Here is a 144,179-nt window from a genome sequence, read left to right as displayed (position 1 = left end):
ATTGTTATTACCATTTTAGAGATGAAGAAACTGAGGATGAATCACTTGCCTAGCATCACATAGCTAGTAAGTATTTGAGACCAGACTGAAACTCAGGTCCTCTTAATTCCAGGTCTATGGTCCATCCAAAACAGTCACCACCCAGCTGCCTCTCTCATGCTTCTCTCACCTTTTGACCTGATTATCCTGGGCTAACAAGTCTTTGTTCCTTCCTCCTAAATCACAACTCCTTTATCCCCTTTTCTTTTTCTTTCTTTTTTTCTCCCTACTTCCACCAATAAGGGGTGTGTGTGTGTAAATTTTGTTTCTGTATCATTTATATTTGTCTATGTGTGCTTTCTATTTTCCCCACCAAAATATATCATTTACAGCAATTAACAAAAGAAATAAAAACAAAACAGTTCAGCAGTTAACCTATACATTAATCAAATGCAATAGAATATGAGCTGTTTCACATCCACAATCCCCTATTTCTGCAGACAAAGGAGGGAAGTATATTCTCATAGTTCTTTGGAGATGTTTGGTCTTTGTGGTAATGATGTTTTTATTTATCTATAATAATAATAACAATATCTAACATTTACTAAATACCTACTGTATAGTGGAATTCAAATCTGAACTCAGGCATTAACTGTATGATCCTGGGCAAGTCATATAACCCCTGTTTGCCTCACATTCTTCATCTGTGAAATGGAGATTGTAATAACATCTCTTTCCCAGGATTTTATGAGGTTCAAATGACATAATAATTGTAAAATATTTATCACAGTGATACATAATAAACACTTTATAAATGTTAGTTATTAGTATATAACATGCTATCTGTCTCTACCTCTCTATCATTGTCAACACATTCCCTTTGTATTCACCAAATTCATGGAGAACAGTCAAGTTTCTCCCTGAGTTTCTCATTTCAAATTCATTTCTTCCATTCAAACAGCTACCACCTTAGTTCAGACCTATATAACTGCTTTCCTGGATTATCACAAAATCCTTCTAATAGAGCTGCCTGAGTAAAGTATCTAACACACTGAATTCCTACTCACTATCTTAAACAGATGTAGCTCTATAGAGACCCAGAAAGACCTTGGCCATAGATCTACTAAGTTCTGGAGCTGGCAATGCATCAGAAATTTATCTGAAGCTGTTTATGAAAGATCTACTCATGACAAACTCAGTTATTACCAAAATACTATCCCTTTGCCATAAGAGAACCACCATGAGACTCCAGATTCCCAAGGAAGGGACACACACTGATAATTTCAACTACTTTTTCATAGATCAGTGCCTTCTTAAATTTCATGATCTGCTCCTTCATTTCTAATTAGTCTTACACATAGAATTAGTCACCAGGTCTTATCCACAAAGATTCCTCTTTTGTAATTAAAATATTTAATATTCCCCTATCTGACCAGAACCACCTATCATTCCACTTCTCCTTTTGCTTCACTTTTCTAGAAATCTTTACCCACTAAGATCTTCAATACATCCACATCCTTAGTATTTTCTCAGGTTATTCTTGCTCTAACTTTACTTTCCTTCCTCACCATCCTCAACCCAATAGTTAATCATTTCAATTCTTGACATCCTTGAATCCCTTGACAATCTGTCTTATTGTCACTTTGTGCTTACTAAACCTCGTTCCTGGATTGCATCCACTTCCTTCCTTCTTCATTCCACTGAATGAAGATGGAGGAAATCACAATATTGTGTTGGCTGAGAATAGTACATTCATAGTATTCAACCTCATCTAGGCTCTCTCCATTTCACTCTTCACAGAAATTATATTAAACTTTTTCTTTCTTTCTCTAGTTGCCCATACCTCCTACTAACCCATTACAAAGCATAGGGCCTCAGTACCACATGCATTTAGGTCATTTAACATGAGATTCTCTTCTCCCATTCTCTTCATCTCAAAACCTGTTGACAGCATCTTCCATTCCCTCTTCCATTCCTCTAGGCTTTGTGGTGGACCTTCTTGTTGCCAAAGCTAACTTCTCTACATATACACTTGATCTGATTCCCCCTCTTTTCCAACAGATTGCATCCTCACTCATCCTCCTGCCTCCATCGTCAGTTTCACAGTGTAACAACACTGGGCTTTACTGCACCTGCTCACAATCGCAAATAGGATAATCCTGGTTAGCTGTGTCTCAGAATTGTACATCAGTTAAATGCTGTCCACAACTTCAGTGCTGAAATGGACAAGTATACTAAGCATTTTTAAAATGTTTTATTTTTTTAATTAACATAAATCTTTTTTTTTCTTCCTCTAACACTTACTCCAGTGAAAAGAATAACTTTATGCATGGTCAAGCAAAATAATGTTTACTGGTCATGTTCAATAAATAGGTCTCCTTCTACATTCTGCATCCATTACTTCTCAGTCAGAAGGTAGATAGCATGTATCATTGTTAGTATTCTAAAATCATGGATGATTATTTCATTAATTATAGTTCTTACAACTTTTTAAGTTTTTGTCTTAAATTCCCTAGACATGAAGAGTGACATTTGTAAGCAAATTAGAGAAGCATGAAAGAAATTATCAGTTGAAACTATGTATAGAAAGAAGAAAAAATAGAAAGAGTCACAGGAGATAAAATTGACAATTCTATTATATAAAAGTTAAAAGATTTTGCAAAAACAATGCAGCTAAAATTAAAAGAGAAATAGGAAATTTTACATAGGAATCTTTATAGCAAGTTTCTCTATTAAAATCTAATTTCTAAGTTAGATAAGGAACTTAGTAAAACTTATGAGAACAAAAACCAATCCCCAATTTTTAAGTTGCCAAAGGATATGAATAAGCATTTTTCAAAGGAATAAATCCTAGATTTATAGTTAAAATATTTTAGCTATATTTTTAAAAAATCTAAATCACTAGTACTTATGGAAATACAAATTGAAAGAAATTTGAGGTACCAAATCATAACCATCAGATTGCCTAACACAAGGATGGAGAACATTTTTTTCTGCCAAGGGCCATTTGGATATTTATAACATCATTCTCAGGCTATATAGAATTATCAACTTGTAGAACTCGTGAAGTAGGAAGTTTTTGTACCTAGCTTTCAGCTCATCAGTGTCTGTAGTTGCCTTAGCAAATGATTTCATGGGCCTCATTTCAGCCCATAGGGCAGACATTTCCCATCTCTGGTCTAATATGACAGAAACATAAAATGAAAAATACTAAAAGAGACATCAAAAATAGATACATTAACACACTGTTAGCTGATATGTGGACAGAACCAACCATTCTAGAGAATAATTTAGAATTATGCCAAAAGGGCCTATAAAACTGTATGTATCACAGTTTTGTAAAAACAACTTTAAAAGACTGGGAATTCTTCATCAGTTTATAAAAGGGTTTAAGATTCACTTTTTGTAGCATTCATGTTATAATATAAATTATTATTCTGGCTCTTCTTACTTCACTTTGCATTTATTTGTATCTCTTTCTCTGTCTCTTTGAAATCACCTATTTCTTTATTTCTTAGATCACAATAGTGCTCCACCACATCCATATACCACAATTTGCTTAGCTATTCCTCAATTCATGGATATCCTTTTAAGGTATGTAATTTTTTGCAAAAATAGCAAAAAAAAAGGGATCTTACTAAGTTCTTTTTATGATGCAGATCTTGTCTTGATAAAGCAAGGAAAGTCAAAACAGAAAAAGAAAATATAGAATAATATCACTAATGCAAATTGATTTAAAAATTTTAAGAAAATATTTGCAAAGGGGCTAAAATAATTTATCACAAAGTTTATACCCCAAAGAAGATGGTACTTGAGCTGAGTCTTGAAAGAAACCAGGAATTCTAAGAGAGCATTCCAGGCATATAGAAATGGCACATCATGAGTATACAATAGCAAGTGAGCTGATGTGGTGAAACTACATAATTCATAGGAGGAAAGGGGGACAGTGATATGTAAAAAGACTGAAAAATGTAGGAGAAGGAAAAATTAAGAAGAGTTTTAAATGCCAAACAGGAGAGTTCATGTTTGGTACTAGAGGTACATTAGTTCCCAAGAATTCACTTATCATTTTTATGTTGATGATTCTCAGATCTACTTATCCAGCTCTATCCTCGCTCCTAATCTCAAATCTAGCATGGCCAACTGTGTATTAAATATCTCAAATTAGATGTTCCTTAGCCAACTAAAATGAAACATGTCCAAATACTCTCCTCTTCCAAATTTCCCTAATACTGTCCCTATTATAATCTACTGTAATCATTCAGGCTCTCAAACTAGTTGTCATTCTTAACTCCTCTCTTTCACTCACTCCCTTTCATATACAATTTATTACTAACTTCTGTAAATTTTGCCTTTGTAACATCTCTTGTATTTACCCCCTTTTGTCTATGCACCCTTCTTTTCTCTAACATTGCCATCACCTTGCTGCAGGATTTCATCATCCTACTTCTAGATTATTGCAGTAATCTATTGCTTGGTTTCTCCCTGCCTTAGTTCTTGCTCATTTCAGTCCATTCTCCACTCCTCTTATCAACTAAATCTCCCTAAAACTCAGATCTAATTGTCATCTTCTTACTTTATACTGTTCCTATCACCTCCAAGGTCAAATATAAGTTCCTTTGTTTGGAATTCAAAGTCCTTCATGGTTTGGCCATCTCCTAATTTCTAGTATTCTTATATCTTATATCAAGTACCATGTATACTGTAGTTTAGTGACATTAGCTTCCTTTGCTATTCCTCAAACAAAATACTCTATCTTTTGTTTCCAGGAATTTTTATTGACTTTTCCCTATGCCTGTAATACTCTGCTTCCTCATTTCTTCTTCTTGGCTTCTCTGGCTCGCTTCAGATCTCAGCTAAAATCTTACCTTCTAAAAAATGTGATCCCTCTTAATATCTTAATTCCTTCTGTTAATTATTTCCAGTTTATACTGCATATGCCTTCTTTGTACATGGTCACTTGTATATTGTCTTCCCCATGAGACTATGAGCTCCTTGTAAAAGGGATTGGCTCTTGCCTTTCTTTCTATCTCGAGTTCTTAGACAAGCTTAGGACAAAGCTTAGCACATGATAGGCACTTAGTAAATACTTATTAACTCACTGATTGGGCACTGACATTTATTAAGTAGGATGGCTACATGACTAGACTAGTGCTTCAGGAAAAGCACTTTGGTAGCCATATAGAGAATGAATTGGAGAAAAGAGACACTTAAGGCAGAGAGACCAATTAGGAAGACATAGCCATAGCCCAGGTGAGTGGTGATTAGTACCTTAAGTAGGCTGATGGCTTTGTAAGGGAAGAGTAGGATATATATGTGAGAAATGTCATGAAGATAAAAAGGACATGATTTGGCTGTTTGATATGAGATGAGTAAGAGTGATCCTGAGGCTTCAAACCTAACTGGAAGAAGTGGGGAATAGGGATGGGCTTGGGGGAAGGGGAAGATAATGATCTCTGGTTTCGACATGTTGAGTTTGAAGTACATACAAGACATCTAATTCAAAATGGTGGTGCAAGTTGGTGTTGCAAGACTTGAGTTTAGGAGAGGCACTAATGCTGGCTATATGAAGCTGGGAGTTATCTGCACAAAGGTGATCATTGAATTGGTGAGAACTAATAAAATCACCAAGTAAGAGAGTATAGAAAAAAGAAGGAAGAGGGCCCAGAACTGCTTCTTAGTGGTCACAGATATGTAACACAGTTGAAGATCCAGCAAAGGACATAGATAGCTCTATAGAGAGAAAATCAAGAAAGAGTATGTCACAAAACCCTAAAGGAAAATGAAAAGAAGGCTAAGAGAAGCTCAATAATAATAGTTATTACTTACATAGTGCTTTAAGGCTCACAAAGCACTTTACATACACTTTATCCTTGTAATAATCATTTGAAGGGGTGGTATTATTGCCCCCATTTTATGGGTGAAGAAACTGAAGCTAAGGGAAGTTAAGTGATTTAATAATATTGTCCTAAGAACTAGACATACAAAGATAAGGGCACTATTTGAAATCAGACTTTCCTGAGTCCATAGGTAGCATTGAGCCACTTAGTTCTACTATATATTTGGCAATTAGGAAATCAATGGTAATTTTGTAGAGAGAAGTTTCTGTTGAATAATGAAGTCAAAATTGCAGAAGCGTTATAAGACAGTAAAAGAAGAAAATGTGGAGACATGCACTGTAGAAAGTCTGTTCAAAGAGTTTATCTGTGGTAAGGAGGTTTTGTAGGGTCTAATGAAACTATTTTAAAAATGGGGAAAACTTGAGTGTGTTTGCAGGCAGCAAAAAAAGAAACACCAGGTAAAGAAAAATCAAAGACTGGAAAGTAGAGATGATAGTTGGGGCCATGCCAGATAGAAAGGGATGAAATCAAAGATATGTGTTTAAAGGAATTGGCTTTGAAAATAATAAGGATCACATCTGCATCAATGTAAAGGAGAAAATTGTAGGAGACAGGGGATGATATTAGGGAGTTGTCACATTAGAAGAAAGGGTAAAATGGAAAGTTAAATAAGTATACTTGATTATTTTCTTTGAAGTATGAAGCAAGCTCCTCATTTGATAGGATAGGAGTAGTGATATTATGGGAGGCTTAAGAGAAGAAAAGGTGTAGAACAGTCACTATGGTGAGTATGATAGAGAATCAATTAGGGAGGAATGGAAGGATAGTGATTGAAAGAAAATCCACTCTCCAGAAGAGAAAAGTCAAGGGAATCACCAAAGAGAAAAACCTGTGAAAGAGAATAAATATCTTGAACTACCAAAAATATAGGGGGAAAGATACAGGGGGAAGGAATAAAAATGTCTCAAGCCTGTGTACTCAACAGCTCAAGACAGTAATGCCACCATCTTTCTCAGTTTAAAGAAGCAAGAGCCACTAATAGTGGAAGATTTTCAGGCTAATGAAAGTTCACATGTACCAAGGGTGCCATGGTTTACATGGTGCCAATGCATAGACTGGTGATTAGAAAATATTGTATTATTATTATTATTATTATTATATTTACATAGTATCTTATGTTTTACATCTTACATTACAATTAATACTAATGATAGCAGACATTTGTGCTCTGTTTAATGATTTACAAAGTACTTTATATATAATTATTTAATTCCCAAAACAACCCTGAAAATTAATTTTCCATTTTATAGAAAAGAAAACTGAGGCTTGGGGAGATCTAAGTAAGTAGTAGATTCCCAACTCAGATATTTAATTTCATCACTTCCAATATACATATTGGAACACTTTAAACATATTGAACACATACTCCCTTTCCAACTGTGTCCCAACTTTCTGGAGCCAAAAGTAGCCAGGTCCAAGAACCAAGGCTGTTAATAGCTGTTAATATATATTTAAGAGTCCGGATTTCTTTTATGAATATCTTAGTAATTGTGCACATTCAAAGCACATTTTTCAGGGACCAGGTAGCAATTGTAATAAGTAACTTAAACAATTCTCCTTATTATTGTGCTGGGATTAGAATGCTATCCCCAAGATACCCTAGGGACACAATAATGCATTTATTTTGTGTTGATTTCAGTAACATGATACCTCTCCTCAAGGGAGATGAGGCTTTGGAATCAGAATTCTCAAAACAACTTGCCTGAGCTGTTAATGAATGAGACTGAATGTCCCACAGATATCTCACATGATGGTGTGTCTTAGTAATTTGGTATGAATGATTCCCTCTAGTCTTATAAAGCAGGAGCCATGTAACTTCCCCAGAGACTTCTGCGGGGAAAGGATGAAAGAGAGCTGGAGAAATCAGATTGCACAAGAAGCACAACTTTGAGGGGCCTAGAGAACCTCAGGAGACTCAGGGGTAGGACAGATCACTTTGGTCATTTTCAAAAATTGCCTTCACTTACCATAGACATCATCCTTTCTCTCTGGGCTTCTGTCTTCACCTCATACTAGAAACTCTCCTGGAATCTCAAACATTGACTTGGTTTTCTTCTGTTGCTCACCCTATTCTTTTATAGCTCTTTTCTCTCCCAAAGGCCCCACCACTTTTTTTAATTTTAATTTTTTTTGCTTTGGTAGGTTGATAACAAAGACTCTAAAACCCCCAGTCCAAACCTAGTAATTAAGGCTTCTTTCCTCAATTTCCAGCATCACATGAATTTATTCAGTCATTTCAGTTGTGTCTAATTTTTTTGTGACTCCAATTTAAATTTTTGTTGCAAAAATACTGTAGTGATTTGACATTCCTTGTCCAGCTCATTTTACAGATGAGAAAATTGGGGTAAACAGGGATAAGTGACTTGCCCAGGATCACACAGATAGTAAGTGTCTGAGGTTGGATTTAAATTCAGGTCTTTCTAAGTCCAGGTCTGGCACTCTATCTATCCACTGTGCCACTTAGCTATGAATACTCACCAATGAATGAAAATATGAAAAGTGGCTCCTTCAGGCAGGGCTCTGAATTGAACCAAAGCCTGGATTCAAACCTAACCTGAGCTCTAGATTTTGGCCCTAGCTAACCTAAAATCACATCCATAAAAAGACCTCTCCTTTAAGACAAAGATTGAGCCCTAATGCTTGTCAGCAAATATGATTTAACTGATTATAGACTAAATAAACTAAATGGGGCTTATGACCAAAGCTAGGACTTTTTGCATGCTACTGTGTATATGGGAAGAGATGTGACTCCTAATAGGTGGAGAGAATACTGAGTGTAATATGACACTGAATACTTGATTTAAGGAAGGAGTTGGTACCAGAGTTTCTTAGAAAGAGAGGCATGAAAGAATAATTGACTTGTCAGCCCTATGGAGAAGGGAAGAATTTACAATTAAACAAGAGATAGAGAGAATTACAAAATATGGAATGAATTTTGATTATACTAATTTAAAAAGGTTTTACACAAACAAAACCAACAAAATCAAAATTAGAAGAAAAAGTTGGGAAATAATTTTTATAGCGTATGCCTCTTATGAAGTCCTCATTATCAAAAATATGGAGAAGTAAGTCAAATTTTTAAGAATACAAATCATTTCCCAATTGATAAATGGTCAAAGGACAGTTTCCAGATGAAGAAAATATAGTTATCTGTACCATATGGAAAAAAACAAAACAAAAAAACTCTGACTCACTACTGACTAGAGAAATGCAAATTAAAACAACTCACCTCATACCTAACACAGCTATGATAGAAAAAGGAAATGATGATAAATGTTGTAGAAAATGTGAGAAAATTGGGACAGTAATGCATTATTGGTGAAGTTGTGAACTAAACTGATCATCTGGAGAGCAATTTGGAACTATACACAAAAGGCAATCAAATTGTGCATACCCTTTGACCAACAATACCACTACTGGAGTCTGTATCCTAAAGAGATCATAAAAAAGGAGATGGACATACTTGTACAAAAATATTTATAACAGCTCTTACTGTGATGGCAAAGAATTGGAAATTGAAGGGATATCCCTGAAATGGGGAATTCCATGAGGAAGGGACTATTATTATTATTCTCATTTTACAGAAAAGATAACTGAGTATCAAAGACATTAAATGACTTGCTCAGTGTCACATAGCTAATAAGTACTCAAAATAGGATCCAAGCTCAGGTCTTTCTGTTTCTAAACCTGATGCTCCATACATTCCCAATCCATGGTGCTTCAACATTGACTTTAGATATGCCCTAGTTGCTGGGCGTCTGGTTTAGTATATGGTTTGCTAATAAGGAAGTTAGGGTTAGGAGTCTGTACAGAAAATCCAGTTAGCCATCCAGGAAAACTAGGTGTCACAGTGGTTAGAGCACCAAGCATGGAGTCAAAAAGATTCATTTGGACTCAGACACTCCCTAGCTGTGTGACATTGAGCAAGACACTTAATCCAGTTTGCCTCAGTTCTGTTATCTGCAAAATGAATTAGAGAAGGAAATGACAAATCATTCCAGAATCTTTGCCCTAAAAAAAACCCCTCAAATTAGCTCACCAAGAGTCAGGTACAGCTAAAAATGATAAGTGGTATCTGTCTAAAAAATCAAGCACAATAGAATCATACATCCTCTACATATTCTAATTGTGAAATGGAAAGGATGTGCTTATAAAGTATCATCTGCAAAAGCCTCCTTGTTCTTCACTAATATCATCATTAAGGTGTGTCTTTTATTCATGAACAAATGATTCACATAAAGATTTTGTATAACTAATGTATTGTTGGTGGAATTGTGGATTAATCCAACCATTCTGGAGAGCATTTTGTATGTCTGCCCAAAGGGATATCAAATAGTACATATTCCTTGATCAGCAATATCATTACTAGGCTTTTATCCCAAGGAGATTATAAAAGAGAGGAAAGGACCCATATGTGCAAAAGTGTTTGTAGAAGCTCTTTTGGGGGTTATAAGGAATTGGTAATTGAGTGATTGCCTATCAATTGGGGAATGGCCAAATAAGTTATGGTATATGAATGCAATGGAACATTATTGTTCTATAAGCAATGATGAACAGGCTGATTTCAGAAAAGCCTGAAATACTTGCATGAACTTATGCTAAGTGAAATGAGCAGAATCAGAAGAGCATTGTAAACATATAACATACTTATGTGATAATCAACTGTAGTAGTGTTAGCTCTTCTCAGTAATTCAGTGATCCAAGACAATTAATTGCAAGACTTGGGATGGAAAATGTATCCAGAAAAAGGATTGTGGGGACTAAATATGGATCACAACATATTGTCTTGGAGAGGGATGAGGTAAGGAAAGGAGGAAGAAAAAGATTTGAAATTAAAATTATTTTTAAAATGCATGTTGAAAACTATTTGTACATGTAATTGAAAAAATAAATACTATTGAATTTTTAAAAGATTTTGTATAGGTAAGAAAATATAGGCATAGGCATACAAAATAAGAGTCCTTTGTTTTCTCTTGATTGTCTTTTTTTTTTTTTTTTTGCTGAGGCAATTGGGGTTAAGTGACTTGCCCAGGGTTACACACTAGGACTGAGATCAGGTGCTCCTGACTTCAGGGCTGGTGCTCAATCCACTGCGTCATCTAGTTGCCCATTGGTTGTCTTTTTTGCTATTAAAAGGGGCAACATGTTTCCCCACATCTTTTGAGATCTTCCTCTTATTCAGACATATAAGATGTCAGTTCCTTAATGATTCCACAAATATTCAAAGGGACTCAATAAATATTTTTAAGTACCTATCATATGGCAGGCATTGCGTTAAGGTCTGGGGATACAAAAAGATGTAATGACAGTCTCTGTCCTAAAGGAACATAAATCGTAATATTCTTGGTCCAATACAACTACTTTTCCTATCTTTGTTCTCTTTAATGCAATTTTTGCTTCCTCTATGTGGGACAGTGATATTAAGATTTAAGTAGTCTTTGACAGAGAACACAATTTGTCATAATGATTTTTTACAAATCATTTCTATTTTTTCTATTTGTAATCCTATTTTCATTCTTGAATGTCCTTGGAATGTTTATTTGAATACATTACCAAACCCTCTTTAAATTTTTTTCTCTACTATTGCCTCTCTTTGCTTGATTAGACAATACTACTCATAATCATCTATCATCCTTCTTTGTGAGATTTTATAAATGAGTTGATAGTCTAACCTGGTTTTGCTTCGAGGGATGGTCTCTCTCCATTTGACAAATAAATGTTTGCTGACAGAGGCACTTTCTGGGCTCTTGTTCTTATTGTGGCAATTAATTAACATTGGCTAAGTGTCTAGGTAAAATTATTTTAATTTGTGTAAATGTCATTTCGTTGTTCATTTCTCATTATTTTATTTTCAATTACTTGTTTAAATATGTTCAGAGTTCAGAGCTAAGTTGTTTCAATTGTATCTTTTTCCTTTTCTTTCTTGGTTTTTACTGGCTCTGCTCTTAACTCTGAAAAGTCAATAGTTCAACTCTACACAGGTAACATTCAGGGATAATTCCCACATCAATAACAAATCTTTTCCCAGCTGTTAAAAAATAATCTATTTTGTTCTTTGTGATGTACTTTGGGCATATCTAGCACCTACCTTTTCTTTTCTCATGATTGAAGAAATGAGATTTCTGCATAATCTCTTTGCTCTCTCATTTTTTCTTCCTGAACCATGCTTTTCCATATATTTCTTCCATCTTCACCTTTTTCCACTTTTGCACTGAAATCAGCAGATATCAACATGTTTGTTTTCATTTGGAAGGTTTCAACACTTTTCCTAAATGAGTTGTCTGAAATGTCATAGAAAAACCCTAGTCAAATATATTAGCTGATGTCTTGAAACTGGAAAGTAGAGCCAAGCTGCCTTTGGAGACTATGTATTCAGCAGAAAGTGGCATTAAGAAGAGATTACAAAAAGAATGGGGGAGTCTTCCTATCCATCAGAGACTAAGGATAGAAGGAATATTGTAATAACATCACTAGACAACATCATCAGCCCTGCAGCCATGGAGCTACATAAGTGTCTTGATCACACATGTTCTCCCACCTTAAGCAATAGGTTAAGACCTAACTCTAGCCACAGACTGATTAATAATCCCAATTACACTCTGAGCATTACAATAGCCTCACAGTGATTCTTTATTATAGCTATACATGAGCCCCTACAAAAGGCTGAGCCCTAAACCTGGCCACAGACTGAAACTTTACCATGTTCAGAGTGAACTCTAACAATGGCCATAGACAGACTCCTAATTATAACAGAAGAATGATCCTCCTGTAGGACCTTATCTCAGCAGTTACTGGTGATTTAGAGGTTTTCATTAAAGAGTCAGACAAGTCAGTGATGCAAAAAGTAGTATGCCTTTATTATGCTCTATTCTGGGCAGGTAGGTGGCCCAATGGATAGAGTATTGTGCCTGGAATCAGGAAGACTCATCTTTCTGAGTTCAAATGCAGCCTCAGGCACTTACTAGCTATGTGATCCTGGGCTAATCACTTAATCTGCTTGCCTTAGTTTCCTCATCTGTAAAAATGAGCGGAAGAGAAAATGGCAAATGCCAAGAAAATTCCTGATGGAGTCACAAAAAGTCAGGCATGACTGAAATGATTGAACAGCAATGATATGAGTTACAAAAAGGAAGGTCCAAGTCCTCATATATTGATATACAAGTTAGCCCATTAATATTTGCAATGTGAAATGCAAGTGTTTAATTTTTTTAAATTCTATTGAGATTTTACTTTTGCATAACCTTCATTTGTGAATATATCCCTTCTCCCACCCAGAGAACCATTTCTTGTACTAAGAATTGTTTTTTAAAAAATATAAAAAAAAATCAAGTCTGACAATGTAGTTTACTACTTCAGAGATAATGTCTGAGGTCGCCCATGTTTCCCCCTGAAACAATGTTAAAGCAATCTTGTAAAAGAATTCTGGAACAATAGAATCCACAAAAAGGCAGAGTAAAATACTTTTTACTTTAATTTTAATTTAAGAATCACAAGAACTTCAGGAAAGGTCTGTTTCATTTGGATAAGAAGAGAGCCAAGCTCATCACAGGTGATAAGATCAGGATAGCAATTCCTAGTATGAAATAAACATGTGACAAATAAGCAAGGGTTTTCCTTTAGCCAAAAGGAACATTTATGCAGAAGAGGTTACAGAAAAAAAAAAAATGAAGAGATAAAATAGGCACCAGGAATGGTAAATATGAAATAGATGTGAGAGAATCATAGAGTTATCAAGGAAAGAAATTTGGAAGAGTCCATTAAAGGAATAAGACATTAGTAACGAGTATGCTATTGACTGGCAGATTAAATCAATGGGGAAATGTAGAAGACTGGCCAGAGTTAGCCAAATTCAAGAATTATCAAGTCAAGGAGAAGATACTACAAGCAACCAGAAAGAAACAATTCAAATATCAAAGAGCCACAATCAGGATGATAAGTGATTTAGCAGTTTCAACATTAAAGGATTGGAGGACTTGGAATATGATATTCTGAAAAGCAAAGAAGCTTGGATAACAATCAAATATCAACTACCCAGGAAAACTTGAGCATAGTCTTTCAGAGGAAAAGATAGATATTCAATGAAACAGGGGACTTTAATCATTTCTGATGAAAAGACCAGAGCTGAATAGAAAATTTGATTTTCAAATACAAAACTCAAGAGAAGCATAAAAAGATAAATAGGAAAAAAACCTTAACATGTTATTCAAGAAATGTAACTGTTTATTACATGAGAAGATGATACTTGTAATTCTTGAGAACTGTATCTCTATTAGAACTGCTAGGAGCGTACACAGATAGAGAGTGTGGATATAAGTTGATTTTGATGTAATGATACAAAATAAAAATTAAAAGGTAGAAAAAAAAGACTGTGCTAGGAGAAAAGGAAATGAGGAGAAAGAATTGGGTAACATATTACATGAAGGGGTACAAAAGACCTATTATAGTAGAAGGAAAGAAGATAAGTAGGTGAGTATTATTTGAAACTTCCTCTCATTAGATTTGGCTCACAGAGGGAATAGCATACATTCAGAAAGACATAGAAATTTATTTTACTCTTTAGGGATGTGGGAGGAAAAGGGAAAAAGAATTGGGAGGGTTTCTGATAGAAGGGAGGGCAGATTGAGGGAGGCAGTGGCAGAAGCAAAACACTGCTGAGATTGGATGGGGTTAAAGGAAAGAGAAAAGTATAAATGAGGGAAGGGGAGAAATACATTGGTGGGAAATACACAGTTAGTAGTCATAACTGTGAATGTGAATAGGATAAACTCTCCCTTAAAAAAGAAGTGAATAGAAGAGTAGATTAAAAACCAAAATCCTACAATATATTCTTTATAAAAAGACACTTGAAACAAAGAGATATACACAGAGTAAAGGTAAAAGACTAGAAAAGAATATATTATGCTTCAACTGAAGTAAAAAAAAAAGCAAAAAACAAATAAACAAGGGTAATAATCCTGATCTCAGACAAAACTAAAGCCAAAATACAGCTAATTTTAAAAAGATATAAAAAGAAAATACATCTTGCTAAAAGGTACCATAGGCCAAGATGGCAGAGTAAAGGCAGGGATGTGTCCAACTTCTCCCCCAAACCACTCCAAATTCCTTTAAATAATAGCTCTCAACAAATTTTAAGTGTCAGAACACCCAAAAAGATGGAATAGAACATTTATTTTCCAGATGAATAGCAACTTAGATGATCAGTAGAAAGGGTCTGTGACACCAGGGTGGGAGTCCGGGATGCAGTCCTGGTGCAGGCTGCTCCAGCAAAGACCTAGATCCATACCCAGCTCAACTGCTGAATCAGCAGCAGTACTGATGATTTACAGACCTCTCATTCCAGAAACACCAAAGAGAACTTGGAAGGTCAGCAAAAAATGTCTGTGACAAGGGGGTGAAAGTCCAATGTACTGTGCTAGTGCAGGCCACACCAGAGCAGCCCTGGCCACAGCTACAGACCCAGCACAAGCAGCTTCTGAACCTCTCAGCCCAGAAACACCAAAGAAGACTTGGAAGGTCAGCAGAAAAGGTCTGTGGAATCAGGGTGGGAGCCAGTGTGTAATACCAATTCAAGCTACACCAACATATCCCTTGCCCAAGATTATCCCTAGACTCAGACCAGACCCAGACCCAGCCCTGGCCCACACCTGGGTCCTAGCATCAGCAAGGTGAGACCTCTGAATCTGCAGCAGTACTGGAGGCTTCTGGACCTCTTGGCCAGGGGATGCCAGGGAGGAGTTGGAAGGTCAGCAGAGAGGATCTGTGGCATCAGAGTGGGAATGTAGTCCCAGAGCAGACTGCACAGTACAGTCCTGGACCCAGCCCTAGAAAAGCAGGACTCTGTTGCTTTAGTGCAATAGATCTTATGCTACAGTGGGGCAGGGTACACTTCTAACAGCTCCAGGGAAAAAGAGTGCTTTGGTCAGGACCCTAGAAGAATCTGAAAATAACTGCAAAAAATCCCTGAAGCTTAGAACAATGCACCCTCCACCCTGGAAACAGAACCCTGCTTTAACAAAGGGTTAAAAGCTGAGTGATACATATATTGTATCTAGGATATACTATAACATATTTAATATGTATGGGAATGCCTGCCATCTAGGGGAGGGGGTGGAAGGAAGGAGGGGAAAATTTGGAACAGAAGGGAGTACAAGGGATAATGTTGTAAAAAATTACCTATGCATATGTATTGTCAAAAGATGTTATAATTATAAAATTAATTTTAAAAATTAAAAAAAAAGCTGAGTGATAGGCTCGGAAAATGAGCAGACAATAGAAAAACTTTCTGATTGTTGAAAGTTATTGTGATGCTAAGGAAGATCAAAATACATACTTAGAAGATGATAACAAAGTCAAAACTCCTACATCCAAAGCTTTCAAGAAAAATAAGAATTGGACTCAGGCAATGGAATTGCTCAAAAGAGATTTTGAAAATCATGTAAGAGATAGAGGAAAAATTAGAAAAAGAATTGAGAGTGGTGCAAAAGAAAATACAAAAAGCTGATGAGAAGAATGTCTTATAAAGTAAAATTGGTCAATTGGGAAAGGAGGTACAAAAGCTCACTGAGGAAAATAATTACTTAAAAAATAGAATTGAACAAATGGCAATTAATGACTTTATGACAAATCAAGATACAATAAAATAGAAAAAATGTGAAATATCTCATTGGAAAAACTGACCTGGAAAATAGATCGAAAAGAGATCATTTCAAAATTATTGGTCTACCTGAAATTCATGATAGAAAAAAGAGCCTGGACATCTATTGGGACCCTGGATCTTTTAGAATCAGCTGGAGTCAGGATAATTAAAAGTCTTTATTCTTGGTCTTTTGCGGTTGAGATTAGGGGATTAGATCTAGCAATCTCCACACCTCCTTCCTCTCCTTCCACAGCTAGGAGGATCAATAAATTTCTTCCTGCTACTCCACCCACTCATGTCACTTCCCCTTCTTTGTCCACACCCACCAATCGAGCCAGCACCGAATAGTTGGGGAGGGTCATCCTCCAAACCATGTGGCAATAGAGAATTGCCCAATTGGTGTTTAGCCTCACGTGCCAGGTTACCTTGCATCTGTTCAGTTCTAGCCCTCTACAGACATCATTTGTCAAGGAAAACTGTTCTGGTAGTCTAAAAATAGAATCTATCAATCACCTCCTAAAAGAGATTCCAAAATGAAAACTTCCAGGAATATTATAGCTAAATTCGAGAACTTCTAGATCAAGGAGAAAATATTGCAAGCATTCAAAAAGAACCAATTCAAGTTTAGTGGAGCCACAGGCAGGATAATACAAGATTTAGCAGTTTCTATATTAAAAGTGAAAAGGGCTTGGAATATTATATTCTGGAGAGCAGTGGAGCTAGGATTATAGCCAATAATCACCTGTCCAGCAAAATTGAGTATAATCCTTCAGAGGGAGAGGTCATTCAATAAAATAGAAGATTTTCAAGCATTCATGATAAAAAGAACGAAGCTGAATGGAAAATTTGATTTTCAAGTACAGGACTTTTCAGAAGCATAAAAAGGTAATCAGGAAAGTGATATCATAAAGGAATTAATAAGGTTTATCTGTTTACATTCCTATATGGGAGGATGATACTTGTAACTCATTAGAACTTTCTCATTATTATGGCAATTAGAAGGATTATATATGGACAGAGGGCATAGATATAAATTGAATATAAAGGGATAATATGTTTTTTTAAAATGATGAAATTAAGGGATGAGAAAGGAATGTGCTGGGAGAAGGCAAAAGGGAGTAGTAGAATAATACAAATTATCTGCCATAAAAAAGAGGCAAGGAAAAGCTTTTACAGTAGAGGGGGAGAGGGAGGAGAAGGGGAGGTATGCTTATCAGAAATGGCTCAAAGAGGAAATAACAAGCCTATTCAATATGGGTACAGAAATCTATCATCCTGCAGGAAAATAGGAAGAGAATGATATATGGGAAGGGGGGAAAGTGATAAGAGAGGGCATATTGAGGGAGGGCAAGGTCACCAAAACACTTTTGAGAAGGAACAGGGTAAAAGGAGATGAGAATAAATGGGGGGAAATATAATTGACATTAGTAATTTTTAAATTATATAAAAATAATTTTGAAGCAAGTTTCCCCAATAAGAAGGATTTGTCTAACATGGAGGAAATGAGACAAAATTATTTTTAAAAAGAGCCATGTTGCAATGATAAGTAATCAAAAGATATGATTTGTGCCCAAAGAGCTATAATATACATATCTTTTGTTCTAACACCACCACTATTAGGCATGAATACCAAGAGATCCCCTCAAAAAAGGAAAATGATCTATATGTATAAAAATATTCATGATAGCTCTCTTCTCAAGGCAAAAAAAAAAAAGGAAATTGAGGGGATGTTTATCAATTAGGGAATGGTTCAATAAACTGTGGTATGAGTTTGTGAGAAATTATTGTTCTATCTTATCTATTGATGAGCAAGATGTTCTCAGGAAAAAAAAAAATCTGGAAAGTACTTCATGAACCCAAGCAAAGTGAAATGTACTATATACAAAATAATAGCATTATTCTGTGATGACTGGCTATAAATGACATTGTAGTCATTTGTAGTACTACTTAGTACAATCATTTATTATCAGCTGTAAATATTCTTAGTGGTATAATCATTTACAACACAGGACTTATGATGAAAAATTCTATCCATACTCAAAGAAGGTATTGAATGTGTCTTAATACAGATTGAAGCATTACCTCTTTATCTCTCCATCTTTCTTTTTTATTTTAATTTTTCTTGATGGTTTTTATTTTTATTAGGGTAGGAAAGTTATGTTTTCTTTCACAATTTGATATTTATGCAAATGTTTTGCCTAACTTCGCATGTGATTTCTTAATTGTGGGTGGGAATCAGGAAAAGAATCTAGAACTCAAAAATTTTAAAAACAAATGAAAAAAAATATTTTGAATGCAACTGGGGAAAAATATTAAATAAATAAATTCAAAATGGAGGGAAAGAGATTTACTGGGAAAATAAAAGTAAAAGATACAATAAACCAAAGCTTCTTAAACCGTGGGTCACAACCCCATATGGGGTCATATAACTGAATGTAAGGATCACAAAATTATGCTTTATTATCAGCAAGTTATTTTTATACCTCTTGTATATACTATATATCCAGGGATGCATAAAAACTTTGCTAAAAAAAGGGGGGTCAGGAGTGAGAAAAGTTTAAGAAGCCCTGCCATAGATAATAAAGTAATAGCAATACTAAACATATATACACAAAGTGGTATAGTATCCAAATTTTTAGAAGAGAAATCAACTAACTTACAAGAAAACATAGACAGCAAAACTATACTAGTGGGGAACCTTAATCACGCCCTCTCAGAATTAGATAAATTTAACCACAAAATAGAAAAGAAAGAAGTTTTTTTTTTAAATTTTTTTATTATATATATATATTTTTTATAATATTATCCCTTGTATTCATTTTTCCAAATTACCCCCCCTCCCTCTATTCCCTCCCCCCGACGACAGGCAATACCATACATTTTACATGTGTTACAATATAGTCTAGGTACAATACATGTGTGTGAATATCATTTTCTTGTTGCACAATAAACATTAGAATCCGAAGGTACATGCAACCTGGGCAGACAGATATTAGTGCTAACAATTTACATTCACTTCCCAGTGTTTCTTCTCTGGGTGTAGCTACCTCTGTCCATCATTGATCAACTGGAAGTGAGTTGGATCTTCTTTATGTTGAAGATTTCCACTTCCATCAGAATACATCCTCATACAGTATTGTTGTTGAAGTGTACAGTGATCTTCTGGTTCTGCTCATTTCACTCAGCATCAGTTGATTTAAGTCTCTCCAGGCCTCTCTGTATTCCTCCTGCTGGTCATTTCTTACAGAGCAATAATATTCCATAACCTTCATATACCACAATTTACCCAACCATTCTCCAACTGATGGACATCCATTCATCTTCCAGTTTCTATCTACAACAAAAAGAGCTGCCACAAACATTTTGGCACATATATGACTCTTTCCGCTCTTTAGTATTTCTTTGGGATATAATCCCAGTAGTAGCGCTGCTGGGTCAAAGGGTATGCACAGTTTGATAACTTTTTGGGCATAGTTCCAGATTGCTCTCCAGAATGGCTGGATTCTTTCGCAACTCCACCAGCAATGTATTAGTGTCCCAATTTCCCCACATCCCCTCCAACATTTATCATTATTTGTTCCTGTCATCTTAGCCAATCTGACAGGTGTGTAGTGGTATCTCAGAGTGGTCTTAATTTGCATTTCTCTGATCAGTAGTGATTTGGAACACTCTTTCATGTGAGTGGATATAGTTTCAATTTCTTCCTCTGAGAATTGTCTGTTCATATCCTTTGACCATTTATCAATTGGAGAATGGTTCGGTTTCTTATAAATTATGGTCAGTTCTCTATATATTTTGGAAATGAGACCTTTGTCAGAACCTTTGTTTTTAAAAATATTTTCCCAATTTGTTACTTCCCTTCTAATCTTGTTTGCATTAGTATTATTTGTACAGAAACTTTTTAGTTTGATGTAATCAAAATCTTCTATTTTGTGATCAATAATGATCTCTAGTTCTCCTCTGGTCATAAATTCCTTCCTCCTCCACAAGTCTGAGAGGTAGACTATCCTCTGTTCCTCTAATCTATTTATTATCTCCTTCTTTATGCCTAAATCATGGACCCATTTTGATCTTATCTTGGTATATGGTGTTAAGTGTGGATCCATATCTAATTTCTGCCATACTAATTTCCAGTTTTCCCAACAGTTTTTTCCGAATAATGAATTTTTATCCCTAATGTTGGAATCTTTGGGTTTGTCAAAGATTAGATTGCTATAGATGTACCCTTTTTTGTCCTTTGTATCTAATCTGTTCCACTGATCTACCGGTCTATTTCTTAGCCAATACCAAATGGTTTTGGTGACTGCTGCTATATAATATAGCTTTAGATCAGGTACACTTAGACCACCTTCCTCTGAGTTTTTTTTCATTAGTTCCCTTGCAATTCTCGACCTTTTATTCTTCCATATGAATTTTGTTGTTATTTTTTCTAGGTCATTGAAATAGTTTCTTGGGAGTCTGATTGGTATAGCACTAAATAAATAGATTAGTTTGGGGAGTATTGTCATCTTTATTATATTCGCTCGGCCTATCCAAGAGCATTGAATGTCTTAAAGAAAGAAGTTTAAGGAGGTGAAAAGAACTTTAGAAAAGTTTGAAATGATGGACATGTGGAGAAAATTGAATGGGGATAGAAAGGAATATACCTTTTTCTTAGTGGCACTTAGCCAAAAATCAACCATGTGTTACAACATAAAGCCTTGTAATCAAATGCAAAAAGGCAGAAATATTAAATACATCCTTTTCAGATCATGATGCAATAAAAATTGTGTGTAACAAGTGGAAAGAAAACTTAAAAATTAATTGGAAATTAAATAATCTAATCCTAAAGAATGAGTGGGTCAAACAACAATTAACTTCATCAAAGAGAATGACAATAATGAGGCAACATACCAAAATTTATGGGATTCAGCCAAAGCAGTATTTAGGGGAAATTTTATATCTGTAAGTGTTTACAAGAATAAAATAGGGAAAGAACAGATCAATGAATTAGACATGCAGCTACAGCTACAGAATTACCACCAACCCCAATAAAAGAGTGAACTTTAATCTTGGCTACAGATTGAAACTTAACCCAAATCATAAATTTGCTCCTAATTCTGGAAATAGACTAACCTTTAACCACAGTCACTTATTGTCTCTATACCCTAGTCGTGAATTGGTCAGTATCTCTAGAATCTAGACTTATGTTGAAGCATATCCTTAGTCATAGAATATACTCTTATTGGGACTAAGTACCAATCCCTGAAAACAGGCTGAACCCTTACCCTTACCAATATACCATTCATTAGTACCAAGGGAAACTAAGGACATAACTCAGAATTTCTTGGCATAGCTCATCCCCACTGCTCTAGTCACAACTAAGAACCTCTATCATACTCACAAAGTCTGGAGGGTCATCTCCATTCAGGAGGGACAACTCATTTTGGTGATTAAGATAATTATAGCTCTAATTATTTATCCCAGGAGAGCTATCTGCTTCATGGCAACAAGAGAACAAATGTAACTATCCCTTCTGTTGGAAAAATTAATCTGAACCACTTACCACTTTTCCCCAGTGAAAATTAAAACTCCAATTTTTCTTCCCTCCATCTCTCTCTCTCTCTCTCTCTCTCTCTCTCTCTCTCTCTCTCTCTCTCTCTCTCTCTCTCTCTCTCTGTCTCTCTCTCTGTATCTCTCTCTCTCTTCCCCCTTCTTTTCTCCCTCCCTTCTTCCCTCTCTCCCTTCTTTTCTCTCCCCCCTTCTTCTTTCATTCCCTCTATATAGAGTATATCATACACATATGTGCAGGTGTTCTGCCTAAAGGAATGTAATTTATTTTTTGATCACTAAAATTTTGCAAGATAGCTTGGGGTTTGCTGCCTGGATTTCTTTCTTAAGGACCATGACTTAAACCCAAATCACTCTGGTTCTCCTTATGATCTTGTTCCTTACCATAATTTGACTCGACCTAAATCTAGACCAAACCATAAATTTGTCTCTGGAATAACATAACAGTCACAGACTGTATGCTAACCCCAACTACTGATTGATTCTGAATCCTAGTCAAGACTAAACCTTAACTTCAAGCATTTATCAACCCCTAATAAATGGACACAGTTTAAGCCTTAAACTCAGTACCTTCCAGACTTATTTCTAATCCCAAACTCATACTTACACAAATTTCTATCCATAGACTAAACCATATTTCTTTGTTTGTTTGTTTGTTTGTTTTGTTTTATTTTGACAGTACATATGCATGGGTAATTTTTTACAACATTATCCCTTGCACTTACTTCTGTTCAGATTTTTTCCCTTCCTCCCCCAACCCCCTCCCCCAGATGGCAGGCAGTCTTATACATGTTAAATATATTATAATATATTCTAGATACAATACATGTGTGTAGAACCGAATTTCTTGTTGCACAGGAAGAATTGGATTCAGAAGGTAAAAATAATAGTTTACACTCATTTCCCAGTGTTCCTTTTCTGGATGTAGCTGATTCTGCCCATCATTGATCAATTGGAATTGGATTAGCTCTTCTCTATGTTGAAGATACCCACTTCCATCAGAATACATCCTCGTACAGTATCATTGTTGAAGTGTATAATGATCTTCTGGTTCTGCTCGTTTCACTTAGCATCAATTGATGTAAGTCTCTCAAGCCTCTCTGTATTTCTCCTGTTGGTCATTTCTTACAGAACAATAATATTCCATATAACATTCATATACCATAATTTACCCAACCATTCTCCAATTGATGGACATCCATTCATCTTCCAGCTTCTAGCCACTATGAAAAGGGCTGCCACAAACATTTTGGCACATACAGGTCCCTTTCCCTTCTTTAGTATTTCCTTGGAATATAAGCCCAGTAGTACTATGGCTGGGTCAAAGGGTATGCACATTTTGATAACTTTTTGGGCATAATTCCAGATTGCTCTCCAGAATGGTTGGATTCTTTCACAACTCCACCAACAATGCATCAGTGTCCCAGTTTTCCCACAGCCCCTCCAACATTCATCGTTATTTGTTCCTGTCATCTTAGCCAATCTGACAGGTGTGTAATGATATCTCAGAGTTGTCTTAATTTGTATTTCTCTGATCAATAGTGATTTGGAACACTCTTTCATATGAGTGGAAATAGTTTTAATTTCATCATCTGAAAATTGTCTGTTCATATCCTTTGATCATTTATCAATTGGATAATGGCTTGATTTCTTATAAATTAAAGTCAATTCTCTGTATATTTTGGAGATGAGGCCTTTATCAGAACCTTTAACTGTAAAAATATTTTCCCAATTTGTTACTTCCCTTCTAATCTTGTTTGCATTAGTTTTGTTTGTGCAGAAACTTTTTAATTTGGTGTAATTAAAATTTTCTATTTTGTGATCAATAATGGTCTCTAGTTCTCCCTTGGACACAAACTACTCCCTCCTCCACAAGTCCGAGAGGTAAACCATCCCATGTTCCTCCAATTTATTTATGATTTTATTCTTTATGCCTAAATCTTGGACCCATTTTGATCTAATCTAGTATGTGGTGTTAAATGTGGGTCCATGCTTAGTTTCTGCCATACTAATTTCCAGTTTTCCCAGCAGTGACTAAACCATATTTCTTGAAAAAAAACTGAATACTAACAAGGAATAGAGACAGACCTTTTAGACCAGCCACAGACCAAATAGTACTTACAGGTCCAGTCACAAATCTGATTCCAGCCATATAATAAAAGCTTTATAATAGGAATTAGAGGCTGGCTTTATTCCTACTCTCCCCAGCCTCCAGAGACTCTGTGACTTTCAGGAAAATTGACACCAACAAATTATATAAGCACCAGTAGGAGCCTTGTCTGGCCCAGAAATAAACTAGTTCAATAATCCAGGAGCTTCAGTGTCTGTTCAAATCATGTAGTAGTAGTAGTAGTAGTAGTAGTAGTAGTAGTAGTAGTAGTAGTAGTAATCACCTGGGGTCTAAAAACAGTCCAAGACACAAAAACACAGGCAGCAATCACTGCCCAATTTCCTTCTCTAATATGGACAGAGTTCATTCAAGTCATTGAGCTCTCCAGCACCCTTTCTCACCCAATAATCTCATAGTGGCTTCCCCAGAACATAAGATTTGGATATAAACATCCCCATAAAAGCCAAACTTTCAGAGTGTAATTTCAATCATGGGAAGGAGAGAGCATGAGACTGGGAACCAAGACCTAGTTCTGGTTCGAACAAAATCAGGACTAATTCAATGCATGACTTGGGGCAAGTGAACTAATCTCTCCAAGACCTCACCTTCCTCATTTGTCAAATGTGTATAAAGGATCTTAGAAATTTATACAAATCCCTTCATTTTGCAGATAAGAAAGCCAGTGTCCAAAGAGGTAAACCCATATACACAGCTGGTAACTCTGCTAAAGAAGGTAGCAATTAAATGAGATGATTTATGTAATAGTACTTTGAGAAGTCTAAAATACATGACAAAGTTATGTTTATTTGCCAAGGAAGTAGTAGCACTTTACAACATCTTTTGTGTCCCTTCTTTGGATAGAGGATGGATCTTGTTTGGGCTATTTTCTCCAGCCACCCCTCTCCCTGTAAGCAGTAAGGTTGTATCTTTCCCTTCCGAGACCACGCCCAAAGAGTTGTAAAAGGGGGGAATAGGTGTACCTTAAAATGGCAATAGCTTATTTAAGGATGATAAAACATTTGTAAAGTTTATAATTAAAAATTATAAAAGGTTCATTTCTGGACTTTGAACCTCAGTGCTACTGGTTATCTTTCTGGAGTCCTTGTTAGTATTGTTGTTGTTTGTGATTCATTCTCCAAGATGACCATTACACCAGAGATGTGATGCCATGGCATACAAGTAAATTGGAGTTGAGGGAAGGAGGGCTATGCAAGGTCACCATGTGTGGGTCTAGTGGTAGAGAATTGATGAGAGAATCATAAATCCGACATGAAAGAATTCATGAACCCGAAAAGTCTAAATGGCAAAAGGGAACTTTATTGGCACTGAGAAGCCAGCTTTGGTAGGAAGATAGACTCCTCAGTGGCTAGAAGTCCTGGAAGAGAAATAACAAAAGATTATCACTGAGAAGAGGGTCTCTTCACAGTGGGCATGAATCCAGATAGGCAGCTGTGCCAAAGGGAGAGGTCCCTTGGCAAAGCATAATCCTTTTTTGGATTTCTACAAAGATTTGGAGTTTAAAATTGTCCTTTATAGTTAGTCTGAGGCTAAGGCTTCCATTGAATGAGATTCCTTCAGTGTTGTCAATGCCTCCCAGGTCTAGATACTTATCTTGGAGTTTCAAGCCACTCAACAGACCCAGATCTCCAACTGAATAAAATCATTTTGAAAGTTTGTTTTTGTTTTTGTTTTTTTTTTTCCAAAGCCTGAAATTTCCTGAAGAGGATATGGCTACCCCCAAAAGATCAATGGAGGGTGATTTTGACCAATATCTCCAATTGAATGAAGCCACTTAACTTGTCTGGGAACATACGCTTTCCCAGACTTTTCAGAGACTCCGAATCTCCCTTCTTTTAGAGATCAAAGAGGACACAGTTTCAGAGTTCACCCATCAATCAGTCTCACTTTGTGATCCAGAGCCAACTGAGTCCAGTGGCTAGATATAGATGAGCATAACTGGAGATGGCCCCAGATACAATGGAAGACCTCAACCTTTTTAAGTTAAGCTCTTTAACAGGTCTCAGTTTGACTGAGGCCACAACTATTCTATGATTAAGACTGGATAAGAAAGTATTGGGGCAAAGAATGTCCTTTTTTACTTAGTCAAAAAAAAATCCAACTGGGAAGGTCTGACTAAAACAGAAACAAGTACTACTTATAATCAATGCCTTTGTTCTAAGATATTTCATTTCTGTAACTTATCTAAGTATTCCAGATTATTGAACACATGGCACTGTCTTGACTTTTTTGATAATTGAGCCTACTTAGCACTTTAGTTTCATAGTTCTTCTGATCTAAGTCCTAAAAATTACTTTTCTTCCTTCTTCTGGCACTATAATCATAACTATATGCCTAAGTCTGATATTTACTCCCTATCCCTTTCTCTCTCCACCTCTATATATTCTAGAGCAAAAGAGTGAGTTTTCTAGGATATAATTATAAGAGTAAAAAGAAAATAAAAGTTCAGAAAGAATATGTTAAAAACAATTAACTAGAACAGGACCATGTTGACTTTGTCCCAGGTCATCGAAGTTCAGAGAGCACTTATACCTTCAGCAGCAGATGCCACCCTCCCTCTTGACCAACTAAGTTTATCTTAATTACTTTTCCTATTATTTTCACATTTAGAATGAAAAAGTTGGTTCAAGGATCTATTAAGTACTGTCTGCTCCAGAGGTTAAAATTGCTAGTACAGCTTTGTACAAAGTAGGATTGTTAGAAATGAAAATACAAGGGGCAGCTAGGTGGCGCAGTGGATAGCACACCAGCCTTGAATTCAGGAGGACCCGAGTTCAAATTTGATCTCAGACACTTAACACTTCCTAGCTGTGTGACCCTGGGCAAGTCACTTAACCCCAGCCTGGGGGGGGGGGTGGAATCTACATTAGAAATGAAAATACAAGTGCCAAGTCCAAACTATACTGGTGCTTCAAATTCCCTCATCTATTTACATAACGCACAATTGTCTATTGCTATGCCCTTCAGACCACTGGATCTCTCCTACCACTGAATTCTCCTGGAGGATTTGACTCTCTAAAATCTGGAACCCCCTCTCTAGGACTCAGGGTGTCCTGATTGGTGAGTATATCAACAATAGACCAGTATATCAAACTGGTCCTAGCCAAGCTTCAAATTACACCTGAACATTTTCTTGATATCTGCTCTTATACCTTCCAGATCATTGAATCTTGCCATCTACACTGCCACTATACACTTACCTTCCCCCACCTTTCCAGCTCTAGAACTATAACCAAATCAACATTACCATTGTTACAGGAAAGAATATAGAAATTATTATCTCTATGGCTTCTCTTATCATCCTTGCGACTTCTCAAACCAAAAGACCCAAGACCCATCTCTGACCACCATTCCTCTACCCATGTAATCTTTCCCCATTAGTCAGTCCGTTAGTCAATAATTACTTACAAAGCATCTACTATGTTTCAGGCAATATGCTAAGTGCTAGAGAAAGAAATAACAACAATAAAAAAAGTTTCTGCCCTCAAGAAAGGAGGGACTCAAGGGTGTCATAATGGAGAAATCCAATGGAGTGAAGCCTGGTAGGAAATGAAGAGATGATTGACCTGGACCCCCTCCTTAATTGAAGATTTTGGAACTCATAGCTCTGCCCTTCAATCAGAACGTGAGAAGATACTGATAAGATACTGATAAGGCATGAATACCAAGATTGATTCAATTATTATTAGAATGTAATCTCTAGGAGGACAATAAATATTTCACTTTATGTTTGCATTTACAGAGCTTAGCACAATATTTGACACACAGTAATCATTGAATACTTTTTCATTCATTCATTCTACATAGCCAGAGTTCACTAAGCCTAGCCAGCTTCAGGATTCCCTGTAGCCAGGGACCATTCAATTCTGTCTTAGTACCAATAAAGAAATGCATCTCTCTCATCTTGGAATACTTCTATTACAATTTGGAATTTGTTCACACAGTTACTTTGACCTTTAAGCTCATTTGTCCATTCTGCAATCCCAGGCTTACCCTTGGCCAATCAAAAAGTTATAATTACATCAATTAACAAGTATTTTCAAGCATTTACTATAAGTACCAGATACAAAGAAAAGGTGAAATCTACCAAGACCTTTATCTTCTAATAGAGAAGAGAGACTACATGTACATAAATAGGCATTTACAAAATATGAACAGAATAGATACCAGGTAACTTTAGAGGAGAAATCACTAGCCCCTAGGGGAACTAAGAAAGGCCTCCCATAGAAAAAGACATTCAAACTGAGTTTTAAAGGAAGTCCCAAAAGGGAAAGAAGAACATTCCAGCTATGAAAGACAGCCACAAAAACATGGAAATTAAAAATGGTGTATCATGAATGAAAAATAAGTTGGAATATATGGCTAGACCATAATGCATTTTGCATAATGCAGTGTGTAAAAATACTGGAAGGGAAGAAAAGGTCCAGATTGTGAAGAATTTTGATGACAAATAAAGGAGTTTATAATTTATCCTTGAAGTGGTAAAGAGCCCCCAGAGTTTACTGAGTAGGACAATGGCATAATCAGATCTGCACTTCAGGAAAATCATTTTGGTGAATATGTGGAGAATGGATTAGAGTGAGAATAGACAAAAAAAAAGAAACCCATTAGGAGTCAACTGCAATAGACCAGTGATGGATGATACTATGGTGTTGACTGTGCAGAAAAGATATATGTGGAAGATTTTATGTAAATCAAAACAAGAAGATTGAGCAATGGTTTGGATATGTAGGATGAGCAAGAAAGACTGAGGATAACGTTGAGGTTGGATACCTGAATAATGAGTTCTGTTTTGGACATGCTGAGTAGGTCAAAATGACTAATGGATAGTTGATGATGTAGGACTAGAACTCCAAAGACAGACAGGAGTTGGATATAAAAAGTAGGAATCATCTGCATGGCGATGAAAATTGTTTCCATGGCAGCTGATGAGGTCACCAAATGAGAGAGTAAAGAGAGAAAAGAAGAGAGTCCAGGATAGAACCTTGGAGCATACCTAGAATAAATGAAGGTTATATGGATAAATATCCAGCATAGGAGGGTGCAAAGGAGCAAGCTGAAAGTTAGGAGGGGAATCAAGAGAGTCAGAGTTAAGAAAACATGGTGATTTTATAATATAGGTATTCTACCCATACTATTATTAAATCATTCAGCTTATATATCTCCTCTACCTCTGCCCAAAAGGAGCAGGAATAAAAATGAAGATGGATAGTAATAATAATTCACATTCTTACATCTCTAATCAAAAATGTACATAGTATAAGTAATAAAATAAGCCAGAGATCTTAACATAAAGCAAGTAAACTTCATAGGCATAACTGAGAATTGATGGAATGTTACTTGTGACAATGTAGCAATAGAAAGATATATCACATATTTTTGTCAAAAGAAATCCATTATACAAATATCTAATAGACCCCATTATCTTTCCAAAATGATCCTTTGTTAACATTCAGGAACTAGTGTGGAAAGTGCATAGAGATTATAGATCATTGATGTATAACAGGTTGCTCCCTCTTCCCCCCTGAATGCCACAGGGGTGGAACCCTATTACTTTTAGACTCTTTGGTTCACCCACTGCCACTTCTTTATCTTTTTGTAAGTTCATCATCCATTGGTAACAAATCACTAAGATTCCATCTCAGTAATTACTGTAAGAATAAAACCATTTACTTGATATAACTTTATGAAATAAAAAAAAAATACAATAGCAGCACCATCCAAACCAGTGAATTTGTCTGTTCCCAATCCCTGGAACAGAGAATTTTGAATCTAATTTCTCCCCAAATCTTTTCATGAGGTCAGTCTAGAGAATTTCAAAATGTTGGCATAATACCTTGCTCATTACAACAAAAACAGCAAGTCTTCAGGCCTGGAAGCTATGGTCACTTGATCAGGAACTTGGCTTAACCCAGTAGTTCTGCTCTCATATGAAGATGCAATATACATCCAGGGCCTGGGAGTGAACTTCCATGAGCCACTGGCTAAGCTTATCTTCTACCCAGACTACTGTTTCAAACAGCTGCTTACCAAAGGAAAGGTAAACGACCCTCAGTGTCAGCAAGCTAAGACTGTGTTTTTCCTAGCCTTTTCCTTTCATTGTCTCCTAGGTCCCAAATGAAAAATCCCCAATGTGGAGAGGAAAGTGTCTCAGAGAGGGTTTCTTGAACAAGGTTACATCTGACATATCAGGAAAAGGGAGTGTTATTGATCTACCACATTCCAGGCAACATAAAACATGGCACAAAGAACACTCTGATTATCATTATCAGTGCCACCACTGGTGTTCTACCTCTCCCTCTTCTCTTCTGTGTTTATTTTCCTTTGATATGTTTAAAAATTCGTGTGTATATATATATAGAGAGAGAGAGAGGGGGGGGAAGGGAGGAGGGAAAAAGGAAAGGAGGCAGAGACAGAGCAGAGACAGAGAGAAACAGAGACAGAGACAGAGAGAGAACAGTGAGCCTTAAAGTCCATTGGTACGGCTCTTTCTTCATTGGTGGAGATTGATTACCCATGTCCTATGCCTGCATGAGTAGTTGTGTTGGTGAGAGATGAAGAGAAAGGAGATCCTGCTCTTTTGACCTCTAGCTTTAAGAGTGAAGAAGCATCATTCCAGACTCTCTTCAGGTCTCTGGAGGAAAAAAGACTGGGAAAAAGCTGACATAGAGAGGAGCCAGGACTTCTATCATGTCCCCATTCCAAGCTCACTATCGGATGATATCTGAGACTGTCTCTTGGATGAACTAAATTATCTTCTCCCAGAAGGAGGATTCTGTCTTTTGTCTCACACACACACACACACACACACACACACACACACACACACACACACACATACAAATTGTATAATGTGTATATATATTCATATATATGTGTGTGTGTGTCTAGCATACTATATGAACATACATACACTTATATACATATATATGTCTAGTTTATATGTGTGTCTAGTGTGGATATATATATATATAGTATACCATATAAACATATACACAGTTAGATATATGTATATATATATACATGTGTGTATTTTATAAATATATATATATATATATTTCCTCGGTTTCTGTTTTGCTATAAACTTGAATAAATAGATTTATATGCTATCTGCTAAGTGTGTTCTTTGTAGGACTGGTGATTGGTGAGAAAGGAGTTAAGCCTTGCATATATTTATGGATATTTTCCATCCAGGGTCTATTTCCTCTTAAAGATACAGGAACAATATTCATTATCTCTGCAGAAGAGGCTGTTGATACTAATTGCTACAGGTAGGAAACGTCCAATGAGAAGGAACCCATTACCTAATAAGACAACTTATTCAACTTTTGGATATCTCTATTAGAAAGTTGTTTGGTTTTTTCTTCCCTGACATCAAAGCAAATTTGACTATTTACAATTTCCACACATTGATTCTTTACCCTGGCTGTCCTCCATGCCTGAAATGCTTTGCTATTTTCCCACATTTTTTTCATTTTTCGGGCTTCTTTTAAGACTCAGATAAATTCTCACCTTCTAAAGGAACCCCTTTCCTGTGTCTCCCCCCACCCCTGGGCTCCAATATCTTCCTTTTTCAGACTACCTTCAACTATCCCATATATGTATACTGTACATTCCTCATTATTTATGTATTGCATCCTCCAATAGGATAATAACTCATTGAGAGCAGGAACAATTGGTGGTTTATTTGTTTGTTTTTATTGGTGGTGGGTTTTGCCCCCTTTATATTCCAGTGCTTAGTACAATGTCTGGCATATAATAAACTTTTAATAAATGCTTAATGACATGTAAATTGATGACAGATCTTACACAAAGAGATGATATATTAATATTTGCAAGGTATCATGGCATAAAGGCATTGACTTCACTTGGAGTCAGAAAAACCTGAGTTCATATTCTGTCTAATTATGAATTAGCTAGGAGGAAGACAAAGGGAATCCCACCTCCTCCCTTTCCTTTCTCCCTAATATGGACTACAAATGTGATTGGAGAAAACTAAACCTCTCAGAATTTCATTTTCCTCTCCTGTAAAATGGAGATAATGAAGATCATTTTACCTACCTACCTTGTTGTATCTTAAATCACTATATTAATGTGAGTAATGATTATTATGCTTGAGAACTATCTGAACAACTTCTGAGATGCCTTATTTGCTAACTGCAGAGCAGCTGAGAAAATCTGGAGTGATGCTGGAGAAGAAATAGCAAGCAGATATGTATCTTAACATTTATATGTAGGGGCTGCTAGGTGGCGAAATGGATAGAGCACTAGCCCTGAAGTCAGGAGGACCTTAGTTCAAATTTGGCCTCAGACACTTAACACCTCCTAGCTATGTGACCCTGGGCAAGTCACTTAATCCCAATTGCCTCAGGAAAAAAAAATTATATGTGTTCCTAAAATTAAAGGGAATAAATAATGCAATTACCTCAACAGGCTAGAATAATCAACCAAGTCAACCAAAATTAAGTTAAATAATTATTTAATAATAATAAATTTAAAAAGTCCTATTAAAATACTTCAAAAGGGCCCACTGATGTAAAGGGTCAATCTACTACAATGCAGTTCACAATGCATCCTTGTCTGCCCATCCTGTATGAAAATATTTTCATGTCTTCCAATAATGAAAATATTTTCATGTCTTCCAATAAAGTTACCAGGGGAGAAAGGATATACCCTATATTCAGTCATTATTCAGGTTTCTGTAAAAATCAGCTGTTTAAGGATTGGTTGGAAAAGCCAAGGTTAGAAAAAAATCCATAGGTGGAAAATACCTGAGAGTTTTCATGGACTACAAGCTCCATCTGAGACATCAGAATAGCCAAAGAAGCTAATGCAATATGAAACATTAATAAAAATTGATTATGCTTTAATAAAAAGCATGATATACAAAAGAAAATTGCCGCTCTATGCCAAGCCTTGGTCAGGTCCTCTCTGGACTGTTGTATTAAGTTCAAGACAACACTATCAGGAAGCATATACTTATTATTAATAATAATTATTATTAATAATAGTTAGCATTTATATAGCATTTCAAGATTTGCAAAATGTTCTACACAAATAAAGTCACAAATAAATAGATATCTGAAGCAAAATTTGGACTTGGGTTTTCCTAAGTGCATATTTATCTCTTCATCTATTTGACCACCTTTGTTCTTCTTCTTGTTCTGTAGTTTGAATCATAACCAACTCTTTGTGACCTTATTTAGGATTTTCTTGCAAAGACACTAGAGGAAACTGAGGCAAACAAGATCAACTGACTTGCCCAGAAACACATAGCTAGTAAGATTCCAAGCCTTTCTACTGACTACCTCCCTGGCTTATTCAACAGCCAAGTTGGCAAAATGTTTGAAATTGTGTCACTGAAGGACAAATTGTGAACAACTGAAGGAACTAAGACCATGGTGCTTCTTACAGAATATTTCAATTGATTCTAAAAACAACCTTGTGAAATAAGTACTACAGATACTGTAATCCTGATTATAACAATGAGAAAACTGTCAGAGAAGTTAAATGACTCATTGGACTGAGAGCTAGTAGACAACAATGTAACCCAGATTTCTCTGACCCCAAATCCATCATCCTTTTCACTCTAAACATTTGAATTTAGATTCCAGGTAGAAACCACATAGAATTATATTTAAATTTGTCCAACAACCTTAACAACCCAAGGGAACAACTTATTTCAACATTCATTACTGATAGTGATGTGGGTTAAGATTCCTTTCTAATTCCCAGTCCCCATGAATCCCAATGGGAGATGTCCGGGCTTTCCCAACCCCCATCGGATCTGAGCTAACTTGGGCTGTCCCAGCCCCCACTCTAATGATATGCTCAGGTTTCCCAACCCCCACCCCAAGCACAAACAGTTCCCTATCTAAAAACCCATTGAATTCTTTTCAAATTCTAACCCTGGATGAAACCAGCCAGAAGCCAATTTGAGACTCCACCCATGGGGCCCTTTCGAGATGACCAAAATTCCCCATTACAAAAAGAGGGAAACTGGAGTCCACTCTTTGCAGGAGCCCCAAACATAGCATACGCCGGCTATGCCAAAGGTTCCTGTCTGCCAGGTGCCAGTCTTGGCCCTGGCATCTTTCTACTTTTAACCTTACTTCCAAACCCCACAATAAACTTCTTTATCAATCCAGGTTTTCGGGTGTGTAAATTCCTTTACAGGGGACTCTGCACTGCTACTAGACCTCATTTAACTCTGTATCCTTGCGCTGAATCCAAAGGGATTGCAGGGGAGCTCTATTTGACTCCCTGTACCCCAGACCTGCCACTAGACCTCAATTAACCCCAATTTTATCTAGGTACCCCTTACCTAATTCTCATCAATAGCACAAATGATCTTCCTTCCCCAGCTTTCACATTGCTTGTCATTCATCCATGCCTAGAAAGCTCTTCCTCCGCCAAGGTATCCCTTATCTATACTTCCAATAATTCCTAATTTTCACCAAAACTCAGTTCTAATGCCATCTTTCACACAAGGCTTTTCCTGACTCCCCAGTTTCCCTTGCTTCCAGACAAAAAATTATGTGATTACAGTGTATGTGTTCTATATTTGTATATTTATACATTTTTTTCTCCCAATGGGATGTAAATAGAGTGCGAATTATTTTTGTCTTTGTATACCCAATTCTTAGCTCAGTGTCTGGTCTATAGCAGGTCCTTAATAAATGTTTATTGATCAATTGATTGATAGCCCACCACTAACATTTAGTACCTGTGTAATGAATAGTTGTTGATTGATTGATTAAATCATGCCTCCAGTATAATAACAAAACATATGATGGGTGAAAGCCTCTGGGTTTGGGGTGCCATGGTTCAAATATATAAATATTCACATTTATATCAGACTTCAAAGTTTATAAAATCATTTCCTTATAAGTCTGTGAGGTAGATCATACAAGAACTAATATTCTCATTTTGCAGATGAGGAAACCCAGACTCAAAAAAGTCAGTCAAAAAACTGGGCCGAGGTCCTAAAACTAATATGTAGAATAAACAGTGGCCCCAGAATTTCTGACTGTGATTCCAATTTCCCTTCCCTCCAGCACACTGCACATCTATTTCCCTTCCTTCCTGACTGGGCGAAGGATCAGGTAAAGGGCACCTTCCCCTCTCTGCCCACCTGGTCCTTTGGAATGCCCCAGAGGAGGCTGGGAAAGTGAGTTTCTCAAGAGGGTCTCAGTTCACATAGTACAACCAGTCTGTTATTCATTTCTGATTCGTCCTGCCCCCCAAGTCCTGGCCACACAATGAGTTTTATATGATAGTATGCAAATTGTTTAGAAAACAAGTGTGAGAGCAAACTGAACAAAACAATACAGCACCTGGGACAGAAGAATAGAAGTGCTTTTTTCTGAACCAAGACAGATTAGACCTTAGACAAAGGGGAAAGAGATGGGGGGCAGTGGGAAGGGAAGGTGTGGGGGGGGTGAAAAGAGGGAGGGTTTCCTTTATCATTTCTGATTACAATGGACTTCTCTGGCTTATATAGAAAAGTGGTCTGGAGGTGATACTTTCTCAGACGCTCCTGAGCATACAATGGCCCATGATTATTCTCACATTGTGTGGATCTGGGAGCACAGAATTGAGGGGCATTGTGTGAATCCTGAGTATACAATTGTTCATGATTACAGCTCACGCTATATTTGCCACTTCAGAAGAGTGCCTGGCTACCGAGTAGAGAGGTCTGTCTGTGACCCTGCCCCGTTATGGCCCTGTGAACCTCTGGCCCAGGGCCTTCTCAGCTCTAGCTCTGTGTCCCAAGCTTGAATCTCTGCTCCCTGACTGAGGTCCTATATCCCAGGAACCTGATCTTAAACCAGCTGATTATGATCTTTGAAAGAAATAAGGAAATTGACAATCTATGAAATAGAACTAGTTGGTTTTGACATATGCAAGAAGAGTAGGAAATTCCATTTGATTTTCCCAAAAGAATATATATGCACAGAGAGAGAAAGAGAGAGAAGAAGAGAAAAAGGAGGAAGAGGGAGAAGAAAAGTGGGGAGAGGAAGGGAAGAGAGAGGAAGGGGAGGGAAAAAGGAGAGTCAGGGAGGGGAGGGGGAAAGAGAAGAAAGAAAAGGAGAAGAGAAGAGAGGGGAGGGAAGGAGAAGGAAAAGAAAATAAAAGCATGTAATAGCAAAGGTCGTTTATCAAAGATGATTGTGGACAGTGGTCATGACTAGGGGAGCCCCGAAACTCTCACTCTTTCTCTTGGGCTTTAAGAGGGAACGTGTGAAAAACTTTCTCAGAGAAGCTCTCTCCTGAGAGACCTGCCCCAGAGTGATGAGATTTAGGTAGGAATATCTAAATAAAATTAGGTTTAATTGAGGTCTAGTGGCAGGTTTGGGGTACAGGGAGTCAAATAGAGCTTCCCTGCAACCCCTTTGGATTCAGTGCAAGGATACAGAGTTAAATGAGGTCTAGTAGCAGCACAGAGTCCCCTGTAAAGGAATTTACAGACCCGAAAACCTAGATTGATAAAGAAGTTTATTGTGGGGTTTGGAAGTAAGCTTAAAGGTGGAAAGACACCAGGGCCACGGCTGGCACTGGTGAGCAGGAACCCTTGACATGACTGGCATAAGGATGCCATGTCTGGGACTCCTGCAAAGAGTGGACTCCAGGGTTCCCTTTTTATCTGAAGGGGCCCGTGGGTGGAGTCCCAGGTTGGCTTCTGGCTTGAGCTTCAGCCAGGATTAGAATTTGAATAGAATTCAATGGGTTTTTAGATAAGGAGAAAGTTGTTTGTGAGGGTTGGGAAACCTGAGCAAATTATTAGAATGGGGGCTGGGACAGCCTAAATTAGCTCATGAGGGCTGGGAATTAGAAAGGAATCTTAACCCACATCAAGAGAATTAAGATAAAGTGGTTCCATTCCATTCAGACTGTTATCTGAGTGGGACTAGTTGAGTCCAGGACCACTCCTACTTAGCCTGAGCTGAAGATAGAGATTTCTATTGACCTCTACTGAGTTGGAGATTAGTCCAGGGACACTCATTCAATTTGAAGATTCTCTATTCTGATTCCAACTCAAACTGCTCCCAGCTCCCACTAAGAGCTACTCACATAACAAGCTTCCTTCAGCTCAATCCCTTGCAGAGGATCTAATCATGCCAAGGAACCTCTCTCTCTCCTTGGCATAGCTGCAATCCTAAGCCTGCTGAAAAGACATTCTCTTTCAGCATTACTCCCTCTTTATCTCTCTCACCTATTTCCCTAGCAGGACTGCATTCACCTCTCTGTCAGGATTTCTCTGCTAGATCTTTACTTCTCTGTTGGGACTCTGCCACTAAGGAAGTCAGCCTGCAAAAGCTGGTTTCTCAGTTCTAATAATAAACTTTTTGCGAGTTTAACTTTTTGGGCTCGTAAATTCATTTACACCAACCAGAAAGGGGTTCCCACAACTCCCTGCCCTGTGCCAAACCTCATCAGTCAGAATGTTGGCTTTGCTGCCAGAGGGTTCAGCTTCAAATATTTATTCTGCTACTTACTACTACAATGACCTCTTTGAAGTAGCTTCACCTCAGTTTCCTCATATGTAAAATGAAACACTTGAATTTACTGATCTTTAAGATTCCTTTTGATTCTACATCTATGATCCAGACAACCCAGAGGCTGGCTATGAGAAAAGTTCCTCTTTTTCCTTTCTCCCAAGCAAAGGGGGATTATTTTCTAAGGCACAAAATAAAAGGAAACTTTTTCTTCCACTTCATTATCCCCAGCTAAAGACCTGGGCAATACAGAGAGCCACTGAAATCTCTGAAAATTCTTAGCTTCAACCAGATGGAGACAACATCTCCATCTTCCCAGAAAAGAGATTATTTGAAGGTGATGATGTGTATGAATGAGATCCCTTCTGCTCAGAGGCGCTGGTTCAGAAGCGGAAGAATTCCCTAACCCCAAAGTCTGTGGCAAGAAAAGGTTTTATTTTTCACCAAGAGGCTTTCCCTTAGCAAGCATATTTATTTCTTTTCTTTTCTTTTTTTTTAATTTTAGGTTTTTATTTACCAGATATATGCATGGGTAATTTTTCAGCATTGACTCTTGCAAAACCTTGTGTTCCAACTTTTCCCTTCCTTCCCCCCCACCCCCTCCCAGATGGCAGGTTGACCAATACATATTAAATATGTTAAAGTATAAGTTAAATACAACATATGTATACATGTCCATATAGTTATTTTGAGCAGGCATATTTCTTAGTGAAAAAAATTTGCAAAGAATGAGCTGGCAAAAACCTATTTTATGAGCAAATCTGGGGGCAGTTTGAACTGATAATCAGGACAGGATCTCCCAATTGAATGAAAATCATTTTGAAGGTTTTGGAGTTTTCTGAATGAGGATGCGGACTCCCCAAAAGATCAATGGGGGTTAATTTGCCCTTGAATGATACTGCTTAACTCAATCTGGGAGGATGTGCCTTCTTTCTAGACTCTCTGGAGTCTGGGAGACCCTGATCTCTCTTGTTTTGCAGATCAAAGGGGACATAGTTTCAGTGATTATTTTACAGTTTTTATAGAGTTCACTGGTGTCAAAGACAATATCTCAAAATGAGCCAACTTGTCTGTGGTTAATGTGAGTCTTTTCTTTTGTACAGACCTATGATCTCATTGCTGCAGAGTAAAGCTTCTAAAACTGTGGGTCATCACCCCATCTCAGGTCATATAACTGAATGTGGGGGTCACAAAAAATTTAGCAACAGTGAAAGATATCAAGCATTATGCCAAGATTTAATTCTTTATGTAAAAATAAGGAGATCCATCTCATTAGTATTTAAATTTCCTTTCATCTTTAATAAATGGTAAAAATCATATACATATATATCAAAGAACTTTTAAAAAATCAATTTCTTTAAGATTTATTATCAATAAATTTTGTATTTGTATGCCTGTTTTATATGCCTATATACCTAAGTTCGCATAAACATTTCTCCAACAAAAAAAAGATCCACCAGTGGAAAAAGTTTAAGAAGCCCCCACCCACCCCATAGAGAACTCCAGGTGAGAACATTCCCTCTATCAATGCCAAGTCAGTACTCTTCTGCAATTACAATTCAGCAGTTTCTTGGGTGCTTGCAGACTGAGGTAAATGGGCGCTTAAGTTCCAATGTTTTCTTACAGGTCAATTAGCAAATGTGAGTGGAGGCAGGAGGATAAGGTAGAATAGACAACAAGGGTTTGGTGGCTGGAGATGTATATCTTGAGACTGAAAGGGAGACACTGTGGCAGTTCATGAATCTGGAACCAAGATCAGTAGCCAGGATCAGCAATTCCTAAATACCCCAAAACAGTAGTGATGTCTGGAAAGGACATTGGGATAAAAACAAAAGCCTGATAAGATGTAGGAGGGATGGGAAAGAGGGTAAATAACTTACAGAAAACCTTGATCAGGAACTGAAGGTTTTGTAGCAAGTGTGAGAAACAAAGCACTGAGCCAGAAAAGGAAAATTACAATTTTTTGCAGGCAATTTCAAACTGTTTCTGTCCTGTACCTTTTCTGAATTCCATGCAGTTACAGAACTCCTACTTTGTAGCTGCCTTCATTAATTTCCATAACAACCATTGACTATGGAGCAGTAGACACATTTAACTTTGACAAGTCCCCTGTGACCAAGTTGATCAAGGATCCACCATGTTATCTAATGAAATTGGTGCAAAAATCTCAAACAAGCATTTTGTAATGTATGCATTCACTTTCTCTCAAGACAGGGGAAAAGTAGATAGGTTTAGTGAACATAATAAAGATGACAATACTACTTAAATTAATATATTTATTTAATGCTATACCAATCAGACTCCCAAGAAACTATTTTAATGACCTAGAAAAAATAAACAAAATTCATCTGAAAGAACAAGTACACTAAGATAAGATCAAAATGGGTACATGTTCTAGGCATAAAGAAGGAGATTATAAATAAATTAGAAAAACATAGGATAGTTTACCTCTCAGACCTGTGGAGGAGGAAGAATTTGTGACCAAAGAAGAACTAGAAATCATTATTGATCACAAAATAGAAATTCTGATTTTATTAAGTTAAAAAGTTTTTGGACAAACAAAACTAATGTGGACAGGATTAGAAGAGGAGTAATAAACTGGAAAAACAGTTTTACAGCTAAAGGTTCTGATAAAGGCCTCATCTCCAAAATATATAAAGAATTAACTCTAATTTATAAGAAATCAAACCATTCTCCATTTGACAAGTGTTCAAATGACATGAACAATTTTCAAATGATGAAATTGAAATAATTTCTAGTCATGTGAAAAGGTGCTCCAAATCATTATTGATCAGAGAAATGCAAATTAAGACAACTCTGAGATACCACTACACACCTCTCAGATTGGCTAAGATGACAGGAAAAGATAAAGATGAATGTTGGAGGGGATGTGGGAAAACTGGGACACTGATGCATTGTTAGTGGAGCTATGAATGGATCCAACCATTCTTGAGAGCAATTTGGAACTATGCTCAAACTGTACATACCCTTTGATCCAACAGTGATACTACTGGGCTTATATCCCAAAGAGATATTAAAGAAGGGAAAGGGACCCATATGTGTAAATATGTTTGTGGCAACCCTCTTTGTAATGGCAAGAAGCTGGAAGCTAAATGGATGTTCATCAATTGGAGAATGGCTGAATAAATTGTAGTATATGAATGTTATGGAATATTATTCCTCTGTAAGAAATGACCAGCAGGATGAATACAGAGAGGCTTGGAAAGACTTGCATGAAGTGATGCTGAGTGAAACGAGCAGAATCAGGAGATCATTATACACTTCAACAACAACACTATATGAGGATCAATTCTGATAGACATGGCTCTCTTCAACAATGAGAGGATCCAAATCAGTTCCAATTGTTCTGTAATGAACAGAACCAGCTACACCCAGAGAAATAATTGAACCATAACATAGCATTTCCACTCTTTCTGTTATTGTTTGCTTGCATTTTTGTTTTTTCTTCTCCAGTTATTTTTAGCCTACTTTCTAAATCCGATCTTTCTTGTACAGCAAGATAACTGTATAAATATGTATACATATATTGTATTTAACATGTACCTTAACATATTTAACATGTATGGAACTACCTGCCATCTAAGGGAGGAGGTGGAGGGAAGGAAGGAAAAGTTGAAACAGAAGTTTTTACAAAAGTCAATGTTGAAAAATTACCCATGCATATGTTTTGTATGTAAAAAGCTATAACAACAACAAAAAAAAAAAAAAAAAAAAAAAAAAAAAAAGATGTGGGAAAAGGTGAATACTGTGTATAGCTCTACCTCTTAGGGTTCTGGGTCAGCTGACAGGGATAGATCTATGTTAGGGACTCAGCTGTCCTTATTAGTGAGTGGGTGAATACCCAGAACATGAATCCTATACATCCAACCCAGATGTTGTACAATCTGCCCTGATACTTGTATTGGTCTTATTTCTGCTTCTTTCTTTGGGATTAGTAACTAAATTAATACTACCATTGCTTCTAAAGAGTACATGACAATTGACTGCCCTTTAGCTCTATTCACAATTCCCAGAACTTTGACCAAAATCCCTTTCTTTGGTCACACTCCCCTATGTCTTGTCTTCTCTTTCATTCCCCATTATTAAAAGTAAGTTTCTTGAAGACAGGAACAATCACACATTTTTATGTGTATTTCTACTTCCTATTAAGTGCCCACTAAATGCTTTTGTCAGTCATTTATTCAAAGGCTCAAGCCTTTTGATTCTTCATGGAATTTGGGTGCTTCATTTACAGGAATGACACATTATTTCTTTTCAAATTCTCTGATCCAGACAAAAAGGCTTAGGAGTTCCTGATGCAGTACGTTACTTAGGAAAAGAAAAGAATCATCCATATAATTGTACAACATCCTACTTGGAGATCAAAGTCAGTGCATTACACAAATAATATAAATCCAATGGAGAAAATATTTCACATGTCTTAAAGTGCTACGTAAAAGCCAGTTGTTATTTTCTTTTGTTTCTAAATTAATAAACTTCTTTAAAGACTACAAAAGTAAAAAAAAATTAAATATAGAGTACAAAATGGCTTTCCTTTCTTTCTTTTTCAAAAAAATTAATATGGAATGGTCTCTTGTTCCCAAGATCCCCATCTCTGTCACCAACACAACAAATTTCTTCTTGTTAAAAATTAGATACACAACAGAATTCCCTTTTTTGGTTCCTCTACCTTTTGAAGAATAAAATTATCATTAAAGCAAATCAATAGGGGGGGCAGAGCCAAGATGGCAGAGAAGATACACACAAATTTGTAAGCTCCTTTCCTCCCTCAACACCAACTAGTTAAATCAGCCTCAAAAATAATGCTGGACTGATAAAAACCATAAGGATTAGAAGCACAACTTACCAGCTGAAGAGAATCTGGAATTTCAACAGAAAAGGTCGGTTCCGAGGGGAGGAAAAAAAGATCAGCACAGATAGGGTTAGGTGCTAGCACACTGTGCCAAACAGGCTGGGGGAGAACTCTGGGATCAGAGAAGCCACTGAGATAGAGGAATCTGGCACAGGCTGATAGCCTTATTCTGCTTGTAAAACAGCAGATCAGAAGAGAAATGAAGCCACTTTAAAATATAAAGCCAGATCCTAGAACCACCCCGATCTGGAAGTGACCTAACACCAATCTTGGCAAGGCTGTGCAGCCGCCTTCTGCTATCCGGGGCTTCTCCTTGGGGTAGTTAAGAACCTGAACAGCAGGGGACACAGCCTGAGGCAGCCTCTAATCCACATAGTGTGGGGCTCAATCTGAGGCAGTGGAATTCTAGCAGTAGCGAAAATCCAATAGCGGCAAAACTCCCAGAGTAATGGAACCTCCGCAGCAGGGACCATGGTTTCCGGGCAGACACTTCCGGTTTGAGTGCAAGGGCTTTTCGTGTCAGCTGCTAATATCCACGACCCCATAGGAGGCTTTGGCTGGGGTTTGTGGCACTTTCACCGTTCAGCCTTAAACCTCAGGGCAGTTGCTAGGCCACACAACGGGGTTCCTCACTGGGCACTCCTTGCAGGGCAGCCATGCTAACCACCTCTGAGGCATTTCCAGGGAGGGGGGAGTGGAACTCTCTCCCAGAGCTCTCTCTTAGCACAGTCACAGTATTGCTGCATCCATCTGGTCTGGGAGGAAACTGATAAATAAATTTCTCTCCTAAGGGCAGACCCCCCCACAGAGTGTTAACAATGAGTAAGAAGCTGAAGAGAATAATTAACACCTTCTATACAGAAAAAGAGTGGGTATCCAACCCCAAGGAGGCTAACAGCAGAAAGTCTCCAGATAACATCCTAAAGGAGAATGATACCTGCCCCCCTATCACATAACTCTCTTCTAGAAGAGACTATTATAAAGTTAAGAGAGTTTAAAGAAAAATGGGGAAAGGAAAGAGAAGCTATGATAGAGAATAACAACGTCCTGAAATTTGAGTTGGAAAAAATAAAGAATTCACAGGAGGTGCAGGGAAACAAAATTTGTGAATTAGAAAAGATTTTAAAAATCACAGGAAAGTAGCATTTCTAAATTGAAAAAGAAAAAATTCCCAAGAAAGTAGGATTTGTGATTTGGAAAAAAAAAAAAAAAGAAAGAAAAAAAAGTTAGTGAAATGGAAAAAAATTCAACAGAGCAAAATAGTTCATTTAAAAACTCAATTGGACATATACAAAAAGAACTAAAAAATGTGAATGAAGAAAATAATTCATTAAAAATCAGGACTGAACAAATAGAAATGAATGATTCATTGAGAACCCAAGAATCAGTCAAACAAAACACACACAAAAAAAAAAGAAAAGAAAAGAAAAGAAAAAAAAAGAAAAGCTGGAGAATAACATCAAATAGTTGCTGGGAAAATCTATAGACCTGGAAAGAAGAGATAATCTGAGGATCATTGGACTTCCCGAAAATTATGATAAAAAAAGAGCCTAGATTCTATTTTACAGGAAATCATCAAAGAGAACTGTCCAGAGATAATAGAAACAGAAGGGAAAATAGGTGTTGAAAGAATTCATTGAACATCTTCTGAAAAAAGACCCTAATAAAAAAAGAACACCACGGAACATAGTGGCTAAGCTGCAGAACTACCAAACTAAAGAAAAAATATTGCAAGAAGATAGGAAAAAACAATTCAAATATCAAGGTGCCACAATAAGAGTCACTCAAGATCTGGCTGCCTCCAATTAAAGGATTGAAGGGCCTGGAACCTGATATTCCGAAAGGCAAAAGAACAAGGATTGCAACCAAGAATAAACTACCCAGCTAAATTTAGCATTTTCTTCCATGGAAGAAGATGGTCATTTAATGAAACAGAGGAATTCCATTTGTTTCTAAGAGGAAAAAAAAAAAAAAAAAAAACAGACTTAAACAAAAAATTTGATCTACATCTACAAGACTCAAGAGAAGCAGAAAAAGGTAAAAAGAACACTTGAGAACTGTATCTCTGTTGTGGATATACAGAAAGTCCACATAGATAATTTGATTTTACTGATATAACATAAAAAGGGAAGTAGTAAAGGGAAGGAGATAGTATCAGAAAAAGGGAAAGGAAAGATAAAAAGAGGGAAACTACATCCCAGAAAGAGGCATAGAAAATCTAACACAAGTGGGGTCCATAAATTAAATACTGGGGAAAGGGTTCAAGGGGGACAAGGGGAAAAAAAGCATAATCAGGGGATAATATGTTGGCAGGAAATACATAATTAGTCATTTTAACTGTAAATGTGAATGAGATGAACTCTCCCATTAAACGGAGGCGGATAGCAGACTGGATCAAAAGTCAGAACCCTACAATATGTTGTTTACAGGAAACACACTTAAAGCAGGGAGATACATACAGAGTAAAAGTAAAAGGTTGGAGCAGAATCTATTATGCTTCAGTAAGCATAATATGTAATGGAGATAAACTGGAACCTTTCCCAGGCAGATCAGGAATGAAACAAGTTTGCCCACTATCACCATTACTATTCAATATTGTATTAGAAATGCTAGCCTCGGCAATAAGAGTCGAGAAAGAGATTAAAGGAATAAGAGTAGGTAATGAGGAAATCAAACTGTCACTCTTTGCAGATGATATGATGGTATACATAGAGAACCCCAGAGATTCTAATAAAAAGTTATTAGAAATAATTCACAACTTTAGCAAAGTTGCTGGATACAAAATAAATCCACATAAATCCTCAGCATTTTTATACATCACCAAATGCAACAGCAAGAGACACAAAGAGAAATTCCATTCAAAACAAATGTCGAGAGTATAAAATATTTGGGAATCCTTCCACCAAAGAAAAGTCAGGAATGATATGAGCAAAATTACAAAACACTTACCACAAAAATAAAGTCAGATTTAAATAATTGGAAAGATATTTTCAGTGCTCGTGGGGAGGCCGAGCAAATATAATAAAGATAACAATACTCCCCAAACTAATCTATTTTTTAGTGTTATACCACTCAGACTCCCAAGAAACTATTTTAATGACCTAGAAAAAAATAACAATAAAATTCATATGGAAGAATAAAAGGTCGAGAATTTCAAAGGAATTAATGAAAAAAAAGTCAGATGAAGGTGGTTAGCTGTACCTGATCTAAAGCTATATTATAAAGCTGCAGTCACCAAAACCATTTGGTATTGGCTAAGAAATAGACTAGTTGATCAGTGGAATAGATTAGGTACACAGGTCAAAATAGGGTACAACTATAGCAATCTAGTGTTTGACAAACCCAAAGATACCAACATTTGGGATAAAAATTCATTATTTTAAAAAAAAACTGTTGGGAAAACTGGAAATTAATATGGCAGAAATTAGATATGGAGCCACACTTAATACCATATACCAAGATAAGATCAAAATGGGTCCATGATTTAGGCATAAAGAATGAGATCATAAATAGATTAGAGGAACAGAAGATAGTCTACTTCTCAGATCTGTGGAGGAGGAAGGAATTTATGACCAGAGGAGAACTAGAGATCGTTATTGATCACAAAATAGAAGATTTTGATTACATCAAATTAAAAAGCTTTTGTACAAACAAAACTAATGCAAACAAGAATAAAAGGGAAGTAACAAATTGGGGAAATATTTTTACAGTTAAAGGTTCTGATAAAGGTCTCATTTCCAAAATATATAGAGAACTGACCCTAATTTATAAGAAATCAAACCATTCTCCAATTGATAAATGGTCAAAGGATATGAACAGACAATTTTCAGATGATGAAATTGAAACTATATACACTCATATGAAAGAGTGTTCCAAATCACTACTGATCAGAGAAATGCAAATTAAGACAACTGTGAGATACCACTACATACCTGTCAGATTGGCTAAGATGACAGGAACAAATAATGATGAATGTTGGAGGGATGTGGGAAAACTGGGACACTAATACATTGTTGGTGGAGTTGTGGAGTCCAGCCATTCTGGAGAGCAATTTGGAACTATGCCCAAAAAGTTATCAAACTGTGCATACCCTTTGATCCAGCAGTGCTACTATTGGGCTTATATCCCAAAGAAATACTAAAGAAGGGAAAGGGACCTGTATGTGCCAAAATGTTTGTGGCAGCTCTTTTTGTAGTGTCTAGAAACTGGAAGATGAATGGATATCCATCAATTGGAGAATGGTTGGGTAAATTATGGTATATGAAGGTTATGGAATATTATTGCTCTGTAAGAAATGACCAGCAGGATGAATACAGAGAGGTTTGGAGAGACTTACATGAACTGAGTGAAATGAGCAGAACCAGAAGATCACCATACACTTCAACAACAATACTGTATGAAGATATATTCTGATGAAAGTGGATATCTTCAACATAAAAAATCCAACTCACTTCCAGTTGATCAATGATGGACAGAAACAGCTACACCCAGAGAAGGAACACTGGGAATTGAATGTAAACTATTAGCACTACTGTCTTTCTACCCAGGTTATTATACCTTCGGAATCCAATTCTTAACGTGCAACAAAAAAATTGGATTTACACACATATATTGTACCTAGGTTATACTGTAGCATATTTAATATGTATGGGATTGCCTGTCATGTAGGGGAGGGAGTAGAGGGAGGGAGTAGAGGGAGGGAGGGGAAAATTTGGAAAAATGAATACAAGGGATAATGTTATTTAAAAAATTATTCATGCATATGTACTGTCAAAAAAAATTATAATTATAAAATTAATTTAAAAAAACAAATCAATAACTCATTAACTGTTCTGCTATGATTCCTATACTTAAGTATTTTTATAAATTTATTTATTTATATTTATTAATAATTTATTTATATTTATTTAAGTAATATTTTATTTTTTCCAATTATATGTAAAAATAGTTTTCAACATTCATTTTTGTAATATTTTGACTTTCAAATTTTTCTTCCTCCCTCTTTTTTCTCCCCTCTTACTGAGACAGCAAGCAATCCAATATAGGCTATATATGTACATATACATATATGTTAAGCATATTTCTGTATTAGTCATAGTGTGAAAGAAGAATCAGAACAAAAGGGATAAACCACAAGAAAGAAAAAACAAAAATAATTTTTAAAAAATGAAAATAGTATATTTTGATTTACATTCAGACTCTTTCTCTGAATGTGGATGGCATTTTCAGTCACAAGTCTTTTGGAATAGTTTTGGATCACTATGTTGGTGAGAAGAGCTAAATCTATCATAGTTGATCATGACACTATATTGCTGTTACTATGCAATCTGGTCAATTCACTTAACATCAGTTCATGTAAAATTTCCTAGGTTTTTCATTTCTTATAGCACAGAAGTATTCCATTACTCATTCCCAATTGATGGGCATAACTTCAATGTCCAATTCTTTGCCAGGTGCTTCATATATTTAGAGCTACAATAGGTTTCAGAGGCCATTTAGTCCAAGCCCTTCATTTTACAGATCAAGAAACTGAGATCAATGGAAGGAAAGTAACTTATTTAAACTAAAGTCACATCTCTACCCATTGAAGGGATATATAGTGAAAGGAAAACTTCTCTAGGAAGGATTTAAGGGCATTAGGCATTAGGTCAAATACATGGATAAACTATTTCAGATTGCTTACCGTCTCAGGGAGAGGAGAAGGAAGGGAAGGAGAGAGGGATAAAATTTTGTTAGGGGCCGGGCCCTTTCACAGGAAACTTCAACAGTGACTGCCTCTTCCAGCTTCCCTGACCCGACGGGGCTTCGGACGTCTCCGGCCCTCCTCCTGGAGACTGGAGGAGGGAATCACCAGACAGAGAGCCGAGGTGGATAGAACACAGTGATGTTTATTGGAGTTACAAGTCAGCAGTGTCTCCCCCAAGCCCTTCCGTGCTCGCTCTTTTATAGCCCATTTATCTTTTTTGCATATTTCCTCATTAGAGTTTGGACTCCTCCCTGATTCCTCCCTGAAGGCGGAGCCAATCCTTACTGTGCCTCCCCTGCACCCACCCAGATCCTACCGCGTCAGTTGCCACGGTGACAGATCCAGGTTCGGGCGGGTCCTGACACAAAGGCGTCTCAACTATCCCCCAGGAGGTTCAGGTCCAGAGCCTCTTACAAAATTTGAAACTCAAAACTTCTTTTAAAATGTTTTAATAATTGTTTTCACATATAATGGGAAAAAACAAAAGATCGTATTTTAAAAATAAAAACTCCTCCTGTTAATAAAAAAAGGAAGTAGTTCAAATGTAGGTAGTAGATGTGAAGTCAATTAGGATTTAGGAGTATAAAAGCATAGTAGGAAAAAGAGAGAAAGATTGACAGAGAAACCAGAATGGGTCAGTAGACAGAGCACTTGGCCTGAGTCACATTTGACTTCAAACATTACTAGCTGTGTGGTCCAGGACAAGTTGCTTGACCTCAGCCTCAGTTTCCTTATCTATGAAATAGGGATAATAACACCACCTACTTCCCAGAATTATTGTGAAGAAAAAATGAAATAAGTATTTATAAAGTACTTAGTAAATTTGAAAGTCCTATGTTAAAATAAGCAGACTTTTCTTTGAACCCCAAAAGCATTTATTAGGTATTATAGACATATGTGTGTGTTTGGATCTTAGTCTAATAAAGATATTCCACTGGTATAGTGTAATATTTGAAAGGTCCATGGAGGTATTGTCATGGCCTCTAGAAAGACAAAAGGACTCAGTTACAAAAAAATCCTATAAAACAATTCATCTAGTCGTCTTTGCTCTCTGTAATGCCTGGTCTAGCACCCTAGCTGATCCCAAACTGACTGTGCCTCCAGAGACAAGAATTCCAAATAAAGATTTTCTAAATAACAACTACTCTAATAGAAGGGCACCTACATCACAGTACAATATGAGGGCTATCTCTTTGATGCCACATAAAAGGTCTATGTTTCTCAATGTCAGGTACTAAGTAAGTATTCTTGTTCTTTAACAATAGCCCTGCTCTACTGATGATTTTCTATTGTGATGTAAGCAAAATTATTAAAAATAATAACATGTGAACAATTTTATGCTCTATGTAGGGGAAGGAAACAAGGATGAAGTTAGAAAGACAGCTTCCAAAAAGGCAGTATGCCATATAATGGAAATGCCTTAGAAAGATTTAAAGCACTCACAAGTATTCTGAAACTGGTTCCATTCTGCTTAACAATGTGGGGGAAAGAGGCCTCTTTGTTTAGCTATTGAACTAACTCTAAGTACATTCAAGAAGTCTCTGGTTAACCAGGACTAGTTTCTACATAACTATTCTTTCAGGACTTTCTGGCATGAACTTACTTATGTCCCCCAAAACTATTAGTTATGGCTACAGATTACTTGTTTATTTGGGCAGTATAAAAATGTTCCTTTGATACTGTCAATCATATTTGGTAAGGAGGTAGAAGATGTAGTATCTGGTGTTATAGTAACAAAGTGTGTCAAGAGAAGAATAAGGTGGTAGCTAAGAACTGGAAATTAAAGAAGTAGCCATTGATTGAGGAATAGCTGAGCAATTATGGTATATGGTATATGACTATAATTGAATATCATTACAACTTAAGATATGATGAAAGGGATAAATAATTCTAGAAAATTTTGTAAAGACTTATTTGAAATGATGAAGAATAAAGTGAACATAACAAGAATAATAATTTTTACTATAACAATACTCTAAAAATGAATAATTTTGAGAGAATTCTGATCATTGCAATGACCAACCATGATTCCAGATGATCAATGATTGAGAATACTGCCCTTATCCTGACAGAAAGGAGATTAACTAAATGTGCAAAATAACACATACACTTTTGGACATTGGACAATATAAGGACGTGTTTTATTTGAATCAGGTGTTATTTTTTTCTCCAAGGAGCAATATGGGAGGAAGGGACATAAATCCTTGTTGATTAAAAAATTATTTTAACAAATGCAGTATGAGAGGATATGATGTCTAGGCAATGCTCCAACATCTGGTTAAAAGGATCATTCAGAGCCTGAGGGTTCAAATAATCTATTCTTAAATTAAAAAAAAACATATATTCAATATTCCTAGGTAAATGTGATTAAAAAGTAGTTCACAGGAAGATAAAATCTACTGGCAAGGAGATTAAAAGCAATGAGCAAGTAAATCCTCTGGGTTCTAAAGAACTCAATGCCAGAGTGTTTGAGTTGACTTTATATCCTACTTGCCCAATGAATCCACAGATGGAACCCATGTTAATGTACCTGGAGAGGTAGCTAACTGAAAATGTCTCAGTTATGCTCCATACTTCTTCACTAACAGAAATATCAGGTGATACAGGAGTATGATAGGTTAACTTACTTCCCCAGTTCTATCAATAGACTGACTCACAACAGCTAGAATTAGCTTTGTGTTTGGAATACAGAGAGAAAAGTAGGATAAAAAGAAACATGGTATGATTGTGAAAATTCCCACACCTCTATATCCATCTTCCCCCTGTGCACTCTCTCTCCTCCCACCACCCCCAAAGCCACTTTTCTAAACTTCAATCCAGCTTCACTGATTGCCTTTTAGATATCTTGAAATAAATGACCTGGAGGCATTTCCTATGCAACATGTCCAAACTGTAATTCATTATCCTTCCCCCAAACCCAGCCATGTTAACAGCTTTTCTATTACTTTCAAGGGCACCACAATCTTCCCAGTCACCCAGGCTTATAATCTAGATATCTCTGGCTCTCTCATTTACACAACTTATCAATTCATTGCTAAATCTTATCATTTCTATCCTCACAACATTTCCCAGATGGATCCTTTCTCTCATATTTACACAGCCTTGTCCTGAGTCAGGCTTTCATTTCTTCTCAAATGGCCTATTGCAATAGCCTTCTCACTGATCTCCTTCCTCAAGTCTCATCTTATTCCAGTCCCTCAGCTGCTAAAAGATTTTCCTAAAGTGCAGGTCTGACTCCCATTATTCAACAAATTCCAGTGACTCCATATAACCCCAGTATAAAATAGACTATTTTCTGTTTATCATTTCAAACCCTTCACAACCTGGCCTCTTCCTACTTTTCCAGTCTTCTCACTCTTTATATGATCAGCTACACTGAGCTACTAGCTGTTCTGTTGTTTGTTGTTGTTGTTGTTGTTTTATTCCATCTCCCATCTTCATGTCTTTGTATTGGCTTTTCTCACTTCCTGGAATGCTCTTCCTCTTCATCTCCACGTCTTACTTTCCCTCACTTCTTCCGTCAAGACTCAGCTCAAATTCTTCCTTTTATAGGAAGCATTGCCAGTCTATCCAACACTCTAGCTAGAAGATCTTTCCCCTCTGAGATTACTTTCCATCACCTCTATTTATATCTTGAACATACCTACTTAGAACATGAACTCCTTGAGGATAAAGGTTGTTTTTGTCTTGTATACTCCATACTCAGCACAGTGCCTGACATAAAATAAATCCTTTATAAAGTCATGATGACTAATTAAATGAGTAAGGTAGTAGTAGTATACAATTTGCATCATTAGCACTCATACATTCACGCTGTTCTCACTTTCTCAGTTCACATAATCTAAGTATTGTTACCTTAAACTACTTACAAATGAGATATGAGTGTGCCATCACTTACAGTCTATGAAAGTTTATGATGGAAACTCAGGTACTATGATTTCTCAACAACCAACTACCAGTCACATACACCCAAGGATCCATGATATAATCATGCCTGTTATACCACTGTATAATAACCAGCTATCAAGAAATACCTCTTCTAGAGCTCTTTTATAGTAGGGTGTTTAATGATGGTGAATAGATGGCTGTGTCCTATCCTTTTCATACTTGGTCTTCCCTTTGGCTTCCCTGCTTTAATTGAACAATGACAAAAATTCTGAAATCTGACTATTTCTCCAATGGATTATCCAAATCATGGCAAAACTGAGTTTATCTCCAGGTCCTGCTTTTAAATAAGTGTTCTGTCGAAACTGAGTGGGCAGAGGGTAATAGGTGACTTAGCTATGTGTGTGTATGGCCAGAATTAGGGGAACAAGATATTGAGTAGCTATACAGGAAGGAGAGTATTAAGAAGGCAGGAATGGTTAAATGGAAAAAAATTATGAAGACCATATAACCCAAAGTTCTATTTAGAAAATACACCATTGTGTCAGAAACTCTTATGTTATAAAAGACCTTTGAACCATTACTAAAAGATACTTGTAGAATAATCTCTATTGTCTTGGTTCATGATTCCCACCAAGATCCTGGGGGAAAATATGTGCATGGCATATCCACCCTACTGTAATAGATTCATGTAGATCACAATATTATAGAAGACATTTTAATTAAATTCTGAGTGTTTCTCCAGAAGGAGCTTGAATCCCTCCTGAATCCTACTTGTGTGTCCTTAACAAACTGTAAAATTCTTCTGACATACTTTGATAAGTTACAAATTTGCCTTGCCTTTTTATTTCTTGGTCCTTTGAAACAACATTGAAACTAAGTGATTGATTCATAGCCACTTAATGTACCTGAGCCATTGTCTAGCATTTGATTTTTAAAAGGAGGGTCATACAGTATGCAAAAGGACACACAGAAAAGTATATGGAAACTTACAGAGTTAAAAGGCATTACAAATTTGGATTGAATTTTACACACACACACATGCATTTAAAATAAACAGCCCCCTCCTGCTGGAAATCCCCTCCTTCTCAAAGGACCTATATAGCCACCCAGATGTTATAAAACTACAATTCAAATAAGATCTTCCATGATGTAGAAATTACTAGAGAATCAATCTCCTTTAAATCTATACAGTCCACATCACTCATAGTTCAAGTAGATGTCAAAGTCCAGGCTTTCTCTTCTATGTCAGAACCCTATCTATCCATTGCTGTTCTTTGGCTCAAACAAACAAACAAACAAACACAAATAAATGAATGAATGAATGAATAGATAAATAAATAAATGAGTGGATAAAATATAAAGTATTCAATGAATAGCCAATTTCCCTAAAAATGTCCCAAGTAAAAAGTTCCTCTTATAAAAACTACCTCTCCCTCAAGTCCTGGTTTAATCCAATGCTTCTTGATTATTAAAGAAAGGGAGTTTGAGGATAGTTTGCATTCTTCTCACATTGCTATTTCTCATAACCACCCATTTATTAGTTTAATAGACAAGATAAGAATAAGTCTCTAAAATTCTAGAAAGTATACTCATTAAGAACATAAAGGACCTTAGAGATAATCTAGTCCCATTCCTTCATTTTGAATAGGAGGAAACTACTGAATCAGGGATTCAATAACAGTGACAATAGTTAGCATTTACATAAGTACTCTAAGGTTAACAGTAACATTATATAAGAACTCTAAGGTTTGCAAAACTTTTCATGTATGTTAGTTCATCTGTTTCTCACAGCAACCTTGGGGGCTATGTGATAAAAGCTAAATGACTTGCCCAGTTCATAGCCAGTAAATATCTTAGAAAAAATTTAAATTCAGGTCTTGACTAGAAATCTAGTACTCTGCTCAAAGAACCACCTAATTACATCAATAGCTGGTTAATTCATAGACACAAGATTTGAATCATCAGTCTCAAAATCCAAAGTTATTTTTACTACACTTCCATCTTTTCATGCCATCTCCTCCATGCAAGATGAAATCAAAATCTCTATAATTCCTCTTTACTTAGGGCTCACCATATAGTCTCTCTCTCCCTCTCTCTTCTCCTCTTCTCTTCTCTTCTCTTCTCTTCTCTTCTTCCTGGTTCCATAAGTTACCAGGCAATTTCATTTTACAAAAAAAAAAAAAAAAAAAAAAAAAAGAAAAAGAAACTAAGTCTGACAATGATAACCTCACTTAATAGAATAACATACCCATGGTCATACAACTCAAAAATGTTGTTTATAGTACAAGCTTGGACTTGTACCTAAATCATATTGCCTTCAAGACTAGTACTTTTTGCACCAACCTAAACTGATTCTCCAAGACTGATTTCCTTTGTGGATTCACTACAGTGATCCATTGGGGGAGATGAATGAAAATTTCACATAGTTTGAACTTCTCATTCTCAATAGTCTGGGATTTTTTCTAGGTCCACCAAGAAGCTAAATTAATGTCATGAAAATAGGATCTATGGGAGAACATTCAGGTCTGTGATTTGGATGACTGGGATCAAAAGATCACATATATTTATACGGACATGAGTTCCAAGAACACTTCTTATCTCCTACCTACCAGGGCCTCACTAATCCCTATTTCTCTTAACAGCCAATCCCACACCCGGGACATGTGATATCATCTCTTGACTTTGGGCATAAATTCAAACTCTTAGAGGTGGGAAGTTATTTCTGAAGCCTCTTAGTCCAACTTATATTGGATCAAGAATTCATTCTTGATTATTTGTTCAGCAAACGATTCAATCAGAAGACATTTAATAAGTGATTATTATGTGGAAGACACTGTACTAAGCATAGGAAATACAAAGATCAAAATAAATAATTCAAGCACTAAATGAACTTAGATTATTTGGGGAGAGGGAGGATACATATATACAAAGAAGTATATACAAATTACATTCAAAATATTTTCAAGAAAAAAAGTCATAACTAGAAGGATGGGGGGAGTTAAGAACTTTGTTTAAGTGATAACATCTGAGCTATACTTTCAAAGATACTAAGTTGCTACAAGGCAGAGATGAGAAAGAAGAAAATTTCCAAGATGGAGAAATCACTCATAGAAAGGCATGGAGGTTGGAGATGGGACATCTTGTTCAGGAAAATAGCAAACAGGTATGTGTGACTAGGCTGGAGGGGTGGAGGGAATGAGGAGATATATGAATGAGAATAATATGAAATGATTGTGAAGATGTAGATCAGATTTCAGAAGGCCTCAAAGGCTAAGGAGAAGATTTTCTGTTTCATCCTGTAATTAATAGGTAATCATTAAAAACTTCTACAAAAAAGAACAACATGGTCAGATCTATGTTTTAAAACTATTGATTTGACAATTTTATGGATGATGGTTTAGGGAAGAGAAATTTGGAGGGAAAGACATCAATTGCTATGGAATGGCCGAGTCTAAGCTAAGGTGGAAGTTTTGAGAGTAGAGAGAAAAGGAAAGATAAGCTGTGGAGGTGAGCCCAGAAAGACTTGGCAAGCAACTGATATTGAGAGAAAGGGAAAGATAAGTATGAGTTTACAAATCTATGTGACTGTGTGCCCCCCAACAAAAACCAGGAAATTTGAAGGAGAAATGAATTTCAGGGGAGATATAAAGAGTTCCATTTTAGACATGTTATGTTTGCAATGCTTCTAGGGCACCCAAACAGAGATGTCCAGCAGACAGTTCTTCTCCCGTCCCCAAAAAGTGAGTCCCTAGAAGGATGCCAGAGGTTCCCAGTATCGGCTGGGCCATCTAATATTTCATAAAGAATTAATTACTTGAGGAGTGGCTTTGGATCCCCTTGTCTCAATTATGGACTATCTATAAAACTGGACAGGCTCTGGAGGACAACAGGAACAACTACCATTACCTTCTTCCAAAGATACCCTGGAGCCCATAGAGACACAATAGCAGCTCACAGCTTGATCACTGGGAGTGTGCTGCAAATTCAGTCACAGAAAAGAGAAAAACAGATACCCTGGGAAATAGAACTAGTAGAGAAATTGCATTTCAAGACTGTTCTTCCAAAAGCAAATGTAAACAGCCAATTAGGGAATGTCCATAAGGAGTTACATCATTAATGGATCTTTATGGACCATGAAAAATATATTTCTCATAATGCTAGAACTGAAGGGAAAGTCACTTCTGATACTAAAGAGTCATTCTGGGCCATTTTTTTGAAACATAGCAGCCTTTTAGTCTTCCTTCGCTGCCAGGGAAGCTGATTTTGGAAAAAGAATGAATCCTGGCTAAAGTTTTTATTTCCCATTTTACTCTCACATTTGCATTATCTCTATAAGCAGTAGTTTAGACTGTGTGGTATTTTGTTATTATGAAGAATATTATCTGATGATACTCTAAACCAGGGACTATTTGTTTCATTTTTCTTGTTTTTAATAATACATTTTATTTTAACATCCATGGACAAATAAAGCAATATATAAACAAAATATAACAATATTAACAAATAACCAATATATAAACAAAAACAAAATAGAGAAAATGTCCCTTCAAAAGCACAAGTGAACAAACACACAAAAAAAGAATTTTAAAGTATTGCCATGCAACCAAACCTTTCTGTTATTTGTCGATTACTCTTGAATCCACAGAAAATCAAGAAGCCCAACCCTCTAGGGATCTCCACCCTCCTCAGGAACCTATCCAGTTTGGGGACAATTTACTTTTATAAAAGACCAAATTTTAGAAATTTAAGACATTAGAGATTTCTGTTCCCTCATAGTATAAACAAAGCAAATAGATTCTAAAGCATTTGAGGTAGAGAGAAATGACCCAAAGGACATCTCTGCTCCTTACCAATTTAATTCAACAAAAACTTATGGAGAACTAATTATGTACAAAGCATTATGCTAAATTTGGGAAATAAAAAGAGAAAAATTAAATAGCTTCTCCTTCAAAAAACTTATATTCTTTAACACTTCCTAGCTGTGTGACCCTGGGCAAGTCACTTAACCCCAGCCTCAGGGGAAAAAAATTACATTCTAATAGGGAGCATAGATAAGTAAACATGGAACATATAAATTGTAATTTGAAGAAGGACTACTAAACATTGGAATAAGGATCAGGAAAAGCTTTAGATAGGTGGTGGCCTCTGATGTAAGCCTTGAAATAAGTTCTGGAGAAAGAAGAGTATTCCAAAGGCACAAAGGCAAGAGATAAAATATCATAGATAAGGAGGAGCAAGAAGACTAGTTTGGTCACAATTGGTGTGCAAGGGATGGAACAATTTGAAATAAATCTAAAAAGGTAGATTAAAGTTAGCTTATGAAGAGTGGGAGATGGTAAAGTTTCTTGAGCAGAAATGTGGCATGGTAAAAGATGAAGATGGATCCTAAACCTAGACCATGAATAAATTTCAAGAAATTTCTGAATTTGGATAGAGAAAAAAAAATTGCACCTTTATTTTCACTAATCTCCAATTGATATTTAGCATTTCCAGGGGGCAGCTAGGTAGCACAGTAGATAGAGCACCAGCCCTGAAGTCAGGAGGACCTGAGTTCAAATCTGGTCTCAGACACTTAATACGTCCTAGCCGTGTGACCCTGGGCAAGTCACTTAACCCCAGCCTCAGGGGGGGGGGGGGAAGATATTTAGCATTTCCTTCACTTGTAAATGAAGACAATAAATATGCTTATGAGAAGGAGTTCATAAGTTTCACCAGATTTCCAAAAGGGTCTATGACACAACAAAAAGAATGATAGCAGATAGGACGAAAACTAAAAAATTGTCAAAAGTAGAGAGCAAATATCTAGAAGTTGGTGAAATGCTACAGAAAAGCAAGGGAAAGGAAAACCTTGCTTTAAAAGATTGTTTTGGAAAGAATAGATTGGAGTGGAGAGAAAATGGAAGCAAGAAAAAACAGGCTATTGAAGCTGTCTAGGACAAAGATAGAAGGCTTAAACAAAGGTGATGACTATGGGAGTGTAGATAAGGGGAAAGATATGAGATATTGTGAAAAGAAAATGAACAAGAGCTAGGAAATGATTAGGTGTGGTTTAAAGTGGGGGTAGAAGATAAAGGGGAGAGAAAAGTCAAGGATGACCACAAAGTTGCAATCCAGAACAAATGGAAGGACATCAGCAACATCAACAAAATATAAAAATATTAGGAAGAAGGGTGGGCTGAGTAGAAAAAATACCATGTTTCACTTTGAGTAGAAAAATATTGCATTCCACTTGGGTTATATTGACTTTGAAATATCCATTGGACATCTAGATGATGATGTGCAATGTGTAATATGGGACTAAAGCTCAAGAAAGAGATCAGGGCTATAAATGCAAGTTTAGGAGTTATCTAATAAGACATAATTCATGAATTAATGAGTCACTAAGCAAGAGAATATAGAGAAAGAAAAGAAGTCTGAGAACCAATTCTTGTATGTAGCACAACCAAATGGACAAAGAAACAGAAAGAATGATAGCAGATAGGACGAAAACTAAAAAATTGTCAAAAGTAGAGAGCAAATATCTAGAAGTTGGTGAAATGCTACAGAAAAGCAAGGGAAAGGAAAACTGAGGAAGCAATAAAAGTTCATTTGGTAACTTTGGAAAGATGAGCTTCGCTTGAGACATTGGACCAGAAGCCAGATTCTGGAGAAGTGGAGGCAACAAATATGGATCATTTTTTTAGGAGTTTGATGTTGAAAAGAAGAAAATCTACAGAATCATAGTGTTGTCAGTCAGTCAACAAATATTTAAGAATTTGAAGTACAAATGTAGTTGGGGAATAGTCAAAGAAAGATGGATCATGAGGAACATAGATGATTGATGAGCCAGCTTCTGAGCATGCATAATGGTAGGCCCTTTGTAAAGTGCTAAGTGGATGATGAAGGAATGAGTGAAACATTTATTATGCACTTGTTCAGAAGTTACAGCTTTGTCCAACTCATAATGAGCCCTTTTGGGGTCTTCTTGTCAAAGATACTGGGGTAGTTTGTCATTTCCTTCCTCAGTTTATTTTATAGAAGAGGAAACAGGCGAGTAAGATCAAGTGATTTGCTCAGAGTTGCAGTTAGTAAGGATTTGAAGCCAGTTTTGAACTCAAATCTTCCTGATTCTAAGCCCAGTGCTCTACCCACTATCCTGGATCTAGCCATGTCTATAGCAAAAGCAGGCTGGATGATGACTAAGAGCCCCAGGCTGGAAGAATTATTATTCCACAAGTTCCTGGGTTTCTGGGATGTCTCTATTAGTATCTCAGGGGAGATGATTATCAAGGTGATGGTGGCAGTTTGACTTGAATGGCATGGACTGAATCTTGCTTCCCTCAGGGTGCCCTGCTAGTTCATCTAAGCTGGCTTTCCCAGTCTGTCAGTCATAGTTGGTGGGGATTATTGGCCCCTTCTCCACAGGAGTCACCTCCTCTGCTAATGGCCCAGCAGCAGGATCATTGGTTGGGAGGCAAGGATGGTGGTGGGGGGGTTTCTCTGCCTGTTGGTAGCAATTGCAGCAGTTGTGCTAGTGGTGATAAGTAAAATAAGTCCCTTCTCTACAATGATTTCTCCCTTCAATGATAGCTTTAGGGGCTGGGCTGAAAGCAGGTCTGTTGGTACAAAATTATTTCCAAGATTTTTGTGTGCGGTCCATGCATTCCTGAACTATGTCCATCAGGATCTGAAGGGAAATGGTGGTCAAGATAGTGAGCATTATGGTTTTAGTTACTCAACACATCTGCCTTCTAGTTTCCCTTTTAGAGTACCTACTGCTTTTGCTGAGCTTTCTTGCCTGTTCTGTAAGTGGCAGGGGGAGATTGATGAGGGTTGGGGTCCCTTTAAGATTCCTTTCTAATTGCCCAACCCATGGCTGGAATATCCAGGCCCAGCCCCCACCATCATCAGTTCAGCTTCCCCCAGCCTTCACCTGATCTGAGCTAACTGAAAAGCCTTCCGAGAATTTAGGGGTACCGCCCATCATATATAAAAAGGGCCAAGCCAGAGCCCTCTTCGCAGGAGCCCTCCCAGCCAACACATGGTATCCTTCCAGCCATGTAGAATTCCTGCCCACCCAGCGGCCACTTCGGCCCTGGCATCTTTCTAACTGATCTTTACTTCCGAATTCCTACAATAAACCTTTTATTTATCAGTCTAGGTTTTCGGGCCTGTAAATTCATTTTACAGGGGACACTGAGCCTCATGGGATTATCTATGCACCGAGAAATGGGGTTCCCCCTTTCCTTTCCCTCATTAAGATGACTAACTCTTTCCCCATAGGAGTCATTTCCCTACATGATAGCTATAAGGACTGGACAGGAAGCAGAATTGTAGTGAGGATGCTGTCATTTTCAGGGTTCTCTTGCCAACTGACATAAGTTGTGTTATGTCACATTAATTACATTAATTAACTAAATTGATAATGGGACACTAATCATAAATTAATCAGTGATACAGGAGAGACACTAATTGTAAATGGCAACAGACCCTAGAAAGAACACACCAGAATGGGAGCTCCAGAATCACCACTAGTCCCTTAAGCAGACCTCTAGAACACTGAGAGGGGAATGTAGCTACCCTGTAGACCCTTCTGGGAACTCAGTTAATCCATGCAAATGAAATTTGGAATAAAAACCCCCAGAGTATGCCATAGTCAATGGACTCCACAGCCTCTAAGACCTGAAGTCAATCCTATCTCTTTTTCCATAGTGTTTGGTGACTTAGATCAATTACTATTGCTAATGCTTTCCCTTTGAATTGGTCCTAGGTGAAATACTCTCTTAACCCACAGGATCTCACAAAATCATACAAGTCAAAGGATTTAAATCTCCCAATACACTTCAAGAACACCCACGAAACAGTCCAAACTATCAAAAACTTGTATACCTGAACAGCTCCCAGGTATTTGAAACCGTCACATTGAAGAAACAATGTGTTCCTTTCTATTGATATAATGGTGGAGCTGGCAGGTCTGCCAGGCTAAGCAACAGGGTTGGGCATAGGATTATTGGCCCAAAAAGAGTGCTGAGTTCTTGCTGCATATGCTTAAAAATGCAGAGTAACACAGAACTCATGAATTGTTCTTAGATTCTCTTGTCATTGAGCATATCCAAATTAACAAGGCTCCCAAAATACAAAGGCATACTTACTGAGCTCAGGGTCCAATCAACGCATACATGAGTTCCTCTTGCCATATTGAAATGATACTTACTGAAAAGGAACAAATTGTTCCTACACTAGAAGAAGAGGTTGCTCAAAAGAGAAAAAAAAAAGATATCCCAAAAGAAATTGAACAAACAAAAACTTACGGCATGGGAATAAATGTTTCATTAACGTGCAAATAAAAGTGAAATTTAAAAAGTAATATTGCTAAATTTTTTTGTCAGAAAATAGTTTTCCTTTAAATATGTAATTCTTTAAAATATAAAAAGTGTAACCAAGAGTTGTCTGATTTATTTAATGAAGTTAAAATATGAAGTCTTTGTTCTAGCTTTGAATATATCTTCTTTTAAAACATGTGGAAACCAGGGCAGCTTGGTGAAACAGTGGATAGAGCAACAGCACTGAAGTCAGGGGCACCTGAGTTCAAATCTTACCTCAGACACTTAAGACTTCTTGTATGTGTGACCCTGGGCAAATCACTTAACCCCAATTGCCTCGGGAAAAAAAAAAGAAAGAAAAAACATGTGGGCACCTCTAATGACAACAAATTGAGATGAGTAATGATGCTTTAATGATGTCAGATTAAGATACAACATTTGGGAATGATTGAGTTGTGATCTATGGATCTAAAACACATCATAGACTTGGTCCATAAAAGGGAGGATGGGGGTAAAAATCAAAGACAAAAGAATTAAACACAGACTTACTAAACACAAATTTATATCACTGAAAGCAGGTAACTTGCTCATTTTCTGGAGATACAGAAGTCCTAGAGAGCTAGAAGCTAGATAGTAAAAGAATTCCTAGGAAAAAAATGTTATGTTATGCTCTCTGTCAACTGCATCAAACTGGCTTCTCACCTGTGGATGACAAGAGCCAAACAAAGTAGGCTAGAGACAAGAGAGACAGAAATCAAATAGAAGTTTAATTTCAAAAAAGAGGAAACAGTTTGCAAGCAAGAAGACAAACTAGATACATGCGCAGGAGGAGCATCATTCCCCAAGAGGGATCTTTGCTGGGCCTTAGTTCTGGAAAACAGAATCTCTTAATAGTATCCTGATAAGTTTTGGAAGAAGAGGGAATCACCTGGCCCAAGAAATGGTAAAAGCTGTGGACAGTGGTGGAGTGATCAGAATTCCTAGACTCATGAAAATGAATGTTTCTGTCTTCACTCTATCCACTAAACTACCTAGCTGGCCACTAGAACATAATATTCATTTCATAAATGTTATTATTTTGTTTATCATTATTTATTGGCTGATCTCAAGATTAAAACAAGTCATATTATAATGACTAGAGTTGGTATTATGGCTAGTATTATTGCTATTATTTTTTTATTTAAAACTTAAATACAAATAGAAAAAATACATCGCCATATGCATAAAACATAAGAAAGGATTCAAAATATAAAGCAATAAACTTCCCTCTCAAGAAAACCCATCTAAGGGCTTCTTAAACTTTTTCCACTCATGATTCCTTTTCAACAGAGAAATTTTTACTTAACCCCAGCTACATAAGTATATAAAATAGATACACAAATCAAACATTAACTGATAATACATCATAAAGAAATTTATTTTAAAGCAATTCTTTGATATACATATAATTTTACCATTTATAAAAGATGAAAAAAATGCATACTTAATGAGATGGATGTGCATGTTCATTTTTACATAAAGGATTAAATCTTGGCAGAATATTTGATACCTTTTACTGTTGCCAAATTTTTCACAACTCCCACATTCACTTACATGACTTCATATGGGATCAGGACTCATAATTTAAGAAGTTTGGGCCTATAAAATAAACACTACATATTGTGTTCAGAACTGCCCATCTTTTCTTTGCTTCCTTTATAGGTTTACTTTTGTTCCCTGCTGTGTACTTTTATTTTATTCTTTTTTCCCCTTCCTCTTCACCTTTCCCCAAGAAGGCTACAATTAAGCATATATGTATTTATTATATGCTTAATTGTAATAATAATAAAATTATTATTAATATAATAATTTTTTTGATTCCAAAATGAGTATTCTTTCTTTTTTTTTAAATTTTTATTTTATTTTATAATTATAACATTTTTTTGACAGTACATATGCATGGGTAATTTTTTACAACATTATCCCTTGCACTTACTTCTATTCAGATTTTTTCCCTTCCTCCCCCAACCCCCTCCCCCAGATGGCAAGCAGTCTTATATATGTTAAATATATTACAGTATATTCTAGATACAATATATGTGTGTAGAACCGAATTTTTTGTTGCACAGGAAGAATTGGATTCAGAAGGTAAAAATAACAGTTTACATTCATTTCCCAGTGTTCCTTTTCTGGATGTAGCTGGTTCTGTCCATCATTAATCAATTGGAATTGGATTAGCTCTTCTCTATGTTGAAGAAATCCACTTCCATCAGCATACATCCTCGTACAGTATCATTGTTGAAGTGTATAATGATCTTCTGGTTCTATTCATTTCACTCAGCATCAGTTGATGTAAGTCTCTCCAAGCCTCTCTGTATTTCTCCTGTTGGTCATTTTTTATAGAACAATAATATTCCATAACATTCATATACCATAGTTTACCCAACCATTCTCCAATTGATGGACATCCATTCATCTTCCAGCTTCTAGCCACTATGAAAAGGGCTGCCACAAACATTTTGTCACATACAGGACCCTTTCCCTTCTTTAGTAGTTCCTTGGGGTATAAGCCCAGTAGTAGTATGGCTGGGTCAAAGGGTATGCACATTTTGATAACTTTTGGGGCATAATTCCAGATTGCTCTCCAGAATGGTTGGATTCTTTCATAACTCCACCAACAATGCATCAGTGTCCCAGTTTTCCCACAGCCCCTCCAACATTCATCGTTATTTGTTCCTGTCATCTTAGCCAATCTGACAGGTGTGTAATGATACCTCAGAGTTGTCTTAATTTGCATTTCTCTGATCAATAGTGATTTGGAACACTCTTTCATATGAGTGGAAATAGTTTTAATTTCATCATCTGAAAATTGTCTGTTCATATCCTTTGACCATTTATCAATTGGAGAATGGTTTGATTTCTTATAAATTAAAGTCAATTCTCTGTATATTTTGGAGATGAGGCCTTTATCAGAACCTTTAACTGTAAAAATATTTTCCCAATTTGTTACTTCCCTTCTAATCTTGTTTGCATTAGTTTTGTTTGTGCAGAAACTTTTTAATTTGGTGTAATCAAAATGTTCTATTTTGTGATCAATAATGGTCTCTAGTTCTCCCTTGGACACAAACTCCTTCCTCCTCCACAAGTCTGAGAGGTAAACCATCCCATGTTCCTCCAATTTATTTATGATTTCGTTCTTTATGCCTAAATCTTGGACCCATTTTGATCTAATCTTAGTATGTGGTGTTAAATGTGGGTCCATGCCTAGTTTCTGCCATACTAATTTCCAGTTTTCCCAGCAGTTTTTGTCAAATAATGAATTCTTATCCCAAAATTTGGGATCTTTGGGTTTGTCAAAGATTAGATTGCTATTTTTATTCACTATCTTGCCCTGTGAACCTAACCTATGCCACTGATCAACTAGTCTATTTCTTAGCCAATTCCAAATGGTTTTGGTGACTGATGCTTTATAATATAGCTTTAAATCAGGTACACTTAGACCACCTTCCTCTGACTTTTTTTTCATTAGTTCCCTTGCAATTCTCGACCTTTTATTCTTCCATATGAATTTTGTTGTTATTTTTTCTAGGTCATTAAAATAGTTTCTTGGGAGTCTGATTGGTATAGCACTAAATAAATAGATTAGTTTGGGGAGTATTGTCATCTTTATTATATTCGCTCGGCCTATCCAAGAACACTGAATGTCTTTCCAATTATTTAAATCTGACTTTATTTTTGTGACAAGTGTTTTGTAATTTTGCTCATATAATTCCTGACTCTCCTTTGGTAGATATATTCCCAAATATTTTATACTTTAATATAATAATTAAAATTTATCAAATGCATACTACATTCTAGTGGCCAGCTTAGTGTGGATAGAGTAAAGTCAGGAAGACTCATTTTCATCAATTCAGGAACTCTAATCACTTCATCATTGCTCATAGCTTTTGCCATTTCTTGGACCAAGTGATTCCCGCTTCTTCTAAGACTTGTCAAGATACTATTAAGAGACACTGTTTTTTTCCAGAGCTAAGGCCCAGCAAGCAAATATATATTGAGAGAGAGAGAGGGGGGGGGGAACGGAGGGAGGGAGATTTTATATATATGTGTGTATATATATATATACACACACATACACATATATACACATATACATTAATCCATATTGCTACCATCTTAAGGTGTGATCACATCCTAGCTTTGGTCCATTTCTCCACAAATGAATGTACCTTTGAGCTTATAATAAATGTCCCTAGAGAAATGATCTTTGATAAATAAATAAGAAATATACTCTAAATCAGTAATATTCTGTAATGGGAACTTTTCCCACAGAACTTTTCTAGAAAAAAATATTTTCTAACTTTCATCTGCTTTCCAAAAGCTAACTTCTTTATTCCTAAACTGGACTATCAAAGGTAGTTTCTCCTGAAGCCAAGTGGAAAAGTCTTCTAATGCTCTCTTGCCCTTCAAATTCCACATTATTGTTTCAAATCCTCCAATCAAAGTCATTGTTGTTCTTTCATTTCAATCATGTCTGACTCTTTGTGACTTTACTTGACATTTTCTTGGCAAAGATGCAGAAACTCCAAATCAACTCCTAGAAGAGTAAAACGAGGCTTTAGGTCTCTGAAAGAGACAAACAAGATCAGTGGCTTCCCAAGGGAAAAAATGAAGGCTCTCATAGAACTTTCATTATAGAGATTAAAATAGGAAATAGGGAAAAATACATTCTAATAATAACAACAACTCACATTTCTATAAGGGCTTTATGTTTTATAAAATGCTTTCTTCACAACCCTATGAAAGTGGTGGTGCAACTGTTATCCCCATTTTATAGGTAAGAAAACTCAATATCATAGAAAGAAAGAAGTCAAGAATTCAAACCAAGATCTTGTGATGTAAAAACTAGTGCTCTTTCCATACATGATCCCCATTTTAAGGTAAAGCTATAGTTAGGGACTAAGTCCAGGATTTAGTTGAAACAAGAAACTTTCAGATGAGAAAAGCACCATTACCAATTCTTTTCTGCTTTTCTGATACTTATATTTCAGAGAGTTGCCTAAAAATGATGTCAAATAGAAAAAGGGATCACTAAACCTTATATAAGGATTCCTGAGGATTGCTTAGAAAACCATATATTAATATTTTCTATTATATCTTTACTTATTTTGTCAAATATTTTCCTAAGACTTTTTAATCTGGATTAGATTTCTCTCAGGAGTGCTGCTGGCCACCTGTTTGACATCTCTGGCCTGGAGTACTGCAAGAAATTAAGTGACTTTCCCACGTTCACACAGGCAATCCATGTAATAGGCTGGGATCAAAATCCAAGTCTTCCTGGCTCTGAAATCAACTCTTTATGAATTTAAAATGCAGATTTTTACCTACATGAAGCAAGAGAGACAAAATTTGGAAGGAAAGGTCTAATTCTGACTATATAATTCCTTTGGACTTCAGTTAGCTCATTTATAAGGTGCAGCGAGGTCCCACTGTGGTTAGAATGTTGGGCTTAGAATCAGAAGGATTCATCTTCATGCATTCAAATTCAGTTTAAACACTTATTAGCTGTATTACCCTGGGCACCTCACTTAACCCTGTTTGCCTCGGTTATCTCATCTGAAAAATGAACTGGAGAAGGAAATAGCAAACCACTTCTGCATCTTTGCCAAGAAAATCCCTAAATGAAGTCACAAAGAGTCAGACATGATTGAAATGAAAGAACAACAATGACTTTGATTTGGAGGATTTGAAACAATAATGTGGAACTTGAAGGGCAAGAGAGCATTAGAAGACTTTTCCCCTTGGCTTCAGGAGCAACTAGAATGTAGGAAATGGTAAAAGAAGATTCAGATTGGTATCCATATGGTTTGGAAGACTTTCCAAATTATTCCTATTCTCTGTCCTGTCAACCTAATGAGGGAGGGCATTATCTGTCTTTGATTCGTGGATCTTGTTTGGAAGTGAATCATGAAAAAGGTTTCTTCAAACTTGGAAAAGGTAAGATTACCTACTCGGACATATTGCATCTAGGAATACCAGCCTGTTGTGGAGATTGGAGCTGATGAGATGAACTGAGCTATGAGAATGAAGCTTCTTTTGCATAAACCCAACATTACCAGAACCAGATAGCTAAAATAACCCCAGGGATGATGAGCAGATAAGGACCTTAGATGCTCAAACTACCTCTTCTCCCCTACAGGAGCTGTGCTCTCCTAGGGGAATTTTAAGCAAGTAAATAAGTGAGTCAATTAAAAAGGAAAGGATATCTCCTCCCTTCTGGGATTAAACAATACTGTTGGTAGACAGGTAGAGCAAATTGTCCTGGAGTCTTTCTGCCCCCCTGGAACACACATAGCTTGACTAAACTGTAATAAGCTGATAGCCTGAGGCAAGAGCATAGATAGAAACAAATACACAGACACAGATACACACACAAATACACAAACAAGGTCATAAAAAGAAACCTGACACATCCAGGTACACAGACACACAAAGGGACACACCCACAGAAGCACAAACACACTCTCACAAATACACTCTTACATTCACAAACACAGGTACACACACACACACACACACACACACACACACACATACATACATACACACACACTCAGTTGTTACATTTGAAGAGAAGGGCCAGGCAGCTTCAGGTCCCAGTCTGAGCAGCACGAACTTCTCAGTTCATTTGCTTGTGGATGCTCTGATGGCAAGTGTAATCCCCTGGGCTGCCAGCGTCATCAGGGCTTAGAGACCCTCCACCTCCGCCTGCGTCTGCAGAGAACAGAAGACTGGGCTCAGACTCAGAGATACCGGGGCTGTGGCAGTGACCAGGAAAAGCTTCAGGTAAGGAGAAGGAGCACTCACTACTCAGTTTTTAGCACCAGAGGCTGAGGTAAGAGGACACGGAAACTGGACTCCTCAGGCACAGACTTGCAGGGAGTCTTTGAGGACTTCAGGAGCCAGCTCTGAAGCAGGTAGGCTGTGCGGGGACTACATGTCTCTACTACGGGAGTTGGGTTCCCACCAGTCTCTCTTTGGGGTGAGGAAGTAGAGCAGTAAGTAGGAGCTGGCATCCACTGTGACAGCTTGACTTCCCCCCCACCACAAGTGTATAATGGGCAGCATGCTTACTGTGCCCTTCAATTTGGCCATCCTTAATCCCTCAGAGCCACAAACTTTTCTCTCAGGTCTCTCAGGTCCGTGTTGTTTTGTCTGTAGCAAAGGGCCAAGGTAGAACCAGTTTAGCAAGGGAGGAAGGCACCCCCTACCCATGGTTGCCTAGGCAGTCTGGATGCCTGACACCCACATTGTCAGCTTCTATTTTGCTGGACAGCGCACTTCTGCTAACACAAGGTCTCTGTTGCTCGGGATTCCCTGTGGAATGTAATGATGACCCAAAAGGAGAAACTGTTTCCACGGGGGAGTGTAAGGTCTCTACTTTAGCAGAAGCAGTGGTGAATATCAGGCTTACTTTGGGGAGCAATAGAAACTGAATTATCCAGAAGGGAATGTACCTTTGCAGGGGCTGGAGGGCAGGAGGCTTGCCCTGCCTAGCCAAGGAGAAGGGCTTAGAGAAGATTCTTCACCTGTTTGTGGATTTCTCTGGGCAGAGCAGAATAGAGCAAAGCATGAAAGTGACAGTGATAGAGGGAGCCATGCAAAATCCTATGATTCAATCAATAGGGAATGAGATGTGAGGGTTCTTGGTGAGGTGTGGAATTTCTGAAGTTTTATTATGGAATTTTTACCCTGGAATAGAGACTGCTACTTTTACCTGGGGAGGAGGGAAGGAGCATTTGCTGTGATGTCTGAGTAAGATTCTCAGACATCAAATATTTCTGGTTGTTTTCTTTCCTGATTTCAAGTCCCAAGCCCAACCCTCAATAACAAGCCAATCTATTCATTCCTCCAGTCACTATGTGGAATATGGGACAGGAGCCATTAGCCCCATCGGAGGTCATGATACAGGATGACCAGCAGCACCAGGCTGGAGACATGGGGATATGGCAAGAGGACAATTGCTCTCTCTTCAACGTGACAGGCAGTGACTTTTACCCAGATAATAGCAGCCAATCTAATTGCACATTCCCAGAACAGTCTCTAGATTTCTATATCCTCCTTCCAGTGATGTACTCTGTTATTTGTGCTGTGGGATTAACTGGCAACACTGCAGTCATCTATGTGATCCTCAAGGCACCAAAAATGAAGACAGTAACTAACATGTTCATCCTGAATCTGGCCATCGCTGATGACCTCTTCACACTAGTGCTGCCCATCAATATTGCAGAACATCTCCTACGTTACTGGCCCTTTGGTGAGCTCCTCTGTAAGGTCATCCTAGCCATTGACCATTACAACATTTTCTCCAGTATCTACTTCCTGACCGTGATGAGTGTAGACAGGTACCTGGTCGTATTAGCCACTGTCCAGTCCCGACGTCTGACCTATCGAACCTACCGTGCCGCAAGAACCACCAGCATCTGCATCTGGCTCTGGGTAACCCTCATTGTCCTGCCCTTCTTCATCTTTGCCAGTGTCTATACCAATGAACTGCAGATCAAGAGCTGTGGCCTAAGCTTCCCTCAGCCAGAGAGGTTCTGGTTCAAGGCCAGTCGCATCTATACCCTGGTCCTGGGTTTTGCCATTCCTGTTTCCACCATCTGTATCCTTTACATTGGGATGCTTCACAAGCTGAGGGCCATGAGCCTAAACTCTAATGCCAGGGTCTTGAACAAGGCCAAAAGGAAGGTGACCGTCATGGTCATCATTGTCTTAGCTGTGTGCCTCCTGTGCTGGATGCCTTTCCATCTGGCAACCATTGTGGCCCTAACTACAGACCTACCCCAGACCTCCCTGGTCATTGGCATTTCCTATTTCATTACCAGCCTGAGCTACACCAATTCCTGTCTGAACCCCTTCCTCTATGCCTTCCTGGATGACAACTTCCGGAAGAGTTTCCGAAAGATGCTGGAATGCAGAACCACCTGAGCCCCCCACCATACCCAGTCTCACTCCCTGTGGGCCCCTTTCAAGGTCTAGACCCAGCCACGTTTGGGGCAGTCCCCAGTCTCTATCTCTTGTCTTTTTCTGTATCCCTTGTACTTGGCACAGTGCCTGGCACATACTGAGCACCTAATAAATGTTTGTTGATGTGACTTGCCTTCGATGTTTCCACCATTTCTGTGAGTCTGGGCCCCCCTAAGGAAGGTTTCATGGAATCACAAAGGAACAGTGAGTGTTCTCATTTCATTTGCAAACAATCCTGGGTTTTTATGTCACATTCCTATGTTGCCACCTGCTGAACGTAACTAGGACAACAACCCAGATTTGTGGGGACTCTAAGTCCTGGGACAAACTCAGAAATGTTCAGTTCTCAAAAAATTCCAAGTCCATCCCAGAGAGACTGACAAACAGAAACAAGCTCCCCCACCAATCAGCTCAGAGAAAAAAACTCAAACCAGCCCAAAGAGAGTAACTCAGGGAAAGTAGTTCAGATAGGCTCCCCTAGATAGCTCAGAGTGGACCGAGTGTCTCTCCAGTCTGCATAGACTGACACAGGAAAAAATGACTACCCAGGCTGGTCGTCCTGGCACAGAGCAGAGAAACAGACTGGTGGGGACTGATCCAAGGTGAAGAGAGGAGCATGGAGAAATCAGGTCAGACACTTCCCCGTTGTTTCTAGAGAAAGTCTTGTGAAACAGAAGGACCAGGAAGGGAAGAGAGGAATGCTGTTCTCTGAAGCCCATTGAATTCTAGCTTAATGTAGCTTGTCTGGCTGCAGATAATTATCAACTGGTGTGAATCTGGGCAGACCGTTACTCTCTGTTTGCCTCAGTGTCTTTGACTGTAAGATGAGGATAACAACAGCTTCCGCCTCGCAGGGTTGTTGGGGGAACATATAGGATAATACTAACAAAATGGTCAGTGTGGGGCAGAGCATACGGTCAGCACTGTGTAAATGCCCGTTCCCTGCCCACGACCAAAATTGGACACTACAGATTTATCCTCTCCCCAAAGGATTAAAAACAAGAAAATGGGGGCCCAGAAAGAGACCAAAGAACGCTGTGAGTGTAAAGAACGGTACCCGTGTGTGAACATTCATAGATTATTAGGGTGTGTGTTGTCCAAATTAAGTCCAAGAAGCTGTCCCATTTCCACAAAGAAGTAGCCTGAAGCTGAAGTTTTTATAATGAGACCTTTTCCCCACCCTTCCTCTCCTTAACATATAGATAGATAGATTGATAGATAGATATGTATATATATATATATATATATATGTTTCTGTCACATTGCCACCGAGAGTTTACTCCTGTGCCCCATCAGCTGCGGGCTCAGCACGGCCCCTCCTCCCCGGCTCTCTCACCGCCGCGCCCCATCGCCATAATTTCGCCGCGGACCCCCGAACACGCTCATCCTGATCCGCCGCCACTGCACCATAACACGGCGCGCCCCCCGCGGAATGGGAATGCGGGAGCACTGCGGCCTCCAGGCCGGCCAGGCCGCCTGGACCCACTCCCCCTCACACACGAGATTGGGGCCGCTCATAGTCACAGGTCGGAGGATTGAACTAAGAACTCAGAGAGAGTGTGAGAGAAACCAGAGCCCCCCGGCCTGAGTGACGCCCCAGATAAAGTGGAGCAGGCAGCTAACAGGTCATTGGTGGGACCTAGAGCATCCAAGAAGTGACAATGGCCGTGGCTGGAGCAAGAGGTAAAGGGTTATAGGAGTACGCGCCGTCTCTCAGCTGAGACACTGCTGGGCTGAGGGTGAGGAGGACCACATCCCAAACAGGGGCTCTGTGGGAACCCCTCCCCCAGGAACGAGCTTGGAAACTTCCTGCGGAGCTTAGGGCTCACTGTCCTCTCCTTAATCCACTTTGCCCCATCAGTTCTTCTTTAACACCAAAAGTCACTCCCCCCTCCCCCCAGCTCGCTGACTCCCTAAGCTTTTTACCACCCCAAACCTCATAATCCCCAGGCTTCGCTGACTGCCCTGAGTGATCATTTTTTCGGCTCCCAACCAGGACCCTTCCTACTATCCACAGCAGCCAAGACCCCGGCACAGTGGGTCCGGCTTGTGTGTGGGGCCCCAGCGCCGCCTGGTGGGAAGGGTCCCTCATAACTGATAGAGAGCAATGGGGAGACTCGTGACTTACTCAGGGAAATGTGTAGCCTTGGTACACTCCCCGGGGAACATTCTGATGGAAGAACAGGACCTGGGCAGAAGGAAAAGGAGAAAGGCAGCACGGGACCAGGAAAGGGATCCTGCTCAGAAACAGGAAACTCTCTGCGGAAGAGCCAAGTTCTGAAGTAGTGAGGGGCCGGCCAGAGTGCGGGGGCCTCATCATACACACAGGGGGTCTGGGTACTGGAACCTCCGGGATACCCAGTGCCGCCCTCCCTCCCAACACCCGCGGCAACGAGGAGGCAGTCCCGCCTTCCGGGGCTCCGGCTGGAGGCTGGGGGTTCGCCCTCCGAGAGGAGGAGAAAGTCTCCTCCACATAGGTCCTGTCCTAACCCTGGCCCAGCGATAGCGTGCCCCAAACTCCTGCACGTGCGTACACACAGAGCCCAGCTCCTCCTCACCACGTATATATGGCACCAGTTCTCACACACACACAGTTTTCGGTTGCCTCAGAAACTCTCCCACACACAAGCACCGCCCGCTCATATATGCCCTCTGCACAGCGGCTATTGTGACAGCCAGGTCTGGACCTGTCCCTCAGTGAACATGAGCAGCCCCACCTCACCATCCCCCACTCCGCCTGGTATCCAATCACACCCAGCTCCCACCCTCGGATCCGAGCACACACACACACACACACACACACACACACACACACACACAGTGCCACAATAACCCCATACAGCATTTCTAACACTCAACCCTACACACACCTTCCTTTGTAGCTCCCTTCTCAAACACATAAATAACGGCCACAGACTCAGCCCACAACCCCTTCTATATATACAGCTCTTAAATACGTCGTGCTCTCAAGTACACAACCTTGTTCCCACACACAAAAGCATACATAGCCCCACCCACATCCAGACACTCTCAAAGAGCCTCGACACCCCCCACAAGCACACATTCAATTCTCAGTCCCACCTTGTGCCTGCACACTCACCCCACTCACACAGTCTCCTTCCATATTTAACACACAGACTCATCCACCCAATCCACAGGTACAAGTCAGCAACTTGAATCAGCCCACATATGCACATATACTGCCCCTAACTCTTTTTCAGCACCCGACAATATGCACGTGCAGACCTTGCCCACCAAACTCAGCTCAGAGCCACCTGACGCACATGTGCAGACACTCAGACAGCTACCAGTCCTTGCTTATGCACCCTGCATGTCACCCAGGGCTGTTTCTAATCGTCCTGGTCAGTATCTGGCCACTCACCCCAGGTAGGAAAGAGGAGGACGTTTGACAGTCTCTGAAAGATACAGGGGCTTGTCCTCCAAGGACTAATGATGACAGTCACATGGATGTTATTGAGTGATCATGCAGGAAGAATAAAAGAAAATTCAGAAAGCCAGTTGTGGCTGGTGACAACCTGCTGTATAATAGGGTAACTATTTGTTGATCAGTATAAATAATAAAGAGACCTGTTGTCTTCCTGGATAGATGTCTGGCATATGACAAACTCTTCTAAGTCTTGGCAAAGCTAACAATCATTATTCATTCTCAGTGATTCATATGGAGGCAAATTATATTTCCACAAGGGACCTAGAAAGCATAACTAGAGATTTAAAAGTGCTGAGCAAGAAACTGAATGCAGATTTTAAAAGATAGCAGAGTACATCTCCACACCATGCTGCCTGAACTTAACCACATTTTTCATCTTTTTCATATCTAGTCCAATAGAACCTTCAATTCTGCTCCGGAGTGTGAAATTTTGGTTGATGAGTTTTTGCCTCATCTTACCTAAAACCAGGCCTCCCCAGCATTTTCACACTATACTGTGTCTTTTCTGGTTCTGCTTTATGTGTTATCTTCCTCCATTAGAATGTAAGCTATTTGAGGGTAGGCATTGTCTGGCTTTCTTGTTTTTGTACTCCTAGAACTTAGCACAGTGCTTGAGAATAATTGCTTTACAAATTTTCTATCAACTATCGACTTATCTATGAAAAGAACCAGAGAAGTGAAGCATAATAGCGACCATTGAGATGAATAAACAAAAGAAATATTCTGACAGAAAAATCCAACAGAACACATGCACAGAAGTAAAAGTACAAATGTAGTGGGGAAGCATAAAATAATATTGGTAGACATTCCTGGACATTTCCTAAAGTGCATTGGCAAGAGCAGAGCAATTCTAAATTCTTGACTGGTCTTAATGAAAATTTCTTTCTTCAAAAACAATGAGGAGGGTTTCCCTTTTTAATACATGATTATTAACAATTAGGAGAAATTGGGCATCGAAACAAATGTAATAGGGATCAGGTAGAAATGACCATTCTTCTCTTAAAATTCATGATAGAGGAAGGGAAATCTGGTCCTAATCTGGTATGCATACTAGATTTGGGAAGACTGAATCAAAAAGTTCAGAGAAGGAATAAACAATTCTACCCAAGGAGAATGGTAAATTCACAAAAATGAAATTCTAATGACACAAAAACAAATTATTTTGAAAAGTAATCTGGAAGGGCAGCAGTGGATAGAGCACCAGCCTTGAATTCAGGAGAATCCAAGTTCAAATCTGGTCTCTGACACTTAGGACTTCCTAGCTGTGTGACCCTGGGCAAGTCACTTAACCCCAGCCTCAGGGGAAAAAAAAAAAGAAAAGAAAAGAAAAAGAAACTGGAAACTAAATGTAGACTAAGATCTCACATGATATACCAAAGGAAGTTCCAAGTGGGTACATAACTTGACATCATAAAGAAATTAGAGGAGCTAGAGAAAAAAATTATCTGCTAGATCGGGTTCCCTCCTTCCTCTCTCATTTTTCCTTTCCTCCTTCCTTCTTTCCTTCTTTCTTTCCTTCCTTCTCTCATTATTTTGGTTCATAACCAAACAAGGGGAAAAGAGATTCACAGAAAGCAAAATAGATAATTTTTATTACATAAAGCTCAAAAGTTTTGCACAAACAAAACCAGTGCAACTAAAATTAGGAAAGAAGCAAATAAATGGGAAAGAAATCTTTGCAATGAGTTTTTTTGATAAAGGTCTCAATTCTAATAGAGCTTGTTCAAATTCCTAAAAGCCATAGCTATTCTACAATTGATTAATGATCAAAAGATGTAGCCAGTCAACTTTCAGAGGAAGAATTCAAAGTTATCAATAATCATATTTTTTTAAATGCTCTAAATTATTAATCACTAGAGAAATACACAGTAAAATGAGTCTTACTTTTACTTCTATGTCACACTCAACAGATTAGCAAAGTTGACCCCCCCAAAAAAAAGAAAATGACAACTGCAATGAACTGGTATACACTGATCCAGCTCTTCTGGAAGCAATTTGGAACTGCCCCAAAAGTTATTAGTCTGTGCATACCCTCTGACATAGAATTAATACTAGTAGATTCATACCCCCAAAGAGAAGTAAGAAAAGGGAACTCAGATAAACAAAAATATTTATAACAGCTCTTTCTGTGGTAGCAAGAATTGGAAACTGGGGAATTATCATCATATGGGAGATGACTGAACAAGTTGTAATATCTGAATGTGATGGAATATCTACTACTGTGCTATATTTGAACTTGGATGCTCCTGAATTCACAGGATGCTACTGTGTTATAAGAAATGATAAAGGAAGTAGTTTGAGAAAAAGCTAAGAAGAATTGGATGAATTCATGCAGAGTAAAATGAGTAAAATAGGAAAAAAGCTACACAGTAAACAGCAATATTATAAAGAAAAGCTTTTCTGAAAGACTTGGGAACTAATTAGTGCATTGACCAACCATGATTCCAGAAGTCTCGTGATAAAAAATAGTAACCTGACAGAAAGGTGATAAAGTCAAAGTAAGGACTTAGAAATATTTTTAATTTGTCCAAATGAAGGAATTTGTTTTGTTTGTCCACACATATTATTAATAGGAATTTTGTTTTTCTTTCTCAATTAGGCAACCAAATAGAAGAATGGATAGAGTGCTAGATTTGAAATCAGGAAAACTGAATTTAAATCTGGCCACAGACACTTAAGTCAATAGACCTCTATCTGCCTATTTCCTCATCTGTTTAAAAAATAAAGATAATAATTATTACCTTTTATAAAATGCTTTGCAAACCCTTAAGCACTGTAGAAATGCTAGCTATTATCAAGGGAGACAGCAAGATGAGGAATAATGCTAATTTTCACTTATTTTAAAATTAAAGATAATAAACAAATTATTCCAGAGAGATAGAAAATGAGAATTTATATAAAAAGACTTTATATGTATAAATAAGGAATGCAATGATCACCTTAGATTTTTTGGAAGACATATACAAACTGACAACAAAGGCAGGTACTAAAGATGAATTAAAATTAGTATCCTCTAAGAATAAAATCAAATGGCTTTATTTTCAAATGAACTAAAGCTGGCAAAGAATGCTAAAGAAATAAATAACAAAGGACTTTTTAAAGGCATATTTGGACAAAGAGGCCTCATTAAAGTAAATTTAGGATCAATATTAAGAATGGGGCAATTTAAACAGAAGATGGCAAAAAGATAAAACTCCTAAATTTTTTTCTCCTGTTCTCTCCACTAAGAAAGCCATTTTTGCACTGGGAAAGATAGAATAATGAAAGGACATTGAAAAGGTGTTGTCAAGATATTACAGATAAAAATTAGCTAAGCAAGTTTTAATACAATGCTTTGGTTTGATATAGGTGTTTAAAAGGTGTTTATATAAACACCTATTAGTAGTTTCAAAAAACAAGACTGAAAATCTCAGTGAGACAAGTAGGGGAAATTTGTTGTGTCTTGTTATCATGAATGATGTTTACATGTTTGCCACGATGATTGACTGTTATCTGTATTCCAAGTATACATTCATCTCTTTTCTAGATTAGAAGGTGAAAGGAGTCGAAGAATGACTCTCCATATTCCAGGTTGTCAGGGATGAAGTGGAGGAAGCTTCTATGAGGGTGGGGGGGAAAGGAGACAGAGGGAGGGAAGGGGGGAGAAAAAGGGGGCAAGGGAAGAGGGGAGAATCGAGAGAGGAGGGAGGGAGATAAAGAGAGAAATCTGAGGTGAAAGAATGGAGAATTGATCCTTGTCAGGATCAAGTGGAGAAGGAATGCTACAGAGAGAAGAAATAGAATACTTAAGACCACTTGCAAATAAGAATTTAAGAAATTTTAGGTGGGTTGGGTTTTTTTTAAGAGGAAGGAGTTAAATGCTCCAAGAAATTATGCAATAGAACCATAAAAACCATCAGATAAATATTATCCAATAAGGGCTAGAAGATTTTTTTTAAAAGAGTGACATGAATTGGTGATTGATTCCTTGATTAGTAACATTGAGGCAGCTATTTATCACCATAAGAACCAGAAAAAGGTCTCTTGTCTTCCCAGGGCATGTATCTGAGAGAATTTCCCAAGACCATTGAAAACGAATGATAACTATGCACTTTTGGTGATTCATGTGGCCATAAATGATCCTGCCAAAAGAAATCTAAAAAGGATAGCCAACAATTATGAAGTCTTGAGGAAATAACTGAAGGATGTAAGTGCATACATGGTTTTTCTTACTGTTGTCCACTGCAAGCAAGGAGTATTGGTGAAAAAAATTTAATTTGGGAGTGAACATAAGTCATATCTTAGTACAATTTGGACTTCTGGACCAATGCTTAAAACATAGGGATGTCAGATCCCTGACCAGAGATGTAGTATGAAAAAAAAAGGTTGGTCAGAATGTGTCTTACAAAACTAACCAAAAGAGATTTCAGAAAAAAAAAAGGGATTAAGGAGAGAGAAGACTGCTTATATCTGTCCCCAAACTAGGATATAATATAAACTAACCACAATGAAGGAAAAAAAATATTGATATACTCAGGTGTTCACAGAAAAAAAAAAAGCCAAGAAAGGAATGAACCGCAAAACCCAAAAGTTCTATATACAAAAGCTAGGAAATAAGTAAAGAAAATTAGAGGTTCCTAAACCAAGAAGACATATTTATCCTAATAACTGTCACTGACATTTGATGGAATAAAATTCATGACTGAATCATGACTCTAGATGAGATTTTTTTATTTAAAAAGTCAAATGGGGTGGAGATAGAATATTGTAGATTCAGAAGACATATAAGAACTAAAAAAGGAGCATAATAAAAACTATTTGGCTAAAAGCAAATAGAGGGAAAAACAGAAGTCATTAGTGTACCATAGACCACCAGTGCAGAAAGAGGAAATAAATTAAGAATTTTGCAAACATCACAAACCTGGTATAGAGGTAAGATATGGGAGACTTTGACAATAAAAGTCACTGACATTAATATAGTACTTTAAAGTTTACAAAGTGCTTTCTATCAATTATCTGTTTTGTCTATCCTCATAACAAACCAGAGAATTAAGTATTACTATTACTATTATCCTCATTTTATTGATAAGGAAACCCAGACTGAGCAAATTACTTGCCCAGGCTCATATAATCAGTAAGTATTGGAGGGAAGATTTGAATTCACATTTCCCTCACTCCAAGTGTAGTTCTTTTATCCACTATCCCACCTCCTTTGAGAGCTCTGTCACTATGACATGGCCCTTTACAAATACTGGCAGGAATATAGATTTCCAAGTTCCTTAATGGTAACATCATTTCTTCCTAAGTAAGTCATCGCATAGGGATTGTGTTCATCAGATTTCATAGCAATATCCCAGATATATGCCCCCAAAAGAGAGCAGAATGTTCTCATATTTATCAGGTTGACAAAAGCTGTTCTCACAGTTCTCAGAAGAGACATACCATTACATATCTCTTCTGCTGATGACTATCTCTGTATATCTCTTTTTAAAAATAAATTTTATTCGATTTTCAAAAGATCTGCCTTCCCTCTCTATCACTTCCCTTTTCCATCATTAAGAAATCAAGAAAAACAAAATCCTCTAAATAGTATGTATATAGTCAAGTAAAACAAATTCCCAATGTCAAAAAAATAATGATAAAGTCTGGGCCTGTCACCTCTCTCTCAGGAAATGGTTACCATCTTCATTATCAATCTTTAAGAATCATAGGTGGTTATCATGTTGATCAAAGTTCCTAAGTCTTTCAAAGTTGTTTATCTTTGCATTATTGTTGTTATTGTATAAATTGTTCTAGTCTGCTCAGTTCACTATCCATCAATTTATATGAATTTTCCTAGGTTTCTCTGAAACTATTCCTTTTCATCATTTCTTGTAGCACAATATAATTTCATCACATTTATATCCTGTAACTTGTTTGGTCAGTCTTCAGTTGAAGGAGGCCCCCTCAGTTTCCAATTCTCTGCCACCACAAAAAACATATGGGTCCTTTTCCTCTTTCTTTGATCTCTTTGGAGTATAAACTGTATAGTTGCCAAAGGATAGTTTAATATTCTTCAAACCTTTTTCCTCCTAGGCATCTGGTAGTACATTATATTCTTTAAAAGAGTCTTGTTCCTATTACATTTCTCCAAACATTCAGCTGTCTTTCTTCTTGTCCTTCATTTTGTCATATTCTTCCACTTCACATCCTCCAACCACAGGTTAAGATTCTGTTTTTTGGAGTAGAGAGCCCTTTTTACCTTCTCTCTAGAGAAGACCAAACTGCTTAGGTTTTCTTAGTACTTGCAGAAATACAAACGTAGTACATTCTCTGTTGATTACTTCAAAATGCAAAAGCTTCAGTCTTCTATTCTTCCTTTCAATAGCTCCTGGGATTAAGCCTCACAAATTTTCATTAATGACCCCAAAGGATATAGGAAGAAGACTTTGAACCACATGATGAAAAACAAAAGACACAGGTTTCAGAGGCAGCCAGATAAGAAGGACAATTTCAGACATCATTATTTCTTCTGTATCTGCATTGAGATAGTTATCCCTTCCCCATCACAATTTAAATATATCATGGGTCAACCTAAGAAATTGAAAAGAAAATTTAGAGGTGCTTTTTAGAAGCCACAGATGACACATGAAGGCCAGCAGACAATACAGAACCTATGATCAAATATTTAGCCTAGCTTTTACAATACAGTAAACACCTCACAAAAGAAAAAGAAAAAAAAATCAGACTTCTTTTCTGGTACAAAGGGAGAACCAAAACATTTTATCAGATTTTCCAGATTGCCAGGAGAGTGGGAAGAGTATCACACACCTCAGGGACAACTGTACTGATGAGAAAATATCTGTCTGCATCTGTGTTTGTATACACACTGAGATGGTTGCCAACTAGAGACATCCACCTGAATCTGCACTGAGAAAATTATCAAAGCAAATACCTGTCTGAGGCACTGACCAGAGCAAACATCTGTTTGTACCTATGTCTACTTTAGAATGCTGAACAGATCAAACATTAGGGAGGCAGTGGGAAAAGTATCATCTCTGATATCAGAAGGTGGGTCCAAATTCTCATTCTGCCACAGTCTCTCTGTGTAACTTTGGGCACATGACTTAATTTCCCTGGGACTCAATTTCCTCATCTGTAAAATGAGGATGATTTCTGGAATCCCTTACAGTTCTAGACCTATGTTCCTATGACCTTTAATTATTTCTATCTGCACTGAGACATGACCAGAACAAATATCTCTCTATAAACATCTCTGTGTCTGGACTGACATTCTGTCCACAACAATTATCTGTCTGTGTCAGAACTGAGATCCTGACCATAAAGAATCCAAGTTCATGTCTGAATCTTCCTGGAGACACTTATCAGAGTAAACATCTGATTCTGTCTAGACTGAGGTCATGGACCATCTCTCTGTGGTCTGAACTGAAATATTGACCAGATAACGCACTTTTTTTCTACCTGTACTGTGAAATTGACTGGTACAAATATCTAATCCTGTCTGCACTGAGACCAGAGCAAATGACCCTATCCAGAACAATAAAGGTATCAAGCTCCCCCCCCCCCAAAAAAAAAGATGTTTTTCATTCAAATCAATAAGAATTAGTTGCTCTAACCTGGCTCAAAGTTAGTTTCTGATCTGTGAAAATTATTGAAATTCAATTAAATTAAGTTCTACATACATATTAAGTGCATACTGTGTGCATACCATTGTTCTAGGTCTGAAGACGTCAATACAAGACATGATTCCTGTCTTGGGCAAACTTAGTCTATGTTGAAGGAGTATAAGATTTTAAATAGTTTACTGTAATATGTAGTAATACATAGCATGTTAGAAAAACACTAAGTAAAGCACTTCATGAGGTGCAAGAGGGAAGAGGACATTACTAACTGGGGAAATTAAGGAATGCTTCCCGGAAGAGATGGTTGAGCTATACAAGATGAATAACTAGCAAATAACTAGTAAAAAAGATAATGGAGAATTTCCTATAAATGGTGAACAGCAGGAGAACTGGGAGTTAGACCAAAGCAGAGGTGTCAAACTTACCACTGAAGGTTACATGCAACCCCACAATACAAAACAGTTTTTCCTGAACCATACTGAAATGTAACTAGGAAATATTTAACAAAATAAATTAAAATACAATAAAATAGAAGTAGAGATCACATTTTAAAACTAAATCAATGTGGGGGGGCAGCTGGATGGCATAGTGGCTAGAGCACTAGCCCTGTAGTCAGGAGGACCTGAGTTCAAATGTGATCTTAGATGCTCATTAACTATGTGACCCTGGGCGAGTCACTTAACGTCAATTGCTAAAAAAAAAAAATAATAATAATAAAATAATTTTTTAAAACTAAATCAAAATGTGACCCATGGAGATACTTAGATATAGTTCAGTGCCCCCCCCTTTCTATTTGTGTTTGATGCAATTGTCCTAGATGACATGGAAAGTCTATTGCAGCCCTCCAAGTGTGACTATGCCAGTGTGTCACCGAAATGGAATCTGAGGGTGGAGGAATGATATTTTCAGATCCTCAGAAATTATCAACAAAAATATTCTAGTCTCCCAGGAAAATGTTAAGGGATAGATGAAGAGGAAGAATGTGAGCTTAACTCATGGGAGGTGGAGCCATGATGGTGAATAAAGGCAGAATCACCCAATCTCTTCCCCCAAACTCTTAAAATGACTCTAAACAAATTTAAGACCATCAGAACACCCCAAAAGATGTAGAACATTTTCCAGCCAAAGTCAACTTAGCAAGTCAGCAGAAAAGGTCTAGGATAGGAGTCCAGCATGTAGTCCTGGTGCAGGCCATGCCAGTGTAGCCCAGCCCCAGAAAAGCAGGTCTCGGTAGCTTTAGCACGCTACAGTGCTACAGTGGGGTGGGGACCCTCAACAGTTCCAAGGCAGAAAAGAGGGCTTGTGGTCATGTCCCTAGAAGGATCTGTGAAAACAGCTGCACAAACTTCCTGAAACTTGAGACAGTGCATCTTTCACCCTGGAAATAGAACCTACTTTAACAAAGAATTAAAAGCCAAATAATAGGCTCGAAAAATGAGCAAGGTTGGATCATAGAAAATTATTGTGGTGACAAGAAAAATCAAAACTCACACTTAGAAGATGATAACAAAGTCAAAGCTCCTCTATCCAAAGCGCCCAAGAAAAATAAGAACTGGGCTCAGGCCATGGAAGAGCTCAAAAGGGATTTTAAAAATCAAGCAAGAAAGATAAAGGAAAAATTAGGGGGGGTTTGAGAGCAAAAGGAACTACCAAAAGCTAATGAGGAGAATACCTTAAAAAGCAAAATTGGCCATTTGGGAAATGATGCCCAAAAGCTCACTGAGGAAAATAATCCCTTAAAATTAGAATTGAACAATTAGAAACTAATGAGTTCATGAGAAATCAAGATACAATAAAGCAAAACTAGAAAATGAAAAAATAGAAAAAATGTGAAATCTCATTGGAAACACAACTCACCTGGAAAACAGATCCAGGAGAGATAAATTTAAAATTATTGGCCTACCTGAAAGTTATGATAAAAAAAGAGTCTAGACATCATTTCTTGAGAAATTATCAGGAAAAATTGTCCTGATATTCTAGAACCAGAGGGTAAAATAGATATTGAATGAATCCACCGATCACCTCCTAAAAAGATCCCAAAATAAAAACTCCTAGGAATATTATAGCCAAATTCTGGGGCTCCCAGATCAAGGAGAAAATATTGCAAGCATCAAGAATGTTGAAACAGACATAGAGGTTGGTAAGTAAAAGCAATAAGCTAGAATAAATGGAGTGTATGAATTTTAAAGGCTGATTAGTTATGGAGGAATAAAATTATCTGGAAATGAGTATGCTTATACTTTTTTTTTTGGAGGAAGGGGTGAAGTTCAATTGGGTTCCAAGTGATTTGCCCAGAGTCACACAGCTGGTGTTACATGTCTAAGATTGGATATGAACTCAGGTCCTCCTGACTCCATCCATTGCGCCATCTCGCTATCCCTTACACCTATTCTTCTTCCCAATTCTGTGAGTTGGGGAGGTGGATGAAGGTCTTCTAATAAAGAAGATTCTAAAGAATGTGGTATCTGCTGAGGAAAAGTCACAGTCTAGTTAAGATGAAGAGATGGAAGGAGGAGTATTGGTTGAAAAGTTCAAAGATGTAGGGGAGATTATCAAAGATAGAGTAGACATCATATAATCATAAATTTAGAGCTGGAAAAGACCTCAGAAGCCATTTTGTCCAACACTCTTTTAAATGATAAGGAAAAATGTAAAGATGAGGAGCCCAAGATAGCTATAAGTGATTTATCTAAGATCACACAGATAATAAGTGGCAGAGACTGGATTCAAACCTAGATGCTTTGATTATAAATCTCACATTCTTTCTACCATATCATGCTGCTTCCCATAGGGAGATCATGGGGTTCAATGGATATAATCACCTTATTTGAGAGTAAAATTTCTTTAAAAATGTTCATGGTGTAGACATAACTGCCTGGTGAAGCCTCTAGAGGTCTTCTCTGAATAATGTTTTTAAAATGCATAAAATAAAATACACAGGATTATAAAGAATTATTTTTATTCACTACATTACTAATATGGAAATATATTTTAAAAGATTGTACATATAAAGCCTATATCAAATTACTTGTCTTGGGGATGGGGGAGGTAAGGAAGAAAGGGAGGAAAAAAGTGGAACTCAAAACTTTTTTTTTTAAATTAAAGCTTTTTATTTACAAAGCATATGCATGGGCAATTTTTCCAACATTGGCCCTTGCAAAACCTTTTGTTCCAAATTTTCCCCTCTTTTCCCCCACCCCCTCCCTAGCTGGCAGGTAGTCCAATACATGTTAAATATGTTGAAATGTATGTTAGATCCAATATATGTATTGGAAGGAGGAAAAAGGAAAAACTGAGAGAAAACAAAGTGCAAGCAAATAACAACAGAGAGTGAGAATGCTATGTTGTATTCCATGCTCTGTTCCCATGATTCTCTCTCTGGGTGTAGATGACTCTCTTTATCACTGAACAAGTAGAACTGGTTTGAATCATCTTACTGTAGAAGAGAGCCACGTACATCAGAATTGATTGTTATATAGTCTTTTTGTTGCCATGTAAGATGTTCTCCTGGTTCTGCTCACTTCACATGGCATCAGGGACTCAAAATCTTACAAAAATGAATGTTGAAAACTATCTTTACATGTGATAGGAAAAAGAAAACACTATTGAATGCATAAAATTTCTTAAATCATTAAAAAAAAAAGAATGGACCTTCGTTGAGGGAGAGACTGTCTGACCTTTCTATTTGTGCCCTCAGTGCATATGGCATAGTACTTTCCCATTGCAAATCCTTAATAAATGCTTGTCTTCCCACTGATTCATTCAATTTGTAGAGTTATAAGTATATAGAGGAAGTTAAGGATGTAGAATAGAATGCTGGCATTTTAGAAATATCCCTGCAGAAAATCTTTGCTCAGGCAGACATGCCCCCATTCAATGACTAAAATTCCACTGTTCTAGAGCAGGAAAAGATCTCAGAGGCCTTTCAATCCAACCTCTTCGTTTTAAATCATCTATTTAGTATTCAAAGCCTTCCATAGCCTTCTCCTGCACACATACCTTTACAGTCTTTTTACACCTTATAAAAATCCATCCTCCCACGGACTCTTTGATCCAGGATGGCTGGCCTACTTGACTGTTCCTAGAATGAGATACTTCATCTCCTTACTCCTGGCATTTTCATTACTCATGCCAAAAATGCTCAACCTCCTCATCTCTTATTCTTAACTCTCCTGGATTCCTTCAAGTCTCATTTATAAGTCTCACTTTCTATAGGAAGTTTTTTCCTTAATGTCAATGTCTTCCCTCTGATGATTACTTTCCATGTTCCTCACATATACTTATTTGTACATAGTTGTTTATTTTGTTTCCATGCACACATTAGATTTAAGTTCTTTTAGATCAGGGACCATGTTTTGCCTTTTCTTTTATCCCCAGTACTTAGCATATGGCACATAGTAGACACTTAATGCTTGTTGACTGAATGCCTGATCTAAACTCTTGAGACAGGCCAGTAAGGTCTGGAGTTGGGAATAAAAGACATCAATCTAGAGTCTGATTACTAACAAATCTGAAATCTTCAGCTCCTTCCTATTGCAACCTCAAAAAGGAAAGCCATGATCACTGGGGTTGCTCTGAGGAAATGAAGAAACCAACCAAGCACTGGCAAGCAATCTATTTTCCAGTTAACCAAAGGATGGAAATCTAGCAACCCCCAGGGCTAGAACAAGGGCTCAGGACAGCTCCTCCTCAAAGCCAGCCTTAATGGGAAGGTTATTAAAAAACATGTTCTAAAGCAACTTTAGTGACAGCAGATTCACATTTAGGATTATGGAAAACCAAGACTGAATTTTATTGGAGCACTATGCCAACTGATGTGGATGCTGTTGGTACCATAGTGGTCTTATACAGGTCCTAGGACTACCTCTGTAGCACTGGGTCCAATCAAGCTTCACTTTTTCTAATAAGAAGAATACTGATCAAAATGCAGTACGCAAGAAGGTACACATTGCTAATTACATGTTTATTACATGCATAATAGTGTTAGTTACACAGGTAATCATGTTTATCACATGCAGGATTCTTTCTTACAACTCCAGGGTTTCCCATTCGGTTCCCACCATGAGAATAAATACAGCAAAAGCTTACTGCTGTATTGAAGCATTACAGAATACTGGAAAGAGCATTGTCTGGTAGTACCCTTCGGCCCAGAGAAACAACAATTAAGCATGTACCCCAGGGAGGTGAAGAACAAAAACTGAGGTCCTGTATGTATATCAAAATATTCATAATAATGCTTTTGTTGTAGCAAGGAATTACAAAGTACCCTGGAGAATGAATAAATAGACTATGGTACATGAACATAAAGGAATACCATTAGGCCATAAGAAACAACAAATTTGAGGAATTCAGAGAAAAATCCAAAGACTTATATAAACTGGCACAGAATAAAGTAATCAGAACTAGGAGAAAATGTATACAATGATAACATAAAAGGAAATAATAATTTAACAAACTGGAATGCTGTGTAATTATAGGAACCAAGATTGGCTCCAGAGAAAAATAATGAGGCAGTTTACCTCCTTCCTTTCATTAGAGAAGTGAGGGAATAGTGTTGTGGAATGTCACATATACTGTCAGATACCTATGATATGTCATCCAAATCAAAGGATCATAGATTTAGAGCTGAAGGGACCTTAGAGGCCACTTGGTTAAAGCTCTACCACTTTGCAGATGAGTAAACTGAGGCACAGAGAAGTTTTGTCTTTCAACTTCTATCTGAGATGGGATTTGAACTCAGGTCTTCTAGAGCCATTACACTTCATATTCCTTGAGGACAATGAATCTTTTGTATCCCCAGTACTTAGCCTAGTGCCTGGCATATAGTAGGCACTTAATAAACATTTGTTGACTTAGTGATTTCAAGACTAATGTCTAATACACTATGCTATGCTTGAAAAAAGGCAGGAAGGGAGGGAGAGAGGAAAGGAGGGACAAAGGAAAGAAGACAGAAAGGAAGAAAAAGAGGGAAGGAAGAAGGGGGAAAGGAAGGAAGGAAGGAAAAAGAAGAGTTCAGAAAGGAAGGAAGAAGGGAAGGAAGGAAAGAGAGAGGGAGGGTGGGAGGAAAAAGAGGGAGGAAGGGAAGAAAGGAAGGAAGGGAGGGAGGAGGGAAAGAGAGGGAGGCATCCATCTCTAGAGTTAGAAGTCCTGGGTTCAAATTCTAATTTTACCACTTAGTAGTGTCACAACATGTAAATCATTTCACTTCCCTGAGTTTTGGTTTCCTCATCTGTAAAATGGGTATACTACTACTATATAAGCTCACAAGCATTGCTGTGAGGAAAGTGCTTTGTAAACCTTAAAGCTCAATAGAAATGGGAGCTTTTATTCTTATTATCCAGAACTACTGCCAAGGTGGCAAATCACTCCCTAAGTTATCATTCTTTTGATTAAATCCCCAGTGGAACACATACTGTCTTCTCACAAAGAAGGACTGGGGCTATCACTGTTGTTTTAATTGATTATCTGGAGGTTTTTCTGTTTCAAAAATATACATTTTGGAACAGAGGCTTGCAGCTTTTATAAAGTGGAAGGGATGATGAGAATGGAATAAGCTGTCATTAATCCAATAGTTCAGCCACAGGAAAGAAATGTTGGCAGCTTCACCAACTGTGGATTCACAATGAGGGCTATGGAAAGCCCAGACTGAATTTTATTGGAGCACCATGCCAACTGCCAAGGATGCTGTTGGCACCATAGTAGTCTTATGGAGCTCCTAGGACCATCTCTGTAGCTCTGGCTCCAATCAGCCCTCACTACACCCACCCCTTTCCCAATGGCACAGCATCATAAACTTATTTTCTTATTTTACTCCATTTCAAACACATTCTAGTCATCAGTAACCCCAGAAATTGGCCCCCAGAGACACTACAGAGAATCATAAAGCTGAAGAGACAGACATTAATCAGCAGAGAAAGAGAAAAACATCATTACATAGCACAAGCAGTTCTGTTCCTTCCTAGTCCTACTCCCTCCTATCACAGAAATATAAAAAGGCCATAGTTCTTGATGGTCTGGATCAATCTGATATATTTCAAAGTCCAACTCAGACCTAAAGGAGGTCTATTCTTCACCCATTACACACATTTAGAAATAAATCCTCCAAGGCAGTCTGAATCAGAGAACAGGGAGTACACTAAAGGCACTGGCTGCCTTTCTGGTTATAGATTCAAGAGCTAGAAAAACACTGAAGCCACTGAAGCGAGTACTTTAGGGTGTATAGAGAGTTGCAGCTAACAAATATTAAAGCATTTAGTCTCTCTCTTCCTGGAGGTAGCCAGGTCATCGCAGAAAGAACAGAATTCTTCATTCTTTACAAAAATTTAGCAGGCATAGAGATACCTCTAGAGGTCCCTTCACCTCGGTTTAAGGGGGATTGAACTAGATAGTTTCTAAGGTTTCTATTTAGCTCAAATCAGTCAATCATCTGGCATGCGCCAAGCACCTTGGTGTGAGGTCTTCCATTCATTGGACAAATTTCTCTTCTTCTGAATTAAATCACCACAGAGAAATCAGCATTTTCCCCCTTGCATTGCTGAGGAAAGAGAACTAAATAAATATGATCCAAGCTTTAAAATAGTGTAAGAGCCCTTCTATGCCTTGCCAGTAAGGATGGACATTACTGGTGGGCCTGGACACCATGGTAAGCCACGGGTCAGTCACAGAAGTCTTAGTATTTAATGAGTGAGGGGCACATCCTATGGAAGAAAAGAACCCCAAAAATCAGAAGCATGGGCTCTCTTTCCCCATGCATAAAGGGGGTTGCAAAGGGTAGTGTAACAAAGCATCAGCAAACACAAAGGGGCATTATCAGCTCTCTGGCTGAGGAGTTAGAAGAAATGTTTGTGCACCTAAAGAGCGTATTCAGGGCTCCCAGGTACATGGAGACTCGGTTTGTCCTGCCCTGCTGGCTGCTGTTCACTCCAAGAAAATCTTATAACATGGAATCAGGGCAACGGCAAGGCACTCCTTCCTCTTGTGGGTGACCTAACCCGGGCAAATGGAGAATTGAAAGTCTGGGCCAAAGGGAGCAAGTGCCAGCAGCTCCCAAGGGCCAGCTAGAACTCTCCCAGTTAGCTCGGCTTCGGCACACCCCAGCGATAATTCATCAGGACTATTGTGCCTCCTTATGCACTTACACCCTAGCCCTTCCATCAAGGTTCCCTCCTTCCATCCCAAAGGAGACAGAATTATGGAACATGGTAATAGAATGTCAGAGTTGGAAAGAACCTTCAAAATCCTCCAGTTCAGCCGTCTCATTTTCTATATGAAGCAGGATTGGCAAAGCTGAGCAATGGGCCCAGTCTATGGATGCATAATCAGGCATCCTGTGGCAGCGAGGTCCAAGGAATAGCATCAAAGAGAGCACATGGATGACACAAAGCACCATCCTGAGGCATCAGGCTTTTCTCTCCACTCCCTGAAAGATAAAAAGTAAATCACAAATTCTCCAGCAAATCCTCCTCCTTCTATAAGATCACGGCCATCCACATGTCTTTGCATCCCCGCAGTGTGCTTAGATGGATGTCTGTGTGTGTCCATGGTCTCTGTGCTTGAGATTGTGCGTCTCTGTGACTGGACGACTGTTTTGGAGGGTCTCTGTATATCTACAAGGGGGTGTGTGTGTGTGTGTGTGTGTGTGTGTGTGTGTGTGTGTGTGAAAGTCTGAGGGCCAGTCGCCCTTCAGAAACAGTTTTCTCCCCATTGCTCTTTGTCTCACCGTATCAGGAAGGCATGTTTTGGTTCAGCTGTGACCAGTCACAGAAACAGCCCTTATTTTAAGTCTGTTTCCATGGGGACTTCCTCCCCAGGTCTGGTAGCTCAGAGGACACAGCCTCTCAGGGTCACAGTCACAAAGCCATCCTGATGGTATCCAGCCCCACAAGTGCTCCTTTTGTCCATCACGGAGTCTGAAAAGAGCCCCACTACAGAGCAGTTACTTGGGTGAGCTCCGTGTTGGGTGTGGACGGAGTTTGGGGGCTGGTGGGCATTATGGGGAGTTCCACGCCTAGTCATGCCGGCCTGGGTGCAGTTTCTGAAGTCTTACAGGCAAATGCCACATCCTTGGCAATGCTCCGTACACGGTCAGACACCTGCAGCTCGCGGCGCAGGGAGGACGCACAGCAGAATTTACGGAAACAGGCCTTGAAATTTTCATCCAGGAAAGCATAGAGGATAGGATTAAGGCCACTGTTGGCGTAGCCCAGGACGATGCAGAAGTGCAGGGCAGCCACCGCAGCTCCGCTGGCCAGCTGAACCCCTAGGTCCTGAGCCAGCACAAACACCTGGACGGGGGTCCAGCACCCCACAAACACAGCCACTACCACCAGGACCAGTCGGGTGATGCGCCGCAGGTTGCGATCCTTCTCTCTGGAGCCGGAGAGGACTCGGACACTGCGAAGCCTCCGGATCATGAGGCTGTAGCAGGCTGAGATAATGAGGACAGGGATCACGAAAGAGAAGAGGAAGACGCAGACCCCAAACACAGGGCGCCAATAATTCTCAGGAGTGGGGTACTCCAGCAGGCACTCGATCTCTGTCAAGAGAAATAAAACAAGCATGGACACTAGGTAGCCGCAGTTTCCCCCCTGGCCCCAAGCACTGGGCTCCCCACATGGGGGAGCGTCCCAATTGGAGCTGGGTCACCAGACCTACCCCAGCTCTCAACTCCAATTCTAGATCCTATCTATATCCCCAGTCTCCCCCCACCTCCACAAGGGAATGAAAGGTCCGGGCCTGCCCTCTCTCAGAGGGATATTAGGTCTGGTCACTATTTCACAGAAGAAGGAAGGATCAAGATGGTCTGGCTTCCCTCATGTGATAGGATCGTATAGATTGGAAGTAATCTTAGAAATCATCTAGTCCAGTTTCTTTATTTAACAGACGAAGAAAATGAGACCCAGAAAGGTAAAATGACTCAGGGTCACAGATTTCAAGCTGGAATGGATCCCAGAAAGTCACTAAGTATAATTCCCATTCTTTTGCAGACTGAGGCACAGAAATGCTCATTGATTTGACTAGGATCATACAAGTGTTGAGTGTTTAAGGCAGGATTTGACTCCCTCCTAAAGGCAATTCCAATTCCCTCTTTATTACAGCATGATGGAAGCAAAAAGTAGAGGTAAGATTCAAACCCAGGTTTGCTGACTATAAATTGAGCACCATTTTCATGTTACCACACTGGCTCCTACAGTGGGACAATGCATCTGGATGGGTAAAATCAGCTTTCTCTAAAGCAGAAATTCTTAACCTGAAGTCTGCCACCAAGGGGTTTTGGGGAAAATTTCAAGGGGTCGATTCTAATTGCATGAGGAAAAACTACTCCTTTATTTTTACTAATCTCTAACTGAAATCTAGCAATTCCTTTGATTATGATTTTTAGAAAACATTATTCTAAGAAAAGGTTCATAGATTTTGCCAGATTGTCAATGTATTCCCTGATTCAAAAGAATGTTAAGAATCCCTATTCTAGAAGTATGATGGTCTAGTCTCCCTTCCCCAAAGGGATACCAACTCTGCATGGGTCTGTCTTCCTCAGTGAAATTACAGATCTGGGCACCCTCCCCCAAAGGAAGGATGGGTTTGCCCTCAAAGGGGTCATGGTATCTGCCCACTATACCCAGAACCAGCACATCACACCCACACACTGACCATCATCATCCATCTGGGCTGAGCCCATGACCGTGACAGGAACACCAATGAGTGAAGCCAGGGCCCAGATGCCAACATTGACAGCCTTGGCCTTGTTGGGTGTGCGGATGTCCAGAGCCCGAACTGGGTGGCAGATGGCAATGTAGCGGTCCACACTCATGGCAGTCAGAGTGAAGGTGCTGGTGAACATGTTGTAGTAGTCGATGACGATGACCGTCTTGCACAGCACATTTCCAAATGGCCAGTAGCCCAGGAGAACGTCAGTGCCCTGGAAGGGCAGTGTCAACAGAACCAGGGCATCTGCCAGTGCCAAGTTAAAGATGTAAATATTCGTGGCTGTCTTCATCTTTGTGTGTCTATGATGAGAGCAGAGGAGATACAGAGAGATGGGGGTAATTAACTTCATGATAATGATCATCAGACTTTTCAGATTCCTTTAGAGACAACAAGGGATGTAGGGGGTGGAGGAGGGAGTGAAGAACAATAGCCTCAGGGTTTGACCGCTCAACCTGCCCCCAGAAAAGGGATCCAGCTAGCTTTCCCATCATAGCCTGCATTCTGAAGTAAGGAATCCTGCACATGGATGTGATTCAGATGGATATCTGAACAGATGACCAATTATCCCCATCCCTCAACACTCCCTCTAGACCCTAACAATAATCCTGTGGCTTCCGGAGACTTAAGCTTCCAAGGTCATTTGGATGATGGTATAAGTTCTCCATCTTGGTCATCGCTGCTTGGTGATGGCAGCACTGGTGAGGTTGACAGCAGAGATGATGAGAGTGATGATGATGATGGCGAATCAGATAATGATTCAGATGATGAAAGCAACAGAGACAACAACTGTGATAGATGGAGGAGCACGTTAGAGATGACAATCGTTACAGTGGCAGCAATGGCAGTGGTAGTAATGGCAGCTCTGGTGATGATGGTAACCATGGTGATGGCAGCAGGGATGGTGGTGAGAGTATTGGTAGAGAGGTAGATGGCAGTGAAGATTGTAGCCATGGTGATGGTGATGGCAGAAATAATTATGGTAGTAATACCAATGGGATGGGGGGTGGGCAGTAAGGAATATCGGCTATGTTCCTTTGCTGTTTCAGCTTTATTGTCCTGGACAGGTTGTCAGTATGCCTTCCTGGCCTTTTCAATTCTTGTGCATCAATGTTTCTGAAGAGTTTTTCACCTTTCCTATCTATTTAAATCCAGGATATAGGTTCATTTTTTTCCATCCCAACACTGAGGGAGGATGAAAAAGATAAAAATAGCATCCTTAGTCTCTAAAATGCTTCACTCTGGATCCCTTTCCCAGGAGAGCTCCAGGCTGGCCTGTCCAGATCAAGGAAGGACATCTAGGACAAGTTAGAGTCAGAGGAAGGGGTTCAAATTCCAGTCCTACCACTTAGTACCTCTGTGACATTAGGCAGATCATTTTGCCTCTTGGACTTGAGTTTCCTTTTCTATAAAATTATCATTTTATAACTATGACCCTTTTATCTCTAAAACTGCCCATGTTCTTATAATCAACCTTGACTAAAACAGCATTGATAGAGATTTCAAAGATCATATAGTTGATCTAAGCAGAAGTTAGAGATTAGAACAAATACTAGGCATCCTATCTACTATACCATATATATACCATATAATCATCATCATCATCATAAGTCATCACAACTCCCATTTCTGTAGTATTTTTACAGTTAAGATACTTTCACCACTAACTATTGTTATCCTCGTTTTATATATTACTTTCAGGTTACATATTTCTTATTCACTTATGGCTAAGTAAGGGCAAGTGCCCTGCCCAATATAACATAACTAGTGTTGGGGGTAGGGTTTGAACTCAAGTCTGATTCTATAAATCTAGCACTCTCCGATTTATCCCTTTTGTTTGCACCAATGACAATGCACCAAAGGTTCAAAGATGCTTTCTGGAGGAAAACAAGACAATAATACCAGCTCCCAGATTGTCTCTGCCCTCTCTCCCTCCAATAATCTAATCTCCTCACTGTCAGATTAATATCAGGATCAGTCTTGCCTGCGCCCTTTTGCTCATGTTATTCTCCTCACAAATATCTTTTAAATGACCTCTCCTTTATCCTATCCATCCTTCAAGGCCTAATCAAGCCATAGCTCCCTAAGCTATACATACTGTGGCCCTGTTTCCTTCCCAGCCAGATTGGCTTCCATGAGGATATATATTATTTATCTCATATACAATGGCAAACATAGGGCTAGGCATATAGGTACATTCAATAATCTGTGTTAAATTAAATTGTCTTAATGAAAAATTACAGAGTGGGCAGAGGAATAATGGACGAGAGTTTTTCAGGGGTGGGGGAAGAGAGGAGTAGAAACATCCATGACCCAAGCCTTAGAGCTCCCCAACACTAGACTTCAGGGCCTGGTTTATGAGAAGGCGCCATCCATTTCCACTGGGGCATGGCCCTAAATTCCTAGTGCTAGGGATAGGCAATACCCTCTCTTCCCACCAGGGTACTGCTCCTTCTACCTAGGCAGGCCTCAAGTAGCCCAGGACTTTCTGAAGTCTAAACCCCTCAGGCTCTCCTTCCATCCAGGCCCACAGATAGTGACCCAGCCCCTCAGGGGTCACAGTAGCCAATTTTCTCGGAGAACCTCAGATCCAGACCTCTTTTCTAAGTCTGTTCCTGAAGCCAAGTTCCAGAGACCTGGGCCACAGCTTTTTCTCCTCTCCCCAGGGGGTCAATGGGGCAGATTATACCAAAGATATGTATTCCTCCATAGAGAGCCCTACCACTCATCTCCAAAATTGACATAAAGAGTAGCAAGAAACTGGCAGTCCCAGCTCCAATGCCATCACTGCTCTATCTCTACAACTCCAGGGTGCTGGGAGGTTCAAAGACGGGCAGAAGCCCATAGGATTATGACATGTTTCAGAGGACCAAGAACCCACCTACCTGATGATGACATACATGACAAGGCAGTTTCCCAGCAGCCCCCCTATAAACACAGCCAGGTAGACCACGACTATCGTGACCTTGAGGCCAATGGGCAGAAAGGTGTCCTGGGTCACATTGATCAGCAGGTGAGGAGGCACTTGGCTCCCATTTGGGAGGGAAAAGTTGTTGAACAGGCGGTTTCCATAGAAATTCTCCCAGAATGGGTCCAGGAAGAGGGGCTCCATGGTGCTCTCTCCACCTACTATGCCCCAAGCTGGCCCTGAGAAAGCAAGGAAGAGAGAAATGTGACTAGCACCAGAGCTTACCCTGCATCCCCCCCAAACATACACACCCTCCTTCCTCACTTCTCCATCAGGCTGTCTAACAACAGGGGGACAGGTGACGTGCTTATACACACGCTGACAGACCTGTATGGGCACAGAAACATGCAGAGGTGGGGAGGGGAGGTGGGGAGAGATACTTGGCTATAACCCTGGCAGACATTAGACAGACACAGGAACACACAACACCACACACACACACACACACACACACACACACACACACACACACACACACACACTGCTAACTGGGGAGGATTCTAACCTACTGCAGCCACTCCAGGAATATGCCCCTCTGAGGCTCCCACCCCTGCATTCCCAGCGTCCCGAAGTGCCCCCCCTCTTCCCAGCCCAAATACACACAGAGAAGAAATCCCATCCTGCTGGTCCCTAGTGCCTCAGGACACACTACAAACATCTCCCCGCTTCCCCCACCCGGAGCCAAGCCCCGATCCTGCGACACTCAGAGCCACCCGACACCCGCTGCCCCCAACTTCTCACCCTAGGCGCAAACCCCCAGCGGTTTCAGGTCCAGAAATGCCCTTCCCCCAGAACAGGCAAACGTAAGTCAAGAGCCAAAGCCAAAGCCAAAAAAAAAGGGAGGGTGCAGGGTGGGGAGGGGAAGGCAGATTTCGGAAAGGAGGGGGAACGTTAGAGGCAGGTTAGAGGGATGGGGAAAGGACGGGACGGGGGTCCAGAGGGCTGAGGAAAGACTGTCCCGCCCGGGGAGCCCCCCCCCCTCCGAAGTCAGCTCCCCCACCCGGCTGGGCCAATTCCTGGCGTTGCCGCTCTGCAGACGTCTCAGAGAGCTCCTAGCCAACTGCACCCGTGGAGAAGAAGAGAGGAAAGGAGGGGAGAGAAGGGAGGAGAGGAGAAGAGGGGAGGGGAGAGAAGGAGGAGAGGAAAGGAGCAAAGGGGAAGGGAGGGGGCAGGCGCAGGAGGTTTACCGGAGAACAGGACCAGGAGGGGGAGGGGCGATCCGGTCAGGTTCTGGGGAAAGGGAGGAAGGGAAGGGCTGGACTGGGGATGTCTGAGCCTAGGTTTATACTAACTCTGAGTGCACCTACAAACGCGCACCCGCGCGCGCGCACACGGTCACACACTCACACACTCACAGGGATGTAAGTTGAACATATAGGCATCCACCCTTGGCCGGGTCCCTGCGGAGGTCCCGCATGGAAGCCCATTTTTCCAGGAATTCTAATTTTCCAGACGCTAATTAGAAAGGGTGTGACCCAAAAGGTGAGGGGGGAGAGTGTCCCTGTAACCCTTCTGCACTCTACGTGAACGTGTTTTATGTGTGAACACGCACCTCTGCCGGAGAGCCAGCCTGAATATGACTACAGGTCTTTTGTGCCTTTGGCATTAATGAAGAAGCAGAATAGGATAGAGGGAAAGCTCTGGATTAAGAGTTAAACCCTGGCTCTGCCATTGACTAGCCACAATGCGACTGGGCGAACCGCCCCCCCCCCTTCCTGACCCGCTTCCTTCTCTGTAAAACGAGGGAGAAGGATTAGACATCTCTAAAGTCTGCAAGCACTCAATCCCATTCCATGCTCTTCCCTCGGAGAAGACAAGTGCTTGTCGAGCCTCGGCTTGAAACACTCAAGGGAAGGGGCCCATTACCTACCACGGTAAGCCATTCTGCACTGGGCAGCTCTGATTGTTGCGTGAAACCGAAATCCGCTTCTCTGAAGCTCCTAATTCTGCCCATGGTCCCAACTAGAACAAACACATCTAACCCCTCTTCCCTGTGACAGCCCTTCAAATACCTGTCTCCTTTAAATTTGGTTTGTTTTATAAATATGTAAATTTAACACTCCAGGTTCCTGCGACTGACCCTTGCATAACACACCCTCAAGGTCCCTGACTGAGAGTGATGCTCTAGATGTGATCTAACCAAAGCAGAGCAAAGTGAAAGCCTCACTTCCCTCATTCTGGACACAGCGTCTCTCCTACAACTTCATTGTTTTGGGCCTGCTACAAGTAGCACATTTGACCACAAAACCCCTGGACCTTTTTCATATGAACTGCCCAGTAAGTTGCTATTGCCCAGCTAGGCTTTCTGGGTTTGCTCCTCTTGGCAGTTTGACTATTGATAACAGTACTTCTCTCTTGAATCCATAGTCACCTTTCTTCTCTGTTTCCAGAATTCGGACTCTGAAGCTGCTTCCTCCCTCGAATGTTGTTCTTCTCTGTGACTTTGTCTCTACAGTGAGAGTCCCTATTCAAAAGGTAACTGATGGTGCAATAAATGGAGCATGGGATCTGAAATAAGGAAGGTGTAACTTCAGATCCATTCTTTAGATATTTGCTAGCTGTGTGGCCCTGGGCAAGTCACTTAACCTCTGCCTGTTTCCTCAACGGTAAAATGGGGATAATATAACAATAGTGTTGTTAGTGGACTCTGCAAATTCAGTATCACAATTTAGGAGGGATTCATAAGAATAAATTCATCACTTCTAAATTCATCATCAAACCGATAACTCAAGCCTTGATTGATGCCTCCTCTATTTGAAGGACTGGAGAGTAAAGTATCAAACTCTTCCCTATGCCTTCCTTTATAAAGGAAGAGACTGAACTCTCAACTCACTCCACTTTGCATCTACTGCTCTGCCTGGTTTCAACTTCATAGAACAAGATGCCCTCAAACTAGGTACACTTAGGTGTCCTGTGTCTGTCTGTCTGTCTGTCTGTCTGTCTGTCTCTCTCTTCTCTCTCTCTCTCTCTCTCTCTCTCTCTCTCTCTCTCTCTCTCTCTCTCTCTCACACACACACACACACACACACACACACACACACACACACACACACACACACCAGCTTTCCTGCCTACTTTTGTGTGTTGTCTCCCTCCAATAAACGATAAGCTTCTTGATGATGGGGCCTATTTTTCTTTTATTAATTGCATCCCCAGCACTCAGCACAGTGGCTAGCACATAGTAGTTGCTTAATAAATGTTTATTGGATTGGATCAGATAAGATAAAGAGGAAAGGAGTTAGTCATTCTTCGGATAGGGAAAGGAAGGAAGTAGATGACTGCAGAATCATCTTTAGATGCAAAGAAGATGGAAGGTAGATAGATCACATTGAATAGTTTCCATCATCTCTATAAGGGAAGAGTCAGAGTTATTTTAAAAGAAGGAAATAATTTTCCAGAGAAGCTTCCTTAGAACTTTCAGAAAGATGCCATCATCTTTAGGGGACCACAAGAGTGTCATATGTTCCTGGTCAAGAAGACCATCATGCTGAAACTAAATATAGCTAAAGAAACTTCAGGGGAATAAGATAGAATATTCATTTAGAAGCCACGCCTGGCTTCTATCCTAGTTAGTCTGAGTAGAAATCTTTTATACCCACTCTTAATCCTTTTCTTAAAACACATTGCTTCTAAAGTAACATTGTATTTTTCCTTGCCTAAGCCCAGTGTGCCTTGAATATGGTAAAGAAAGAGGAATAAATGTCTAAATTGGGCTTCTAGTGATGGCATGGGGAGATGAGGAATCAAGTATTAAGAATGACCATTTCCTAATTCAAGAATCACCTTAGAATCAATAGTATAAAAACAAGGATGGGGAACCTTTTTTTCTGCCAAAGGCCCTTGCACATTTCTAATACCATTTACAGGCCACTCAAAATGATCATCTTAGAAAAATTAGTATTTCCAATGCAGACAAGATTAGAAGGGAAGTAATAAACTGGAGAAAAAAAATGTTACATTCAAGGGGTTCTGATAAAGGCCTCATTTCTAAGATATATAAAGAATTGACTCATTAATAAGAATTCAAGCCATTTTCCAAATGACAAATGATCAAAAAATATAAACAGACAATTTTCAGATAATGAAATTAAAACCATTTCTAGCCATAAGAAAAAAATGCTCTAAATCACTATGATCACAGAAATGCAAATTAAGACAACTCTGAGGAATCACTATATACCTTTCAGATCAGGTAAGATGACAGGGAAAGATAATGGTGAATGTTGGAGGGAATGTGGGAAAACTGGGACACTAATACATAGTTGGTAGAACTGTGATTTTTAGTGTGGAAATATGTTTAGAAGAATTGCATGTTTAACTTATATTTAATTACTTGCTGTCTAGGGGAGGGTGTGAGGAGAAGAAAGGGAAAAAAATTGGAACACAAGATGTTCCAAAGGTGAAAGGTACAAGAGTGAACGTTGAAAACTATCTATGCGTATGTTTTTAAAATAAAATGATCAATTCTGATGAACATGACTCTTTCCAACAATGAGATGATTGAGGCCATTTCCAGTGATCATGTGACGAAGAGAGCCACCTATACTCAGAGAGAAGACTGTGGGAACTGAGTGTGGATCACAACATTGCATTTTGTTGTTGTTGTTCACTTGCATTTTGTTTTCTTACTTATTTTTTCCCTTTATGATCGAATTTTTTTGTGCATCAAGATAATTATATAAATATGTTTACATATATTGAATCTAACATATATTTTAATATGTATAATTTATATTGGATTACTTGCCATCGGGGGGAGAGATTGTGGGGAAGAAGGGGAAAATTTGGAACACAGGGTTTTGCAAGGATCAATGTTGAAAAATTTTCCATCCATATGTTTTGAAAATAAAAAAGCTTTAATAAAAAAAAATAGATCAGTGCATTGTTTTTAAATAAGGAAAGGAGAAAACCTTAGGTAAGTAGGCTTGAGGCCCAGAGTGTAAACACCATCCACTTACCCCAGGTCCAGAAAAGAAGTCAAATTGTGAGTATGCAAGAAAGCTACTCTCTCGATCCCTTCCTCTATTACTAATGCCATTCGGAAGGAAACTTCTCTCTCTTTATGGAATTAATCTCTTAAAAGCTCTTGTGATTCTTAAACCAATCTAAAGATTCACATGGGCTCTCTGATGTTCCCTAACCTTTCACTGTCACTGGTAGAGATGTAAACCCCAGTATCTACCATCAGACTTCTTTCCCTTTTTCTCCTTCCAAAATATGAGTCCAAATACCTCCCCCACTAAGCCTGATTTCCATCACTAAATATAATCTTTCCTTCCTCAGATTGTCAAAGCACTTTGTCAGGACATTTCATTTATACCCCTCAGACTCCCCACCTTACAGTGGGAAGGTTACATAGTATCTGACTCAGGTTCCCACTACCCAGGGAATCCCAAATATAAACTCATTCATGGTAAGGATCATGCTTTCTTAATCTTTGTATTCTCAGATCCTATCACTAAGCTTTACACATGGGAAGTACTTAATAAATGTGTGTTAAATAAACAAATGAAAATACATTTTAAGACATTTAAAGGAAAAAGAAATTCACAAATAATACAGTAACATTATACAAAATGAATGTATAAAAAGTAACAAAGAGTCTCTCTTACTATTTACATTGTTCTGTAAGTGCTAGAACTATAGCAACAAGAGAAAGAAAATACATAAAATTATATTAGCATTGGCAAAGAAAAGAACAAATCATTCCTCTGTACAGGTGACACAAAGACTTACTTAGAAAACTCTAGAGAATTAGTGAAGCAGCAGTTAAGATGATTAATTCAGTTTTAGTTTTTGTTATTGTTCTTCTGTCATGTACAACTCTCTGTGATCTCTTTTTTGGAAGTTTGGCAAAGAAACTAAAGTGGTTTGCCATTTCCTTTTCCAGATGATCTTATGGGTGAGGAAACTGATAAAAGGACCGAAGTCACTTGTCTAGGATCACAACAAGTAGGTGTCTGAGGCCAGATTTGAACTTATGAAATCAAGATAGTATATATAGTATCAAGATACAAAATAAGTCAACAAATTATCAGCATTATTGGTAAAAATCAATAATTATCAAACAATTATCAACAAATTACCAGCAGTATTCTATATAATACTACCAAAATCTAGGAGATAATAGAGAAATTTCATTCAAAATACTTACAAAATGCATAAAATCTGATAGTTAACCTTCCAATATATACTAAGAATTTCTCTGAATACAATTATAAGACTCTAGAGAAAGAATAGAATACTTGAAGAATAATCATTATTTACAATTAGATCTCAAACACAAAATAATCATGCTATCTAAATCAATTTACAGATATAGTGTTATACCAATCAGACTACCAAGGGATTACTTTATTGAATAAGACAAAATAATAACAAAATTCATTCAGCATAGATCAAAAAGTATAGAATCTCAAAAAAAAAAAAAAAGAAAGAAAAGAAAAGCAGGAATGAAGGAAGCAAAGTATTACTATATTGGTAATTTGTTCTTCATTTTTGAAGAGGACCAATGATATCTTGACTCTTATGTCAATTGTACTTAAGTAAAGCAAAGTTGTCCAAAGTCATCAGCCTCACTCTCTCTTCCAAAGTCGTTGAAGTCCAGTAGCAAAACAAGGCAAGATGACTGGCAATGGCCCAGGATACAGTGTATGATTTAGGCATCTTTGATGGCTGATGAAGCTCTAAGCACTCCACCACACCTACTACAGCTGCCTTCATAGCCACTGGAATAAGTTGCTCTCATTCATCCATTCCACTAGGGAAAGTCTTTACATGCTTGGGGCAGATATCCCCCTAACTCACCACAAGGTCTGAGGCCCATGGGTTGCCTTCAACCTGGTTTAGTCCATCTGCCAAAATAGTTTACCAATGTGTAACTGCTGTGAATGCTCCAGCATTTTGGAGCACAGGTGAGAGTTCAATACCAGGTAGACACCACAGGTGGATGAGCAGGCCTGAAAAGGGCTCGGCAAGCCCTCACACCAGAGGTGCTAGTCCTCCTTGATTTAGTATTACTACATTTCAAACAATGTTATAAGGCAGTGGTTATCAAAACTATTTAGCACTATGCTAGTATGATAGCACTGCCAATCACACAAGCCTATAATTCTTGCTACCAGAGGAGAATGAAACAGGTACAGGAGTTCTGAGCTATAGCAGGGAGGACTAAAGCCAATCAATTTATTCACACTAAGGCCAGTACCAATATAAAAGACTTAATAAACTGTGGCAAAAGGAATAAAGCAGAACTAAAATAATAGTATACAAAACAACTATAATAACACAAATAAAAACTAATTCAAAGGTATCTGAATTTAGGTGTAATTGCATTGATCATTCTTATTCCCAGAAAATATGAAATGAAACACACTTCCTTTTAGTAGGCTCATGGGAAATCTGAATGATCTCTGAGGAATATTTCCTCTATCATTAGATGTCATCACTATGTTGATCAATTTTTCTGAACTATTTTCTTTTTGTTTTGAAGAGAGGGTTCAATGGGGCAGAGGGCTTATCATGAAACAATCATGATGGAAAAAACAAGAAATGAGAGGATCTCTTAAAAAGTCAATCAGAACAGAACAAAGCTGTCTTGAATTAAACCTACTGGTATAGTCTATTTGCTTCCATCACTGGTCACCATCTTAGGCCATGAGCAGTCAGGATGTATTTCCTTTCCTTCAAATTTTCTACCCATAAATGGTAAATCTTCTCTAGACACATCCTTACATATATATATATTATATTAGTTGCACCCAACTATAAAACTCTGGGGCTATTTATATACAAAGCCACACCTCACCCACAACCAATCTGGAAGCCTCTAGGTAGGGTTCCTCCTACCATATCACTAACTCTCTGTTGGGGCTATATAAATTTTTTGCATCCAAAGAGGCTTCACTATAAAGGATTTTCAAAAGTCCACAAAAGTCCGTTGGGATATCTTATATGATTTACACGATAAAGACAAATAATAACACACACACACACCTTCCCCCAAAGATTAATATATATATATATATATATATATACATATATATACATATATATATATATACATATATATACATATATATATATACATATGTATATATGTATTATTTTTTTCTTTTTTTTTTTTTTACAATGGTAAGGTGCTTGATTTATCACAGAGCATATTCCTGAGACTATACCTCTCTAGTTCTCCAAACTGGGGATCTCCCTACCATGCTACCCTCAAGCCAGGTTCCCTCTGATTAGTCTAGTCAAGGGTTCTTAACTTGGGAATGATGAATTTATTTTTTTAATGTTTTGGTTCCTGTATTTCAATAATTAATTTCCTTTGTAAATTCTATGTATTTTATTTTATACATTTAAAAATATTAGTCTAAAAAAGGATCCGTGGATTTCACTATACTACCAAAACGAGTAAAAAATTGTTGAGTACCTGATCCAAGAGCCCAGACCACAGCCTTTTTCTTCCTCCAACAGAAGCTAATAGATCTATAGACCATATCTAGCCTTCACTGAGCTCTCACTACCTCACTACTACTCCACCCTATCTATGTCATTACATCTATTCCAGCATATGAATTTGAGAATGGATTGGAGGGTGGGGTGGAAAGTAATGGTGACAAACTAGTAAACCTGACAGTTCTTGCTTATTAGTTGAATATGTAGCAATGATTACTCTGCTTAAAGGCCAATTTCACCCAGGATTTTCCATTACCTTTAAGTCATGTAGGGATATCTCATTCTGTCATTATCCAAAGTCTTCATTTATTGTGTTATCCAAATTATAGAGTCCCAGAACCCCAGTTTTATGTAACAGCTAAATTAGCGCTTTTTATAAAAAAATATTTGCTTTAAATATAATAGCAAGAACATACAAATATTTCTCCCATCACCTAGAGCATAATCTATCTAAACATACACACACACACACACACACACACACACACACACACACACACACACACACTTTTTATTTTTTGAACAGATGATGAGGATTAAATTCTCAGCTTAACTTGATTCAATAGTCCCACTGTGTTCTAAGTCTAAACCTCCCAACTCCACCAGAAGCTTTTAGGCTGGACCCTGACTTCTCAGGGTTTCCCTACTGGGCTAGTTGCAACATCCCCTCAGTTCTAGGAGATCCTGATTTGCCCATCAAAGGCCCTGAGTAGATCTTGACAAAACCATCTGCCAGCCTTAAATACCCCATGCGCTTTGCAACTGTACTTTCAGTTCCCACTCACCTCACATGACTTAGACATTATTTTCCAAAAACAAAAGAATTTTCCTTTATTATCAGGAATAATTGGAGCCATTCATCCGACTCTCCTGGGGATAAATAATCTCACCAAAAATAAGTCATATCATTTCCAGAGTGTTGTAAGTAAGCAATCGCAGAGCTTCAACAATGGCTCAGTCAATCTTCCTTCCCGAGAATCTTCCTGGAAGATCCTTGTAAAGCCTAGTTCCATCTCTTTACCTCTGTACCCAGTCTGAACTCAAAATATCCTCAGAGAGCTTCCAGACAAATGTAGACCTTAGCAGGAATCCTCTTTTCAATATCTATAACAAGTTTCAGACTTCCAATGTTGAGGAATCAAATACTGCCAGAGAGAGACCATTTCACTTTGGGGCAATTATAATTATTAATAACTAATAATAATAATCATAATTTGTTTTTCAGTTGTGGCTGACTATAACCCCATTTGGAGTTTTTTTGGCAAACAGAATGGTTTGCCATTTCCTTCTCCAGTCATCTTACAGATGTGGAAACTGAGGCAAATAGGCTTAAGTGACTTGCCCAGAGTCACACAGCTAGTAAGCTAGTAAGTGTCTGAAGTCATATTTGAACTCAATCAGACTTCGTGATTCTGGACCCGGTACTCTTATCTACCATGTAACTTAGCTGACTAATAAAAATAATAAGCATGTATAGAATGTTTTACCATTTACAAAGAACTTTGCAAACATTTTTTCATCTGATCCTTTCAACTACCCTTGGAGAAAAGCATAGTATTGGTATTATTCCCATTTTACAGATGAGGATATTGAGACAAACAGATTAAATGAGTTTATGATACGGGAGCCACATGCTAGTAGCTGCTGGAGATCTAACTCAGATCTGTAGAATGGATCTCTTCCTGTGAGAGGATGGTGATGTTATAAGGAGACTGAGAGGCAATTGCGTTGTCTGACTTCTCTCCTCTTCCCTCTGCCTCCAACTTATTTCATTCCCAGTCCACAAGCAACACCTGTGTCAGGAAAGGCTACTTTGCAACTCCTTCAGATGTTATGATCCACAGCTGTGGAGGCTCTCAGAGAATTGATCCACCCCATAACAAAATGACATACCCAGGGTCATATTGCCAGAGTAAGTATCTGTGGCAGCATTTGAACTCGGTCTTCGTAATTCCAGGTCCAGTGCTCTATCTACTGTACCACCCAACTAGAAAGTTTGTCATTCCACTGATCTCTGCAGTCTCCACTTCCTTGTTCCTTCTAATGAAAAGCAAACCAACCACATTTTCCATATGACTACCCTTTAGTTACTTCACATCGTCATCATGTCGCCTTTAATTCATCTTCTGCAGGCTAAATATCTCCAATCCTTTCAAAATCATAAAACTGTAGAATCTGAGTTAGAAGGGACCTCATTGGGCTTCTAGTCTAACCTGTACTTGTCAACCTTTTCCCTACCCGTCTTGAACTAGTGGACACCTAGCTTTTCCTCAAAGATCTCAGTCCTCCCATGTCAAGACTTCAGCTAGTTCCAGTAAAATGAATAGAATGCTGAGACTGGAGTCAGGTAGAACTAAGTTCCAATATGGCCTCAGATGTCACCTACCTGTGTGACTCTGGAAAAGTCACTTAACTTCTGTCTGCCTCAGTTTCCTTATCCATAAAATAAGGATGATAATAGCATCTACTTCCCCTGGTTGTTGTAAAGGTCAAAATAATATAAAATTTGTAAAGCACTTAGCATAGTTCCTGGCTGTTAGTAGGTACTCAACAAACATTTGTTTGTTTGTTTTCCTTCCTTTTAATTCCCCCACCATCCTGATCATTCTGCTTTGGACAAGCTCCAACTTGGCAATGTCCTTTCTAATGTAATAAGAGTTGATCAGGGGAGAGTCTGAACAATGTGATGAGTCACCACAATCAATTTGATATTGAAATCATACACTATTGTTCCTGGATTCTCAAGGCTGGGGTACTTTCTGTCTCTGGATATATGGCTGTCCCCACCCCACCCCCATCTCTCTGTGTCTCTCTGTCTCTTTCTGTGAGTCTCTCTCTTTCTCTCTCTCTCTCTCTCTCCTCTCTCTCTCTCTCTCTCTCTCTCTCTCTCTCTCTCTCTCTCTCTCTCTCTCTCTCTCTCTCTCCCTCTCTCCAAATCTCTCTCTTCTCCTCCTCTTTTTCCTCCTCCTCTGTCTCCTCTCTCTTTACATCCCCCCTTTTTCTCTCTACCCCCCTTTTCTCTCTCTAGCTACCTCCCTTTCTCCCTCCCTTTCCCTCCCCCAAAGAAGTTCCCAACTCTAGAATCATGCCTACAAAAAGGGTTCATGCTTCTTAAGAAAAGAGAACCCTCAGGCTCTTTACCTCCCATCCCCAAATCGAGGAAAAAAATCACTTAAGATGATATTTGATTCCTGTGTAGGATTTCCTCAAAAATGAGGAATAGAAAGTACTCAATGTACAATGTACATTATACAGAACAGCTATTTATTTCCTCAACATAAAAGAAATGCTATTAGCACAAAGACTCACTGACAAAGATCTAAATATGCAGGAGTAATTTATAACTACTATAATATTCTCCTGGGAGGTTGTAAAACATGAAGTATTTAGAAGGATTATTGAATAAGTATTTCACTTCATTTCAGCTCTGTACTCTTTCTCAAGGTCATATCTTCTGGCAAACCACTCTAGGAACTGGGTTCCTCCTGCTGTATGTGGTCTTCTCCAAGAAGCAGTGTAGTAATTCCAGGGGTCTCTCCCCCAAAGTACAGCCTGAGAAATACAGACATTTCAATTTCTCAAACTCACGAGGCTACCTCCAAGGGTAGAAATACTAACTTCAAGATTGTTGTTTGATCCCCTACACTCAGGCAAAGAAACATAAAGCAGAAGAGACATTCAGGGCCTTAGATCAAAAGTCAGGTTCACCAAGAAGAGCATATGCTCTGGTAGACATGTAAAAGTGGTTGCCATCCTTGGCAGAAAGATTCACAAAGGAACAGAGCTATATGGCATACATTGCAGAGTGAGAAAGGAAGATTGAAAACCAGAGGGAGGAATTAATGTAACCTCTGCCTCCTATTGCCATCATGGATGTGGAAGGATTTGCTATGTCATCCCAAGGTGCCAACTGTTCGACCCTGAGATAATAAACATGGCTCACCAAAAAAGGGCCAGGATAAATGTCACTCAAAAAGGCCAGCTCCAGGACTATACATGTGAAAATATAAATGGCCCAGCTCTAGACATATTTTATGAGGTGACCATGGGCCAAAGTAGATCCTGGCGGGGTTCCCCTTTGTCAGAAGCAGTACCTCTCATGAAACTAAATATGTACCTTAGTCCTTCACAAGGATAACTTAGGGCACTTCTGTGATTATTCTACAAGGACCAGAGCTACCTCTTAGCAATTGGTTGAATGAGGCCCAGGAGAGCAGATTCTTTTTGGAAAAATTGTCACTCCCCCTTTTTATATAAATGTGACTTGTAAAAACTAGTTTCATCTCTCTCACTTCCATTTTTCTTACTGAGATTTTTCCCCCTGCCCCCAATCCCTAGACTTCCAGAACTGAGTCTAAAACACAACATTTCATCCCAAATCTAGGCATTTTTATTGTCTATCCCCCATAACCAGAATGCACTCTCTCCTTATCTCTGGCTTCTGGCTTCCTTCAAGTTCCAAGTAAAATCCTATATTGTTAACCTTTCCCAATTGCTTCTAATTCCAGTGCCTTCCCTCTGTTGATTATTTCTAATTTATCCTGCAAATAGCTTGTTTGTACATTATTATTTGCATTTTGTCTCCCCCTTTAATTTGTAAGCTCTTTGAGGGCAGGGGTTGTATTTTGCCTTTCTTTGTATCCTAGTGCTTAACACAGTACTTGATACTTAATAAATGCTTATTAAGTATTTATTGACTAAGTAAGACAAAAAGGGCAAGGGATTTCTCACTTTCTTCCCATCAGTAGTAGAAAAATAGGCATTTGCATAAAGCCATGCATGGCAAGCCCAGTCTATGGGGAACCTGAGGCTGGAGTTGCTGGATTTTGGGTTTCTACCTTTTCTACCTGTTTCCTTTTCTGAGTACTGTCCAGAAACTAGTAAACTTGAGAATAGATTATTTGGAGTTTTGTCTGGGTAATCCTGACTCTGAGAGTTCCTGAGTTTTCAAGTAGTGCACTAGCATCCTGGAGTGAGAAGATTTTTCTAATAGCATGTTTCTTGGAGGAAAAAAGAATTTCACAATTCAAGAACCAAATCATTATATGATAAGCCAGGAAATCTAAAGTTTGCCAATATTACATGACATTGCTATATGCATTACATAGACAACACAGGTCTGGAGTGGATGGGAAATATTTGTTCAACAATCCCACTTGGGGGCAGGAGACAGGGACTCTAAAGAGTGGGTTATTTGTTTTGTTTCTTATTTTATTCATCTAATAATGTGAATTATTATATGAGCAATCCTTTACAGCATAAGCATTTTTGTAGTAGAGAAAATATAAAGCTGTACCATAACCTGTACCCATATTTTACATTACATATATTTGTTGGATAGGGTCCTATTACTCATCTTTGAGGAGAACTAGACATGAGCCATACCTAAGATTTGTTTTTGAGATTTTCCTAGGGTAGAGGAAAAACCAAAGAGAAAACATGATCCATTTTGTGAAATCTTCAAATTGTTGTTATTGTTTGTCCTTTGTTCTCCAGGAGGACCATGACATCAGGGAGATGATGTCATGACATGCAAATGAGTTAGATTTAAATAAGGCAGAGCTGTGAAAAGTCACCAGTCTTAATTTCTCTTCTGGAGCCATCTGGCTCCAGTGGCAAGACACAGATCAGGACAATTGGAGATGACCTTGGATGCAGTGAGGTACAAGTTATTGACCACCTAAGAGCAAACTGCTCTAAGTACAGAGAAGCTCAAATCAGGCTAATACTAGATGATGAATTCTTGGCCATAGCAAACCATGAAACCATTTCATTTTTATCTATGAAAAATATGAAATTTTACTTTAAAATGCTTTTATAAGAAAATTATTTAATAAAGTGAATATTCCTAATAAAAATTTAAGTCATGTCTAAATAAATCAGATTTCAATCCAATCATCCTCCCCCACCAAAAAATGTTTGCAAATACAATTCACGTAGGAAGTGGGATTATAAAAATTTAGAAATGTGAGCTGTATTTGCAAACTACAAGGAACATAAAAATGTAGCACCCCACACCTGAAGTACTCCAGATGTGGAACAGAAGTGTGACAGAAGATAAAGAACCTTCTATTAGTGCAGCTTCAACTAGCATTAGGCAGTTATGTGACACAGTGGATAGAGCACTGGGCTAAGAATCATGAGTTCAAATCCAGCCTCAGATACTTCCTACCTGGGTGACCCTGGGCAAGTAAGTCACTTAATCCTGCCTTAGTTTCCTCATCTGTAAAATGAGCTGGAGAAGGAAATGGCAAACCACTCCATGATCTTTACCAAGAAAACCCAAATGGGGTCACAAGAAACCAGACACAACTGAATAACAAGCTAACATTAGCTTTTTTGACTTCCAGGTTATACTATTTAATTTCATAACTAGAATAGACATTATACAATTGCACATTTATTTGTGTTGATTCATACAGAGTACAAAAACAAAAGCAAAGTCCTGTTCATTATACTGATCAGCTAACCATACTGTTTTCATCTTATGATTATATAGTTGTTTTGTTGTGATTATTGTTTTTGAAACAGCTCCATTTTTGAGTATCAACTCCAAGAAGTTTATTTTTATTTTATTTTTTTTGAAACTGGATTTTGAGTAAGCTGTTTTGCTGTTTTATAATCATAACAAATTGATATGTAAAAGGCCTGAAAACTACACAACAATGATTTGAGATCAAGATGTTCTCACAGCAAGGCTAAAAATTTCAGCCTCTGGTCTTTGGGGGTTTGGTACTGCAGCCCTTGTTGTTTAGATAGTTTCCAGTCCAGTATCTCTGGAGAGGAAGCATCCTAGTCTATGTTCTAGCCAGATTTCAACAATAACAACAAAAATCGTCCCTTGGCCCAAATCTATATTGATGAAGAGCTTATCCTCAAGCAGAGCTAAACAACAAAGACCCTTCCCATAATGCCATGACAGTTTCTCCTTGCTTTTCTTGTCAAATTCCTCTTTTCTATGAGCTGCTGCTATTCCATGCCATATTTCATTAAGAGCCTGAGTGCTGTCTCTCCTTCAACATGACTTCATATTTATGGTGTAAGACTGATGACAAGGTTATGCTGGTAAATTATTAACAACCAGTTGTTGGGGATTGGTGGGGGAAGGACAAACAATGTATGCAAGACAAACACTTACATGTTTTATCTACAATATTAGCATTTTCCCATCATTTTCTTAAGCCAATCAACAAAACAATTAATCATGCTCTGGTTTTTAGCTTCTGTGAATTTCTGAAGTGCAAATGCCCACGCTGAAAATTTAACAGTCTCTTGGTAGCCCTTCAAGTTGCCTCTAGCATACCCTGAATCAGTTGAAGAGAGAGTTAATGAATCTTAGAAATCCTTTCATTATCAAAGCTCATTATCCAGGTAGGTACTCTCATTATCATTGCTCATCTTACAGTTTTGTTTTGTTTTTAACCTAAGCATAGAACTTTAAATTTATTCTTATAGAAGTTTGATCTTATCAGATTTCACCAATTATTCTAGTGTATTGATATCTTTTTAGATACCAATCCCACTATCTACAATATTATCTAGTCTTTTCTAATTCTTCCTCAGTGAATTTGATAAGCACACCATCTTTACTGCATGGGCAGATAACATTACATTAAACAGGACAAGTCCATTGAGGAATAATGATTCCAAAGGCCTCTTTTTAGGAGGATCCCTTTTTGGATCCAGTTGTCTCACCAACTTCCAAGAAACATATCAAACTGTTGTCTAGTTTACATTATTAAAGATCTTGTCAAATGCCTTGCTAAAATCCAGACATTTGGCGTTCTCCTGACCTCTCAGTAAAGAAACCCTGTTTAAAAAAAAGAAAATGAAGTCAAATATGACTTCTTGAGGAATCCATTCTGGTTCACAGCAATTATCATTTCTAAGTGGTCACAAACAATTTCTCTAATAATATATTCAGAACTTTGCTCAAAATCAGTCAAGCCTGTATTCTTAGAGGAAAAAAAATCCATATGTACAAAAATATTTATACTATCTCTCTTTGTGGAGACAAAGAATTGGAAACTGAGAGGAAGCCCATCGATGTTATGATATATGAATGTGATAAAATACTATTGTGCTATGATAAATGATGAGGGCAACAGTTTCAGAGAAATCTATGAAAACTTTTATGGACTGATTTATGCATAATGAAGTGAGCAACACCAGGAGAACAATTTATAGAATAACAACAATATCATAAAAACCAACAACTTTGAAAGGCTTGAGAGCTCTGATCAACCCAATGACAGTGTCACAATTCCAAAGGACTCATAATGATACATGCTATCAATCTCCTGATAGAGAACTGATGGACTCAGCACAGATTGAGACATGGGTTTAGGTTGGATTTTTTTTGGGTGGGGGGAGAGATTGGACATGGAGAATAAAAGAATTTATTTTGCTTAACTATATGTATGTGTAGCAGGGGTTTTGTTTTTCATGCTTTCTCTAGTGAGGGAAAGAAGAGAGAGAGAAGGTAGAAAATGCAGATCTGAAAAATAAAAACCAAATTGAATTTTTCAAAAAGGAAAGAAAATTCATAAATATAATTCAACTCTATTTCTAATATAAATAAGTAAATATTCATAAATATAGACTAAGTGTATAGAAATAAGTAAAGTTCCTTTTTATTAAACATCTAAATGTTGACTATCTCCAGTCCTACAATCCAATCCAGACTATCTCTATCCTCCCGTTTTCCCAACATTACTGACAGGGCTTCAACAAGCCCATCTGTCTTTTCTAGGGTCATTGAAGACAATGTTGGGCAGCAAAAACACACAGTCATGAAATCAAAGGCCATGAGTTTGAAACTCAGCTCAGCTGCTTATTACCTATGTGATCTTCAATAAGTCACAACTTTTCTTTGTTACAATTTCCTCATTTGTAAAATTGTAAAATGAGTGACTTAGAATAGATGACTTCTAAGGTCCCTTCCTAAGGTCTAAGTTTCCTGAATTTGATGGCATGTAGTTGTCCAGATCCAGTGACTGATAATCTTTGAGGATGACTAAGCACACTATTACTTATGGGGATTTCTAATTCCCTGTTAACAATTCTCCTATCCTTCTCTGAAAACTAATCTTCTCAGCAAATGAAATAAAAATAAAAACAAACAAAAAAAAAAGTATTGGCTTGTTCTACCTTTTTCTTTGTTATTCATGCTGTTTCCCCATCCTTTCCTAACAGAAATTTTACCTCTTTTTTATCTTTAATTCCCAAAAGATCTTTTATATATGTGGGTGTATATGTGCATGTTTATAAGTATATATGTTTCATGCGTACTTATGTATATATGTATGTGTGTATGTATATTGTATATAATCAATTAAAACACCTTTTGGAGTCACATATCTCTTCAAGTTCCCTACTCCCTATGTCTGACTTAGAACACAAAAACCAGAAAAAATTAGTAAGAAGCCAAGACACTCAGTGGTAATGGCATAATTATGGTGAAGAAAATGCTAGTATCCTCTCTGGAACATGATGTCTAACGGAATAAAACTAGCTCTCCCTCACCTTCAATCCCACTCTGGCCTTTAACCAGCCTTCTTGGAGTGGAGCTTTCCACTACCCAAATCCCAGACCCTGACATTACTCCTGCTACCAAACAATACTCCCAGGGCTATATGGATAATTCTCCACACCCTCTTTCAAAGGACATGGAATCTCTTCCTCTCGGATCATTTTCCTGAGACCATTCTTCCTTCCTCTCCAATCTACTCTTTGCTTTGATCTTATCACTTGGGGCAATAACATAGCAAACAAAATCACCTCCTATACACATATGTGCACACAGTCACATAGAAATGCATATAAAACTATACAACAAAATTCTCCACATTACAGCTATGTGCAAAAAAAGGATAGTATTCAATTCCAGTAAGAAAATGAAGAAATCATGTCTTCTTGGCAGGCTCAAAGTTCACAAATCATCACGGCAGTTTGTTTATTCTTTTTTTTTTTAAAGCTATGTTCACATCAGCCATGCATCTACATAGTAGACAGGATTTCTCTCTCTCTCTCTCTCTCTCTCTCTCTCTCTCTCTCTCTCTCTCTCTCTCTCTCTCTCTCTTTCTCTCTCTCTCTCTCTCTCTCTGTCTTGTCTCTCTGTCTCTCTGTCTCTCTGTCTCTCTCGTTTAAATGCCTTTTGAGAATTTAAAATCTGCATATATACAAAAAAATCTGAATTCTTTAGAAAAAGCCTACACATAGCTCCTTTGTTTTTATCTTATTCATTAATACTCTATCATAAGAAGTTTTAGTAGATATATAGTTATATCAATCCAGTCTTCCTATAGTTAAGTGAGCTAAAATATCCCCACTACATTGAGTTATTAAACTGCAAACATTGATATTGAGAAACTCTCCAAAAAAAAACCTAAAACCAAGTTATCTTTCTGGTTCACATATAATAACTGAAAAAAATCATTTGGAAATGTGTCTTAAAAAAGAAAAACTTTCTCACATATAATTCTCCATTTTGAATGGACATTCATTTAAAATAATGTTAAAGTAAATTAATCTTACCAAAATGCAGTGCCACACTAATAACATTTGGCTATACTGTTTCAATTTTCAGAGGAAGAAACACAATCTGATTGGCGATTCTCAGCATTTAATGATTAAAAAGGACACAGTCTTTTAGAAACAGACCAAGGGCCTTTAAGAATAGCTCCACAATGGCATTCTGCATCAGACAGCATCTGGCTGAACAACCAGTTCCTTTGGTAAAAGAAATGTTGATTTTTTTTTTTTTTCCTTTCAAATGCGCCAGGTCGTAGCTGATGCTAGTTGAAGCAATGTGAATTAACAGTCACAGTTCAGGGTTGTGCAGCCAATCAGAAGTGACTCTAAATCAGAGCCATCCAGCCCCTCCCCTCAGATAGGGAGTCAGTCCATCTCAAACTCCTCCCCCTACATATGATCACCTGGTCTTGTCAGCATCACTACCCCAGAGCTGTCTGCCCCAACCAAAGCTTTAAGACACTTTGCAGAAAAATGAGCTTGTCCCCTCCCCCACCTCTCCTGGGTCCTTCTCTGGAAGGTTCTTCAACAGGGTTGCTAGGAGACCCACATCAGCATCCCTGGGTCATCCAGCCAATAACTCAAAGTGTGATATAGACCACAGGCTCCTCTAGACAAATGGGAAAACACAGGCACAAAAAGGAGTGTATGGGCACATATTTAGACATATATAGACAGAGACACATGGACAAAACGCAGGTATACTCAAACACATTAATATACACATAGGATTGTGGGGGTGCAAATACACATTAATACATGCTTTGCAGAATATTTCTCAGACTGGCTCTCCTTGTCTGATTTGCTGTATTATGAGGATATGCCTGTGGATAGACACATGAGCAAATAGTTGCCCAGAAAGATAAACATGGGTAAACATTAAGATACCCCGTAGACGTACACACAAACACACAGACAAATGATCAAATCTAAGAAGTACAGACAAGCACATAAATATATCTGCGTATGTGTGTATATAATAGGTGTATATACATTTTAACACATTGCTAGACCTGCACATAAATACATGCATGTACTGGCAAACATTACAGATATGTAACATTCAGTAGCTCTTACTCTTTAAGCAGCATTGTCATATCAAGATTTCCTTTAGATTGTAGGTCTCTGGCTCAGGTGGGGCTAGTTTGCCTCTCATAAAGCCCTGAGTTCCCATCATCATTAATCTGAAGACTCGGACACCTAAAACATAGGATATAGAGGGGCATTCAAGAAGTGTCAAGAAATCAAGTGACTATCCAGTTATATATCTGGACAAGCTGCAGCTCTGTAGCCTTTGGGCTTAGTGAATGTAAAGGAGTCAAGATATCTGGGTGACTAAACCTAAGAATGGGAGGAGGAGAGTCTCATGTCACATAGGACAGAAACACTTTGTAGGAGTAAGGAAACAACAAATTACGCTTCTGTTTTCAAAGGTCATTTGGCTAGAGTGGAACCTTGTCTGTCAAAACAACATAGATATATGTATGCACAGGTAAACACAGAAACCCTCACAGAAAGTATTTAACTAAGGATCTAGGTGGTGTTTCCTAAGTAACTCACACATATCCTCCTCTTCAAATTCAACATTTCTGACCTCCCTCTTTCTTCCTTCCTTCTCATTCAGTCATTCACCTTCAAAAAGAACAGTTAGAACTGAAGGGAAACACCTAGTAATGGAGAAAGAGTGGGCAGGGAAGGGACCATACCTTAGTGATCATTGCCACCCCAACCACATCCTTTGGCTAGCATTGCTCTTATCATAGTATGGGAGAAGAGACTGTACCCCCACCCCATATCCTTAGCCCTAAGACAACATGGTGCCTCTCCCTAGCTCCTAGAGTTACTGAATTAAACCCAGCACATACACTGTTCAGTCACCTCCAGCAAGAAGCTTGGGCAAGACTGCTAACTGTGCTTAGAGCAAGATCTCTGACAGACATTTCAGTGGGGTTCAAAGTAGCAAGCCAAGAGCTTGTCCAGCTGATAGATCTCCCCCATCACCCAAATCCTTCCTAATTCAGATGTGTGACCAGGGGCAAGTCACGGTTTCTCTGGGACTCAGTTTTCTCATCTATAAAATGAGAGAAGTGGACAATATGTCTTCTGAGGTCACTTCTATCTCTATGTCACTGACTATGTTGTGTTCCCTTGCTCAATAAAGGAATCAAGAGTTGTAAAGGTTTCCTTTCAGCTCTGCTGCTTCTCAGGTCAAGAGAAATGAAGGGATCAGGATCACCGGGCATTTCTGAAAGCTATCAAATGGCCTAAGGCAACTCCACAGAGTCCTGCCCCTGAGATGACATGGAAGTAAGGTGGGAGCCAGACTCACAAAGAGTTTGAACCAGGTCAGTCAGAAGGACTTCATGGTCTGGATCCCATCATGATCTCTGATATCCCACCCCAAGATCTGGTATAACACAATCACACAAAACTCTTTAGAAGAATGTCATCTTCACCTATCTTATCCTCCTCCCTTTATCAACCCTTTTCTAATTTGAAGATGTGCATTTTGTAATATTTTTTCCCTTTGGTATACACAGTTCCTGGATTTTTCAGACAAAGACAAAGTTATTAACCTGGAATCTGTAGGGTCCATGAACATGACTGGAGAGAAGAAAATTACATCTTTATTTTTACTAAATTCTAACTAGAATTTAGCATTTCTTTCATTTTTAAACATTCTGAGAAAGGATTCAGAGATCTCACCAAAGTATTGTCTATGACAATACACACACATACACAAAAAAGGTTAAGAATCTTTGTAATAAAGAAACTTCAATTCAACCCAACCCAAGAATCAGTATATTATGTGCCAAGTTTTGTGCATGGGGAAACTGGCTGGGGACATCTTGCTTGGTAGAGTAGAAATGGGAGGAGAGGAGGAAGGAGACTGAGGAAAATGGTGTCAGTCAAGGTTTGAGTTAGCAGCCTGGTGATGAGACTAGAAGTGATGAGCCTAACCTGAGAGGGGCATCTCGTTTGTTGGAGTTGAAACTAGGCGGGGCACTAGACTGAAGACAAAGGGGAAGCAATAAACAAAATCTTAGAAAAACTTGAGAGATAATGAAGGATAGAAGAACCTAGAATACTAGGATCATGAAAACCCAACTGATCAACTGAACAACAAGGGCAGTAGACAGAGAATAGAAATATGTTTCCCAACATAATAGCAATGTAACATGAACTGTAACACCTTGAATATGATGTATATATACATATCGATATGTATGGATGTAAACTTATGTCAGAGACTCTCATGATCCAAAGGGCGTATTGGATGGTCTTCTCATTCTCAACTCATAATCCTTATTCAGGAAAATATATAGACAATACCAATCAATATCCTAATCCCAACTTCCACTTACAATCATGAAGTCTACAATATTGTGCTCCCCACCTCCAATCTCCCATATCCAAATTCCACAGCACTCTCCTTGCTCCCTCCCAGATAGGCCTTTTCAGCTACATACTGTCCTGGGACAATTCTACCCTGCTGCTGACTTACCTGAAATCATGGTTCAGTATTTACCATATTCCCATTCCAACATTTACCTCATCCTCATGATTCTGTCTCCTCCCCCAGATGCCATTGTTCAAATCCCATTCTTGGTCTCTCACTGACCTCTCCTTTATTCCCACCCTCCACAACCCAACCCTATGATCCCGTTCTGAAGCTACTCATTTTTTTCACTGTGCCCTCTAGAACATCTCTTTTAGAAAGTTAGTATCAAACCAGCTTTCACTTTAAACCTTTTCCTTTCCTGCTCTTCCTCTCTTCTTGTACCTACTGATACCCGGGTCCCACCTGAAGACACAACTCACCTGCCTTATCCTTTACAGCACTGGTTGCGTATTTTTCACTTCCCTGACTCACAGGTGAGTTGGAATACCTGCTACTTCCAGGCTCTCCCTCTACCATCATCATGCAGTGTGAATTCTCTTCCTTTAAGATTCATTCAATGTATATTTATCACCCAGTCAAGATTCTAGGGCTGATGTCTACCAATCTCCAGGATGTTCTTCATCCTTCTTCAATAAAGTCAGTGCATAGATCATAGTTTTTCTCTCCTCTCAAATCCTGTCTTCATCCTAGAGATCTTCAGCATATATATTGATATTCTTTCAAACACTAATCTTCCAGTTCCTAAACTTATTCATTTCTATGAATTTATCATCTACTCCATCTACACATAGAAATGGTCATACCTTTGATCTCACCACAATCCATAAATGGACTACTTCCATGTTCATGAAACATTTTTATTTAATCACAATATGTAGTCATTTCATTTCTCCTTCTGCCTTAAAACCCCAAACCCTGTTTGTCATCTTCACTGTGACCTAAAATTCTCCCCATACTTCAGTTCTCTGAAGTCCATTAGCTTACAGCCTACAGTCTCTACACTTGCCCCTTGATCTCTTGGTGAATCAACTATACTATCTTCTTCTCTCCTCTTCCCCTTATCCTATTGAAGATCTTGCCCTGCCAAGCCTCAGCCTTAGATTACTCTGACAGTCCACTACTAAAGTCCTTATTTATACACTAATAAATGAAGATGGAGAAAATCACCAAACTATGCTGATTAGGTCCATTATAAATTTATGGCACATAATCTCAGCTGAGCTCTCACTGTAATAAGATGGGTCTTTTAAACCTCCCCAAATGATTCACTAGCTTACCAGATCTAAAACTTTCCATATCTCCTCAAACTTCCCATTGTTCCCTTCCCACTCCCCAGTTGAAAAATGTGCCTCATTTTTCACTTAAAAAAAAAATGAGATCAACTATCAAGAGCTACCTCTTCTCTTCTCATCTCACATCACTAAGATGACTTCTGTTACTTTCTTCTCTTTTACCCCTATCTTTCTAGAAGAGGTGACCTTTCTCCTTGCCAAACAAGTCCTTTTTCATGTACAAGTGATCTCATTCTAACCTATCTTCCTCAGCAGATTGCTTCCTATATCAATACCATACTCATTTATCTTCAATCTTTTCTGCCTACTAGCTGCTTCCCTACTGCCTATTTCCTCCAATCTCAAAAAACCTTCATTTGATCTATTATATCACTTCTCCCTTTTGTGACTAAAGTCCTTGAAAGGCTGTCAACACTTGTTGCCTCCACTTTCTTTCCTGCTTTATTCTCTGTAGTCTGACTTCTGACCTTTTCATTCAATTGAAATTGTTCTCTCCCAAGTTACCAATCTTTTAAAAACCAAATCTAATGGTCTTTTCTATGGTCTCATCTTTTTTTACCTCTCTGCAGCTATTGGCACTATCAATCACCTACTTCTATAAATTCTCATGGCACTGCTCTCTCCTGGTTTACCTCCTCAAAAGTTTTTGTCCTGGGATCTCTACTCTTCTTTATTCTATTTCATTTGCTTATCTCATCAGCTCTCATGAATTCAATTAGCATTTCTCTGCTGATGCTTTCAGATTAATTTGTCTAGTCCTTCCTCTACCTTTAGGCTCTGTGGCCCTAAGAAATGGATCTTCAAATTGCACATGTTTAGCCTATATCAGATTGCTTGCTATCTTGGGGTGAGAAGGGAGAAAAATTTGGAATATAATGTTTTAAAAAGGTGAATGTTGAAAACTATCTTTGCATATAGTTGGAAAAATGAAATACTATTTTTAAAAAAAAGATGTAGGGAGCAGTTTTGGATTTAAGTGCTCAAGTCATGGTGACTTTCGAACCAGGATTCCATGCCAGAACTGCATATATATATATATATGATTCAATGAAGAGAAATAGCAAAGAAAATTTTGGATTTTAGGCATATTTGTTTCCTTATACTAATAAATTGTAAGGTATAATAAAGTGAACAGTCTAGTTCTGTTTAAATGCAAAAACAAATAAGCAGCATTCTAGTGTGGTAAATTATCATGTTAAACTTTTTTATTTATATATTTGTTCTTTTTTATTATTTTTCAAATATTTTAAATTTTCAAAATATTTAAAAATTATTTTTAAAAACAAGAGAGGATTCATAATATGTGACAATAAATTTACATTTCAAGTCAGCATATATAATAATAGAAGACATTGTATTCATAACTGTCCATATTTTTTTTTTTGCTTCCTGGTAAGTTATTTTTGTTCTCTGTTGTGTACTTTTTACTTTATTCTTTTTCCCCCTTTCCTCCCCCCACATTCCCCCAGCAGACTGCAATTAAACATGGATATATTTATACATACTTATATAGTTACACAGAGAGACACACACATACATATGCCTACATACATACATATATACATACTTATATATGCATATGCACTTTTCTAAAAATTCTATTCCTGCTCATTTATTATTATATTTATGTATATCTCTTATGTCCCATCCCTGCTAACTCTTCTACTTTATTTTACCAATTAACTTGCCTTGCTATTACTTAGCCTCCCTGCTGCCCCCCATAGATCCCTCCCTCATCTTCTCCCCCCCCTTTCCCTACCTCATTATCCCTTTTCCATTAATCTACACTCCTTGTCCCACTTTCATTAATCTACATACTCTTCTATATCCTATTTTATTCTATTCTCTCCCCACTTATTTCTTTATAGATTTTGAAGGGTGCTATATCCTTTTTAGTATATGTATATACATATATATATATATACATGTGTATGTATACACACACACACACACACACACACACACACACACACACAATTATTCCCTTTTTCCAGATGTGAGTGGGTTTCCAGTACTATTAGCCCTCCCTGCCCATTTAATTCCTCTGTGTTGGTTTTTGTTATTGCACCTCATTCATATAGTATAACTACTATTTTTATTTTTTCCTAGCTGGTTTTTTTTTTAGAGTCACATCATACTCAGCTCAACCCCAATCTTTCTTTTGAACTACTCAATTACTAGTCATATGGTTTATATTTCCATGTATAAAACATAAACAATTTGTCTTTATTGAGTTCCTTGAAATTAGTCTTTGAGGTTAGTTCTTATATGTTAAATTTTCTATTGAATTCAGGTTTGTTTGAGACAAAATCCTGAAAATCTGATAATTTGTTGAATGTCCATTTTTTCATTCAATATTCAATATTATATTTAATTTTGCTGGATATAATATTTTCAACTGCAACTCTAGTTCTTTTGACTGTTGATATGTAGTATTCTACTACCTGCAGTTTTTAATTGCGGCTGTTGATAAATCCTGTACAATTCTTATTGTAGCTCCAGCATACTTGTTTTGTTATTGCTGTAGTTGTTATTGTTGTTATTGCTTATAAAGTTTTCTCTTTTAGTGGGGATTTCAAAATTTAGCAATGATATTTCTATATGTTTTCCTTTGAGGTGGTGATTGGTGGATTTTTTTCTATTTCTATTTTCCTCTCATTCTATCACTTCAGGGCAATTTTCTTTCATTATTTCTTATATTATTGTGTCAAGATTTTTTTTTGATCATAGCTTTTAGATCGTCCAATTATTCTTATGTTTTATCTTCTTGATCATGTTAAACTTAATATAAATTATAACATAGCATTCAATAATATAGAAGTATCAGTATTTTAAAACTTAGGGAATCAACAAATGAAAATTTTGAAAAATTATATCAATAGAACTGATTTGTGAAGATCTGACTCTACTCCCTATACCTAGAACTGACCAGGATGAGCTAACATATGAAAATCTCCAGCCTATTTCTTGGAGCTACAAAGACTAAGGAAAAATGAAAGATGGCCCTTAGCCCATCCAGCTTAGCACATAGTGGCCACGATGCAAATGAATGAGACTTTCACCTGATTCCATTAGGAAGAAGGAGACACTGTGCCATTATTAGGTTGATTTAAAGATAGGGGCAATGCTAGCTATCCAGTCAATGCCAGGAGGCTGCCCCCACACAGGGAGGCTATCACAGACTGTCTTCTTCCAGAAATAGATCCCTGACATCACCCACACGGGTACCTCCATCTTAAGGACATGTGCCAAAATCCCATTACATAATATTATTTCACTGTAAGAAATGATAAAAAAGGTGGATTCAAAAAAATCTGGAAATATTTGTATCAATTTAGAGTAATATTAGTTAGAAACAAGTTATATAATTATTATAGCAAAGTAAGGAAAACTAGCTGTAAAAGATTTAGGAATTCTAATCAATGCCATAACCAATCATGACATCAGAGAATTGATATTAAAGCATGCTTTCCATCTCTTATCAGAGAGGTGACAGACTCAAAGTACAAGATAAGAAAGTCATGACTAATGCATAGATTGTTGCTTGATTACGCTTACCAGTTATGAGGGAGAGTTTGATTTTTATTAGGAAAAGAAATACAGCTAGTGATACTGATGTCCTTCCTCCAAAAAAAAAGAAAATGGTACAGAAATGAATAGAAGGAAGTTTAGAGGGAGATACAAACAAAAAGGATGGTTTTGAAATTAATATGCTGAGTTATTATATACTATTTTAAAAACAGGAGATATATAATAGACATTTACCATTCACACACAATTTTCTTCTTTTATCTAACTGTTCATGTTCATTGGCATTTACGATGTTCAGAATAATTAAAAACAGACATTTTAAAGGATTTTTTTAAAGACTTAGAGAAATGTCTCTTTAATCCCTAGAATATCAAGAATGAAATGTGCCGTAAAAAATATAATAAATACTTCAGGGAGGAAACAACAAAGAGAAAAATATAAAGAGGAAAATCCTACCTTATTTCAGGAAATTAGGAGTGTAGGAGGGATGAAAGAATATGAAACAAAGAAAGGGAATAAAAAGGACTTCTGAACTTTTAGAATTAAATAATAGTTTTGATTCCCATTCTATAGAAGGAGCTTTTTGTGCTCTGAAGAATGATGATATGGATCCACAAGTTACAGAATCCTACAATTCAAGAGTTGGAAGAGATCTTAGTAGACAATTAATATAACCCATAAACAAAAGAGATTTTCCATTCCCCCATATTCAAGTCATTGTTTAGCAGGAAGATCTCCAGTGAAGAACCACCATTCAAAGAAGCCCATTCCACTTTTCTCCTGCTCTTATGGTAAGAACACACTTCCTGATATCAAAGCCTAAAGCAGTTTCTTTGCAAATTCTACTTCTAGCTCCTGGTTTTGCCCTCTAGGACCCAACAGAACATGTCTATTTCCTCCTCCACATGACAACTCTTCAAATACTTAAACATAGTTATCATGCACCCATATATATACACACACTCACCTGAGATCTTCTCTTCTTCAGGCTAAGGATTCTCATTTCTTTGAACTAATCTTTATGTGACATAAGGCCTTTTGCCATCCTAGCTGTTTTCTTCAAGACACGCTCCAATTTATCAATGTCCTGCTAAAACTGTAGCAACCCAGAATTGGACCCAGCATTTTCTGGACTTTGGCTTAATTTGTAGATATCATGAACATTTGGCCAATCATGGAGTGCACCTAATAATGTAAATATCTTTGCTAGAGTTTAGGAAATTTGAATTAAGAAAGCTTGAAGAAAACGACCAATGAGGATGTCAAACCCGTTACAATAGAAAGTTGAAAGTACAACACAGGAGGAATAGCAGCAGACCAGTAATTCATGAGACACAATAATAATCCCCAAGAAGAAAGACAGCAATAACATCCACAGATAACAAAACACATGTGCTTAATCTGGTGATAAATAGAGTGAATTTAAGATCCTAATGCAAGAAGGCAAATTTAACATCACAGGTAATTCTGGTAGCATGGAACTCACAACTGGAATATTATTATGAAGAGTAATTTTTGTTCAAAAGGAACAGAATAAGCAAAAAGAGGTAGTTGAGATTCATTCATCTTAAGATATACTTGCTGGAAAATATTATGCAACTAGAGAAGGGAAACATAAGAACCATTCAGGTAAGCAGAATAGAGATTATACGGTTCTGTAAGACTGACTATCCTACCGGGTATATTACATGCTATCACTCCCCATGGTTTTTCAATATTCTTAGAGAATTTGGGGTATCTAGGATCTATAATTAACTTTAGTCCCTCAGTGAAAGTGATTCCTCAATTGTAGGGGTGATGCATATATAGCAAGGCCCCCATTACAGTTATAAGAATATATTAAAGATACATATATTGGATTACTTGCTATCTAGGGGAGAGGTGAGAGGAAGGAAGGGAAAAAATTTGGAATACAAGGTTTTGTAAGGGTGAATGTTGAAAACTATCTTTGCACACATTTTGAAAATTAAAATCTATTATTTAAAAGAAAAAAAAAGAATATATTAAAAATAAGCCAGACAGAATGAGGAAATAAACTAAGACATAGCAAAGCAAAACACAAACCTGGAATAAGAGGCATGGCAAAGTAGTGATGGGAGAATTCAAGTATGTGAACATCTGTTGCCAAAAGAAGATAAATTACAGACTACTTAAAGATAATTTCATATTTCAAAAGGTGTTTTGGGGCCTATTGTGCTGTTACTATCATGATTCATTCTATGACCCAGTTGTTCCAAAAATTGTCCATCATGGTTTAAAAACTAAAGCTTTCTCAAAAGATTCCAAAGTATTTGTGAGTCATTATTTAAATTATATGTAATGGACAGTTGGATGGTGCAGTGGATACTTGAAGTCAGGAGGACTTGAATTCAAATGTGGTCTCAAATGCTTAAACTCAACACTTACTAGCTGTGTGACCCTGGACAACTCACTTAATCTCAACTGTCTCACAAAAATAAACTATAATGCCTTGTTTCTGAGCTGTCGTGGACAAGTAGTTTGTTCACATGTGATTATTTCTTTATATAATGCAATAAACTTCTCTGTTTATCTATATTTTATGACTTTTTTGCTTTTAGAAAATTGGCTGAAGTCAACATATTTTTAAACAAGTCTAAACTTGAGGTTGCCATAACCCTTTCTCATGTCTATACAGGTAGAGTTTTGCTTTTTAGAATTTAGTATTTGCAAGTGCTAGCCTACTTCCCTCTGAGAAATATAAGTGAGTTAATATTGCTTACTACAGAATACAGTTATACATGCATATATTTATATATAGCTATATTAATAAGCAAGAGCTTTGTTACCCTGCTATGATCATTCTATGATGCAAACTTATTCCCCTTTCCCTATGGAAGCTGAGCTAGAATGTCACATGTAGGATATCAAGACAAAAAATATATAAGTACCACTATAAGTAACCTTTGATTACTTTCTTGACAGAAATTCTTCTGGAATTTTCCAAGCAATTTAAGAGAGAAAACCTCTTCAAAAGTGTTATTCTATATTTTATAAGTTTCAATTATGGTTACTCTTTTTGCTTTCATCCCTAAAACCAAGTCTCTTTTCCCAACAATAATTCTATAGATAAAATGTCCCTTAATCAAGACAGCTTCACCCAGAGCATCCTCGATAAGATTTTGCATAGCTTTCTCATAGTCAACCTTAAGTAAATCAGGATACATTCCATTTTCATCATCCCATCTCCTTCAGATAATTACTGCACTCAAAGTTCCCAAAGCTCAAATCCCACTGCCTCTCAAAGGAGTCCATTTGACAGCTCTAATTATAAGGAAATATTTCCTAATATCAAGCCTTCTTTCCAGCGTTCATTCCTTGCTCCTGGTTTTGCCTTCTGGGACTAAATAAAACAAGTCTCCCTCTCTCATAAGAGAGCTGCAACATAACAATAATACTACCCTCCCCCTACTTCCGCCTCATCCTAAATATTCTTTTCAGATTAAACATCCCTAGTTCCTATAAGCAATCATTATATGGCATGAATTCAAGCTCTCTGGGACACAGTTTTCTCATCTGTAAAATGAAAGGATTGAATCTGATGGACTTTATGGGCCAATTCTAAATCTATGATCTTATGATGCAAAGACTCCAGGATGTCTTTACTTTCCTTGTTGTTCTCTGCCAGCTCTCTAGTTTTACATTCAAGATTGAACCTAATCCTCCAAAAAGAGTTCTGCCCAGGGCAGGATGCAGTGGAAACTACCAACTCCCCAAGGAATGCTAAGAGTCAAGCATCTCTTAATATAGACCAAGATCCTGTTAGGTTTTTTTGTTTTTTGTTTTTTGTTTTTGGCAACTGCTTCACATCACCAGTTCCTACTGAGCTCACAGCACACAAAACTCCAACATCTTTTTTCAGACAGACTGCTGACCAAACATACTTCTTTTAATCTATGATTATGAGACTGTCTTTTTTAATTGAAGTATAACATTTAAAATTTATGCTTATTGAATTCTATCTTATTTGATTCTTGGGTGTCATTATCTTTTTTGGTTCTGTCTGTATCATTTACAGCTAATACAGCTAGTTTCACAGCTTTATGTCTTTTAAAAAATTGATGAGAGTAATACCATCTATGACTTTACCTAAATTATTGATTAAAAATGTTTAGAAGCAATGTCAAACACAGACACGGGAGGAACTCTACTGGAGACCCCCAGCCATATTGACGTTGAACTATTAACAACCATTCTTTGAAGAAGGTCAACCAACCAATCCTGAGGTCATCTAATTATATTGTCATATAGTTTATATCTCTCCATCTACTCCTCAAATATAGCATGAGATGGCTTTTCAAAAAGGTGATAACTGACTTGTGATTTCAAATATCAATACATTGGTGATTGCCAATACCAATGCCAATGTATATTGGTACTATCTCTGCAATTAAGAGTCTTAGAGAGTTCTCTACAAGAGCAGTGCCAAACTCAAATAGAATTCACTAAACCACATGTGAAGATCCTTATAGGATCATACTGACTTAGAAAAACACAAATTAACCTTATTGATATTTTATTGTGTTTTTATTTATTTTCTTAAATATTTCCCAATTACATTTTAACCTGGTTTCTTCTGGCTTGATTGATATGTTTGCTACCTCTGGTTTATAACACCAAGAAATTAAATAACTTATCCAAGATTACACAATCAGAATGTATTAGACATAAATCTTGAACTAACTATCTTTCTGGATCTCAGAATCCATCACACCATGTTGCCTCTCTTTTGCCTTGTAAAAATCTAGATAAATTATTTCTGCAATTTCCTCTCATTTATTAGTTTTGTAACATTGTCAAAGAAAATAAATTATGTAATTCTAACATGACCTATTCATAAGCAGGGTAAGTAAATTACACAGGAATAGAATGTCAGGTCTGGAGTCAGCAACACCTGAGTTCAAATACAGCCTCAGACATTTATAAATTAACCCTGTTTGCCCCAGTTTCCCATCTGTCAAATGAGCTGGAGAAGGAAATGGGAAACCACTCCATTATATTTAACAAGAAAACTCCAAACAAGATCACAAAAAATTGAATGTAACTGATATAACTAAAAAATAATAAGGAAGCCCTAAGGAAGCCAAACTGCAGCCTTGTAATCACTGTTTCCACTTCTATATATTTACCAACTATCTCTTTAATGATTTCTTTAAGGATTTTCCCAAGAATCAATGTCAAGTTCACTGACCTACAGTTTATAAGTTCTGTTGTCTTCCTTTTGTTGAAAATTAATGCTTTTCTTTGCTCTTCTCCAATCTTTTCTTACCTCTCTTATTTTTTCCACGATCTTCAAGGTTTATAAATCACATCTGTCAATTCTTTCAGTTCAGAGGATGAAGGTTACGTGGGTCAAGAGGCTTGTATTCATCAAAAGCAACTAGGTACTCTCATTATCTCATTATTTATCTTGACTTTCAACTCCCCACTTGTCATGTTTGTATTATTATTTTCAGCAAAAAGTCATTGCTCTAAAGTGAACTTTATCCTGGAATTATTCTCCTTAACAGAAAAAAGAGAAAAGATGTATAGCTCTATTTTTACTCTGTTCTCAGTGGTCACCATCTTTTCCATCTCCAGCAAACATTCTATTTCTTCTCTGATCTCCTTTATCTTTTAATATAGTTTAAAAAAGCAAAAAAAGATTTGCTGTCCTTACTTTTCTTCACTAGTCTTAGCTCATTCTGAATTTAGCACTTCTAGTTTTATTTTATAGACCATATCATGTCTTATAGTCACCTTCTATTACCTGGGTTTTGCATTTTCTTCTAGAATCTAACATAATTTGTGGAGCTCCCTTTGCTTCTACATAGAGATCTCCAATCAAATCCCATTTTTCCTCCTCATTGGAATTGTTTCCCTTTGTATGTTTCAAATTTTATTCTTGCACATTTCTTTTATCTCCTGGGACATTATCGCCTGCAGAATTGTAGATCATGGGTTCCCATCTTTCTTCTGAACACTTTGAAATTTGCTTTCCTAGAAGTGTAGGGTACTTCTCTTTTTCTATCACAATCTAAGAGGGAATAATCACTTATCCTTATGGTTTCTTACATTTCTATCCCAGCAACCAGTTCCTCCCTATTAGTAAAAATCAGATCCAGAATTGAATTTCCCTTTGTTAGTTCCTCCATGAAACTGTTCTTATACTCAATTATCATTAAGGCAAGTCAAGAAGTTATTATCTGCTCTGCTTTTGCAGAGAGAGAGAGAGAGAGAGAGAGAGAGAGAGAGAGAGAGAGAGAGAGAGAGAGAGAGAGAGAGAGAGAGAGAGAGAGAGAGAGAGAGAGAGAGAGAGAGAGAGAGAGAGAGCACTAGTTAGTACCAGCAGATGTCTGGATAATTGAAGCCTCCTGTCAACTAGTACAAATATCATATTTCCCTGCCAAGTCTGTGACTTGCTTTCCAAATTCCTCATCTATTTCCTTTTACTGACCAGAAGTGACTTTAAAACTCATTTTAAAAAGATATATATGTGAAAATGATTATAAGAACAGTAAACTAAGGACATGTACAAAACTGTAGCATGATTCTCTGAGAAATATGAAGTATGACAAGACCCAAGATGAACCAAGATAGGTAATGAATGCTAAAATAATAATAATAATGAAAATGAATTAGTTAGTGATTTGAAAGACAAGAGGAAGATCAAAGAATTCTGGGCTTTGACTTGGGGTGGGTTTTGAACCAATTATGAATCTAGTATGAACCAATAATAAAAGACAACAATGAGAAAATCAAAGTACTGAGTTATTATTTTGCTTCTGTTTTCTTTTTTCTGTTAGGAAGAATTATTTTGGGATTAAGAAAAGAAAAATGATTAACTGAGAATGACAACTGAAGATGTCAAGGAATCAGTAAAAAAAAATCACTAAATGTCATTAATGAGTTCAAGCTACTGGATACTCATAAACTCTAGATTTCAGTTTCTTAAACTGTGGTTCATGACACCATATGGAATCTCCTAACTGAATGTGGGAATCACAAAATTACAATGTACTATCAGTAAATGTTTGATTTGTATACCTATTCTATATACCTGTATACCCAGAGTCACATAAAAATTTCTCAGTCAAAAAGAGGTTGTGAGTAGAAAAAAATTTTAAAGCCCTACTCTAGATGAGGGTGCTGAAAGAACTGGAAACTATGATGGGTCAGTCTTTATGATCTGTGAAACACTTAGGAGAACAAGAGAAGTGATGTTAGAATGCCACAAGATCAAAGACTGAAGAAAGCATATTGGAAATCAGCCAGTTTGATTTCTTCTTTGCCTGACAAAATCTAGAACATTCATGGCTTTTGAGCATTTCAGAAAGATCAATAATCACTAAAAACCAACATCAAGAACAGATCATACCAGATTATTTCCTTTTTTGATAGTTACAAGATGGTAGGTCAGCAAAATGTTATAATCATGGTATACAGTTAAGCAAAGCTTCTCATAATCTCCCAAGCTACCTTCATGTACAAGGTGGAAGAGCATACTAGACAATATTAGCATTGGGAAGATTTAGAACTCATTGTACAACAGAATCCAAAGGCATATAATAGGTGCCAAAAATATTTAATTGAATAAATGGATCAATATCAACTTGGAGAAGTCTCCTGTACAAGGCATCTGTCTTATCTCTGTGGGGCTTTACACTTTTATCAGCTGGAGCAAACTGGTGCTGCAGTGGATAGAACTCTGGACCTAGATGCTATGGGCCAGAACTCTGAAACAAAGATTCTTACAAGGTGTTAAGTCAGTGGAATCTAGGAGACAATGGTTATCTAGTTTAGCATGGTGAGTAATAGTTCTCTAAGTTCAGTATGATTGATTTAATCTTACAACAAATAATGGTTTCCTAGTGATATGATGATGGGTTTATACTTAGAATAGAGCATATAAGCCAGGAGGACTCAGAGAGATTCAATTCCTTCTTCATCAGCCTCGTGGTGGCTGACCTGACCTCCTACATTTCCCCCACTGAGACCAAGTCCTGTCTGAAAGCCCTCCAGAAAACTAGCCAAGCCCCAAGTGAAGGAGATAGGACTTTGAAGGAGATAATAAAGACTTTTGGACTTTAACACCTGGCTATTTTTGTAGTGATTAATGGGCTGAAAAGAAGGCTGCTCAGAGGCCTGCAGAAAATCAAATAAGAACATCACACCTAGAGTCAAGAAAAGCTGAGTTCAAATATGGCCTTAGATACTTAAATAGTTGTGAGATCCTGAACAAGTTATTTAACTTCTATTTGCCTCACTTCTCACTTACCAATTGTAAAATGAGGATAATAACAGCATCACCTCACAGAGTTGTTGTGAAAATTGAATGAAATATGTTTTTGTTAAAAAAAAATAGTATCAGCACAATGTCTAGCACATAGTAGTTACAGTTGTTATTGTTGTTGTTTGTCCTTTGTTCTCAAAGATGGCCATAACAGCAGGGATGTGATGTCATGACATGCAAGTGAATTGGATTTAAGTAGAGGGCTGTGCAAGGTCACCTGCCTCACTTTCCCTGCCAGAGCCATCTGGGTCCAATGGCAAGACTTGGATCTGGATGATTGGAGATGGCTTTGTATGTAACCTTGGCCTTTTCAAACTAAGGTCTGTTTTTCTGAGGCTATATCCATTCAGTGATTAAGGTTAGGAAGTAATTGAGGCAAAGAATGGCATGTGTTTATTTTATGTACCTAGAAAGAAGATTGGCAACCCATCATTCATGTTCTCCTGTGGCTCAGGAAGGGGGTTAGAGGCCAAAGAAAAGGAGAACTAATAAATGACTCATGATGAAAAAATCTGGAAATTTTATAAGATCATTGAGTATTAACAGTGTGATATATCAGTTACAACAGCTAATGCTAGCCTAAATTCCATTAAAAGAGGCATAATATCCATCACAAGGGAACTAATGGTTCTACCATCCTCTACCTTGGTCTTATGGTCTTTATGGCTAAAGTCCTATGTTCAACTCTGGGTACCACATTTTGAGGTTGTCTGAAGGAAGGAAGCCACAACAGTTAGGAAACCGGAGATCACATATTGAAGAAACTGGGCATGTTTAACCTGAAGAAGAAAAAGCAAATAAAAGGAAGATGATAGCAATATTGAAAAACTTTAAGTAGTGCTATAATATGAAAGAGGTGTAAAAAAAATCTGCTTAGTCCCAGGGGACAGAATCAAGAAAGTACAAGTTTCAGAAAAGCATATTTAAAATTGATGTAAATGCAAAAAGTTGATCAAGGGAGTTTCTAAACAATTTGATGACCTTACATATAATGATGAGATTTTATTGGTTTCTTTTGTCCCCTCAACACTATACTCCTAATGCTGACCCTATAATTCCTCAGCCTTCTTAATTCTTGGGAACTCCATCTCCAAATGGACACCACATCTGAATTTTACCATCATTCTAGACTATACGACTTGCTAGACTCTGGGATTCCCTCTCTGAACAAAATCTCCTTTCCTTTCAAGTTTCTCACATCCTTGTTTTTCTTGCTTTGCCCTGGCTTTACCATCAATAGGAACTTCAAGTCTCCATTCCTTCCTTATGCCCCATTTCATCATCCTACTTACATCTTCACTCTCATTTCTTCACAGTCTTGCCTCTATATGTCCTCTATATGTCATCCTTGAATGCTTTGGCTCCTCCTGCTTCCACCATCCTCCTGATAATCTCCAACTATGGCTAACTCCTGCCATTTTGTTTTTTCTATGTCTAATTTCAAATAGTACGATATTGACTGAAAAGATCAGGTGGATACCTACCTGTGGAGGGCTTTAAGACCAGACTAATGTGTTCAAATATTATTTAGTAAGAAATAGGGGAAAGTGTAGTTAGGTGGCACAGGGGATAGAGTGCCAGACCTGAGGTCAGGAAGATTCACCTTTCTGAGTACATATCTGGTCTCAGACACTTACTAGCTATATGAGCCTGTTTGCCTCAGTCTCCTCACTTATAAAAGCAGAAAAAAGGAAATGGCAAATAATTCCAGGATCTTTGCCAAGAAAACCTTAAAAGAAGTCATGAAAAGTTAGACATGATTGAAAAAGTCTGAACAATAACAAGGGAAACATTGAAGGATTTTCAACAGAAAAATTACATAACCAAATCTATGCCAAAGGAAGATTGGTCTGATATCAATATAAAAAATAGATTGTGGAAACGAAAATAGTGGATAGAAGAATTATTAGGACACTATTACAGTAGTTTGGGTAATGAGGGTGGTAACACGGGAAAGATAAAAGAGAACAATGTTACAACAACAGAGAGGGAGGAAAATAAAAAATAAAACCAAGATTTTAAGTAAGTGGTTGTGAAAGAAATAAGGATATCAAAAGGAAAAGCAGGTCGAAGAGATAAATCTTAATTATGATATTTTTTTACCTATGGAGTATGAGATATGCCTATCCCAATGACAGTTAGAAATGAAAATCTGGTGCTTCAAAAAAGAGATCAAGATATAGATTTGAGAGTTATCCCCATTAAAGTGACAGCTTAAGCTAAAGGAATGAATGACATTGCAAGGAAGGAGAACATAAAAAGTGATGACAAATAAAAGAGAACAAGAAGAGTTTAGTGTCTTGAAATCAAGCATAGGACAGGAAATTTAAAAGGTACTAGTCAATAACATCAGATAGTGCAGAGAGGCCAAGGAGGAAAAGAGTCCCAAAAATCTGAATTTGATTACTCGAGGGAGTAAAAAAATACATGAATCAAAAAGTCTAAATTTGAAGTGAAAATAAAGGAGTCAAAATTTGTAGATCAAAATCCAGAAGTCAAAATTCATGAATCAAAAATCAAAATGGAAGGGCAGCTAGACAGTACAATGGATAGAGCATACTCTAAAGTCAGGAGGCCCTGAGTTCAAATGCAGCCTCAGACAATTAACACTTACTAGCTGACGCTAGGAAAGTCATTTAACCCCAACTGCTTCACTTCCCCCAAAAATTTGTCAATATAACACAATTTAAGAATTAAAATATGAGAACAAAATCCAATGCCTATGAAGAAAAACTGTGCACAGGAACATGCTTTGTTTTTCTGTGTGCCTGAAGCAGAATTATGTCCTGATTCTATGATCAGGGCTCAGGTAAATACAATGGGAAATATGGAAGAATCAAGGTTTTTCCCATAGGTAGGGAGAGACTTAAGAGTTATTTCTGCCTGAATAAATCCACACTGACCATATTTCTTATTCTAATGATGTGAATACAGCCACCCTGTTGTAGAAATAATGAGGGAGAAGGAGTGAAGAGAAAGGTGATCAGTTGTTTGAGTACCACAGAGAAGTTAACACTTTCTCAGAATTTCCTCTAGGATTGGGTAGAGCACAAAAGGTGTGTTTAGAAATTCCTAGTATATAGCACTTATGATGGATAAGATCAGATTGAGGCAGCAATACCATCTAGTGGTTAATAAGGGAAAATAATCACACAGTATAGACTTAAAACAAAAATTAAATGTTTATGTCCTTTTCCAACATCTTTTTCACAGGTATATTTATACAATTTTAGAATGGTTGCCATTTTTTCTAATGTACTCTTCTTATTCATTACTTTTTATCTCTTCATGTCTTTCAATATTTCTTTGTCTCACCATTCACAGCCAGAGAGAGAACTATGAAGACTGAATGGATTAAAGCATAGTATTTTCACCTTTTGTTGCTGTTTTTGCTTATTTGTTTTCTTGGGGATTTTTTCACTTTCTTGTGTTTTTCCGTTTTGATCTGATTTTCTGGTGCAGCATGACAAATATGGAAATATGTTTAGAAGAACTGCACATGTTTAACCTATATCAGATTGCTTGCTGTCTTGGGGAAGGGGAAGAGGAAGGAAAGGAAGAAAAATTTAGAACACAAAGTTTTGCAAAAGTGAATGTTGAAAACTATCTTTGTATGTATTTGGAAAAAAGAAATACTATTAAAAGAAAAAAATTTCTTTGTGTCTTTCATGCATCAAGTTAATATTTTTAAGGACTGGTGATTCTCTGATTATGGGAACTCTCTCCATCAATATACAAAAGTCTTAGAGAAACTTTTTCAAGTAACTAACTAGCCCTATCCCATGATCACATAGGTACACAGTAAGTACAGAATCAGAATTAGAACACAAGTCTACTTGACATCAAGTTTAGCACCCTCCTGTCATTTTTACAATTGTCATTATTTACAATAATATATCATTCCCATTAATATAATCTAATTAATTCACAATTGTGGAAAATGCCATTGTATCCAGATTTTTTGCTATTATCAAGAAAACAGTCATAGACATTTTTGGTACAAGTTGATCTTTTCCTGTAGTACCAAGGGAACATGGGCTCCCAAGAAAAACTACCTCCAGTTTGAGGCACTCTATTGGTCAGCACCCATTCAAATCATAACTCATGAGCTCCCACCAATTTGTTTATTCTTACCATTCAGCTAAGGGACATATTAATTCAAATCAAGAGATATTTAATCAACCTGCACAAAAATAAAGTGTCAAGAAAAGAATATTCCACATACATAAGGAGTTCACTTTTCTACAGGCTACAATGCCACAAATAGGAAAGGATATACATATAAAGAACTTGGCCAAGCAGAGAGTGATTAATTATATCTAGAAGACAAACATCTAGGAAACACACGTCATCAAGGCTTATACATGAAAGAGCACACAAGAAAAATGTCCGTGGCCAGGACACAATATAAAGAGAATACACATAACCAGGGTGGGCATGTGTCTGAGGCAACCCATACAAACTAAAGTTCAGAGCTGCTAATGGCGCTTCTGGTGATGACCTTGTGCTGCTCTCTGCTGGACATCTCACTCTTTTCTTGGGGATCACATTGTCCCTTCTAGATCTACTCCCCTGGTTCTCATTGGACCTCTCTCATTTGACAGATTCTCTGCTACCATACACTGAGAAGTAGCTAGAAATCTGCTTCTTGATGTGGGCAGGCTGACCGCTCTTTTTAGTGTATGAGTAGTACATGAATTGCAGATGCTAGCAAAGGACAAGCAAAATGAGCACAGGCTCAGATTAAATTTGTTCTTTCAACATTTTTGTCTGACACCAAATTGAAACCCACAGTTCCAGGGCATAATAGATAATTAGAATTTTCCTAATTTCAGTTGTATTGTTGCGTGGATTCAGACCAGACTGAATCATTGAAGTCAAAAAAGTGATGATTAACAATTTAATGTCAACCTATGTGGTAGAGTTTTCCAAGGAGTTGTCTATTCTGCTAAACATCTTTTTCAATAACTTAGATAATGGAAGACATGGCATGCTTTTCAAATTAGTAGATTACAGAAAGCTGGGTATTACAGATGACATATTAGATACCTTGACTGTCTAAAACAATACCTTAAACCAAAAGCAATCTGATTCTCATTGGCCACCAATGGGTAAAGCCCTATTTGGTTAAGGTTTGGGTCCTGATTGACTCAAATTGAATGTAAAATAGCAATCATTTCTGCTTTGGCCAGAAACTGAGGGGCTTCCCATTCCAAATGTATTTATTTAGCCAAAACTGAGATCTATTGAAGACCTTAGCTTAAAAAGACCAAGGTCTCCAATTTCATCCAGGTTCACCCCCAGTTGTCTTGATCAACAAATTGCCGCTGGACCCAGATGACTCTGGAGAGAAAAGTGAAGCAGTTGACCTTGCACAACCCTCCTTCACTTAAATCAAAATCACCTGTATGTCATGGTATCACCTTTCTGATCACAAGGTCCTCTTCAAAAACAAAGGACAAACAACAAAACTCAAATAGACAAAATATAAAAGGATGAAATTTATTGTAATAAAAAGAAAGTCTTCACTTCAATTTAAAAACTGAATAAATTGGGGCAGCTAGGTGAGGCAATGGATAGAGCACCAGCCCTGACATCAGGAGGCCCTGAGTTCAACTCTGGCTTCAGACACTTAACACTTCTTAGCTGTGTGACCCTGGGCAAGTCACTTAACCCCAGCATCAGGGGGGAAAAGCACAAATATGAGATAGGGAAGTTATGGCTTGCTAGTAGTTAATATGAAAGAAACATGGGGGCTGTACTGCACTGGTTGTGCTCAGTATGAATCAACTGCATGAAATGACAACAAAAAAAAAAGAATACACTCTTCAAATGTGTTCATAAAAATTGATTTTTATGAGGTATAATATATAGAGGTAGAAAAGACCATAGGTAGAACTTTGTGCTATTATTTTGTCTGATTATATTGGCACTTCATTAGGTAATTTAGGAGACTTCCCTTTATCAGTGACTAGTGTCAACCAGATGTAACCCACCCCTAACCTATGGATGTCCAGAGCCAAACAGAACAGGCTAGAACAGGAGAGTCAGGAATCAAATATAAATTTGATTTCAAAGTGAAGGAGATAGTTTGTAAGCAAGGACACACATGCCAGGGAGCTGCCTTTAGTGGGAATCTGTTTAAGTGTGGCCAAATCTCAATCTTTATGCAAATGGATGCACAGTGAGCTGTAGCCCTGACAATGTGAAATAACAGCCACAATGGAACAAGTCTGATTCATAAGCAGGGCTTCATGACCAGAACATAGATATATACAGGCACTTGTTCAAGCTCACAGAACACCTGGTGCTAGTCAAAGCAATACAATAATTAATTCTGGAATTTTGCTGTGGCTGAGATCATCCAAAGGGTGAGTGCAAAGGACAGCCGGTTTGCTGTGTCCTTAGCTCTGGAAAACAGCATGTCTCCTGCTATCTTGACATTTTCCTCTTTTGGCCAAAGGGAGGGGATTTGAAAGAATCTCTATCCTTCTGGCTAATAAAGAAGAGGTAGGTGTAAGTCAAGAGGCCCTGAGAGGCAAGTTGGGTCAGGACAAGATATTGCCTAGAAGTTTAGTTCCTTGAGGAGACCTATAGGGGAATTATGTCCCAGATATTGTTTGCTATTGTTTACTTGCAAGCAGAAAAGCGATGCAACAAGAATGTAGAAGAGAAAATGCCAATACATCCTTCAATCAGGACCTTGGCTGTTGGGCACATAACAAAAGGGAAGAGAAATAGAAAGAAGGAAAAAAAAGCTACAACAGTATATATACTTAGTCCTCACCTGGAATCTTGGGACAGTTGCTTCATCTGGATGTTGGCTGATCCATACTAGATGAACTTTGAGGTCCATGGAGGTTTCTACCATCTACTCAGGAGCAGAAACTTTTTTAGAAGATTTAGAAATCCACATCCATAAGTTTGGCAGCTGTGGGCATCATCAGAAAGTCCTAGTAGGGGTTCTTGCATCGATTTTGGTCAGCATATTATAGGTCCTTAGCTGAGTCCTAAATAAGACATAGAGATGTTTCCCAGTCACTCAGGGATAAATTCAAACAATGAAATGAATTTTTCCCACAATTCCTATAATTGTATGATTTCCCTATCAGATGTCAATCAAACTACTTAGAGATCTCACAATTTATTATTTCTGAGAAGGGACCTTGCTTCCAACATTACAACACTATGCCATGTCACATCCTCTAGTTCTAAATCTAAAGGTTCCAAGATAATTCTGAAACTTCTGAGATTTTCAGTTTAGATTCCATTTTCTTTTTCTCATCTAAACCCTGCACCTGATAGAAAAATCTTTTAAAATTTATGAGGACCCAATTGAAAAATGAATTTTTTGCCCTTTTAGCTTATCAAACAAATGTCTTTAAAATGGGAAGATAGTTTCACTTTTTTTACCTTTATCATCATAATTTATATGTAACTTCCTTAATACAATTTTGAAGACTTATTTCTAAAACATGCTCAAAGATTGAATTTCCATGATTGATAAATTTTAGAAGCCATTTACTTCTGTAAATAGCTCTTAGAGAAAACAGTCTAATTCTGCTGCTTTTCTAAAATGTGCTATTCCATTTATTTAGAAATTTGTTATCTGTGTTTTATTCTTGTCTAATCATTTCCCCTTCAGGAAAATATCATCCCTATATTATAATTTCACCACAAATATATGTTAAAATTGTAAGATGTTCATACTTGCATTCCATTATAATAACTTAGAGATGTTCCAGTATTGAGCTATTATTTAATAGATTTAGTTAGTATTGAACTTTCAAAGCTTCTTGATTATAGAAATTTGCTACAAAAGGAAAAAGAGGGACATAGTTATAACAATGACATGTGTCATAAGAGAGGGAAAAACTCCCTTAATTCTAGGCATGAATCTAGACATCTGACAGTAAATCAAATAGGTGTTAAAAGCAAGGCTCTAGATTAACCAAGTGGGAAAATTTGTTTTTTATCAAGGAAATAACACAATGGGAAAATAGAACCAGGGGGATCTTATCTAGGCCATGTCACAATCATCCCCAAAACTTTTCCCAAGCACAGACATCCACCTACAGTAGTTACCAGACTGCAGCACATGCCATTTTCTACAATTAGCTTCATGACAATTCAGACCTCTGTAATGAAAGCTCAAAATGATAGTAAATTACAGTCCCAGGAATTTTTACCTTAAATAGTAAAATTTAACTAACCGTAGCTTAGGGCTTGAATATCTTTCCAGATGTTTCCTTAAAAGTTAATATTTCATTAATCCTTTACTTACAAATTAAAACTAACCATATTCTAGGGCTTCAAACATACAGCAAATATCTAATATTTGACTCATTATTAATATCTTGAAGCTACATTTTTAAACTGTACATTTTCATAATAGTCAAAATTTTTCAAATGAAAATTTGCCATTATATGAATTTTTTCGGTTGTATAACAACCTCATTTAACAGTTTTCAAATATCTTTCTTTTAAAAGCCCAATTCAAGTGTAACAGCATCCAGATTAAAAAGTTATTTTGTCTAATAACATTTCTGTTACAATGGTCTTTCAAATTTCACTATATAAGAAAGTTTAATACACAGCAACATAAACAATATCGCATGTTTTAAACATGAAATAAAACTTCAGGTGATGATGTCAGTCCAAATTATCCCAAATTATCCTATATAATAATTATTTCATATCCTATATAAAATCATTTGCCCTTATTACCTTTGATATTTTAAAATAACTTTAGAGTTATGGTATGGAACAATTTACATTCAATTAAAGAAATAATAACAACGTAGTGCTTAGCATATTATGCCAGTCATTGTGTTAAGCACTTTATAATCATTATATTATTTTGATCTTCACAATAACCCTGGGAGGTGGATATATCAGGAAACTGGATCAAATAGATAAGGTAACTTGCCTAAAATTACACAGCTAAAAATCTCTGCAACCAGAATGTAATTCAAGTTTCCCTGCATTTTTCTAGCAAGTTTTTTCAACACCATTATTTGGAATCCTGAGGTGGCTATACAGTACAAACCTTTTACCTATTTTTCTTCATTTTGGGATTACTTTCAAACTAACTGCCTTCTTTCATTGCTCTAGAGCAATGAAGCTGTTAATCTTGCCATTTACTTTTAACCTTTATAGAATTTAACACTTATTTTTCCTTAAAATTCTATAGAGTGGTAACACCCTCCAAAAAAATTCCTATAGTATTTCAGAGAACAACAAATTCCTGGAATTGCCCTAAACCCCAGGAATGCTCTGCAGTCTTAAAATGATTAAGCTCCTTAATGTACCAAGATGTCAGTAGTTGCACAAATTTTGATTATCTGATTTTGTTTCTATAATTCCAACATAGTCAAAGCTGAAAAGACAGGAGAAAAAAAGTGTCATGCAGATTTTTTTTCTTATAATCTATAACATAAATTCATATAACCAGAAAATGTAAAATGGGAATTAATCCTATTTCCTGGGACAATTGCTTCAATTATGAAAAATCATTCCCATTAATCTTTCTTTTTTCTGACTACAATTTTCAGAAGTTTTTCCTGATTGACTGCATTTTAAATCAAGATAATAGAAATGTGGCTCAAAACACAAACATTTTATATTTTACAAAGACAGATGCATACAAAGTGACAAGACAAATACAAATAGATAATTTTAACAAAATACACAATTACAATTCTAATTTTACAAAAACACAAAGTTACTGAGACATGTAGTTTAAGAAACAGAGTCACAAAAAGAGTCCAATTAACAAAGGTAGGCTGTTTAGGAAAGAATATTCTTACCAGAGTGATCTTAGATGAACTGACTCACTAGAGGGCCCTGGAGTTTTCCTCATAAGGAATGGTGAGCTCAACCAAGGAAGAAGCTCAGAGGAACAGGGACAAGGGCAGAGGATTTATCAGATGAGGAGGGATTAGACTCTGGAAAAAAAATAAATCTCCGGCAGTACCAGAGAATTCAATGACCTGGTTCCATGTTCAATTCCACCACAATCACCAATTAATATCAACCAGATGGAACCAGCCTCTAACCTGTGGATGAATGGAGCCAACCAGAGATGTCTGGGTGTTCTAGTAAGTAAATTGGCAACAAAGGGAAGGATTTGTCCAGAAAAGAAGGAGGTTTGCAGGTACAAAATACAAGAAAAGACAACCCTAAAGAAACTTCTCAAATAATAATAATGGCTAATGTTTATATAGTATTATAAGTTCTGTAAAACATTTAACAAATATTATCTCATTTAATTCTCCCAATAATGTTGTGAGGTAAATGCCTCAGATACAATTTTATTCATTCTACAAATAATGGAACTGAGGTCCAGTGAGGTGGTGTGAACTGTCATTAGTCATACAACCATAATTGTCAAAAGCAATATTTGAACCCAAGCCTATCCAAATTCGATGATGGCGTGCATCTAGGTGGCTCAAGGGATTGAGCACTGGGCTTGGAACCAGGAATATTCATATCTTCATGAACTCAAAGCTGTCTGTCCTTGGGCAAGTCACTTAATCCTGTTTGTCTCAGTTTCCTCATCTATAAAAACGAGCTGGAGAAAGAAATGGCAAACCACTCTAGTATCTTTGCTAAGAGAACCTCAAATGGGGTTATAAAGAGGCAACTGAAATGACTAAACACACAACCATATGTTGTAGTTATGGCTTTAACACCAGCACCTCTTAGAACAAAAAGGGATATTCACAAGTCATTGAACATTGAACAAAGTGGGTGTTTTACTTTGGCCGAACACACCATGACATTTAGTTTCTCTGGATATGATACTATTGTCAGTCTGAAAATCTGACTGGCCAGCAACTCAGATTGGGTACGGTATGGAAACTCCTTTGATCTCAAGTCTGAGAAGCCTGCCCACGTGCAGTTGGGACTTTTAATGGCCTCAGATCAGGAAGCTGCATCAGGCAATCTGAGCCCATCAGGAAGCTGTACCAGGAAAATGCTGGTCCTTTCACACTGTCCTTGAGTTTGCTTTGTGCTATGACTCATCATGCATGAGACAGAATTAGGACTGACTGGATCAATGACCATGAGGGAGGTGAGAGTGATATGATCCAATCTTGGCAATAGATAGAGAAGGCTTACCCTATGAGACAAGAGGAAAAGGGGGAGAGGTTGTGAAGACACTTAGAAGTGTTAAAAAGTCAAGGAGAGGAAATAAAGTTGTCAGTTTGAGGCAGTGTGAAGGGTAGGGCTGGGGCAAGGAAGGGGAAAAGTATTGATTGGGTATCAGGGAAAAGGAATTAAAAAGAATAAAAGTATAAAACTTGACAGGCAACGATAAAGGGGTCCAGCTAAAGTTATGCACTCAAAACATTTCTGCAGTAGCTTGAGTAGGAGTGTATTAATTAAATGGTGGCTATTATTCCAAAATGAAGATTAACAGAGTAGGAATAGTAGGTCTGGCTTATGATCACCAAGTGATCCTAATTTGGTCAAGAAGTTGGTATGCAACAGGAGGAATACAGAGAGGCTTGGAGAGACTTACCTCAACTGATGCTGAGTGAAAGGAGCAGAACCAGGAGAATCATTATACACTTTAACAATACTGTATGAGGATATATTCTGATGGAAGTGATATCTTCAACATAGAGAAGAGCTAATCCAATTCCAATGGATCAATGATGGACAGAATCAGCTACACCCAGAGAAGGAACACTGGGAAATGAGTGTAAACTGTGAGCATTTTTTATTTTTCTTTCCAGATTATTTTTACCTCCCGAATCCAATTCTTCCTTTGCAACAACAACAACAAAATTCGGTTCTGCACATATATATTGTACCTAGGATATACTATAAAATATTTAATATGTATGGGAATGCCTGCCATCTAGGGGAGGGGGTGGAGGGAAGGAGGGGAAAAATTCAGAACAGAAGGGAATACAAGGGATAATGTTGTAAAAAAAAAAAAAAATTACCTCTGCATATGTACTGTCAAAAAAATGTTATAATTATAAAATTAATAAAATAAAAGAAAAAAAAAAGAAGTTGGTATGGAGATTCACTTACCACTTCTGCCCAGAAAATTCTTCAGTCCTGTCCAGTTCTAACATCTCTCCTGAACTCCAGTCTCATGTCACAAGCTTGACTGGACATCTCATCTATACATCCCATTACAATCTCCAATTTATAATGTCCAAATAACTCATTAACTCCCTCCCTAAGCCCAGCCCTCCTTAAACTTCCCTGTTTGTATGAAGGGCAACCAGAATTCTTCCATCACCCACATTTGTAACTATGAAGTCATCCTTGACTCTTACCTCTCCATTAGCCAATTAATTGCAATGTTTTTGTCTATACTACTTCCACAGTATTCTTACATATGTCCCCTTTTCTTCACTTACATGATCACCCTACTAGTTCAGACATGCATCATTTCCTCACCTACACTACTGCAATACCCCCCTATCTGGTCTCTCTGTTGTGAATCCCATTTCTCTCCCAAATAGCCAAAAAAACTTCCTAAGACTAGCCATGTTCCTCTTCTGCTCCATCTTTCTGTAGTCCCTGTTTCCTCTAGGATAAAATATCTCTTTAGCCTACCATTTAAAGCCTTCCGCAGTCTGGAGCCAAACTATTTCATATCATATTCATTAATTCTACTTTCCAGCCACACTGGCCTGTGTTCCCCAAACTATGTATTACATAAAATTCATACAGGCTTCCTCAAAAGCCTATGGTATCTTAGAATGCCTAGCTTTCATCACAGTTGCAAAGTGGTGCAATAAATTAAATGCTGGACTTGGAGGCTAGAAAACCTGAGTTCAGATCCTGCAACAAACATTGGTTGAGTGACCCTGAGCAAATCACTTCACTTCTCTGAGCCTCAGATTCCTCATCTGTAAAATGGGGATGACAGCTTTTATTTCACAGTATTATTATGAAGGGAAGAAAAGGAACAAGCATTTATTGAGTATCCACTATGTTCCAGGCTCCATGCTAAACATTTCATAAATATTATCTATTTGATTCTCACAACAATCCTGGAAAGTAAGTGCTTTTATTTCCATTTTATGATGGTGGAAACTGAGGCAAAGAGAGGTAAAATAACTTGCCCAGGATCATAAAAGTGGGAAGCATCTGAGGTCAGATTTCAATTCAGTTCTTCTGACTTCAATGCCAACACTCAACCCACTGGGACACCCAATATGTGTTTGCTTTGCAAACCTTAAGCTGATATATAAATGTTATTATTATCATCAAGGTTCAATGCATATTCCACTCTCTGGGAAACTTTTCTCATTCCCCTGACTTATTTCCTCCCTTCTCAAAATATCGTGTGTATACTTACAGAATGTAAGCTCCTTGAGGGCAAATTCTATACGTCATTTTATCTTTGTACCTCTAGTACTGAAATTTCTAGTACTTGAATTTAAATGTGTGTGTGTGTGAGTGTGTGTGTG

General features: G+C 37.8%; 2 protein-coding genes across 2 annotated transcripts; one reads left to right on the top strand and one right to left on the bottom strand.

Annotated features, from left to right (window-relative positions):
• Positions 1 to 69,400: 69,400 nt before the first annotated feature.
• NPBWR2 (neuropeptides B and W receptor 2) lies at positions 69,401 to 70,539 on the top strand. The gene has a single exon (XM_074285066.1). It carries the CDS (start codon positions 69,401 to 69,403, stop codon positions 70,469 to 70,471), a length of 1,071 nt encoding a protein of 356 aa, XP_074141167.1. The 3' UTR covers positions 70,472 to 70,539.
• Positions 70,540 to 86,443: 15,904 nt separating this feature from the next.
• OPRL1 (opioid related nociceptin receptor 1) lies at positions 86,444 to 140,944 on the bottom strand. The gene is made up of 5 exons (XM_074288935.1): positions 140,547 to 140,944; positions 137,525 to 137,747; positions 95,149 to 95,410; positions 92,210 to 92,565; positions 86,444 to 91,094 (listed from the first exon to the last, which is right to left on the bottom strand). Exons 3-5 carry the CDS (start codon positions 95,373 to 95,375, stop codon positions 90,571 to 90,573), a joined length of 1,107 nt encoding a protein of 368 aa, XP_074145036.1. The 5' UTR covers positions 95,376 to 95,410; positions 137,525 to 137,747; positions 140,547 to 140,944; the 3' UTR covers positions 86,444 to 90,570.
• Positions 140,945 to 144,179: the final 3,235 nt, after the last annotated feature.

This window comes from Sminthopsis crassicaudata, chromosome 2, assembly GCF_048593235.1.
Source record: "Sminthopsis crassicaudata isolate SCR6 chromosome 2, ASM4859323v1, whole genome shotgun sequence".
Taxonomy (NCBI): domain Eukaryota; kingdom Metazoa; phylum Chordata; class Mammalia; order Dasyuromorphia; family Dasyuridae; genus Sminthopsis; species Sminthopsis crassicaudata.
This window is presented reverse-complemented; position numbering and strand designations above follow the sequence as displayed.

Excerpts from the sequence above, each read along its gene's own strand:
- NPBWR2 (XM_074285066.1), top strand. The coding sequence starts at position 69,401 with ATGTGGAATATGGGACAGGAGCCATTAGCCCCATCGGAGGTCATGATA.
- OPRL1 (XM_074288935.1), bottom strand. The coding sequence starts at position 95,375 with ATGGAGCCCCTCTTCCTGGACCCATTCTGGGAGAATTTCTATGGAAAC. Across the intron at positions 92,566-95,148 it reads GTCATGTATGTCATCATCAG|ACACACAAAGATGAAGACAG; the intron begins GTAGGTGGGTTC and ends CTCTCATCATAG. Across the intron at positions 91,095-92,209 it reads AGCCCAGATGGATGATGATG|AGATCGAGTGCCTGCTGGAG; the intron begins GTCAGTGTGTGG and ends TTCTCTTGACAG.